General features: G+C 36.5%; 4 protein-coding genes across 5 annotated transcripts; all 4 read left to right on the plus strand.

Annotated features, from left to right (window-relative positions):
- Window positions 1-1,065: 1,065 nt before the first annotated feature.
- On the plus strand, window positions 1,066-3,229 carry LOC102806367 (galactosylceramide sulfotransferase-like). The gene is made up of 2 exons (XM_006820027.1): window positions 1,066-1,184; window positions 2,173-3,229. The coding sequence occupies exons 1-2, from the start codon at window positions 1,066-1,068 to the stop codon at window positions 3,227-3,229; spliced, it is 1,176 nt and encodes a 391-aa protein (XP_006820090.1).
- A 20,241-nt stretch (window positions 3,230-23,470) lies between these two features.
- On the plus strand, window positions 23,471-24,565 carry LOC144357573 (uncharacterized). The gene is made up of 3 exons (XM_078011717.2): window positions 23,471-23,667; window positions 23,839-23,967; window positions 24,370-24,565. The coding sequence occupies exons 1-3, from the start codon at window positions 23,564-23,566 to the stop codon at window positions 24,479-24,481; spliced, it is 345 nt and encodes a 114-aa protein (XP_077867843.1). The 5' UTR covers window positions 23,471-23,563; the 3' UTR covers window positions 24,482-24,565.
- Window positions 24,566-35,169: 10,604 nt separating this feature from the next.
- LOC102801709 (uncharacterized) lies at window positions 35,170-79,855 on the plus strand. Of its 2 annotated transcripts, none has more exons than XM_085495633.1 (53): window positions 35,170-35,661; window positions 52,852-52,998; window positions 53,334-53,444; window positions 53,644-53,901; window positions 53,999-54,125; window positions 54,429-54,648; window positions 55,303-55,486; window positions 55,744-55,937; window positions 56,292-56,552; window positions 57,188-57,396; window positions 57,894-58,014; window positions 58,228-58,419; window positions 58,833-59,045; window positions 59,138-59,412; window positions 59,523-59,655; window positions 59,807-60,025; window positions 60,136-60,304; window positions 60,959-61,248; window positions 61,462-61,662; window positions 61,762-61,897; window positions 62,107-62,305; window positions 62,447-62,659; window positions 63,071-63,254; window positions 63,356-63,558; window positions 63,680-63,914; window positions 64,103-64,309; window positions 64,477-64,582; window positions 64,736-64,852; window positions 64,974-65,141; window positions 65,266-65,414; window positions 65,580-65,708; window positions 65,801-65,939; window positions 66,043-66,229; window positions 66,394-66,605; window positions 69,643-69,755; window positions 69,851-69,970; window positions 70,248-70,376; window positions 70,721-70,942; window positions 71,284-71,421; window positions 71,512-71,686; window positions 71,778-71,912; window positions 72,090-72,236; window positions 72,338-72,468; window positions 72,720-72,864; window positions 73,050-73,210; window positions 73,373-73,610; window positions 74,034-74,555; window positions 74,799-75,008; window positions 75,155-75,345; window positions 75,442-75,547; window positions 75,713-76,035; window positions 76,619-76,820; window positions 77,275-79,855. In XM_085495633.1, exons 1-53 carry the CDS (start codon window positions 35,322-35,324, stop codon window positions 77,538-77,540), a joined length of 10,122 nt encoding a protein of 3,373 aa, XP_085351759.1. In that variant the 5' UTR covers window positions 35,170-35,321; the 3' UTR covers window positions 77,541-79,855. The 2 variants fall into 2 exon arrangements, with proteins under 2 accessions (XP_085351759.1, XP_085351760.1); XM_085495634.1 differs by lacking the exon at window positions 35,170-35,661 and adding an exon at window positions 47,746-48,207.
- Window positions 79,856-98,648: 18,793 nt separating this feature from the next.
- On the plus strand, window positions 98,649-120,546 carry LOC102804779 (uncharacterized). The gene is made up of 47 exons (XM_085496041.1): window positions 98,649-98,754; window positions 99,469-99,666; window positions 100,034-100,290; window positions 100,923-101,131; window positions 101,599-101,719; window positions 101,914-102,105; window positions 102,487-102,699; window positions 102,792-103,066; window positions 103,177-103,309; window positions 103,446-103,664; window positions 103,777-103,945; window positions 104,612-104,901; window positions 105,115-105,315; window positions 105,414-105,549; window positions 105,759-105,957; window positions 106,099-106,311; window positions 106,723-106,906; window positions 107,008-107,210; window positions 107,335-107,569; window positions 107,758-107,964; window positions 108,132-108,237; window positions 108,391-108,507; window positions 108,629-108,796; window positions 108,921-109,069; window positions 109,234-109,362; window positions 109,455-109,593; window positions 109,697-109,883; window positions 110,051-110,262; window positions 110,399-110,511; window positions 110,607-110,726; window positions 111,004-111,132; window positions 111,476-111,697; window positions 112,039-112,176; window positions 112,267-112,441; window positions 112,533-112,667; window positions 112,845-112,991; window positions 113,093-113,223; window positions 113,424-113,568; window positions 113,754-113,914; window positions 114,077-114,314; window positions 114,738-115,259; window positions 115,503-115,712; window positions 115,859-116,049; window positions 116,146-116,251; window positions 116,417-116,739; window positions 117,323-117,524; window positions 117,979-120,546. Exons 1-47 carry the CDS (start codon window positions 98,649-98,651, stop codon window positions 118,242-118,244), a joined length of 8,841 nt encoding a protein of 2,946 aa, XP_085352167.1. The 3' UTR covers window positions 118,245-120,546.
- Window positions 120,547-127,109: the final 6,563 nt, after the last annotated feature.

The raw sequence follows: 127,109 nt of genomic DNA on the forward strand, positions 1-127,109 counted from the left end.
TTTATAGAGCTAAACTGTAAGATTTTAATAGCTTTCGTGTCAACTATTTACGTCAAGGAAACGCATCGTCACTAGATAGTACAATTCATAACTGATGTGTTATTATTAACAATGAATCGATCAGACATGTAAATTACAAAATATGATTTAGATGAAAGATCAGTTTGGGTTTGGGTTTCACAGTCATCGATTACATACATACCAGCAACCTAATAATATAACAGCCTTGCTGTACCGGCAGTTAAACAGTTGTTTAAAACGGTAATTCTTAAAACGGTAAGTCAGTGACCATGCCATATTTGTGTAACTAAAATAGAATAAGGGTACACATTGGGTCAAAATAATAAAATGTGCTAATTAAAACCAGTAGTGAATTATACTTCAGAAAAATTCGGAAATGTGTACACTCCTGTATTCCATTGAACTGCCATGATCAATCTATATAGATGGTCACACAAGTGAAAGATATATCTTTTGTTTACATGTTTGCCAACTACCGTACAATGTACATGTCGACGCATGACGTCATTTATTTACATTTGTTTCAACCAGTTTGCGAATTTCGAACAAAAAATTGCGCAAATGTATCAGTACTAGCTCATTACCCGCAGTTACAGGGCAGACAAAATAAAACGAAGTAATTACGCGATCGTATCTAAGAGGGCGGACATTTGTCAACTTCATCTTCGACATAGTAAAGGCAATATAATCGAAAACAAGTTGTCAAAAGACAGTTTCTTAATGTTATTTTATTCATAAATAGTTGACGTCGTACCATAATAGTGTTACGTGTATTTATTTGTATATTTGGGATGAAATATCGTTACGAAAATACATACACATTATTTGAGGCACGTATTGCTTTTTTTGATTATTTACGGTTGAATTAAAAATAATTCTAGTTACACATGCTTAAATAACAAATGTATTGAATGGGCTTTATGGTGACGGTTATCGTGTCATTAGTAAAAACAGGTGCTGCCACATATGACCCCGTGGTACAGTAGTAACACAACATATGTAGCATTTCATATGAACACACCGCTATAGTGATTACTGGTAAACATGGTGGTTTTGGAAAAACTGCAAAGATATGGTCCTCGGCATAAGACCCTGGTTAGAGCAATGGTATTATGCTTTGTGATATACAGCCTATACTTTCTTGGTTTTAACGAAACGTATCAGTAAGTACTTGCCATGTGATTGTCTAACACAACAAACGTTATAAGTGTGTACCAATCTGATTAGGACTGAGGCGGGGGTTTACATATATCCCAGTGTCTCTCATACATATACATATGTAAATGGGAAAATATGTGTTCATCCATCCTGAAAATCATTATGCATAATCGCTCGCAGTTTTACGACGCACGAAACAGTTACTGGTTTATAATAACGGCAGCCATATTCTAGTCTACTTTTAAATGGTTTCGATACGATATTGGGTATGGTTGTTACGAGTATTTATAACATAATAATGTGGACGATGATATTAAAGATGATCGATGTCAGTGATTTGCCTGGAAAATGTGTCTATGCCAATCGAGCTTATTATCACAAAAACATACGTTTGTGAATTCTGGCTGGGAAGAAAGAGACGTATACGTGGCTATGCTATAGTTACTCGTTGTAACGTGTGGTTCAACTACACATTACCAGTGTACGTGTTAGGTGAAACGTTAATAACACCGGATCTCTCAGTTTTTATTATTTACTACACAGCTGGTGTATTCATATGCGTCCATGATCGTGTGGAGTGAATACAAATTCACCATTCAAGCACCAACAGACAATATTAGTCTTTATGATCACACAACAGGTTATAATAACGTTTTTATTTATTGGCATTATTATAGTGCATGAAAGCCGTGCAGCATTTAATAGGTTTTGGGTATAAAGCGCGTGGTAAAAATAATATCTGTTTTCGGGTACCGAAGTTAAGAATATTAGAACAAAATAACAAATCCCAAGCATGGTCGTGGATTTTGAGACAAATTTCAAATGGGTAAATCCATAGAAACAACTTTGGGTAATCCCGATTTGTATTTGCTGTTGATAATTTACTTGAAAACACCTTTCACTCAACCTATCAAGAATGTGTTTTCCTCAAAAATTCATATTCTTTAGTAGTGTATATTCTTAATTAATCAATAATTACCGTTTATTCGGCAGATCTATTGACGAACATAGTCATGAAGTTGCACAGAACGATGCCATCGTGCAACGTTCGAAGTTAATGTCCGCTGGCAACAGAGTATTCAACTGGAAACCTAAGGTGACCTCTGATGATACAAGCTCAAAGTGTCAGCCACAGAGAAAGTTGGTTTACCTCAGACTCGTAGAGACCAAGTGCTACACATTTGGAAATATACTTAACCGATTTGGGTATCACAATGGACTCACGTTTGTATTACCAGATACTTCAAGATCAGCTGTATTCGACTTTACCGAACCCCTGAGTGAAACTATGATTGCACCGTTCAACACACATGACTACGATTTACTGGTACACTTTGCCCGGTACAATCATTTGTTAATGCACCAGCTGGTTCCCAACGCACGATTTATTACAATGATACAAGAACCTTCACGGCAATTGAGAGCATCGTTTTTCTTTTTCAAGATGCAGTATCGCTGGAAGTTGAGAGAGAACTTTGAATCGCAAACCTTTCCCACGTTTGTGCGTGATGCATCAAAGTACTACTACACAAATGAACCATACAATTGGTTAATGAAGAACGGCCAGCTCTTCATGTTAGGTTTAGACCACAAAGACGAACTAGACGCCGACAAAGTCAAACAACGAATCGGTGAAATCGAATACCACTTCGATCTTGTTATGATCAACGAATATTTCGACGAGTCCTTGATTCTTCTGAAAAAAATAATGTGTTGGAGTTTCGAGGACATTCTCTACATGCCACACGATGCGTTTGAGCACTCCTATACCGGGATCAGCTCAGAAACAACGAGAACAGTCGATCAATGGAGTGCAGCAGACAGACGACTCTATTATCATTTCAACACAACATTTTGGCGCAAAGTCGAAGAATATGGAGACACATTTCAACAGGACCTTCAGACGTTTAGGTTATTAAATGCTAATGCTATCCGAGCATGTGCAACAAAGAATCCACCACATCTATGTACGTTGATGGCAACTGAAGAAGAAGATTTTGTTGAGGAAATACGGAATCATCAACAACAGCTCTATGGTTTTCTGCCCTAGAAAAGCGCATAAAACGATAGCAAATACAAGCGTACCTCGACTGAATAATCGAATAGTCGAATTATTTGAACAATATTACCCTTTTCCTACTGTCGTCACTCACAAACTTAATACCTTTATAAATCATAGTTATTAACTTTTTTTGAGTCAGCTGTTATATATCTATTATCTAGCCTAATACTCTAAGAAGCATTAAATGTTTGTATATGTGGTATATAAACATATCATAATTAACCGTTGTAAATGACAAGAAATACCACTACACGAATCATTTTCTTATTTACATTTTATTGTCTTTTGAACAAATTGCCATTCTCAATGAGGTTAGTTATGCATATTGATTATTAAGAATATTACAGATTTCCGGGAAACATGCGAGGTAAAACGTTCTGAAGATTATAATAGAACCTTGAAGGTGTTTACTCTTTCGTCTCGCTGTATATGAAATTGCATTGTTCATGAGATTAATAAACAGGTACCGAGCAGTGCTAATCAGTGGTAATCATAGGTGGTCTGGCGCTTTTGTTTCATGAAAACATTCAATACCCTCATTCATACTAAATGTAACTGACAACTATTTTTTTTATAGTTGCGTTGCGAGGCTAATATAAAGTTATCGTATTGTATTTTCTAGATTATTGATCCGATTTACTAGTGTGGTTTCAGATGATTATATACAACTGTTTATGTGGTATAATACGTGCATGGAGGAGCGCTTTCATAAATACAAATTCTCTGAAAATATATCATTGTTAACTTTAATTTCTGAATTATGTTGGATTTTAAAGTATCACGAATTTCAGTATCAACATATCATGTTTAAACACATTTGGTAAAATAAAATGGTGTACAGTACTTTGTTGTGTTTGCTTTTTTTAACCCCGAGCTGTGCTGACTGTGACGTCAAACAATTCAATTAAATCTAGCTAGCTAGCAATGGTGCACTCGTACTTTTATGCAGATTTAATCGCTTACTTGCAATCTGTGGATGATAATGAAGACATGCAAACATGGTTCAATGACAGAAATGGTAGTCCTAGCTCAACAAACGGTAAACCTGGTTAAATGTGTTGTGTCATTTTAAACAACATTTCCTGAATTGAAAATACCAATGAGATGAAACTATTTACAGTGATTCAACATGGCCGCACATTTGTCTGCACACTCACAAACAAACTGTGGCGTCATGGTTAGTCAGTTGTTTTTATAACTACGTGTTATGGCATTACAGTTTAGAAAGCATTTGTAGGGTACGGCACAGAAATAAAATAAAGAGTAAATATTTAGTCCAAACGCCTCCCTAAATGTAATTGCCAAATTAAATTACATGTTGTTGTTGCTTCAGGTATTGAAAACAATTTTAATGTTCAATAAATTAAAATTCACCAGTTTAGCTGTACGGAGCTTTACAGCATCCAGTGTAAAGGTGATCGATCACCGTAATTACAAGGCACTAAGCCAAAACTATATTGTGGTTATTTGAACATATATAAGGGCAGTAATTAATAATCAAAAGTCTTCGGTGAAAAGTCTTTTGTAAGGAATTGTGTTACATTTTCATTTCATAAATGACTTTCATTTCGCAGTAAGAAAAAACTTTAGTACAGACTTCTGAACCATTGGTTACCCTACAGTTAGTTAAAACTTTGCACTTGTTTTTTATGTTATCAAAGACCTAAATTAATTATTATTCAATTTCAATCGTGAATAAATGCGGTTTGGGTATAGGCATTCTGGTGTTAGCAGTTCACTGTAAGCACACCGCGCTGTCAGCCTGGTATACTAATACTTATGTGTACGGATATGAAAACACAGTTCTTCAACTTATAAACATTCGTATTGTATTTCGGAAATGGTAAAAATATCTATTCGAGCGTGTGTGTGTGTCAAGCTGACGTCACAATCGACTATGCCTCTCACGTGTTTTTTATAATTAAAAATCCTACATCATTCTGTTACGTGTTACATGTGCTTTATAAATAGTGTCCACGATGATCGGGCTACATCACATACTCACAGTCACTACAATTGTGTATTTGTTTCTCGGCTTAGAACAGACATCTGGCGTTGCCGAAGGGTAAGTTAATCATAGAGTATGCACGCATTCACCCCAGGATTCATAGAAATACTCTTCATTCATGTTGACATATTAATAACATTTCAATATGTGAAACGCATTCTCATTGTAGACGGAATTCACGGTTAACTGTCACAGACACCATTCTTTAATGTTAAGATGAGAGTTTTAAATGATTGAATACGATGTAAAATGGCAGGGGAAAATAACTCCAAAATATGAACCTAACAAATATACGCGAATAAATGCCAAATAGTATTTTACACTACAAGAACTGCAAAACTTAAAAATTGACAGATGTGTAAACACATTTTCCGACAAATAAAAATGTTGAGATGATTCGAGACAATCATGGAAATTATGAACGCAGAACACAATGAGGATGAGTAACGTTTTTATTCTTACAATTTTAGCTCAAATGTCGACGTAAACTCATGTAATCATCGCCAGTCAGTAAGTAAAGTTGAATCCTATTTAGTTAAGACTCAATATACCGAAAACTACAAAACCAAGTGCAAGTTGTTCAAATGGGGTCGCTGTACAAGATACAGGTATGTTGAATCGTTGCTGTGTAGGTTTTGAATACATTACTGTACACATTATCCAGTATCGTGGGAAGCTTACTCAGACTAATCCCTGATCCATCTATAAAACACTAGGACGCGTTACAGAAATGAACAGAAATATCGAACTGTTTACGAGTACACGTACACCAAACGCGACTGTAGAGGATACTGTGCAAACTATGGCTGTCATGGTAAGTTTTAATGTAATAATTAGTTGAAATTTAGTTGAAAAGATCATTCCACCATTGCAATTATGTGTAAAATATTTGGAAAAATGTGTGAACGCACTCTTATTCAAAGAAAAATACATTCCGAATTCCCGGTTCTGGTTTTAATCCGTTGTCAGAAAGCAAACTTGCTTCCGGAATAATAAAATCAAATAATAACGGGTCTTAACGCCTTAAGGTAGAGATGCAGGTTCGTGGGCACTTGGAAGTGAATTTTTTTTTGCTATTTATTATCCAAACAGTCTTGGCTATAGACTGTTATAATTTTGTAGAATTGTGAATAGTGGAACATACTCAAAAAAAGTTTTTAAAATATAGATAACAGGTGCAAACATTCTCTCTTTTGAATGCTTAGCAAGATTTAGCAAGGCTGTACATAAATAATAAAAAAGAAACATGGTGAAAAAAAGAAATGACGGGATCTCCATATTATGCACTATATTTAACCTTTAACAAAACGATAATACATTTAAATTTAGAACTGTTACAGCCATTTTAATTATGAGCATTAGCAAACTTCTTACTGAGTGAATTGTTATGCAAATTAGCAATTATCTCAGCTTCTTTTTAGTGCACATCCCAGAACTTAAAAAAAAATAGCTCCTAGACGCTTTGACCTTTTGTTTAGAAATTTTCACAAATGATTGACAATGTATTTATCTTCAGAACGCCGTCGGGGCATTGTTTTTGGTTGAACAGTGTTACAACAATCGTACAGACAACTAGCCTGGGTGTTAATTTATGCATAAAATTGAAATAGTGAAATTAGAGCTGCTGCCCTGCAAAATTGACAACTGGTAGACAGTTTTCAAGACGGTACATTCTTCATAGTAAACAGATGTACCTATAAACCAATTTTGACAGGAAACAGAAGCATGGTTTAGAAGCTAATTTTTTTAAAATCACTTTTGAGCAAAAAAGCACATTTTTGTGCACATTTCAAACTACAGTGTCCATAAAAAAAATACTAAAAAAATTTTAAAATTCATACAATAAGCTTTCCGAAAATATATAATTTTGTGGACAAGGGAGGTCATCTTGGTTTCTTAATTAACTAATTAAAATACCTGTGAGGTAAACTGCATCTCTACCTTAAGCAACAGAAAACCCCCAAAACGGAGTTATTCTAAAGCCAGAAAATTCGAGGGCTGGTTCTGTATTATAAACAATGGTATTATACAGCAGAGATAGATATACAATTTTAGCAACCCGATGGGATCATTTGCAAGGCGAAGTCTGTGTTGACAACTAGTTCTGAAGGTCACTAAAACTGTATATCATCCGCTTCAGTGGTGAGTATTTGGATTCACAATTCATGATTCCTGACTTTGATCATGAAAGCAAATAAAAGATCGCGGTAATTCAGGTTTAATTTTAAATAATAAAAATTCATTCTTCATAGTAAACAGATGTACCTATAAACCAATTTTGACAGGAAACAGAAGCATGGTTTAGAAGCTAATTTTTTTTAAATCACTTTTGAGCAAAAAAGCACATTTTTGTGCACATTTCAAACTACAGTGTCCATAAAAAAATACTAAAACAATTTTAAAATTCATACAATAAGCTTTCCGAAAATATAATTTTGTGGACAAGGGAGGTCATCTTGGTTTCCTAATTAACTAATTAAAATACCTGTGAAGTAAACTGCATCTCTACCTTAAGCAACAGAAAACCCCCAAAACGGAGTTATTCTTAAAGCCAGAAAATTCGAGGGCTGGTTCTGTATTATAAACAATGGTATTATACAGCAGAGATAGATATACAATTTTAGCAACCCGATGGGATCATTTGCAAGGCGAAGTCTGTGTTGACAACTAGTTCTGAAGGTCACTAAAACTGTATATCATCCGCTTCAGTGGTGAGTATTTGGATTCACGATTCATGATTCCTGACTTTGATCATGAAAGCAAATAAAAGATCGCGGTAATTCAGGTTTAATTTTAAATAATAAAAATATGGCTTTAATCGGTATTTAGATTCGATTGGCTAAGAACCCATGATAATGTCGAGTTGAGCTTGTAATATACCCATAGAAATTCAGTATTTCTAGATTTTAGTCATTTGAATCAGTAAGGAGTAAGCTATTATATACCAATTTACTATGGGTTACCATGACCACAGCATTTGTCCCAAGCATGGTACAGAATAATCTAAAAGCTAATCATCTATTCAGCTGTTACACAAATCTGTGTCCGTACGCTTATAGTCGATACAGTACGAACAGTACAGTAGTAGATGCCTCAATCAGGGGCAAGTACGATACTCGTGCTAACAGTTTACATGCATGCCACACAAAATCAAGTCAACTTCTCTTTTAAATGATCAATTGAAACTGAGTAGGTTTTACTTTGCATAGAATTCGTGTATTGGCGTTACAAAAAGTGGGCGTGCTTTTATTTAATCGAAAGGGGGACTAATTGCGAGTAAACTATTTGTTCAGCCTATTATCATCAACAGAACCAATTTCACACGAGGATGTACTAGCCAAAAATATTATTTTCGAGTATACATTGTCAAATTTAGAATAGGTTTGGAAGTTAGCACCCGAATGGATAGTTTATTGCAGTAATTGGGTAAATTTGTTTGGCCCATATATTAGCATTAGCTCATCATTTTCATCTGTCTTTTTTAAACATTAAAATTCTTATCTAAACATAACAGAATGTCAAAACTAAAGAAAGGAAATGAAACTAAGACTATATCCCTACACCATATCCGACGTGTTGTCATTGTAATAAATCATCCTGTGGTACACTTTGTTATTAGTAATTATTATATTATATTGTATCATGAGTCGTCAAACAGCACTTATGTATTGTACTATGCGAAATAGTGTTAAGAAGGCACATGTACCAACAATTGATTTTATAAAAATTGTGAATAGTGGAACATACTCAAAAAAAGTTTTTAAAATATAGATAACAGGTGCAAACATTCTCTCTTTTGAATGCTTAGCAAGATTTAGCAAGGCTGTACATAAATAATAAAAAAGAAACATGGTGAAAAAAAGAAATGACGGGATCTCCATATTATGCACTATATTTAACCTTTAACAAAACGATAATACATTTAAATTTAGAACTGTTACAGCCATTTTAATTATGAGCATTAGCAAACTTCTTACTGAGTGAATTGTTATGCAAATTAGCAATTATCTCAGCTTCTTTTTAGTGCACATCCCAGAACTTAAAAAAAAATAGCTCCTAGACGCTTTGACCTTTTGTTTTGAAATTTTCACAAATGATTGACAATGTATTTATCTTCAGAACGCCGTCGGGGCATTGTTTTTGGTTGAACAGTGTTACAACAATCGTACAGACAACTAGCCTGGGTGTTAATTTATGCATAAAATTGAAATAGTGAAATTAGAGCTGCTGCCCTGCAAAATTGACAACTGGTAGACAGTTTTCAAGACGGTACATTCTTCATAGTAAACAGATGTACCTATAAACCAATTTTGACAGGAAACAGAAGCATGGTTTAGAAGCTAATTTTTTTAAAATCACTTTTGAGCAAAAAAGCACATTTTTGTGCACATTTCAAACTACAGTGTCCATAAAAAAAATACTAAAAAAATTTTAAAATTCATACAATAAGCTTTCCGAAAATATATAATTTTGTGGACAAGGGAGGTCATCTTGGTTTCTTAATTAACTAATTAAAATACCTGTGAGGTAAACTGCATCTCTACCTTAAGCAACAGAAAATCCCCAAAACGGAGTTATTCTAAAGCCAGAAAATTCGAGGGCTGGTTCTGTATTATAAACAATGGTATTATACAGCAGAGATAGATATACAATTTTAGCAACCCGATGGGATCATTTGCAAGGCGAAGTCTGTGTTGACAACTAGTTCTGAAGGTCACTAAAACTGTATATCATCCGCTTCAGTGGTGAGTATTTGGATTCACAATTCATGATTCCTGACTTTGATCATGAAAGCAAATAAAAGATCGCGGTAATTCAGGTTTAATTTTAAATAATAAAAATATGGCTTTAATCGGTATTTAGATTCGATTGGCTAAGAACCCATGATAATGTCGAGTTGAGCTTGTAATATACCCATAGAAATTCAGTATTTCTAGATTTTAGTCATTTGAATCAGTAAGGAGTAAGCTATTATATACCAATTTACTATGGGTTACCATGACCACAGCATTTGTCCCAAGCATGGAACAGAATAATCTAAAAGCTAATCATCTATTCAGCTGTTACACAAATCTGTGTCCGTACGCTTATAGTCGATACAGTACGAACAGTACAGTAGTAGATGCCTCAATCAGGGGCAAGTACGATACTCGTGCTAACAGTTTACATGCATGCCACACAAAATCAAGTCAACTTCTCTTTTAAATGATCAATTGAAACTGAGTAGGTTTTACTTTGCATAGAATTCGTGTATTGGCGTTACAAAAAGTGGGCGTGCTTTTATTTAATCGAAAGGGGGACTAATTGCGAGTAAACTATTTGTTCAGCCTATTATCATCAACAGAACCAATTTCACACGAGGATGTACTAGCCAAAAATATTATTTTCGAGTATACATTGTCAAATTTAGAATAGGTTTGGAAGTTAGCACCCGAATGGATAGTTTATTGCAGTAATTGGGTAAATTTGTTTGGCCCATATATTAGCATTAGCTCATCATTTTCATCTGTCTTTTTTAAACATTAAAATTCTTATCTAAACATAACAGAATGTCAAAACTAAAGAAAGGAAATGAAACTAAGACTATATCCCTACACCATATCCGACGTGTTGTCATTGTAATAAATCATCCTGTGGTACACTTTGTTATTAGTAATTATTATATTATATTGTATCATGAGTCGTCAAACAGCACTTATGTATTGTACTATGCGAAATAGTGTTAAGAAGGCACATGTACCAACAATTGATTTTATAAAAATTGTGAATAGTGGAACATACTCAAAAAAAGTTTTTAAAATATAGATAACAGGTGCAAACATTCTCTCTTTTGAATGCTTAGCAAGATTTAGCAAGGCTGTACATAAATAATAAAAAAGAAACATGGTGAAAAAAAGAAATGACGGGATCTCCATATTATGCACTATATTTAACCTTTAACAAAACGATAATACATTTAAATTTAGAACTGTTACAGCCATTTTAATTATGAGCATTAGCAAACTTCTTACTGAGTGAATTGTTATGCAAATTAGCAATTATCTCAGCTTCTTTTTAGTGCACATCCCAGAACTTAAAAAAAAAGCTCCTAGACGCTTTGACCTTTTGTTTTGAAATTTTCACAAATGATTGACAATGTATTTATCTTCAGAACGCCGTCGGGGCATTGTTTTTGGTTGAACAGTGTTACAACAATCGTACAGACAACTAGCCTGGGTGTTAATTTATGCATAAAATTGAAATAGTGAAATTAGAGCTGCTGCCCTGCAAAATTGACAACTGGTAGACAGTTTTCAAGACGGTACATTCTTCATAGTAAACAGATGTACCTATAAACCAATTTTGACAGGAAACAGAAGCATGGTTTAGAAGCTAATTTTTTTAAAATCACTTTTGAGCAAAAAAGCACATTTTTGTGCACATTTCAAACTACAGTGTCCATAAAAAAATACTAAAACAATTTTAAAATTCATACAATAAGCTTTCCGAAAATATATAATTTTGTGGACAAGGGAGTTCATCTTGGTTTCCTAATTAACTAATTAAAATACCTGTGAGGTAAACTGCATCTGTACCTTAAGCAACAGAAAACCCCCAAAACGGAGTTATTCTAAAGCCAGAAAATTCGAGGGCTGGTTCTGTATTATAAACAATGGTATTATACAGCAGAGATAGATATACAATTTTAGCAACCCGATGGGATCATTTGCAAGGCGAGGTCTGTGTTGACAACTAGTTCTGAAGGTCACTAAAACTGTATATCATCCGCTTCAGTGGTGAGTATTTGGATTCACGATTCATGATTCCTGACTTTGATCATGAAAGCAAATAAAAGATCGCGGTAATTCAGGTTTAATTTTAAATAATAAAAATATGGCTTTAATCGGTATTTAGATTCGATTGGCTAAGAACCCATGATAATGTCGAGTTGAGCTTGTAATATACCCATAGAAATTCAGTATTTCTAGATTTTAGTCATTTGAATCAGTAAGGAGTAAGCTATTATATACCAATTTACTATGGGTTACCATGACCACAGCATTTGTCCCAAGCATGGTACAGAATAATCTAAAAGCTAATCATCTATTCAGCTGTTACACAAATCTGTGTCCGTACGCTTATAGTCGATACAGTACGAACAGTACAGTAGTAGATGCCTCAATCAGGGGCAAGTACGATACTCGTGCTAACAGTTTACATGCATGCCACACAAAATCAAGTCAACTTCTCTTTTAAATGATCAATTGAAACTGAGTAGGTTTTACTTTGCATAGAATTCGTGTATTGGCGTTACAAAAAGTGGGCGTGCTTTTATTTAATCGAAAGGGGGACTAATTGCGAGTAAACTATTTGTTCAGCCTATTATCATCAACAGAACCAATTTCACACGAGGATGTACTAGCCAAAAATATTATTTTCGAGTATACATTGTCAAATTTAGAATAGGTTTGGAAGTTAGCACCCGAATGGATAGTTTATTGCAGTAATTGGGTAAATTTGTTTGGCCCATATATTAGCATTAGCTCATCATTTTCATCTGTCTTTTTTAAACATTAAAATTCTTATCTAAACATAACAGAATGTCAAAACTAAAGAAAGGAAATGAAACTAAGACTATATCCCTACACCATATCCGACGTGTTGTCATTGTAATAAATCATCCTGTGGTGCACTTTGTTATTAGTAATTATTATATTATATTGTATCATGAGTCGTCAAACAGCACTTATGTATTGTACTATGCGAAATAGTGTTAAGAAGGCACATGTACCAACAATTGATTTTATAAAGGCAGACATATGGTTTCATACATTATATCGGCGATTTCCACCTTGATTTTATTGAAGATATAAAGATAGCTGTGCTTGGTCCCATCAAACAATGATACAACCCTCTGCCGTCGAACAGGTCCTAACAATGTCTTTGATTGCTAATTTAATACTTGTCCACATCTTTATCGACATTTGCATATTTTGTTTTAGGTTCGTATTCATGATAAACTAATGTGTGTTCTGAAAGAATAATGCTAGTGAATTTTAGCGTATGTAAATATGTGAACTGGTAGCAACTTATAGTATTAACAGGAACACTCTTTTTTTCGGCCTGGGTGCAATTAGAGCCATTGGAGCTTATCACTCACCGTGATACCTCTACGCCAGTTCTTCACGAATGTTAATTTATATTTTCTCTGCGTTTTTTATTCCATAATCAGTATTCACTGACACACAGTACTCGGGTAACGTATACATTGCAGTGATGTTTTAAACAATTATATGAATGTTTTCCCATCCCCATGTACTTGTATAACGCTTAACTTGATACGACTTCTGGATTGTTTTTTTTATAAGCTGGTACAATTTTCATAATTAAACATTTTAGGATTTTCTAATGTTCATTTGCATATCGTGTTTGGATGTGTATTGTAAGAAATTGTAAGAGTCTAAAATAACAACTGCAGTTCAGGACATTAGCACTCGATCGTCTTGACGTTAAGTGTTTGTTTAAACAATAGAACTGATGTCAAACCTGAAGCAGACATATATAAGGCGTAACGAGGTTATCCTTGTGTGTATAATTATCAGCTCATTACCTTTGCTTGCGCGTAAAACAACATTTTAACAACAATTCGACATTAGCGTAATGCACTGTTTGCAGTATTTGACTGCTCTATTCAGCCACTGTCACTTACACATTTTTCCAATTATTCCGTTTGAATACACGTGTCAATCGTTTATGTATGCTGGTCTGTATGAGCATAGTGTATGATTTTCACCAAACACTTGTTATGTACAGCCTTATATATTACAATACAACAGAACATGTTTGCGCTATTAATTACCTCTGTTTGAACCGACAGTCAAGTGACCTTGACGTGCTCCCGGTTTACGGATACATTTGCTTGATTGTAATAGCATAGAGTAACATTTTCAAATGACACTGAAATAATAGAACTAAATCTGTGAGAGTCATTTTGGCGTTGCAGTACCTTATGACGTAACGAAATAAAATACGAAAAATTCAAAAGTCGGCATCAACAATCAGTATGTGCTGAAACGCATAAGCCAAGGTCGGAAATAGTAATAATTATCATATTATTGTAAAATATATTTATCTTGTTGCCATGCTTACATGGATTGATATGCCTGTAGATTTCACTGATATCGATATCGATATTGATTTATTTGTACGTGTATTTGCGTATTGTCTCTTTTTATATGTGCAGCATAATTTTTTCCTTATCCCAAAACATGATGACTAATCGTGTGTGATATGTTCATTTCGTTCTCTGTGTTCCACTGAGTTATTGCTCCCCACATTCATTTCATTATCTTGCTTTGGACTACACACAGACCCGCACACAAATGTGCTATTTCCTGTTTACACGTATGTTCGACAATTTTATTATTATTTCTGAAATCACCTATATGTCATCAAATTCAATAATACTTCATTCAATCTAAAATGTTTTGCGCCACCAACTATAAGCCAAGCATTATTCATTAGTGCGCCCTCCGATAGCGGATAATGTCTTGGGCAATCTTAGGCTGGGCCCCTGCCTCAATTTCAACGCTGGGGGCGGTAAAGACAATAACCGCTGACAGTGGGGCAGGGAACCGAACTAGGTCAATCTGATAAAGGTATGACACAGTGGAGTGTGAGCGCCAAACAAACCAGTCATGTTTACGATTTCGTGAATAGTGACTAAATAATCAGTATATTATCACATCTCAAACTACCATTACTGAAGAGAAACACAGACCTAGTTATATATATATATATAACTATTCTATGTTTATAGAAGAATCTTCCTAAATAAAAGAAATTCTAATATTTAAAAAAATAAGAGGTAATCACTAAGCCATGTACTTTCACACTCAAGCAGGAGAATAGGCATGTTGGTGAACTAGCCTTGCACTGTGCACTTGCATTGTTTGTAGTCTGTAAAATACCAGTTTTTTCACAAATAAAAAAACTGCAGACCTCACATCTATTTTTGAGTGGGCCAGCCAAGTTTCCACATACAAAAATACACATAATATTTCTATTTAATTTATTTTATTTCATAATATTTTCACTGAATTCTTTAAAATAAATTTATCATATACAAATTATTTTTTGGACACCATTTCATCTTAATATTTTACAATCCATATCCTTATATTTGAATCTGTTTCAAGACATTTGAAACAATAAACTTTAGAAGCATAACAATACAACGACTAGATTTGGTGTCACAGTTTGCTTCCAATTCTTATTGGAATATTGCCAGGAATAATTAATAAATCTTGTTCAGAATACCATTTATTCCCGACATCATATTCAGTGGCTAGTTCTCAGGATCAACAACAGTAAATAAATAAACAGAAATCATTTTGATGCCATACTTTTAGATGACACCGCCATATCGAATTTTGATGTGGACCATACCATTTCTAGCTGCAGGGTGTCTAAACAATGGCTCAACAAACAATAAACATATCTTCCACCCACCACACAAATTCTAGCAATAATTGAACAACCAAGAAAGCAACAAATATCAGACTGCATCTTGAAAACAACGAGATACCGCATTACAACCAGTCATTACAAACATGAAATCCTCCACCCCTCCCAGTACACCCTACAGCATTAATGGTTCCTATACTCATTTGCTCTATGTACAACAAGCTTAGCCAATAGATGCACATGACTCATCACACTTTTGACCAACCACTCATTCTAACTATTGTTGAACGAGGGCGCTATTTACTAATGAGAGGAATTTTTTAAAAGAATTGAACAGATCTACTATTACAAGCAGTGAACAACAAGTGATGCTTTTATCAATGAAGGTATACAGTTCACTTACCTGAACACATATTGGGACAGGACTTATAACTTGTACCCATAGTGCTTGTAGTCTAGGCGCAGTTGAATGTCTGCGATATATGATTTCTCATGCAGTAAATCACATTTAGTGTTGAAATTAAAATAAAATATTAAAATAAATTCATTACAACATTACAAGCAGTGAACATCGAGTGATGGCTGAGATTAATAGCGCAAAACAGTGCACTTACCTGAAAACATATTGGGACAGGACTTATAACTTGTACTCATAGTGCTTGTAGTCTAGGTGCAGTTGAATTTCTATGATATATGATTTCTCAGGCAGTGAATCACATCCAGTGTTGAAATTAAAATAAAATATTAAAATTAATTCATCCTGATTCAAGACATTTGAAAAAAATATTTTAGAAACATAACAATACAGCGACTAGATTTGGTGTCGCAGTTTGCTCCCAATTCATATTGGAATATTGCTAGCAATGCTTAATAAAGCTTGTTCAGAATACCATTTATTCCCGGCATCATATTCAATGGCTAGTTCGCAGGATCTACAACAGTAAATAAATAAACAGAACAGATTTTGATGTCATGTTTTTAGACGACACCGCCATATCGAATTTTGATTTGAACCATACCATTTCAAGCTGCAGGGTGTCTAAACAATGGCTCAACAAACACATCTTACATCCACCACACAAATTTTAGCCATAATTGAACAAACAAGAAAGCAAAACATATCAGGCCGCATCCTGAAAACAAGGAGATAGCACATTACAACCAGTCATTACAAACATGGAATCCTCCACCCCTCCCAATACACCCTACAGCATAATTGGTTCCTATATTCATTTGCATCTATGTACAATAAGCTTAGCCAATAGATGCACCTGACTCATCAAACTTTTGATTAACCACTCATTCTAATTATTGTTGAGTTAGGGCGCTATTTACTAATGAGAGGAATCTTTTAAACGAATTAAACAGATATATATATATATATATATATATATATATATATATATATATATATATATATATATATATATATATATATATATCTGTTTAATTTGTTTAAAAGATATATATATCGTTAGTTTTGTATTAAATTACCAGCAAACGTGGAATGAATTCGTGGAAATACTGTGTAATTGCTAATTGTGTACATAAAATGATTTGTTAGATGTAAGGGTATAAAAGTAATCTTTTAGCAGGTATAGGGGTCACAATTAATTAAAGCTATTTACGCCGACAGTTTGTTTGAAAAGAATCGTCCAAGCACTGAACTAGTTACTGCGATTCAAAATTATCGTACCACATTAAGGGTACAAACGTTATTCACAAACATTTGGTGGGGTTACAAGGTTGGCAGAGGTTATAAGTGTAAGTCATGCCTCCGTAAACTGATCTCTTCCTAGAAATAAGTCAGTGACTCCACCACGCTGTTATTCTTAGAATAATGGGGCTCAATATCTGCCTAAGGTTGCGGACAAATGACACTACCAGATAAGATACTGTTAACGACCTGAATTCCATCACGAACAAGTAGCATATATTAGATTACAAGACACTGTTGGCCTCTATACAATATATTATGGGAAAAAGTAGTTGAAAGTCTTTTAAATTTAAACATAAGTACGTTATTCTTGTTTTCACTTCAATGTGTCGCTATGCATTGCTGTTCAAATTGCGCTACAAACAACTAACCGTAAATGTTGACATAAATTTATTCGACTGGTGTGAGGGTATAGTGTGACGTGGCATCATATTTTGACGAATATTACCGCATGGGCGCTGTGATCACGTAGCAACTCTACTGACCAAAATTCATTATCTAATTGGGTGGCGACTGGCATGCGTCCGTTTCAAACCAACAAACTTGTATGCTTTTATGATTAACAGGGCCGTTACATCATTTAGCATGAATTCGACATACGTTTTTGTTTTTGTCCTTTTTCTGTATTGCGGCACGGACAAGACATATGCATGGTAAGTTTGGCTCATATTTGATAACGGTTAACGTTCAAGTTGTGTACAAAGTGTTACAATAATGACATCACGTACCGGTATATCTACGTGTAAGCGTCATCAGCCAAGCGAGTCGACGTTCTCTACATTCGACGTTGCTTTTGTAACAAAAGTAACAGAAAATAATAGTAACTTGTCAACGGATTGATATACTTTACTGCACTGTATCAATGCACGTCAATGTCTGTATTCCGCTTTTCTTATAGGCCAAACAATTGTACTTTTCAAAATACCTTCAGTAGGCAGATGTCTAGATCGATAAGTGTTTCTTACGTAACTAGGTATTGGACAGACTGTGGATTTTGGGGTTTCGATAGCTGCACTATATACAGGTAATGATTTTGGAAGATTAATATAAATCTAGTATTATCACACACTTTTGCTTCTTTGGTAATAACCGTCACTGAAGCTCTTTGGACCCATACTCAAAACATACACATCCGGCACTAACCAGAAACTAGATTCGCGACCCCATCTAGAGTATGACATTACACGGATCTAAATTAATGGGCCAGTGTCGATGCATGTGACTCAGTTAGCAATTATATGTATATGTGTTATTCTTTCCGGCTACGCAAGTGAGCATGTATACCAAAAAACTCAATTTACTGACAATATCAGAAATTCTCAATATTCATTAATACGATTATTTTTCAGATATATTTATGCGTTACAAAAACTCATTAAATTGAAGTGGTAATAATAATCATCAAATAATCCATACCCTTTCATGTATTTTCAAGATAGGGGGGGGGTCCATGTTAAAATCCAAATTTGACCGGAATTCCCTAGTTACCAGTGAAACATGATCAAACTGAAGGCATTCATTTTACTTAGAGAGGATTATGAAACACATGATATTGATGATATACTTTGTGACATAAATACGAAAAGGGAGTTTCAGCAACCGCACTGCTACCCAGTGCTACAAAATGTTGAGCCATTTTAACATAAATAGAATATTGGCAGAATAACTGTGCAACACGTACAATGTAAATACACGTATTGCATTCGAAGTTGTATATTTCTAATAATCAAAGAAAAGGGTGTGTTTGGGGCAATTGGGAAAAGATCGTTTTGAGAAAATAATCCAGGAAATAATTTTCCAGTGTAATTCGTCTGTTTAAAAAAAATCTTTGTAGAACATTTTCGACTAATGCTACCACGAAAGTGTATAATAGTCCACACACACAAAAAAATTAATCAATCTCACATTTGAAAACCAGTGGTACTGAATGCACATTCAAAGACTTATTCAAAACTTTGGTAAGAAGCTTAGGTGCCATCATTTTTTGTTAGCGAATCGGATATTGGTAATTTTCGTTCAATGCAATAAATAAATTTGCCATTTCCGTGGAAATTAAAGTTTCATATAGGAAATATATATTTCCTCAATAATTACTGAATCTGGGTATAATAAAGCATATGCATTTCCGGAATGTATGACTACCCATGTTTATACATTATCATCCACATTGTACAGTAGCTTAGCAACTAGATCGTCTGGGACTTTTTTATTCCAACATTTATTCATCATCCACTCTTATAATTTGTTTTTTGTTTGCAAATGTTTGTTAATTTATCGCTGATGGCGGGGTGAAATTTTAGGTATTTATTACTAACGAAAATATCTAAGCGTAGGCTTGTCGATTATTTCAAACATTTTACCCGTATTGTATTGTGTGATACACGTGTATGCATGTTATTGCACCCCACAGAACGTCGTATAGATATGAACATCAGTACTATACAGAATACTACTATAGTTACTATCAGGAAGATTGTGAAGGATATTGTTACTCATACCAATGTAACGGTAGGATATACTGATTTACTTGTTGTATACAATGAGACTGGTAGGGTTGCATTTCTTATGTTCTGTCTTTTTTGTTCATTTTTTTGTTTTGTTCCTTGGTCTTCATATTTATTGAGCTTGTATTTATTTAAATCTTGGAAACTAAATCGAGAATCCAATGCTTATACTGAATGAGAGTACGGAGACAACGATATATTGACTAACCTATGATCACACACAGTTACTCAATTTGCAATTTAAATCGAACAAATATATGATGATTTGACCTCTACTGATCACAACGCAAAAACCCAAATTAGATAATTTTAATTGTCGATCACTTGTTTTACTTGCATATGAAAATTATACTTCCTGTACCATATGTTCATTACTGTGATTAGCTTTTTCAGATACTAGATAGTTGTACAATTTACTTGATTTTACTAGATTTATCAACTTCTGTACATTAAATGTCAGTGAGCTTGATAGGACATTGTTTGAATATATTCGTATATTAATGAATTTTGAAATGACTTAAGAGATTCTACCGTTTTCAAATTAGATTCCGCCGTTTTCAAATTAGGTCACTTTTTAACCAGTGTACAATCATGAGCTAAGTTAAATCTAAGTTCAAAACTGGTATGTTTGAAATGAATAAAAAGATTTTGAAAACAAAATAGTTAAGGTAAAATGTTTACATCATTATGTACGCCAGTTTGAAACCTGTATCTCACAGTTGCATTTGCAATTCCATGTACCTGTGAAGTGCGCCATACATGGTAGAGTGGAGGAACTGCTCGTCTTCTGTCTCGGTGGATGTTTGTCGATCCAAATTACCCTGCATGTATTCAAGAGCATTATAATGGTATACATTCAAAATATATATTGTTCTTACAATCTAAATAAAGCAACGCCATAAAAAGCAATTAAAATCGCTTGTCCGCGTAATTTCTCCATTTTCTCTCGGACATGTAGCAAAAGCTCTTTATATTGGTCAAACTCTCCCGAAGCTATGTTGCAAGAAGTTGAAAGGGCGAAGCAACTAACTGTATGTTAAATGAACGTTTTTTTACGTGCGTTCATGTTATACAGACTGTGGCGTAGCAAATACTTGTGACACTAACTGCAGCTTATTTCCATAAATATGTCACAAAATCGACTTCATGTAGTTCAGGTACTATGTGTTTATTAGGCGTCAACTAAATATCTAAAAGAATGTCTGATGTGCACTGATGACCGTCTCTTTTTTTGGTTACTATTCCTATGCCTTGTGAATGTCTGCCGAATCACGTGATATAGCGAACATAACTATAGTTTTAATCTAGTTTACCAGACCATATTAGTCTGATTAAACTGTCCGATTCGCTATAACATGAATGAAATTTGAATTAAATTTATTTCACCAAAAAAACAAAAAACAAAAAAAACAACGGTAAAGGTAGAAGTTGCACAGGTAGTAAATACATATAAATAAATAAATAATTTAATAAATAACGAATTCTGCTTAGATAACTTTTCTTTTTTTTGGGTGGGGATTACAGATATAGTTCATCAGAACTAGTCGAGTCCGTAACCCCTGTATATATAATTTCATAGTTTAATCACACAAATTGGACATAGGGTAAGGGTGTGCTTGATCTGACAAATATGACGCCATGGTTTACGTACGTCTGTTTCATGTCATTCTATTGCTTTTCAAATAACTAGTCAGCCATTATAGTGCACATTCAGATTTATCGTATCAGGAATGTTTGATATAATGAATATGTTAAACGGCCTTCGGTCCACAATATGAACAAACACCACTATACTCAGCGAATTGACAATTTCTATTATAACCCACATTCGGGCGTATTATTTGTGCCAGGTGACATTGAATACCACTGTTGTCTCTCCTGACTTTTTTTGTAATTGCAAATTGCAAGTGTTAGTGCTGACACATAGTGCATGTCGACCCTTTTGATGTTCAGCCTAAGGTAGGATTTGAACTTGGGTCTACTGTCTATGAGTCTGATGCGACAACCACTAGACTACCAGTGACCGGGCGTATTTGTATTTGGGCGTATTTGTAAAAATCATTTCATAGTTCAATCTTGTTGAAAACTGTAGAAAACATGATTCAATGTCGCCTTACAATGATTTTTTTTTTGTAGCAACAGTCTATTGAAAATGCCCCCATCATACGGAAATCCGTAGGTAGTATGGAAAACTGTATAGGACCCCGAATCCATAACCAAAATGCACTGATAAAAAATAATGAAAACACTGGATCATTCTAAATAAACAGAAACAAAGCATTCTATTACGAACTAGACGTATTTAGACGCAATTTCGTAAGTCCGACTAAAACAGTAACGAGTATTAAGTGTAGTACATGCAGTTTGTAATACGCCCTATAAAAGAGGCAAGTCAAATACGTGCGAGGCTCGTACACCCATCTTCGACTAAGTCTTGCTAAAAATGTCAACTCGATAAACTCCCGCTAGCACACTTTCAAACTATTAACAGTCGAAAGAAATAGTTACCCTCAATTCGACGCCGATCCCTGCTAGAAAATGTTATCGCCTATTTTGCGACACCGATGCTCAACATCTCAAATACAGAGCGTTCTATGAGTGAATCTTGCTAAACACGAGTGATCCCATTTGCTTCAGAGGGTAGCATGATATTTGATGTTGACTGGGGAATCCCCTTTGAAGTTCTGCGCATGACCGTTTCTTCTCCTGTATAAACCTTAACGATCGTCTAACGAGGGTATAGAATGAATATATGCCGCAAATCTATTCCATTTCAGTGGTTATACTGACACGTTGTAAATCTATAAAGTTTGTGTTTAACTATACTAGTGTATACTAGAGCAGCACGTTTCGTTGTTGTCTTAAATTCGCGTTTCTCCGCAGCAAGAACCCATTTAATAGCTAGTTCAGTGACCTGTTATGCTTAATATAGTGTTATTTCTCATTACACCCGGGTTATGCACACATAAAGAGACCTATTGTGGTTGGTGTGTTAACATAGCATTATTAACCTCAGTCCACATATTCTACAGCATTATTTATTTATTTGATAGTTTGTTTATGATACTATTCGGGTGGGATTACGTGTGATATATGACGTTCATCGAGGAAGGACAGGGGAAAGCAAATAGAACAGACGATCTGTGTGGTACTATCCGATATGACGTCATTATCCCAAACCTAATATCACGTGTTTTTGATGATCAACAAAAAGCTTACCATCAAACATGGTGCATATGTGATGTATATCAACAACCAATGGCAGTACACCCACGTTTACAGTGTTTATGTATCTATGGTTACACTAAGTACTTGCCAGTAGGCACATTATGGGAAATGTATTCATGAATGCACCTACTATTCAGACACTCAAATTCGATGAACAGAGCTGCACTAGAGGGATATATACAATGCGTCGTCGATTTATACGATGCTGACCTTATTAAAAAAATCGATAACGCCTGATACCATTTAAACAATGATATTCTAAGTTGTGGTAATATTCAAAGTGTGGGCGGATCTTGCAGCTTGTTGATGTAGCCTGGTTATAGGGAAAGTATGTGTCATGCTTTACTCTGAATTAATTGTGACTTCATTGTTCGGAGGAGGACTGTGCTGGGGGAAGTGAAAGTAACAGGTGTACCGTTATGACTAACAGGGCAGTATCGCAATTGAAAATCAAAATGACTTGTGCGGAAGTTTTTGTTTTCATTCTTTTCCTGTATTGCAGTACGGAGAAGACATGTGCATGGTGAGTTCCCTGTACACTTGTTATATAAATACAAACGTATACATGACAGTCGTACACATTAACCAATATAATCTAGCACACCGATTGATAAATTTACTGCATTCAGTATCAGTGCAATGAAGATATATTGATACATTTCATGCATAACTCTATCTAACTTCTATTTTATAGGCCAAACAGTTGTACTTTCCGCAGTACCTTGAGTCGGCAGTTGTCTAGATCGATATATGTTTCTTACGCAAGTCGGTATTCGACGGGCTGTGGATTTTGGAATTTCTGGGATAGCTGCACGCGATACAGGTACGTTTTATCCACAAATGTCCGCTTTTCAATTTGTCCTTTTAACAGTTTAAAGTTTAAAGAAATATGAAATGGGCAACGTCTGCTAATATCGACAATTGAGTAGGTTAAAATGAAATCATTTCATAATGTACTCTGGCCAGGCTTTAAGTCATCCACATCAAAATGGCAGACACAATTTCGGAAACGAAAGATAAATATATATAATCATAAGAACATACGAATTGGAGTGACAACAACAACTGTCAGTATTGTTGTATTTGTGAATGCGTGCCTAGTGAATAGCAACACAAAACGCCATAATTAAAACCGGTGAGTTTGGATTAATGTAAATAATAGGCGATTTTGGTTACGTGGTTTTGGATGATGTAACTTGTTTATGGATTTTATTGCACCATACAGAACGGCTTATAAATACCAGCAGCAGTACTATACAGAATACTACTATAGTTACTATCAGGAAGATTGTGAAGGATATTGCGACTCATACCAATGTAACGGTAGGATGTACTGATTGATTTATAATTGTATTCAAGTGTATTTTGTACTTCAATCTGGACTAACTACAATAAAGGTGAATATATTTACCTTGCCTTAATGATAGGATTGTTCTGTGTTTTTTCTAATGTCTTTATGAATGTTGTAAGTATATTTCTAAAGATATGGGTGAACATGTGACTTTTTATTTGATGATTGATTCATGGTATTCATATTCCCTTCAATGGATGTAACTAAAGACAGGTTCTTACTGTGGAAATTACAGTATTTTTCGCATAATAAATTAAATTAAATTATTCTTCATCACAGTTAATGACAGAATATCATCTGAAAGTGTGCATGGTGTGTACTGATGGCATGTCCGTTGATTCTTTCAGTTTTAATTCTCATAGGAACACGATGTTTGAAACAGATTTTTTTTCTGGACTCTCCTATCAAAGACCAGCCAGCTAATGTATAACTGTTTTCATGCGTGATAAAGTGTTAAACCAATTTACACAATGATGAAATAGAACACGTCCTATAATTAAAACATTGGATCTGATATCGGATGAGAAATTAAGTATGTTTTTTTTTAAATGTCTGCTCAAAAATCAAAGTGGCGATTACAAAGTCGGACTTGTCGTATCAGACGTATCTGATCTACTATATATTATCGTGTAAACCGGCCTTCAGTCACGATTTTGGTCCACAAGAAGGATAGTCACTCACAACTAAAAGTACTATACTCAGCAAATTGCTGACATTCGGACAGATCGACAGGTTAGCAAAGGTCATTTCCTGGTTCAACCTTGTGTTGTGTTAAACATTGTAGGTGAAATATAACGACCAGGTGGTGCCTTACAGTGATTTCTTTTACAAAAGCAGTCTATTGAAAATCTCTGCAATATACGGTTCAGCACCGCACCCAGGTTACCGTACACAAACCATTGTGTTCGTATCCCCAACTACAAATAGTCTATGATCTAAAGCAGCTTGAATAACCACAATTAGAATAGGTTTTAGGATAGGCCCCTATGCAACACTAATGTTATGTACAAAGTGAAATAGCATTAGAAATGAACCTACAGGTCATACAACTGATTTCATATAGGCATGTTTATATTAAATCTGGAATTTCCAGACTGTTTACGATTCTATAACATAGTGTACAGGCTTGGCTTCATTTATACAATTATATGGTTCTTGTCCGTCACGCCGGGTATGACGATATTCATTGATTGCAACTTAGTGTTTGTTCATGTCTCCATTAACATAAATATATTTGGTTTTACGTTGGTCCTCATTGTACTCTATTGTGTGTGTTTTTGAAGGGGTGGTAGTATTTTGACGCTTCACGTACTGGCGCATGCGTGGGACCAGCTGTACTGATGAGGTGCAGGCTCAGGGCGTTCATTGATTGGTGCAAGAGTACCGAATCAAGCTTGTTTCAACGCGCATGCACAGACCTGTAAAATTGTCTTTGCTGGGGCGTGACTTGAAGATATTAATTTAGATGTTATTTTGTGTTCTCGGTGTACTTGGCCTTGTGCGCTTATTAACGACATATGTATATTCTGTACAGCGAGACTGCAATACAAGTTAAATTGTAATTTGCGTGTCGGGAAAATCTCTGTGCACATTAAGTATGAAGCTGAGTTTAATACTGTTAACACTTGTCCTGATCATATCCGTAAACTTGGACAACACTGCCGCTTGGTGGGGACGGAGAAGACGCCGCCGTTCTTGTAGCCCCTCAAACTGTCAAGTTAGTGGATGGAGTGTCTGGGGTGCATGTTCTGCACCTTGCGGCACGTCCGGTACACAGGAAAGAACGCGTCACAAAACTGTTGGTCAAAGTTGTGGTGGGTCGTGCTCGTATCATATGAGTGAATTCCAAGACTGTAATAACCCAGGTTGTAATGACCATGGTTCTCCACTCACGTCATCGTGTAGCTGTGTAGATGAATGGTGGGATACATGTTGCGATAAACGTAAGTCTTACTGATGTTAATTTGTATTATTCAGCAAATATTCAATAGAAGTAACTCACTGGGGATGTGGCTGAACATCAATATCAAATTCAGTCGAGAATTGTATTCAGTTTCGAGTTATATTCTCCTGTCTGTTACCAACACCGGTGTGACATATAGGCAGCGTGCCGAATTGATTCTACAGCTTTCAAAGCCTGTGATTGTTTTGTTAGCTTCGAGTCCATTAGAAACATATTGAAAAAATACGGATTCAGTCAAGTGTACCAACATGTATCAACCGACAGAACAGTGGTATGATGACGGATGTCAATTGTTTTTTTTCAAATTTCAAGGCGGGCGTGACCGACACTTTTTAACAGAGTAATTAGGTAGTTGTGGATAGCTACATGTATTTGAAAGTTAAAAGATAGTTCGGGTATCTGTACTAATTATTTAATATTTCCATTCACAGTGGCGTTGGTGGTCGCGCAGCGCGTGTTCGAATTTCATGTAAATAAACAATGTATTTTCACGCGTTGTATACGTTTTAAGCTTTGAGTCCCATATCGAACAGGACGTTGCGTGACGACCACCGACCATTAATGGCAGGAAAAATCACAGCGTCACTTTTTCGGTGGAAATACCGTTCGCGTACCGGGCCCTTTATTTATTTACTATTTGCCAATTATTTGATGGAACCTTCCGCTAAGCAACATTAGCTATTTCTAAGCGCTTTTCAATATTTACTAGTATTCCCCCACGTCCCGAACGCCTAGCACTGTTATGATTATTCTCGAAATACTAATACTAGTGACGAATAACATAGTGCGAGGTAGGATGTGACATGGGAATCGCATTCTGAAAATACATCCACATCGACAGTATCCGCGGCATTTGAGAGAAGCTGCTCGTATGTGACTATGCCATTTGCAAATCGCGTATGCCATTCTATCAACGAATTGTGAACAGTCGCATTAATCAGAGTAGCCGAAATTGGTGAAATTGTTGGCCTTTATAATACACAAATACGCGCTTATCTCAGATCGGCTTAGCTCATTACTATCTCGAATATTTGCAGACTATTTCCGGGTTCAACCTGTCAACAAATGGGTGGCCATATTCATATAGGATAATAATCAAAAAATGTGCTATTAATAGTTAGTGGAAAAGTACTTCCTTATACTCTCTGATTGGATCGTGCGAGAACAATATCGTTTACTTTCCTAGTAACACAATATTGTTTATCTCAATGCCGTGCCTCGATCCATCCAATGAGGGCGTCACAGGTACCATGAGTATCAACTGCATCACATTGCACGTTTGATTCACCATGCAGTTCAAACGTTTTATAACTGTGCTGCTAATAATTGTATTACTAATCGACAGTATTAGCACGTTCTGGGACAGCCGGCGCCGTCGTCGTCGTCGTTCGCCATCTTGCAGCCCAACGAATTGTGTTCTCAGTGATTGGTCTTCATGGGAAGCCTGCTCTGTTCAGTGTGGGACGACTGGAACTCAAACAAGTACCCGAACTGTGACAACTTCTGCTAGCTGTGGTGGTTCGTGTACGGATCCACTTACTAGATCCCAATCATGTAACAACCCCGGATGCCACGGCCACGGTATCCCTCTAACATCGAGTTGTAGTTGTGAGGATGAGTGGCACGGTACATGCTGTGAATATCGTAAGTTATTATATATCGTTGCGATGTTAATATACAAGTAGTCAACAGGGACTTGTATAATTACATAGTTTAACCGAATTTTCAAATTACAGGCTTTCCGCTTACTCGAGACAGATAACTTCTCACTTCCCGCTTAATTACCGGCAGCGTAGAAAGGTAACGGTTTTGCAATGTAGAAACACAGCTGAGGCTGATATTAAGAATGTCTCAATGATAAACAAAATGAGAAATACAATAAGTTTGTGGAGGAGGAAATGCCCCCAGTCCATGTAAGACGTTACTAATACAATGTACTAAAATAACGTTTAGTTCCTCCTTCGAACTGACGCCTTCTCAGTGTAGCGCAATGAGGCATACAATACTGCGACATAACACGGATCGTTAATCATTCTTCATTACTGTTATTTTCAAGTGAGAATAATGTATTAACCACCTTCTTGCATGCATACACTCATTTATTAATGTACCCAAGAGTTGCATCAGACGTCACACCGCGCGAGTTTGAAATTATAAAACAAATAAATATATATCACGCGCGTTATTGTTAATGATCGATGAAATAATAGTTATAATAATCAAATTATCGTGTCTTCATTGGCAATTGCAAGCTGTTTGTAGATTATAACTTAACTGGTAGCTTCTGACGTTTGATGGCGTAATAGACGGAGAGCCTTCCACAATAACCCAGTCTGGTATGAGTGAAGTTGATAGCATAGTACTTGTTTAGTGGTGATCTATTTACTCGATAAGGAACGTTTATTCCCGCGTAAATTATGTTTGTTCTTGTTTCCGGGTTCACTCGTTCTAGAAATTAGGTCACGTAGGCACTGGATATGGTAGTCTCGATTTCCAGGCTGTAGCTGTTCTTGTTTGTTATGCTGCCCCAACGGCATTAATTATTATGCACTACGATCGCCAAGGTGCTGCCAACGAGTGATGAACCTTAAAAATACTCTTCTCAAGGCGAAATGCGTTTCACAGTTCTAGAAGGCTAACCACCCTCTCCCCTATAATCTCAACATTTTCTTCTACCTTCAGGAAATCACTGCACGATTCTGATAAATTGCGCCCTCTAGTATTGGGTTGCTTCTGTGGCATCTGAAAGACGTGTGTGCGTGATTGCAATGCCCCCCCCCGACTGTGTATCACAAAAATGTAATATTTATTGATAAATGACTATTAATAAAATATTATCGACGTTCTGAGGAACCCTTAAACCCATTTCCTTCGTCACTAGATTAATGGGAAAGCTTTATTCCTGTGATGTATACTAGTTTGGGGGCAACGTTGCTATAAGTAAATGTCCAAATTATAATTTGTCATCCGCTCACACGGTTTCGTATTCGTTCATCCCTCTACCCACAAACCGGTAAGTCTACTATTAAGCTTGCATCTTGGAGGTCGTATTTGATTTCACGCGATAACAAACCAAATGCATGAACGGCTTCTAACAAGCTAGTCTGCGTCAGTGAATTCTTGTTGTTGTAACGCGGAAATAAATGTTTTGATTCAATGAAACCATTGTACGCGAACTAGGAGAACATGTGAGTATCACCGGTAACTGGATTCCTCTGTACAATTCTGCTGATTGATTGAGGGCGACAGAAATCGATAAATGACGAGATGATAGACAATAATGTCCATTAACATGTAGATTAATATTTAATACGCGGATATAATATTAAATTATTTGTTTGTTAATACGGTGGTTCTCGAGTTCTAGTGAGTCATTCTACCCCTGACTGGTTTTCCTTGTGCTCCATCCATTTAATAGGCATATCACCACCCTGATCGACTTGTGTGTGACATTTTAACGAAACAAATGACAGTACGAATCATCGATCACTGACAAATATAGAATCAAATATGCTATTCGATAGAATTGGTCCAACCACTTTGGAAAAGGACTTCGGATTTACTTATATTACAATGAATCAGCGGTTTTAATAACATTACGTCATGTCAATAAATAGTCTATATTACTCATAAATCAAATTTATCTGTCAACTTAACGCCTAGACAGAGGTCACACACACAGAACTTTCAATATTGCAGAGAACATTTTGCACCATATTATCATGGTGTTCTCAGTGATTGGTCTTCATGGGTAGCCTGTTCTGTTCAGTGTGGGGCGACTGGAACTCAAACAAGTACCCGAGCTGTGACAACTTCTGCTAGCTGTGGCGGTTCGTGTACGGATCCACTTACCAGATCTCAATCATGTAACAACCCCGGATGTCAAGGCCACGGTATCCCTCTAACATCGAGTTGTAGTTGTGAGGATGAGTGGCACGGTACATGCTGTGAATATCGTAAGTTATTATTTATCGTTGCGATGTGAATATGACAAATAGTCAACAGGGGCTTATATAATTACATAGTTTAACTCAATTTTCAAATTACTAGCTTCCCGCTTACTCGAGACAGGTAACTTCTCACTTCCCGCTTAAGTTCCTGCACCGTAAAGGGTAACATAATGCATTTTAGCATTTTTCGACAGCTGGGTCTGATATGAAGAATGTCTCAATGATAAACAAAAGGGGTAATACAATAAGTTTGTGAAGGAGGACATGCCCCCAGTCCATGTAAGACGTTACTAATACTTAAATGACGTCTCGTTCCTCCTTCGAACAGACGCCTTCTCAGTCTAGCGCAATGAGGCATACCACACTGCGACGTAACATGGATCGGAATTGCAAAGTTTAAATCTTTTAATAACGTATTATGCACGGTGAATTAGACCATTCACTTTTTTCAATGCTATTTCATCTATACAGTTCGGGTTTAGATGGGTTTTATGTTCCTCCATTAAACACACTCATTTCAATACTTAACCATTTCTTCATTATTGTTATTTTCAATTGAGAATTATTTATTACCCACCCGCTTGCATGCATACACTCATTAATTAATGTACCCAAGAATTGCCACAGACGTCACGCAGCGCGAGTTTGAGATAATAAAACAAATAAATATATATCTCGAGCGTTTATTGTTAATGACCGATGAAACAAAAAATGCAATCCAATTATCGTGTCTTCATTGGCAATTGCAAGCTGTTTGTAGATTATAACTTAACTGGTAGCTTATGACGTTTGATGGCGTAATAGATGGAGAGCCGTGCACAATAACCCAGTCTGGTATGAGTGAAGTTGATAGCATAGTACTTGTTTAATAGTTACTATTGAGCTGATAACGAGCGTTTTTTCCTCGTAAATTATGTTTGTTTTTGTTTCCGGATTCAATCGTTCTTGAATTGGGTCACGTAGACACTAGACCTGAGCAAATTATGTACTGGCGTTGTGTAAGACATTGACTAAAATAGTATATATATTATCTTATCACTGCATGGTGAAATCAACTCGCGTTAACTTGACAACCCAGCTGACTTCTAACATTTCAACCTAAATAATGAAGACTTATCTATTACCAAGCTTTGTACCCTTGCTGATAGATTTAATTAGTTCTTTGGTTATTCCGTTTAGATATGGTTTAATTGACTTATTTGTTGCTACATGTGGGACTGTTTTTGTAGTTATTCCGTTTAAATTTGGTTTGTTTGGCAATTGGTCTACAGCGCATGGTTCATTGTAGAGTAAATTCCCACCCCATTTACGCGTATATATGGTGGCTGCCGTTCCCGTTTGTTATAATGATCTCAGCAGTATCTGTGATACTCTGGGGACACTGCAAGAGGCTCACCTGGCGTCCATCGAGTAGCCGAGGCTAAGTCACAGTAGTGCAGTAACAAGATACTAGAACCGAGTTTAGGCCCTTTGCGAAAAACTAAATGGTTAGTTGCGCATGAGCAGTCATATGCATAATAATGTTTATATTACCTGATTGTTAGAGTATCGTAAAACAGCGTGTACTCACTGAATAGAAGTCACGTGATTAGTTTGGCAATAAATACCATAGGCAAGGTCAATGTATTTATTTATGGTCTCTATAACTACTATAAATCGGCGTAGCTGAACTGTGGGTGACGGTCGTTCACCCCGTATACACAGCAGCATTTAATCGGATCCAACTGGTCCGAGCCGCTCCGAGTTAGTACAAGTTACCGTACACTAAACGCGTTCAGTTCGAGCCGCTGCGACCCCGACCAATGGTAAACAATGGGCAGGAAGACGATCAGAAGTGATAAGTTGTTGTCTCAACAATCGCAACGCTTCGTGAATGGTTAAATTATGACGGATGTCAAAATCAACAGTTTCTGAAATCTGATTGGTGCCGACAAAAAGTTGTCGGAGATAAGAGAAAACTACACTATTCTGTCAGGCGTTGGTGGGGATCGCAGCAGTCCAGGGCGCCACCTACGCCAACTTGTCAGGCTAATTGTGGAGGTGATGATTTTCATATACTTGATTTCTGTTTAGCTTTATTTAGAAACTTTGCTAGAGGTATAAAGCATGTCAATTTTTAATAATAGAGTGACTGTGCCCCATCATAGTAATGAATCTAATATGATGAATTGATCCGTGGTACATCGTACAATTGAATAAATACAACATTAGTATATTAGGCCCATTTTATATGATATTTCAATCGTGTGCATGCGACGCAAAACTTAATATACTGTCAAATATGTTGATTTCATTTATTTCCATGAGATAGCAAATTTAGTATTTTTTGGCAAATTTTAATTCTTCATCAGTATCAGTAGGTTTAAATTTCCGCGACTTAACATTATGGTATTTTACGTTTGTCAAATAACGGCCAAATAAATACGTGATAGTTACCTATGATCTGACGCAGAATTGGAAATTGTGTACAAAGGAAGCCGCTCATCCCACCATTGTGTATGTTGTGTTTTCAAAGGCGTGGGGATGATCTGTGGTACATCGTGACCAATAATAAAATGATTGGTTGTCCAACTGTGGGCGTGTCTTTTATTTCTGTCCTAAATGTGCAACACCAAAGTCCCGCCATTTATTTATCATGGTTGTTTCACACATACACCAGTTAATTCGGTTATCCAATGGCTGAAGCAATTTCACATCGACCAGACACACCCGAAAACAGATGACGAGATTTGACAGGGTCGGCCCATGCGCATGCGTATAAAACAGTACTAATAACCTAATTATCTAATAACTTATTTTTGCACTCGAACAATGCAAAATACATATTTGATTAGGTTGGTTGGCCATCAAGTACCATTCTATGGCACCCGATTCATATATCACCAATACCATAGTACAGAGTTATGATAACAGTGAGTCAAGAATAAGACTAATATACTATTTTTTTATTTAATTTTTAATCTGAATTGCTCGCTGTATTTTTTGTCTTATACACCTATTGTCGTCAAACAATCTGATATCGGTTATTAATGAAGGTCGCAAAGCCAAACCCTGTGTAGCGTGTGTTTTTAAAGTTATCTATTATATACGTTTATCATATGAGCATACAGTAATAATGTGTCAAACTGGCGTATCAGGGCCAGGTGTATGACCTCTCATACAGTTGACGGTTCAAGGGTTTATTTTACGTTTATTGTGAGACACTATGTCAATATTTACATCCTCAAACGAATCCAAAGTTGATAAAAGGCACTGACCGCCGATAGCACAGCATTCACAGTGAGTCGCATTGCGAAATGGCGTACAAGTGTTATCGTAGAGTAACGCACATTTAATAAAATGCCTGTGAATCCAATCATGGAGGTATATGCCTCCATGACCCAATGGACAAGGATAAGGTCGACCGTGTCGATAACTTACCAAACCGTGACGTGATCTAAAACTCGATACTTTTGCCTGAAGGTTTTATTTGAATAATTCGAACTAAAACACACGATCAGTTTTTCTGAGCAATATAGTGTGTAATTTCAGCGTATGACGTATAATACGACGAACAGATACCAGTTAACCATCATTACAATATACACGCATACTTATTTGGTAGTAGGGAAAAACCCGTAGTCGTCTACCCCAAATAAATCTATTTGTTGCACTGTACTTTATTCCACGAAGACGCAAATCCCCAATTCCACGAACTCAGTACTGTTTTCGAATTCTGAAATGGGGGTGTGGGAATGAACGCAGCGCAGTGAACGCCTCGAGCCTTTGTTACTTAGGGACGACGTCAAAAGATCGATGTCGGATAAAAAACTTAATTCCATTATTTTTTTTTCCAAACCCCCCTACCCCCACTGAATCTTAATTGATAAATATTGACCATGGCGTCAGACTACATTCACCATTAAATACAAATTGATAATCGGACAGTAGTATTGCATAGCAGTTGGTTGTCGGATGGGTGTAAAAAGAGTTTACAGATGCACCTCACTTGACGCACAGATTTACACTCGAACCAAACCAATTTTCTGTTGTTTTTTTCCCCTTTTCGGTTATTTCTGTCCATGATTGGATAGAACTACAAATACTCCAAGATTTGTTTGACTTCATTAAAAAATAAAATCGTTTTTGTAGGATGGAAACTTTTTGAGGTCAAAACCCCCCACCCCCAAACTAAAGGAAATAAGTTTTTTTTTATCCGACATCGATCTTTTGACGTCGTCCCTTACCTTACAATACTGTTGATGATGTTGTTTTTGGCAGAGTGCCAATTTCATTCCCATCCGATTTGGAGCTCGATTGGCATAATACATGTACTCGTTTCTCGAACACCGTTATTATTGCATTTCTCGCTGCTAATGAAAGCGATTTCTGTTTGCGTGTTTAAAGCTGTTTTGAAGCGCCAGATAGATTGCTCACTGCGCCGTGTTTGACGTGCAAATGAGGGACTGTGCATGGTCAGGGATTTGTTATTCCTGTAGTGTGGAACTGTCATACAATTTTGGTCACCAATTCCGCCCTAATCATTAACGACCAGGCCCTAAGCATGGTCAAGAAGAGGGCCAGTTTGATTTCCGTGTGTCAGTTGTCAACTCGTCTGTTGACTGTATTTTAGGCAATGACGTCTATTCAGCTGTTGTGGTAAAAGTGTCCACATGCTTTCTGTTTGAATAAATAAATAAATGTGTGTTATCGGAGCGACACCATTGGCTGTATTTGTGTCAGTGCACGCATGCGCCCTTTACCTCGTACACGAAGCTATATAATGAGATCTCATGTTTCGTTTGAGCATGGAGGTTTGAGTAAGTGCGACCTGGAATGATCACAGGATGTCGTTAGAGACGTACCCTCAATTTAACATCCGTGAAAGGGAGTGAACCTACAATCGACCTACGTGACGCCAAAATATATTAAGTATGAAGCTGGACTTAATACTGCTGACTTGTTTCGTGATACTCGCATCTTTTGACAACACTGAGAGTTGGCGACGACGTAGAAGGCGACGTGCCTGTGGTCCCTCAAACTGTCAAGTTAGTGGATGGAGTTCCTGGGGTGCATGTTCGGCACCGTGTGGCACGTCCGGTACACAGACAAGAACACGTTACGTAACTGTTGGTCAGAGTTGTGGCGGATCGTGTCCCTACCATATGAGTGAATCCCAAGGCTGTAATAACCCAGGTTGTAACGGACATGGTTCTCCACTGACGTCATCGTGTAGCTGTGTAGATGAATGGTGGGATACGTGTTGCGATAAACGTAAGTTAGTATGGACTGTGGTACGGACAAGTTATAATAACAATATTTCATTTTTATGAGTTTGTTTTGTAATGTAACTGCAGGCGATGATCCAATGACATGGGTGTAGACAGCTCAGACTCAATAATAATAAGTGCTTGTAGCTGAAACATACTAGTAGTTGCCAGGTGCGTCCGACACAACACAACTAATTGTACTAGTAATTGACGATTTCCGATTCACACCTATTTTGTTGAAGTAAGAAAACTGATTGCGTCATATGGCCGAATATTTCAGCTGTCCTAAGTGGGATTGTTGTTTAGCGCCGGGTTTTAGCGTCATAACCTTGATATTGTCCGAACTTCTGAACTGTCGCACTTTAAGAGATTTGCCCTTCAAGTCAGAACAAAACACATGAACGCTATTTATATATGTAACTGAAGACCAATGTCCAAGTTAACTCAAGTGACACGGTGACGTATAGTATTATTAACGTTCAGTAGAGCAGACTCGCATACAATATCAGAGCTCAAGCAATGTACAATTTAGTTGCTAGGCGACGATTCCACGTAGACTGATCTGGGTTATGACGACCGGATTTAGTCGCACTACTGTGGACCTCGGTGTTCATAAATTGACTATCGAAGTGTATGCAAGACTGGTTTACATAAAATAAAATTTTATATCAGCATTCACAGCTTCATATTTGCAGCAATATACCGAAATGTGAATGACATACATCTGTTTGCCTGTACACGTTGTCTACTATTCACGACTAATTATGCACAGACTGATGTATATATATTCATAAAAACACTCCTAACCATACTGGACTTGGAGTGAATTAACAAATGTTCACTGACATACTTACGCTCACATCTGAAACATTGCGTTACAGAGAGGTCAGACGAGAGTGTCAGGGACATCTACGTTGCCTGCTTTTTGTGTTTTTATAGACTTGAATGAACGCTAGTTCTCTGTCATTTATTTATGATTGAATGCAATTTGCTTTGAGTGATTCGGGAGAATTTGTGTTTCTCTCTGTCCGAAGGTGATTCTGAAAACCAGCCTTATTGAAATATGACATATACTTGGTACAACTTGACAAGACGTTGACTTTTGACTCACGCAATTATTCGAGATACAATGTTCAGTTCAAGATGGCCGAATGGCGGGCAGATATTAATATCTAGGATTATTAAGGTTAAAAAGTCGTCATCATCCAACATTTCTGCAATTCCGGAACTGAGTATGGCCGAGCATTTTTTTTTTAGATCAAGTCCAAAATGGTCGACTAGAGGCCATTTCGTTTCAATGGAAGGTGTACGGAGCCATTACTCTTACATATTCCATGACTGTTCATGTTCAAACTATATATATTTCTCAAACATTATAAATCTTAGGGGCTATGTAATACAATTACTGGTCCCATTGTGGGTTTGTTGCGGGATAACCACTGGCTTTATGAAACATAAATAGGTCATCCTTTCTGTAAGAAGCGTCCTTTGGCAGTGCCAAGTTTCGATACGCCAACGTGGCCTAGATAGGTGTAAATGATGCGTAGTATGTTGCCCAAGGTACTATTACTGCCATCTCACAATGCTGTTGATAGCTATCAGTGTGTTTGATCTCTACAGGTTAGAGACACGGTAGTGAACAGGCGAGCCGGTTGATTGGAACCGAATCTCTTGAACACGTTATGCCAGTTGTCGGTCGGATATTTAACAAGAGCCGAAACGTCTTTTATTTACCAGAGCCGAAACTTACAGCTACCGGGCATGCAGTTCGGTACATTAACTTTGAGTAGAACATCTCTGCATTACTCGTATTGTTTTTATTTTTTCGCTAGATTTACATGTAAAATTGTTTTAGGGTGTGGTTGTGCGGTTACCGTGTTCGTTTCACACCAGTGGTGTTGTCAATTTAAAGTTCAACCCCTAAAATCAATTACTCACTAGGCATTATAAATTATACTACTTTCTGTCTGAAAAACGCCAAAGGTAATCCATTATGATATTTAACGAGATTCTTTTGTCCCACGCAAGCAACAGGAAAGTGTGAGATAAAAAAATTCCCAACTAGTATGAGAAATCTCATTCCAGGCCTTTGATATGCGGGATTCTTTTCTTCACATGCGTTATCCAAACCTCCTACGTAAATAGAGTAGATTCGAGTCAACTCAATTTAGTTGATATATTATTTCACATCACAAAACGTACTATCATCCGCCAAATGTTCGAGTGTCAAACAGATAGCAGGTATTGATAACAAAATATATATTTTTAAATTCGCTAGTTAAAAAATAGTATGACTAACGAGGAAATGCATATTTCCCCTAGCGGCTAACAAAGATGTCGTCGTTCTACACGCGCATGTAGTACATGACTGTCTATTTTGTCGACACTAACTCCATGACAAGTTCACTGGCGAACGATTCACGTCTTCTGCAGGCAGGACATCCATTTTTTATGAGGAGATGACTGCGTTCGGTTATTTTATTATTAGTGTTCGTTCGTCTAGTCTGTCATTGTCAGCGCTCCCAGTCATGCGGTATTCGCTATTACATGTGCTATCGTTGCCTTGACTGTGCCTGCTCACTCTGTAGTACCAAATCACATGTTACGCATCACGCCATTGAATATTATTCTGGGTATTACTGTCGATAATATTATCAGATCGGAGAACGTTTTACAAAACTGTTTCATGTATACCTATGTATATGTAGCGTGAAATTAATGAACTAGCCTCAAACTTCAAACGCAGTAAGAAACCGACTTCGTGCATGTACGTGGTAATGTGCTACCGTAGAACACTTGTTTATTTTTGGATAACGCTACCCACAGTTCTGTGCGCTACCCTATAATATTATAATATCGTTGCCTTTAAATGCACAGAACACACCTTTTTGGTTAGACGCGCCCGTTAACGATAATGACGACACTTCTGTGACGTCAAATGACGTAAGTCGGCGTAAGTCGCCATTCAGAATAAAACAAATCTCTAAAATTAGTATTTTTGTAAAAGAATGGCGGTTATGCGAACGCCTCCGTTTGTGTATATTAACGCACAGTCCCTCAATTTTTGACGTCATAAAACGGCTTAGTTTCTACTGGGCGTGGTTTGTAGAAGTGCTTTACGGCCAGCTTTGGTTTGATCCCAGTCGTAGGAATCGACAAAAAAGAAAGTATCTGATTAAATCCTTGTTTAAAGCTCAGACTAGTAATACATTGTATTACTAGTCTGAGTTTGAAGACAACAAACAAGTCATTCACTGTCAGGTCTAAATACATAAATGAATCTCCATTGCTGAACCCAACACTGTTCTGTGCTCATGTAGTGGTGAGGGGGTATGTTTACAAATATTCTACATTAAACAAAATGTTTGCATTATAAATTCATAATAGAGCAAATAGCAAATGCAAAATGTTTCAGTTTGGGTGTATTTGAAGACTGGATTTTAGTTTGCTGTCATTGTTAGAATGAAAACGTTGTTTATGTGTTTACAGCACAGTCACAGTGAAGTGCGAGATTTTACACGCTGTTTTACACGTGTTGTACATCGTATGAAATCCATAACGATCACGACGCGTTCCATGACTGTGATACTTTAACTATTTACTGATGTAGGTTTTGCGACTTTTGTCTGTATATACTAGTAGTTGTGTATGATTGGTGCAACCAAGCATACAATTTCTCCTAAAATCGCAGAGCCGTATTAAGGTCTAATTTGTCTCTTGTGTATCACCGAAAATAAATCACCACGTACACAATTACACGGTCCTTTGCAATATTTGGGCGTGGACCCGTCAAGGGGTGTTTTTCTCGAGAAATGATAACGAGAAACATCAGACTATATGCGTATTTGCACGCGTCCCACCATGAAGTATGACACAACTGTAATTTATACTACGCGGTTTGAAATACACATTGATTGATAGTAGTGAAACTAATTACAAAATGAGTTAGCCGGAGTACAGAGCACGTTTTAGTTTGTCTTAGTTTGAGAATGTCGTCTGAAAATAGAATTTTGTCCAAGGTCAGACAGCCAAGTGCCAGTCGGTATTGGGGAATTGCGTGTCTAATAATGATATTAATATCGGAAAAATACGTAACTAGAGTGAGTGTGGCAGTTGACTCTCGTGTCTAACTTAGACGATGGTGTCGGCGAAAAACCTATCTTGATTAATGTAATTTTGACAATGATTATTTTGTAATGAAATCTAATGTACTGTAGCGCCTCCGTGATTTATTTATATAATGCTGTTACAATACTGTATTGTGAGACGCTGCGGTAATAGTTAAAATGACTCGATTGATTCGTGTTCTGCCAACTGGGCTACTAGTCACATTCATATTTGTTCTGCCCCATTGCCTCATACTGTAAAATATTTTATTTTCGCTTATGGGATGATTCTGAATCAGTGGAAATAAAACCCAGCGAATATACTGTTTTCCCAATATCTTTTATTCAGCTCGTCAAAGATCTGTGAAAATAAATTCCATACAAAATGTCTTTTCAGTGAAAACTAATTCCAGCTAAAATAAAATATCTTACAGTAGTTTCTCGTTACACCGAAGCTGACTAACGAAATGCGAAAGTAGGTAACTTAATCTGTCTTCTCTCGTAATGTTAGACGAGCATACATGGAAACACCCACGAGGAACAGGAAGTTCCGTATTTCCACGAAACTAGTGTTTCATTCGTTCTAATCGCAAATCTGTATCAAAGATCATACGGCCAAATAGGTTTTATTATAATTTGTTTATTTTCCTATATTTGCATTATATTTTCCATACACTTGAACGTTGCACGTCACAAGTCTACACCGAATAATGTAGCGCGTGACAGATAAATGGATGAATCAATCAATTATTTGTATAACATACGCATCGAATGATTTCTAAATATATATATGAATGATAAACGTGAAGCATATAGACTTAATTAGCGTGTTCCTTGACACACAAAGGTGACACATAAAGCGGAATATATTTCTAATATAACAGAGTGGCTACGTTGTCGGTCTTATAATATGCTTAAAGCGGGAGGGTCTTCACTTGCGCACGCGCGGGAATTGTGTCCCAAGCGACGATAACACGCTAAAACGCAAAGGATCATGGGTAGACGATTGTTTGTAAACGACGACACGCCATGGCCATATGACGCGTGCGCAGGTGACGACTTCCCCGCTTTATTATTTGTTCAATATTTGTAAAGTGCCTATTCCGAAAAAAAATATTGTATTATTTAACAACCAGCCTGTCGGCTCCACTGTTAGCAATGCATATTTCAATTAAAGAACTGAAGATATCCTTAGAAAATAAACAATATGTATAGTAGTGAAGCAATCCGACTTGCTGTTTTCAACAAAAAGTCGAAAATATCACTTTTAACCAAAAATGACAAAATATTCATCAAAATTAGAGAATTGAAAATACCATCATGAAATGAACAAATCTAAGAGAGGTTTACCCAAGGTACATACACACCAAGTATCAAAGCAGTTTTCAACAAGTGGTCGAAAATACCACTTTTTACCAAAAATTAGAAAAATATTCATCAAAAATTGAGAATTAAAGATATCATCACGTAATTAACAAATCTGAGAGAGGTCCAAATGTAATACCTATATATGTTATATCAAAGTAATCAGACTTGTGGTTTTTAACAAGAAGTCGAAAATATAACTTTTTACAAAAAATGACATTTTCCCCAGAAAAAATGCATAGCGCTGTAACTAATTTGCATAGCCATTTGCATAATAATGTGCATATCATTTACATACCTTTCAATCGTTAATTAACATAACTCATTTAAAATTATGAATATTAATGAGTTCGGTCACATTGCAAATATTTTTTAATGGAATCAACACATTATGTTTCACAATTTAGAAGAGTTTGAATTTAAAAAATGAAACATTCTCGAAATACAAATGCTGCAGACTAAAATAAGCGAACTAGAGGAAAAAAACGATAAAAATGCGATCGTTTTCCGGTCTGAAATTAAGGGATAATGCGGTCGATTACTACGTGGGAAGTTTGGCGAAATGCATGGGTACTTTAGTTCGAATGATTTTAGCGTATTTACTAGTAGTTTAAACTCGTAGAATATTTATTTACTCATTGTTTACTAATAGCTAGAACGTTGTATGTGTCTTGGATTTCAAGAAACTTAACATGAATCGTTATGGCATTTATACACACAACTCCTCAACTTTAAAATTATCAGCAAACAAGGTCTTTAATATTAGCACTTATATGAAATTGACGTACTAGAATGAATGGGTTCAATTATCAGTGTTCACGATGACGTCAAAATGTAAAATGTGTAAAATCAATATTATAGTCGAATTAACGAAAAGGGTTGCCTTGGCAAAACTTTTATGGTTTAGGTTGATATACAGTAAACCTACCTAGCCATGATTTAACACGATCCAAATGCATATTAAATTAATAATATTTCCAAGAGATTATGTTGGGGCTAAACTAGCCCCATTGGTCCATGTTATAGACACTGCTGCATGCATTTTCTGATGCAAGTGAATTGTAATTCTTCATAACTCTAAGGCATCACTTGATGTTCACTGCGTAGATACTAGATTTGTTTAATCACAGTTACTAATCATGGTTTAATTTCTTCGGAAGATCCCTTCTTTAGTAAATGATACCCTCACTCAACAATAAATAGAATGAGTGGTTGGCCAAAAAATGTACGAGTCGCTTGAAAACATTGGCTAAGCTTGTTGTAGACATTCAAATGGTATAGGAACCATGCGTGGGTGATCGTAGAGAAGTCAGACAATACGATGTTTACGTTTTTGTGGTAAGTGAACAACAAGTGAAACCATGATGTATATGTTATTATTAAAGAGGAGCATAAATATGACATTTGTCACTTCGCAAATGTAATTTGAGATCTATGAATGAATTCCGGCAACAAAAACAACTTGTATCTGCTGCAAAATGCCCTAAATATTGAATATCATAAAACGGGCTGTGGAGCGTCTAGAGGGCCATTCAATGACGTCATCAGTGCACACTGATAATTGAACCCATTCATTCTAGTACGTCAATTTCATATAAGTGCTAATATTAAAGACCTTGTTTGCTGATAATTTTAAAGTTGAAACATTCTAGTACGTCAATTCACATTTATGCCACTTTGTACTATCGTTCGCGAACGCATTTTGAACTGTGACTTCTTGTTACGTGAGTGCTTATTTAGGTACCTGTTCTGATTTTATGAAATATTTAATGAAATATAATATTTTATTTTATGGAATTGGGATGGAAGTGTTACTGTGGACAAAGTAGGAGAAACAAACAGTTGAAAAGAAAATTAGTTTAATCTAGTATGTGAATTTAGCATACATGTGTAATATGAGTTGACTGTGTTCCGTTTATATCTAGGACCGCTCACTCCTTTCAGAAATGATTATCGTGACAGTTACGAAAAAATGTTGATGTGGTTTTTATTCAAAATATAACGATGCCAAAGTGATGTCGTTCCGGCAAAATTTGACATCAAAATTGAGTCACGATCAGTGGCTGAGTTTTCTTACAAACAAGCTCCTCTGTGACAGTAAAAACGGGCCACATGCTCTGAACAAATCGAAATTTAGTTGTTGTCGTAAATATTTGGCGACCGGTGGATGAACAGTTGGAAATTCATGATTCCGAGAAGACCTTCGGTACTGAAAATCAGTACCCTAGTCCTGTTTACCCTATTTTCTCAATTGCACAGAAAGCTTATTCGCAGTGTTCCCTAATGTATCTCAGCCTAGTTTTTTCTTTTTGAACTATTACTGTATGCCCATATATCTTCGTCAAAATATACCGATGTTGCTCGAGTGAATAATTATGAATCCTGTCGAAGCATAAGAACAAAAGTACGTGAATTGACACCGGTGATTGGATGGTGTGATAACCTTTCAATTTGCTTCAAATAATAGTACTCTTTGTTACAACATGATTAATTGGCTGAAAATCACGTGATCGAAGCACGACCTGGGTCACATAACCATATACTAGTATGTCCATATCGTACAGTATTTTGCGAGAGAACCACACCCACATTTTTAACCATTTTTAGCACCGAAGTTGCTAACAAATGTCGGAACGGGTTTGAATAAAATAAAGCTAGTTGTGCTCTTCGATTTTTTTTTTATTTCATGATGTGCATTAGTGACGTTATCACTCAGCGCCCCTAGAGGCGAAATGACGCCAGGCAAAAAGGACGTATGTCATCTACTTCACAGCCCTTTTGATACTCCTTTTCAATTTGATATTCCCATAACGCTCAAAATAAGGCGGTTTGTTGAGCTTGACCTTTGGCCTTTGCTACATGTTGGTCTGTGTTTGTAGTAATTCCGTTTAACTGTGGTTTGTTTGACAATTGGTCTACAGCGTATTGTCCATTTAAGAGTAAATTCCCACCCCATTTCCGCGCATATATGATGGCTGCCGTTCCCGTTTGTTATAATGATCTCAGCGGTATATGTGATATCCCGGGGACACTGCAAGAGGTTCACCTGGCGTCCATCGGGTAGCCGAGGCTAAGTCACAGTAGTGCAGCGACTAAACGGTTAGTATCACATGAGCAGTCATAGGCTTCATAGTGTTTATATTACCTGATTGTTAGAGTATCGTAAAACAGTGTATAGTCACCGAATAGAAATCACAGTCAATGTATTTTTATGGCCTCTATAACCACTATAAATCGGCGTACCTGAACTGTGGGTGACAGTCGTTAACCTTGTGAACACGGAAGAATTTTATCGGAGCCCAACTGGTCCGAGCCGGTCCGAGTTAGTACAAGTTACCGTACACTAAACGCGTTCAGTTCGAGCCGTGTTCGCCTTCAATACGCCATCATGACTGAATTCTGTCTATCACGTGATAATAATAATAATAATAATAATAATAAATTTATTACACTACTATACCATCAGCCTGAGAGGGCGCAGTATGGTAAATAAAACAAAATAATAAAAATACAAATCACAAAAAATACAGCAGTTAAATAAACTTATTTTCTAATAATAATTACAATGTTCACATAACAGTGAAAACGTCACAGACACGACATACAAAACATTACAAAAATAGTTTAGTACAGGGGATGATCATTCCAACAACGGTGCCAACGCACCCATTTTGAAACGTACTTTGTTTCGTTCAAGACATTTTTTTCAATACATTTCTTTTCTTTGACAATCCTTATGAAATAATCAAGAGAAGCAGTTAAATAAACTAAACTGTGATATATAATTAAGAGATGTTAAAAGCTGAATTGGAAAAAAAATAATGTCAATTACATGATTCTCCCACTGTGGAGGTGATAGTTTTCATATACTTGATTTCTATTTAGCTTTATTTAGAAACTTTGCTAGTGGTATAAATCATGTCCATTTTAGTGATAGAGTGACTGTGCGTCATCATAGTAATGAATCTAATATGATGAATTTCTCGCTGTCATATACACATATTGTCGCCAAACGATCTGGTATCGGTTATAAATGAAGGTCGCCAAGCCAAACTCTCTGTAGCGTGTTTTTTTTTTAAAGTTACCTACTATATACGTTTATCATATGGGCATACAGTAATAATGTGTCAAACTGGCGTATCAGGGCCAGGTGTATGGCCTCTCATACAGTCGACGGTTCAAGGGTTTATTTTACATTTATTGTGAGACTATGTCAATAGTTACATCCTCAAACGAATTCAAAGTTGATAAAGGGCACTGACCGCCGGGCGCAGAGCATTCGCAGTGAGTCGCATTGCGAAATGGCGTACAAGTGTTATCGTAGAGCATGGTGGTATACCTCCATGCGTAGATTAACACACGTTTAATAAAATGCATGTGAATCCAATCATGGAGGTATAAACAGGTATGCTTGTCCAATGGACAAGGATAAGGTCGACCGTGTCGATAACTTACCAAACCGTGACGTGATATAAAACTCGAGGACCGATACTTTTGCCTGAGGGTTTTATTTGAATATTTCGAACTAAAAACATGATCAGTCTTTCTGAGCAATGTAATGTGTAATTTCAGCGTATGACGTACAATACGATGAACAGTTACCAGGTAACCAACAGTACATTGACTTTAAGTTGAACAATATACACGTAAACTTATTTGGTAGCAGGGAAAACCCCGTAGTCGACTACCCAAAAATAAATGTATTTGTTGTACTGTACTTTATTCCACGAAGACGCAAATCCCCAATTCCATGAACTCAGTACTGTTTTCGAACTCTGAAATGGGAATGTGTGAATGAACGCAGCTCAGTGAACGCCTCGACGCTTTGTTACTTGCAGTACCGACAAGTTGACGATGTTGGTTTTTGGCGGAGTGCCAATTTCATTCCCAGCCGATTTGGAGCTCGATTAGCATAATACTCATTTCTCGAACACCGTTATTATTGTATTTCTCACTGCTAATGAAAGCGATTTCTGTTTTGCGTGTTTCAAGCTGTTTTGAAGCGCCAGATAGTCTGCTCACTGCGCCGTGTTTGACTTGCAAATGAAATAATTTCCCCCCGAAATTCGAAGGCTTAAACAGAAACAAGTACAGTACTAAGTTGACGCTGTCATGATGTCATTAACGACCACTCCCTAAGCATGATCAGGAAGAGGGCGAGTTCGATTTCCGTGTGTCAGTTGGCAACTGGTCTGTCGACTGTATTTTAGGGAATGACGTATATTCAGCTGTTGTGGTAAAAGTACCCACATGCTTTCTTTTTGAATGAATGAATAAATAAATAAATGTGTATTTTTTTATATTATATTTTTTATTAGACGCATAAAATCCTTAGGAAAGGATAAAAAGGGTCTTACAGAAAGAAATTAAAAAAAACAAACTACAATCTAAAAAATAAAACAAAAAATAAAAACTTTTCTAAAAAAATAAATAAAACAAGTCAAAAACAAAAAAAGACAATTTGCAGCCAATGGTGAATACAGAATATAGAATGAACACAAAATGTAGCCTAATACACTGATAGTTGTTGCTGTTTTGTTCCATAGCTGTTTTTTAAGAAGACAGCTAAGGCTGGTGCTAGAGTATGGTTTGCCATAATCAAAATGAATTTATTCTGACAATTTTCTTTATCAAAATTAGGAATTTTATCTTGTGCAGTCAGGAATAATTTGTCCCTATGGTGACTGTAAGCTGGACATTTCATTACAAAATGTTGCTCATCCTCAACTATATTTTGGCTGCACATATCACATGTTCTTTTATCCAGCGGCACATTATTATGTCTGCCTTTCTCAATTTTAAGGTCATGGTTGCTTGTCCTGAATTTTGCAATTAACCTTCTAAGACCATGGTTCTGCATATTAATTAGGTAATTTTCAATTTTTAAATCTTGTTTGAAAAGTCTGTATGTTCTTAGTTTGTTTTTAGCCAAGGTGTGTTTTCTATTATCATTATGCATGTCTAAGATCCATTGGTTCTCAAATGATTTGTTTATTTTTTTATGAATAAAGTCTAAATTTTTCTTAATTATTTTTTCACTTGAGTTTACAATGGTGACAACATCTAAATCTTGCATGAGGGTTTCTACACTTGTAAACCATTTACTTTTTACATTCTTGTTTACTAAGTAGGCTTCTCTTAGTAATGTGTTATCAGAGTTTGTTACCCGGTTGAAATATTAAGTTGTTGTTTCTTGATAAAACAGTCAATGGGGTACCTTCCTAGCTCACCATGAACAGCCATTTTTGGTGTGAATTTTGAGAGACCAAGAATGAATCGACAAAATGAAAGATGGACATCCTCAATTGCAGACTTAGTTGTGCTTTCATCACCCCAAAGATCACTACCATATACAATAATTGGTCTTATCAGTTTGTCAAATAAAGATAGTTGGAGGGGTATGTTTAGTGAGTTATCATAACCGAGTTTGCATTTCAAAGCAAAGAGAGCTTTCATCCCTTTATTTTTTAAATTATTGATACCCTCTTTATGTTTGCCATTAGCACTTATAGTTATACCCAGGTAATTAATTTAATTTGTGTTATCGGAGCGACACCATTGGTTGTATTTGTGTCAGTGTACGCATGCGCCCTTTACCTCGTACACGGAGCTATATAATGAGATCTCATGTTTCGTTTGTGTAAGTGTGACTTGGAATGATCACAGGATGTCGTTAGAGCTGTGCGCTCAAAGGGAGTGAACTTACAATCGACCTACGTGACACCAAGATATATTAAGTATGAAGCTGGACTTAATACTGCTGACTTGTTTCGTGATACTCGCATCTTTTGACAACACTGAGAGTTGGCGACGACGTAGAAGGCGACGTGCCTGTGGTCCCTCTAACTGTCAAGTTAGTGGATGGAATGCCTGGGGTGCTTGTTCGGCACCGTGTGGCACGTCCGGTACTCAGACAAGAACACGTTATGTAACTGTTGGTCAGAGTTGTGGCGGATCGTGTCCCTACCATATGAGTGAATCCCAAGGCTGTAATAACCCAGGTTGTAACGGACATGGTTCTCCACTGACGTCATCGTGTAGCTGTGTAGATGAATGGTGGGATACGTGTTGTGATAAACGTAAGTTAGTATCGACACATCCCCTTTAGCTTTAGAGACACTGTGGTACGCACAAGTTATAATAACAATATTTCATTTTCATGCAGGCGGTGATCCAATGACATACGTGTAGGCGGCTCAGACTCAATAATAACAATAAGTGCTTGGAGCTGAAACATCACAAGTTGTTTTAAGCTCCATGACTAAGAACTACTAGTAGTTGCAAGGTGCGTCCGACACAACCCAACTAATAGTACTAGTAATTAAGGCTTTCCGATTCACACCTATTTTGGTGAAGTAAGAAAACTGATTGCGTCATGTGGCCGAATATTGCAGCTATCCTAAGGGGGATTGTTGTTTAGCGTCACAACCTTGATGCTGTCGTACTTTAAGAGATATGCCCTTCAAGTCAGAACAAACACATAGACACTATTTATATACGTAACTCTAGACCAATGTCCAAGTTAACTCAAGTGACAAGCTGACGTATTATTAACGGTCAGTAGAGCAGACTCGCATACAATATCAGAGCTTGAGCAGTGTAAAATTTGGTTGCTAGGCGACGATTCCACGTAGAGATCAACCAAGATTGTTCTGGGTTATGACGACCGGATTTAGTCGCACTACTGCGGACGTCGGTGTTCATAAATTGACTATCGAAGTGTATGCAAGACTGGTTTACATAAAATAAAATTTTATGTCGGCGTTCACAGCTTCATATTTGCAGCAATATACCGAAATGTGAATGACATACACCTGTTTGACTGTACACGTTGTCTAGTATTCACGATTAATTATGCACAGACTGATGTATACACATTCTTGTAAACACTCCCAACCATACTGGACTTGGAGTGAATTAACAATTGTTCACTGACATACTTACGCTCATATCTGGAGCATTGCGTTACAGAGAGGTCAGACGAGAGTGTCAGGGACATCTACGTTGCCTGCTTTTTATGTTTTTATAGACTTGAATGAGAGCGGGGCACCACTACGCCAGTTCTCTGTCGCTATTTGTGATTGAATGCAATTTGCTTTGAGTGGTTAGGGAGAATTTGTGTTTCTCTCTGTCCGAAGGTGATTCTGAAAACCAGCCTTATTGAAATATGACATATCCTTCATACGGATTGACAAGACGTTGACTTTTGGCTCACGCAATTATTCGAGATACAATGTTCAGTTCAAGATGGCCGAATGGTGGGCAGCTATTAATAGCTAGGATTAAGGTTAAAAAGTCGCCAGAATGAAGCATTTCTGCAATTCCGGAACTGAGTATGGCCGAGCATTGTTAGATTTCGATCCAATGTGCTACATACATTAAACATTATGGCATCACGATTCACATTTCGTTTTCAGCTCCACTGTCGACTTTGTCGAGCGGAGCTTATCATATGAGTGATTGTCTGTCGGCGTCCGTCGTCGTCGTCCGTTTTAAATATTAACTTTTTCGACTTCTTCTTGAAACTACACGCCTGAATGTTTTGATAGTTGGTGTGTATGTACCTTGGGTAGACCTCTCTTAGACTTGTTAATTTCATGGTGATCTCTTCAATTCTTTAATTTTGGTGAATATTTTTGTAATTTTTGGTAAAAAGTGATATTTTCGACTTTTTGTTAAAAACTGCAAGTCTGATTGCTTTGATATTATACATATAGGTACTGCTGTTTGTTAAATAATACAATAATTTTACAATAATACAATAAAATTAAATATTTTTTTTCGGAACAGGCACTTTACAAATATTGAACATATATTAAAGCGGGGGAGTCGTCACCTGAGCATGCGTCATATGGCCATAGCTTGTCATCGTTTACAAACAAGCGTCTACCCGTGAGCCTTTGCGTTTTTAGCTGTGTTGTTATGGGGACTCAATTGCCGAGCGTGAAATTGTTTTTCATGACGCCTATTTTAGAACCAAATTAAGACCTTTCACTTTTCTGCTAAATTAGAGTGACGTCAAAAACAAACAAACAAGAGTCTACGGTACTCAGCCTCGAATGCGTAGGGTTCTAACCCGAATTCCAGAAATCTCGTGGTTTTCGTGTCTAGAAACCCGCGGAGACTGTAACACGCTACACAAACACACCATCTTAATGAAACCTTAGATAATCAGACGATAACATGTCGCAGTGTATTTAAAAGTACCCGGATGATACGTTTATGTGTGCGTTGCTTATTAACTCAAATAATTACTTCCATGCCTATTAATAATACCTCTGCCATAGACGCATATATGAGGATGACAAATTTTAACACTCATAATTTAAATCATGTTTATTAGTAGGTAAAAAACACAAATATGTAGCGCCTTGACTTACACTTTAAAGTATATTACTCGCGTGAAGCAGCATATGCTTGACACCTGAACTTTATCGTGTGTTACAAATACACCGTGGAAACCCCCTCAATAATTCCCTATAATCTTATCTTCAGGTCATCAAATTCGCTTTTTAGGCACACCCGTGTTCTTTGTTGAGCGTCCTTTCTTTATGTGCATTACCAATATTGACGAGGACCCTTAGTATAGAGCATAAGAACGCTAAAGCTGTTTGATAAAACATTTCGATATCGTTCTTTTGTGCTGCAAATTAAACGGGACTGTAAACAACGGTCCCGGACCAGGATGCCCGTCATAAAACAACCCGGATGCCCAACACAATCCCGGATGCTGAGACACGGGTGTAGTTTTTGTGATGCGAATACAATGGAGAATATCAATACAAGTAGGGGTGTCATGACAAAAGAACATTGACAAAACATTATTCGGTAGTCTAGGACCCATGTTTGCCAGTCGTGACAGTACGGCGGCAACCTCTTTGCGTGTGATCACAGACTGTGGTGTGATTTTTGTTGTTCGCAGAGCTGACAGACTGTTGAGTCGGCTTTGTCGCAACACTATGATTTGTTTCTCGACTTTGGTACTAATTTGCCATTAGGCTGATTTAGCTCCGTGGAAATATCAATTACATTACAACACATATTCACTATTTGCCCTATTTACTCTCTTTTTAAGTATTTTGTTTTTTAACATTATTATTATATAAATACTGTTTAGATTTTTGGAAAATATATCCGTATTTGTTTCGTAGTTATTCACAGCGTCGATATTCCGTCACATGTTATACAATTTAGCTGTGAATATGGAATGGTAGCATCTTATTGAAATGCGAGTGTCTGTGTGCGTCAATTTTACTACAATGGTGCGGCTGTTGTCTGTCATACGAAGCAGTCGAGGTGTCTTTGTCGAAGTAGTCTCACCATTTATGTTATTTGAAAGCCGGGTGCACGTGAACACGTTTTCACACAGCCCCTCTATAATCTATGAGATGGGTCGTGGTTTGCAATCACTACATTTCTAAGGATGGTATACTAGTACATTTATAAACAAATCATACACTCATGGACTTTCACATATTACACTAGTAGATGGTATGTTGTAAATGAAGACCAAACATACACAATGAACTTCGACTAAAGGCGTCATAGTTCCTTGTGACCCACTTTTCAACGTGCGATATATAATATAGACGATATTGAAACTCAGCAACGCCATGTTTCTTATCGATGTTTACTTTACCACACATGTTTACAAGTGTTTGATTTATTTGTTATTCAATAAACACCCCAGTTATGATTGAATGCAAATATAGTAATACACGCTGTGTCTTTTTGAATGGCACCTAAACCCCATCTTCCGCCTGCACGGTGCTGTTCTGTGCTGTTCTGTTCTGCTGTTATAGTGGAATGCTTTGTCAGAACAATCACCTTGAAAATTCAAGTTGCTGCACCCCGACTAAGTAGAGTACGGTATACGGCATGGCAGCTCAGTGCAATAGTGCAGTGCAGTAATTTTCTGTATTTCCATATTTATAATACAAATCCTGATTGGTTCATGCATGGAACGTGGTTTATAGTTCCATGGTTCATGTAAGCAGATTGGACTTTGACAATCACAACATATTTCCATATCTCAAGTTGTCTTGAAGTATCGTTATGAATTACATGTATAACATTTATCGAATCTCATAAAAAATAGTAGTGGTTCAACTGCAGTGCAGTTTATTACACAGTATTCACATTATTTCACGACCATAATAAGTACAATTCATTTTAAGTAAAAACATCTCAGATGTTGCGGGACTGTGGGTAAAACAAGTAATTGTTTGTTTGATTACTGCAAACATTTGATAGTTGTTATAAAGACTATACGATGCATAATTAATTGTCGCGGAGTTCCAATTCGTGGTCAATACATTCTGTTTTAATAGTTATGTACATTTAATCAGTATCAGTGCTAAATACGAATTGTGTGATTCTTTCACTGTATTTGCATACTCCACGGTCACATGCCGTAATCATGGCTAAACACTCTGCACAGTAAATCTAATCATACTGTAAAGGGGGTAATTATTCACTGTGTTTTAATTTAGCTTATTTCGCTGAATGGAAAAATGCGCAAAATTAAAACACAGTGAATATGTAAAATTTAGCATAGAACACATTATCTAAATGACGAAACCGTGAATTTAAAACCCACTGAATATGCCTGAAATGGTAAATCAGTGAAATTTAAACCCAGTGAAAATTAGTCATTTTACAGTATTAACGAATTGCATTACAAAATATAATATTAATTTCGCTTTCGCTGTTGTTACTTACAGCTTGTACCGCTATTGCTAACTGTCAGCAGTTACATTGTACGTCATCAACGAATCAAGCATGTCATCGATGTAACTATGACAGAGGTGGAGATATTATTGCATATCAATTGCTAGATTACGGTGGATATCCAAACAGAATATGTGAACGTAAGTTTTCTTTTTATACTATGATAGTAATTTGAGGATATGTATATTGCCAACCAAAAGTCACTCGAAGATGGAAGATTTAATCTGTTCACTATACAATACGTCACAAACAGAATATATACTTGTATATAATATATAAGAGTTTACGACGTTGGTAGTCCATGTACTGGAACAATCATTATTTGTAAATGGCCGCCTCGGTCTCATTGAGAGTGAGAAAGCCACGTATTTTTGCCCCTAAAATAATGCTTCTAATGGTATTTCTGGCGCTCAAGTGTGATCCCGATTGTCATTTGTGAATGAGGTATACTGACCATATGCATGTACAATTACAGAGAGATGCTCCTGGCGTCCAGATAGCCAGTTTTGTTATCCAGGACAATGTACGACAACGCCCTCAACGTGTTCATGTGCACCAAACTTCAGTGGAAATAACTGCCTGCAAAGTAGGTGTATATATTTCATCACTAATTGTAAAATAATGAACAAAGTTTTGACAAAATATTTCACTATTTGCTTTTTTTGGAGTGTTTATTTTCTTTTCAAAATGTTCGGCTATTATCAGATACACTTTAAACTAGAATAGCAATATTGAATTTACATCTCTCTCCAAAATAGTAACATACATGTATCCTTGTTTTTCAGTGAATACATCTCCCGTCATGCAATACTGCTTAGGAACACTGATTCAGACGACAGGTGACTACAGAGCAGACGCCGAGTGTGACGATCACGTGACGGCACCTACAACTGTTTTTACAAATATCCAACCAGATCGTATCCAGGTTGAGTGGCATAACAGTTACACAGGTCCTAACGCCGCTGATTGGCCACAGCAGTTTTATGTGGAAGATTTCAAAGTTGGCGTAATTTCAGCATCCTATGATTGGTGGGTTATCAGAGGTAAGCGTTGCAGACAAGTTTTGTTTTATTACGTATATCGATTTTTTTGCACTCTTTGTACTCAACATTCAATATTTCCGGTGTTTTGTTCATCTAGGTGGAAATAATGTCAAAACTGGGACAGTCACATGCTCTATTGGATACAATCAAGACAATCCACACCAAGCCATGCACGACTGTGACGTCACGGGTGATATTGTGTTCACCTTTCAACATGGGGACAGGTACGACTACAAATAGAGATATAAACTTCGCTTCCATAAATCATGTTTTTAATATTGCATCTTGTGAACCATTGCATTTAATTTGAGGGTACATACAAATGATAACTCGCTTCACCAACCGCGTGACAGTACACTCGGTCGCGTTTAAAGGGCGGTGGTCGTCGTCACGCGTCCTGTTCGATATGGGACCCACAGCGACGTATACAAGGCGTGTAAAATAATTTGTTTACATGAAATTTAGACACGCGCCTTCATTTTGTCATTTTATTCATAATATAATCTTCTCGGAATGGGTTTTGACAGGTTTTACTTCACAGCAAAGGCTCGCAATGGTGGTTACATTACTATAAGAAATTATGATGCAACCTCTGGTTACACGATTAATCCCAAGAATTACTACACAGGAATTGATGTAGCACACACTGCAGACTTTACCCTGGATTATCAGCCTCCAGCACATTGTACAGTTACGGGAAGTTGCTCTGATAATATGCTTGATAGGGGACCAGCGATAACTAAAATTGTAAGTCGACTCTGAGAATGTATTTACATATAACATTTAACAGAACGTAATGATTATTATCACTTTGTTTATATGCAGATAACCTCCTCCTGATTATTGTGATCACCATGAAACGCAATAAAGATTGATCTCTTAAAAAGCTACAAATAATAGAAATGTGCTCTCGTGTGAAGTGATTTCAATATTCATCAATGAACAACTAAACTATTATAGATCGGACAACTTGATAAATATGCTAGTTAGTTAAAGTAAGCTGATTAACATATGCAGAATAATTCCAAAGAAGTATTAGGTATTCAACTAAACGGTGTTCTTGTACCAAGTTGTTAACAAACATGTTGAAAGTAATTGCTTAATATGTAAATTACCTAGTTATTATGCAAGGATTTGTACTAAAAAATGGCCAGGTCTTTAGTTCATCGTTAAAGTGTGTCAAGTATCATTCCAATTTATCGAATGCTTCTTAAAGTAATTGTGGAACAAAAGTGTACACATCCATTCAGAAATCTGACAAAGACATTTTCATGGCTTTCTAAGTTCCGTTTGTGCATAAGGGAGCTAAACACGAAATTAAACCAATGTAGATTTTGTTTTACTATCGAATACCCAGTCTCCCCCAAACCACGATCCAATTTTTACCTAATATTTCTGCAGGGTGATATAACTGTGCAATATAATGGTTGGCATGACGACCTTTCTGGTATACTACGATATGAATATGAAGTATACAAGATGCAAGCTTATGGTGATGTATTGGGATATAGGTCAATATCACCTGTACTGAGTGGACAAGTAGATCTACCAGCTACACAGTTTAGTATCATATTAAGTGACCCAGGTATAGTAGATCTACCATTTACATCGTTCACTATCTCGTTAAATGACTCGGATATATTAGATCTATCATTTACATCGTTCACTATCTAATTAAGTGACCCAGGTATAGTAGATCTGCCATCTGCACAGTTCACTATCTCATTAAGTAACCCAGGTATAGTCGATCTACCAGCTACACACGTGCAATACAATTACATCCCATAGAACTGATAAATTCAACATATTAAATAAATAAATTAACATATCCTTACATTCCAGGAGTATATTGTGTCATGCTGACTGTTGATGACGTAGCTGGTAATCATAATAGAGCCAGGCGATTCCTAATATTTGATGATGTCAACGGAGTTAATACAACAGACCAGTTCCCTATCTGGGTTGACTCTGCAGCGGAAAATACAACCCACCTTTGGCAAACTGATCTTCAAGACCCCAGTAATACTGGGCCACAGGTAAGTCAGTCGTGTGCATTATATAATGTTGATAGACATCAGCGAACATTTTATACTTTCACGGGAAGCCATTAGTTATATCAAAGTCGAATGGAATAATAACTGTGTGAATGTACTCTTCAAACAATGTTGAAGCGATGATGAGAGCGCCACGACCGTCGGGCGATAACGCAATTAAATTATATGCGTATTATATGTGGCACAGAAACACTCAACTCATCGGTTACACAACCTCACAGGACACTCCGATTGTAAAATTTTTATGTAGTTTGAATGTGAAATACGTCATCCTTTTTTCTTGTTGAGAAAAAAAACATTTCTTAACTAGTGGCACATACTTTGATCCCCTCACAGGTAGTAATGCAATGGCCAGGACACTTCTATAACTGGTTCCACAGGGAACATAAATTCCTGAATGCCATTGAAGATAATTCACCTCCATTGACGTCAGATTATGAAGAAGTCACAGGTCAACCTCCAACTACCAGATCACGTGAGGCAATACCAAATATCAATGCAATCGTGCGTTTCGAAGTAAATTACGGCATAGACCACCAGGGAGGGCGCACTATCACTTCTCCTACTGGTAACTGGCAAGACGTCGATGATATTTTGGTGAGTAAGAATGTTTATTAGGAACTTAGAATGAGGAATTCTTTAATTTTCATATTTATTTTTTCTTTGGAAACAAATTAACCCGATCTCGACCCGGGCTAGTTTAGCTCGGAGACAATGGGCTGGTTTCGACCCCGAGGTCCCGAGGTTGAACCACGCCCTCTAACGGCACGAGTGACATCGACTCATTATCACTACAAAAAGGCCTACAAGCATCTCGTGATTATGACTTATAATACATTATTAATTTCTCTTGGAAAAATAGAGTATTTTGAATTTGACAGACAGGACGTCAACAAGATGTGGGTCGTAATGTTGACAATGGCGCGTGATGAAGGGGCGTTTTTCGTTTGTATACTTCTATCATATGTTTCACATTCTAATTAGGTGACCAGTATCCAGCTTATGTGTATGACTAATGTGTATGCATAAGTTGACCCTTTGGTGTGATTTTTTTCAATTTTATGCTGTGATCGGCCCAATCTATGTAATGATACCCGCATTCTGCACTACAATCTGCCCACCATTACATATACAGGGCTAGCCATGTGTACTTCATTTAAGTTAATACCTATTATCGGATTTCATCAAGCTGTGAATAATCTCAAACACATTTGCCTTTTCTCTGTCTTCAGGTGGAGCAACAGGGATTCGACATACCACGCAACGATGGCGATTCCATTCATTTATGGGTGAGAGCTACAGACGTGATGGGCAATACAAACCAGGATGATGTACTGATTCACGTGGATTCATCGCCACCAGAAATCCATCATATATCGTTAATGAGACATGGACAGACACAACTAGCAGTGCACAATTCTGTTGACCTGTATGATATGAGGTTGGTAAAATGCATGATGTACTCATTTATAGAATTTCTCAAATGATTGTTGGTTAACTGTGAGCAAATAATTCACAAAGAATCCTGAAAACTTTTGTGGGGTCACTAGCAAAAATACTTTCACACACTATCTCAAAATTATACCAAGGTACTGTTACGGGCGTAGTCAAAGATGGCCACCAGCAATTACCACAACAGATTACGACTTTTATACAGTTTGATATTGTAAAATCCATAAACATCAACATAATTAAACAACATAAATATTTCTACAGATTTTACCAATCTAAAAAAAACTTGTTCATTTTTTGATCGGACATTTCTAGAGGATCGTGTGTCAAAGACATGTCGGGCATACTTCATCAATGACTGGTCACAATTTAGTTTTATTCTTTTACACTTGACATATCATTGTTCTAAAATATACAAATGTAATGCCTGTTATCGGGCTATGCTACGAATATGTATGATCTTGTTTCTTATTGCTTCCTGAACAGGGTTGTTTTCCAAACGTATGACGATCACAGCGGGTTACATAACATACACTGGAAACTAGCAGACATGGCAGACGGTAACGTGGTTCATGGTGAAGGTCAAGTTGCTGTCAGAAGACCAATAGTAAGTGTATTTGATGTTGAAATGTAACGAATGATTTTGATTAATTTTCGACGCATCTCCGTAATGTTTCGAATTACCTTAAAGTGTTTCAAACAAAAATATTATGTATTCACGCGTGATTTTGAAGCATTGTGGGAAATTGCGGAATAATAAAAAGATACTGTGCGTTATGCATGATGGTAACTATAGTATATGACGTCATTTGTTTTCAAGGTTGGCAATACTACATGTGACCCTCCGAACTGCGGATGTATACAAAAAAACAACGAATGTTACTACAGAGATTATGCAATTGAACTTGATGCCAATAAATTAAATCTATCAACTGGAAACCACGACCATGATTATATATTCACAATCACAGTAACAAACAACGCCATGCTTGTGGATGTAAAGACCTTCCAGGTAAAGTGTCGTAGCGGTCTGTAAGAATGTAGTTGTTATCATTGTTAAATTATACAATCATTGTTTCGTGTTGTGTTCGTCATGCACACACGAATCACATTAATATGATACTCAACTGGCGATAGTTATTTCCATATTATTATATCACGATTGTTTGGCGATTTTATCGAATTGTTGCAGAGTGCATCACTGGGATTATTTTAAACATTTCACTATTCACAGTCGCGCATTCGATAGCATGACATCAAACGTATTAGTTTGGCAGTCAATACCAATTGTGGAACTTGTAAATGATGTAATATCGGGGTATGTAATTATTACCTATTATAAAATATACTATAATGGAGTTTTACATCCTAATTCTTTCAATACCACACTGATAATATAGATTATATATGCATCACATACACTAGGTTACGGTTGACACAAGTCCGCCACATGAGGGCACTGTACATGATAGCCGGACAGGAGAAACGGACTTGGACTATCAACAGGACATTCAAATATTCGCATCCTGGGATGGATTTTTTGACAGAGAAAGTGGGATACTCTTTTATGTTTACATCTTTGGCGAAAGTTGTTCAGAAATGCAAGATGGTACATTTGATATTCCAATAACAGAGCCGGTACGTGAAACAAACTAGTTTATTTATAACTTGTCTTTGAATTTCACATGGTAAACCATCGAACTTATCTTATATTATTTTTTCTTTGTTAGGCTATAAACACAACTTCAACGTATGCAGAATGGACAGCCCCAGATATAGGAACGTATCATTGTACTGTAGTTGCATATAATCGAGCATTAGAACCATCAAATCCAGTTTGTTCTGATGGTATCACCATTGATACTTCACCACCAACACTCAGTGAAATTGTCATAGATGATGCTATTATAAAAGCTGGTGTGATCAAGGACGGTGATGGTAACGTGTGGATGGTGAATACTACTAGATATCGCCACCAAGTAGTTAATGTTTCAGACGAATGCAGGTATATGAACAATTCTCTTGTTGTCTTAAATCCTGATTTCATTCCTCTTATTTGAAAAAGGAAACACCTCAACGCTTGTTATTGCAAAAAATAGTTTGATCTGTTTACAGAAATGTAGCAAGGCTTGACAGTGATATAGAACTACTGCCTTTAAACCCATCTGAAGATATTACAAGTACTGATACGGAATGCATAGATGCTGGACCTTTATCAACTGTTATATATTACAATAAAGAAAACCATGTATGTGACCAACTACTCTAGTATACACTTTACAAATCATGTTACTCTCACATTAGTCGTTATGTTGTTGATAGGAAATGCATTATGATCGAATAGATATATGTCATCACCCATGGTGCATTAACTTATTAGGGTATTTTCAATATTTCAGTTCTCTTTGAGTTGGCAAGGAGATGATCCTGAAAGCGGGATATACGACTATGAAGTTGGTTTAAGTTCCACATCTTCTGGACTGAGTCCTGACATACTACCATTTACCTCCACCAATTCACACAGGAACTTTCTTACTTACCACCCTAATTTGGCTGAAGGTTTACAATTCTATGTGGTTTTGAAATCCATCAACCGAGCAGAGTTGACACAAACAAAGGTCAGTCAAATGAGGGGTTTTACTTTTGTATTGATTGTTCTTTGAAACAGTGAATTCGTTCTGTTAGTATAACCAGCATAATATGCTAAATATATGACTATTGTTGACAGGTTATTGGACCACTCTTTGTTGAGGTGACACCCCCAGTCTTCACTGGCGACATTGATGTTACCTTGGAGACATATAGTGATGTAGGTTACCTTGTGGCTCGTTGGAACCAAGACGATTTTTATGACGGGGAAGATGCCGAGCCTCTGATAAGCTTTGAGTATGGCGTTGGTAAGTCTGCAGATGAAATTCGCTTTTTGTTTTGTGCATATGTACAGCCATATTCATGTCTCTGCATTTGTTTCCCTGTATTGAAATAATAAAGGCCATTATCATATGTGTAACTGTGATCCCCATCATTTCCCATTGTTTGAGATAACATCACACAATATTTTCTGGTGACAGTATTTTTTTACTCAGATTCAAACCGTAACACTGGCACGCAGAGCCATACCTTAATCTGTCAACCCTTTTCTGAAGCTTAGCTAATAATGACAACCTTGTAAAACGTACATGATCCCTATCCATATTGAAAACCTTGTTGCGGAAAGAAAAAGTGCAGCCCCCAACATAGCATTCTTGTTTATACTATCAACTCTCTCTGACGATCCCATGCTTGAATCCTACTTGTGTACATATTGACAATTTCATGCAAATTTAACATAGTAAATGCCATCTGGCATGAAAACATGATTAAAAACAGTCATTACAATTTCAGTCATTATTCAGCAACAATCAACAACAAAAAACAATTGTGTTACATAGAATAGTAATCACCACATCAAATAGTAGTGTATTTTATAACAAACGCCCGGCCTGTGATGTAGCGCATAATACTTTTGAAGTATTAGTTTTATCAAGTGATATATTATTATGGTTTTACAGGTACAACTACCCATGATACAAACATATTAGATTTCACAATCTTAGACGACCATCATGACAATGATCTATGTGTATCTGAACGACCACCGTCATGTGTTTCTATATCAGTTGATAAACTTAATTGGCATCTACACGGGGATCATTCCTACTACGTATTCATCCGCGTAACAAACACTGCTGGGTTAATCAGTATTGCAAAGTCAGCAGCTTACAGGCATGTGGTTGATCCACCATCGAAAGGCATTGTATGTGATATCCTTCCACTAAGTGAATATACTGAGTTATATGGGGTAAGTGACGTCACTTTAAATTGCATGCAATGGATACATTATATTTGTACTGTAATTATTTTATGATAGATTATATGACGATAGTAAAGCGTAAAGGTACTTTGTTTAAACTTAGTTTTTGGATCATGTGGCTAGAGCCATTGATCACTTACGTGTTTTGGAACTGTATTTTCTGGAATCATTGTCGAAAAATCAGAACCTTATCTTTCCCAGGAACCTCATGACATAGATTTCCAGACTTCTACAACATCACTACATATCCGATGGTCTGGGTTTTCCCATCCATATCTGGATGTGCGTTATGAAGCTGCCTTAGGCACGACACCTGGGGAAGAAGATGTTGTTGGTTTTAAAGCTGCGGATGTGGGCCAAACATATCTTGATTTTAATGGACTGAACTTAGAAAAATTCAAGGTAATATAACAAGATATGCGCAACGTCTAAAAATACATTGAGTAATGTTTTCCGTGTTTTTACAATGTCTGTGTTTGTTTTATTTTTTTGATTATATAGAAATACTTCGCTACCGTAAGAGCGTCCAATGATGTTGGTAGTGTTACAGTGAGTTCTGATGGAGTTCGGATACTTTCAGATCAAGATGTGTTGATGTCAGCAAAGGTTTATGATGGATTGGGATGCACTGGAGCAGGTATGGAATATATCTCAATTGGACAATTGAAGTTACTTTGTTTGCAAGCTACCTTATAAAAGAATCATTTGACATTGTTTACTGGCAATAGCTGTAGTGAGAATTATGTACACATGACAAATACTATAATCACTATTGTGAATTTTATATCGTCACTGTGGTTGAACCTTATTGCAGACAATTTAATTTGTTACACACTTATTTTTCAGTTTCAGGCTTACCGACAGAACACACGAATACTGGAACCTTCAGTCACCATAGTAACGATGGACGTCATGTTTGCCAGGAAGATCTTGAATTTCAGGCATCAATGTCTTCACTTACCTCATACTGGAACATATCAGGTGATATAAGTGATTACATTACAGATGTTCATTGGGGAGTGCAGAGACTTGAACGTACAAATGGGTGAGTGTTCTCTCAGATAACTCCTGTTCTGTTCATCTTTGAATGTTCTGTTATTTATAACGTACTTTAACGTATTATATTTTGTAATGCGCTATTCCATGAATGTATATTTTAATTAACATTGTGGTTGTTGATCTGTAGATCTGATGTATGGGACTTTGTGAAAGACTTTGAAAACCTTGGTATGGCTTACACTGCTCACACGGCTATGCAACTTCATCCCGGTGACATTTATCGTTCTATCGTGAAATTCTGCTACACTGTCGGGTGTTTTCAACCAGTCACCAGTGATGGCGTCACCATTCTGCCATATCCACCATCATCTGAAGGCATCTCATATGTCAAGTATTACAAGTAAGTAAACACCTTGGAATGGAGAAATCTTATATCATGAACAATGTTTTCAGGTAGAATGTTGTAGATATACACAGGGACCTCCTTTTTAAGATGATGCTATACCCATATAAACCGTTATTTTTATGTAAACACCACCTCCTGACAGTGACCATATTATGGCAGTGCTTTGTTCAAATGAATGCAAACTGATGGAAGATGATGGTATATGTTGTGTTTACACTGATATCTACACTGACGTTTTCTATTAAGGTAGAGATGCAGTTTACCTGACAGGTATTTTAATTAGTTAGGAAACCAAGATGACCTTTCTTGTCCACAAAACTATATATTTTCGGAAAGCTTATTCTATGAATTATAAAATATGTAATACAGTTTTGCACGTTTGATTGTTTTTATCATTGATCACAGTGAGACAGATGAATTGGAGTTCTCATGGCGCAGTTTTGGACACAATCTACAGATGACCGGTCGTGACGTTATTGAATACATTGATTATTATGAGTGGACAATAACTATCAAAACCAACAGTCGTCATGGTGATGCCTTGTTTGTTTGGCAGTTATTAGAAGACCCTGTCCATGTAGGGGACGAGGTAAACGTGTACTTTTACCACATTATAAGGAAGACATATTTATATTATGTTTAGCTAGCTCCTAACAACACTCTAAACTTTATGACTTCTATGATTTATAGATGACTTATAGAGCATCACTTGATCACAGCTTACAATTCACTGAGTGTTTACAAATTGGTCTCCGTGGTTACACTAAAGCTGGTCTCTACACCACTGTATATAAAGACATATACGACTGTGATGCATACAATCCTGTACTGATTGTACCGAATATAGTGATAGATGCCTCTGGTAGTTGGGATGAAAAGAGTAATGATAATGGGTTAGTGCACCTGTTTTTGTACTGAAATACTAAAAATTTACTGTGTCCGACATACTTTATCGTTTTCTCAAAGCCACTTAAGTTCAATTCCCACCATATAACACCATTATTATTATTATAGGGATATATTTCTTGAAATAAACGCCCACTGGAACCAGCCTGATGCTGAATATACTCGGGCCACACATAAACTCGCGGCAGTATGGCCTACTCTACGATATAATCAGTATGACTGGAAGGTTATATCTGATGACAGCGTTCAACGCTGGGCGTATTTGACATCTAACGATGGACATATTACATATGAGGAGTATGACTGTAGCTCACCAGAAGTGATGGCCTGTGGAAGTACAAATGTAAGTTCACTGATATAAGTTTTATGAGAGGCTTTTTATACGTTAGGGCATATATAAACAAAATCCACATCAATCCATCATTCAAATGAAGAATAGTTCGCATCAACGTAAAGCCCAAGAGGCATGAATTTCAAGTTAATATTCTTCCATGACACTTATAGTTAATATTTTAATTTATCTTATAAAAGGAAAACTTTATCAACATTCACGATCTACCATTAGTTCATGGCCAAAGATATTATGTATGCATATATTCAAATGCCACAAAGAAGGTATATGAATATGTAGAAGTGTTACTACCAGAGATATCAGTGTGTTCTGATGGCATCACCGTTGACCAAAGCCCACCTTTACAAGGCAATGTATGGATTGGATGGAGAGAACAACATTACCAAGTGAGTGGTTATATTCTTGTTTGCCATTCGATGTCATATATCAGCTCAACACGATTGATGCTATACATTATCATCAACTACAATAAAAACAATCACATAACTACGTTTAAACATTAATCATTATATACATATATTTTTGTTTTCTACTTCAATACTTGTCTGTGTAGTCAGCTATATCTGAACTTGTTGTTAACTGGCAGTCATTTGTTGACGTAGAAGAGGAAGGCCGTACCACTCATCATTCAGGAATTCGAAAATACGAATACGCTATTGGTGAGTATTTAGCTTCCGAGGTAAAGACATTTTCTGCCTAAATGTCATTCATATTCGTAAAAGTATATTATGTGCTACCAACTCCAGTTTCAAATATTTCCTTAAAAATAAAACAGAAACGACAGTTATTACACACTCCTTTTCCTGTTTCAGGGTCTTCACCAGATGGAGTGGATGTACAGGACTTCATAGATGTTGGAATTACAAACAGAGCTGTGGCTCATGGTTTAGATTTACAGGATGGATATACATATTACGCTACCATAAAAGGTGACAATTAATTTGGTCTTACATGAACTTTAGCATAGCAATGTTTTACTGTGATTATTACACTACGTTTCTATCATTAAACAATCGGCAACTAAAATATATGTGTTTACGTTCTTTTAAGCAACCGATTTTGTGGGCCTCACCACTATATCTGTATCACCCGGAGTCACCATAGATACAACGCCACCACAGAAGACAGATGTGAAAATCAACATTGGCGGGTCTTTCCATGTTTCAACTTCATCTGTCAGTGCTAGTTGGCGAGGACTGTTTGTTGATTTAGAAAGTGGTAAGTGGACATGCAATGAATGTGATTATAAGCTTAAGAATATATTAGTCTTCATAGTTCGATGTTTATTACTCTTGTATATTACATCATATAAATTGATTTCTTCGTTTTTATATATATACAGGTATTTCTACATATGAATGGGCAGTTGGGTCACTCCCAGGTTTTGCAGATATTATGCCGTTTACTGTTATTAACTCCGAAGAAGGAACATCGGATGAAAACATTGACCTTGAATTAAAAGAAGGCCATGCGTATTATGTTTCAGTTAAGGTAAGAGCTATTTTAGACAAGCGTTGGGTATAGTTTATTACACACATGGGATATGCCGGATACATGTCCCCCTTACCGACCATGTTATACACATGTTTTTGTAATATTCCTGTATAAGTTGATAGTACTTGCGAATTGAATAATTGTACTGATTCTACTTTTTAGGCATACAATGGAGCTGGAATGTCAACCATGGCAACATCATGGGCCACTATTGTTGATGCGTCACCCCCAATTGCTGGTTATGTTTATGATGGAACTGTTTCTGCTGATCAAATTGACCTTGATGTTCAGGTAAATTATTTGTGATTGGCTGCGACAAATATCAATTGCTTTAAAATAAATACAATGTATATTGAGTTAATATCTATTTTGTAAAATAACAGACGGATCTGAGCAGCTTAACGGCAAGGTGGACTGGTTTTAGTGATCCACATACTGGTATTGCTACATATACATGGGCAATTGGTACATGCAAAGTTTGTGATGATACAAGGGGAGAACAGTATGTTGGTGTAGTAACTGGTAAGTGACAATACAATACAATTCGACACGATTCAACACAGTACAATATGTATGCATATCAATTTTGCTCTAAACGCCACATATTTGTTTTGCTTAATTTCAGAGATGACAGCAGATAACCTAAATTTGAAACCTGGTTTCACGTATTATACGACCGTTATAGCTTGCAATGCTGCCAAGTTATGTACAACAGTGACGTCAGACGGTGTCCTGATAGATAACTCTCCCCCAGTCCGAGGCGCAGTGCATGACGGGATTAGTGGTCCTGACATTGCATATCAAACATCAAGGTATGATACTGATATGAGCGACATATCTATATATAATATTTCCAATTACTATAGAAACTCCATCCTGCATTGGTGGCACAAGTAGTCACCAAATTTAGATATTGTGCAAATTTCTTTAAACGTATACATCTCTAACAACAACAACAACAATTGGTTTCAAACAGATCAACAATGGCTGCACACTGGTACGGATTCCATGACCCACAGTCACAGATATCCCATTACGAATGGAGAGCAGGAACCACTGTTGGAGGAGAGGAAATTGTACCACCAACGACGCTGCATTTAACAGAGAAAGTGTTTATTTCCCAAATGTCACAAGATTTGCCCCTAAACACTGTGATATATGTAACGGTGAGGGCGTACAACAAAGCAGGTGTGTTTTACGTGTATGGCGTTCTGCGAAAGTAGTATTACACATTTACTGTAATCAAATAGTACGTAATAGCAATACATATACAATACTCTCAGATATAAGTGACCACTTTCCCATTTGTTCTATATACGAAAATTTACATCATCATTTCAATCAAGGCAAGATATTTTACAAATGTGACTTCTCAAATTATAACCGTGACAAATTTGTTTCCGATTTGAACAATACATGTTGGCAGCCAATTTATAATTGTGATGAACCAAATCGGGCACTCAAGATTTTCTGTGATGCTTTCAGTGCTATTGCATCAAGGCACGCCCCAATTAAAAAATGTAATGTTAATAGCAAATCGTTTTGTAAGCCCTGGCTCTCGAAAGGTCTTCTTATTTCAACTAAAACAAAACACAAATTATTTTCTAAAATGAAAAGGTCTCCCAACAATATTCAAGTTGGTAACAAGTACAAGATATACCGAAACCTTCTGACAAAACTGCTCAAAAAAGCTAAAAAAAAACTATTATTCAGCCAAATTCCAGTCTTCGACTGGAAATACTAATAAACCCTGGAAAATTATAAATAGCATTTTAAACAATAATATTTCTATGTCTCCAAGACAGGTTATTAAATCCAATACGGGGGAAGTTTTGTCAAAGGATATCGATATTGCACAGAATTTCAATGATTTTTTCACTGATGTTGGACCAGCCCTAGCTGCTCAAATCAATTCTCCTGAACATTTTACAAACTACCTTTCTGATAATCATTACACAGCTTCTTTCTTTCTGCGTCCAGTTAGACAAAATGACGTCATTAATGAGATCGGGCGTTTAGATCCCAGCAAAGCTATGGGCCCAGATCATATTCATCCAAAAACAATAATCCATGCTGCCCAACACATTGCTAGTCCCCTAGCCCCTATCATCAACCTATCCATTACTACAGGTATTTTCCCAGATCTACTAAAAATCGCTAAAATTACCCCCATATATAAAAAAGGTTCACCTTTAGAAATAAGCAACTACAGACCCATTTCCTTATTGCATATTCTAAGCAAAATTATTGAATCTGTTGTTAAATCCCAACTTTTAGCGTTCCTTGATAAATTTAATATTCTTTTGCCGACTCAATATGGTTTTCGCAAACATTACAATACCAAACTTGCACTTGTAGATCTAATTACTGACATCACAGACAAAATGGACGCAGATTACATCACATTTGGTATATTTATAGATTTAAAGAAAGCATTCGATACAATTGACCACCACATTTTATTACAAAAATTAGAGCATTATGGGATTCGAAGCCTGCCACTTAAATGGTTTCACAGTTATCTAGAAAATCGTCTCCAGACAGTGGATGTCAATGGTACCGTATCACCCCCAAACCAAGTTAAATGTGGAACTCCCCAGGGTTCAATACTCGGCCCTCTATTATTTCTTCTCTATATTAATGATATTAACTCCAGTACCAATGCCTTTGATTTTCGTTTATTTGCAGATGACACTAACCTATTCAACTCACATAAATCTAACCAAATTAATCTTAATACTATTAATACAGAATTTAAAAAAAGTCGTTGACTGGTGTAAAGCTAACAAACTAACAATTAATGCCAACAAAACAAATTATATGGTAATTAAAACTCCACAAAAACAAGTTCATATTAATGGATCCCGGGAAATTGAGAATGTACCGTTAGAGGGCGTAACATCAGTATCTTACTTGAGTGTCAATCTAAATTCGTCTTTGAACTGGAAATCTCATATTAACAAAGTCACTAAATTACTTAGTTCTAAAATTGGTATAATCTCACAAATTCGTCATTATGTCCCAAAGTATATTCTTATTCTATTATATAATACCCTGATTCTTCCACATTTAACGTACTGTGTTGAAATATGGGGAAACGCTTATCCTACCTTTCTTGAACCGATTCTACGACTCCAGAAAAGACTTGTGCGGCTTATCACTTTTTCAAAATGGAACTCGCATTCTGCAACACTGTTCCGTTCTCTTCAAATTCTGGACATTCACAAACTATGTAAATTCCACTCTTGTCTATATATTTTCGATTTAAATAAAAATCGTTTCGCACGCTGTCCTGATACCTACATCAACACCCCTTCTCATAATTATCCCACTAAAATAAATAGAAATGGCAGCCTCTCTATACCAAAAACAAAACTTTCTATAACCCAGCATAACATAAAGTTTGCAACAATTAAGCATTGGAATTCACTAAGACCAGAACTACAAAATGCCAATATTAGTAGATATTTTTTATAAAAATTGTCTGAAAGCTAAACTTATATCTGAATATTCAGATTAATTATACGACTATTGGTTGACAACTCACTACAGACTGACTGATTAACTGATTGACAAGCCGACTAATTGACTGGTAGTTTGTACAATGTGATTGATTGTTTAGCGATTAGAAAAATATTAATTTATTTATTTTGCAATTAAGTGACTTATTTATTCAATTGAATTATGATTATTCACCATATCAGGATAGAGCATAAAAATCACATATACATATATATGATTACCTTTTGATATTTGTTTCATTGACAGACTGATTGTTTGCTTGATTTTGCAGTTTAGTGATTAGTTTATTTTGTAGAAAATGATTTATTAAATTTAGTGATTTGTTTATTGTGCGACAAAATAATGTTCATATTCACTCAGCAATTCCAATGACTTATTTATTTAATTTTGATATTTAGTAATTGAACTATAATGCTGCGCCACTTCACGATAAAAATATATGTATATGATAAATGTATGATAATCCGCACGTCAGTACAGTATTATTTCTTATTCCGGGTCTAGGACTCGACTAGCTCAAATGAGCTATTTCCATGACCCACACCAGAATCCTTTGCAGTGGTAAAAAGGAAAAATTAATTGTGTTATGTATATTTTCTTTTTCTGGTGTAAATAAATAAATACAAAATACAAATACAAATACAAATATATTTTGCTTCATTATATTTGCTAAATTCGTTCGTTGCTTTTACCATCCGATTAGGACTCTTTGTGGAAGCATCTTCAAACGGTTTTGCAGTTGATGAAACTCCTCCAAATATAACAACGCCTGCAGCCTTCGACGCAAGTCAGGGATCGTTCATGGACAACACTCAGGTATTGGCGTCGTTCTATTTTGTGAAATGCTCAATCTGTACTACTAACTCACGGTAACATTAACCGAAAATATGATTCTTCTCCTTCTCAATCAGACATGGCGATCCTTGATAAAAGTTACATGGGATGTCAGTGACCAAGAAAGCCATATTGATACACAGAGTGTCTCCATTTTCACACATCAACAGTCCGAGTTAGATATTGATCCAGTAAAGGTCAGTTAATGCTTATCACATGAATGTTATATCTACGAGATATGTGTAACGCTTTTGTTTTTATAATCGTATATACAAATAACATGTTTACCAATATAATTAATTGTAAACGGTTATCTGTTTCGATTATCTGTACATTGATTAGCATGAAAATATAGTTTAAGAGCGCTGGATTTCAATACCGACCTCATAGCGACATGTATAACATGTACAAAATACACTGTTTGTACACAGGACATTTGCCATTGAATTATACATTAATGAGTTTTTTTTTCAGGTCAATGGTGGTGATCGAGAATACACATTCACAGATTTGTCTCTAAAGGATGGCTATACATATTATGCTAAAGTTATTTCATGTAACAGAGCTAAGCTGTGCACATCTAGTATCAGCCAAGGTTTACTGGTAAGTTTAGGATTATACATTGAAATCAAACTTGCCCACAACATTCTTCTAAAAATATCAGATACCTGGTGAACCAAGGCTTTCTTTAAGATATCGCCACAAACCGCTAGTCCAGTTACAATATAAATCGCATGATCTATTACAATATTATCGAAGTTATACCATCTGTACATGGAATGAGCACATGATTTCATATATGAGGCCTTAAAGGGAACGATATTAAATTGAAACTTAATGCAGATAAATTACTTCATAGAAACAAATATCTGGCATCATATGTGTCACAAACTTGTACACTAGATTGGCTACACTTGTTTTGTTTTTTTACTTTCATTGTCACATAGGTCGATTCAACGCCACCCACAGTTGGTATGTTTGCTGTAGATACGGAACATGCGGCAGACTTAGCAAGACACAGAGATGGATGGATGACTTACAATTTAGCTCAAGCCAGTAACCCAGCACAAATCAACATAGCATGGCTGGGTTTTGCCGATATCCACTCTGGCATTAGTAACTATTTTATCACTGTCGGGACGTACTTCAGTGGAAATGACTTAACCTTGGTGAGTTTTTTGGTAATTCGTCTTAAATGATCCCCGTGTTGTGCCACTTGGCATTATTCCATTCTACATCTCATTGGGTTCTAGGTTACTTTAGAACTTACTTTCCGTCGGTGCATGACTTGTGGAACAATTGACTTAGAACGAAGTTTTGTGTAACTAAGACAATAAATGTAGACTGCGAAACAATATTACACATTAACTCAGAAACAGACACTATTTCACAATATGTCCCTTAGACATGATACAAACGAAATGTATTTTGATACCATGTATTTATCACTATCAATAATATTGTGATGTTGAACATGACTTGTTTTACTTGGCACATGTATCTTGCACAGAATGGCCCTATTAGAGTTGATTACGCTGGAGGAACAACACATTACGACGAGGGCGTTATACAAACAGCCATGATAGATGTTAACAGAGACATAACACCAGGAGAACATATCTACGTGTCAATATGGGCAGTGAATGGGGTATGAACGTCTTTGAAAATATCAATTATGATTCGAATAATTCTTGGTATTCTATGGCTAGACACTAACATTGTGCGCTCTATATGATAGGTTGGACTACGTAGTTACGAAGCTCATGACACCTTTGAGGTTGTATCATCCAATACTAACAGTGGAATATTGTCATTGTTGCGGCGTTGTTCAGCCCAGTCGTGTCAAGGGGACTGTACATGTGCACCACAGAACCAGCTCTGTCACGAAACAACAGGATGTATTGACGTCACAGGTACGGTTTCACTTTCATAATTTAGTTTCTGCCACTTAGTCTGTTTACAATCATGATCGATTAACTAATTACTGTGTAATTTGTTGCCTAGGTGATGAATCGTACCAGCAAGTTGAGATAGTTGACGTCACGGAATACCGAAAATTAGATGGATCAATTTTTGAAGACAAAGATTATACTCCATCGAAATGCTCATTGGCAGCAAAATGGAGGACATTATCTGGAGGTAGAAATGAAAAAAAAAATACTCGCTAATTCACCCAAGTAACATAATGGCATAGCAAACCAAATAACCAATATTCAGTGTCAAAGATCAAAATTACATTGAAGTATCACCTACATAATTAATGCTTATTAATATTGTATTGAATTGCGTCCATTATAACTGATTTTCTCATGATAGGGTCACAGTCAGTGATAAGATATGAGTGGTCTGCTGGAAGTAAAGATGATCAACCAGGCTCCAGTGTATTAGATGTTGTATTTGATCGTGTTTGGCACGACGTCGGTCTTGAAACGAATGCAGTTCTAATGTTGGAAAAAAACAAGTGTAAGTCTCATATTGTTAATATCAATAACATGATATCACGATAAATTATTTATCTTCGCAAGACTAACGTTAATCGCGCACTTCTTCTCTTCCTGACTTAGTTGCTCTTGAACCAAACGTTATTTATGTATTCTACGTGAAGGCGTGGTACAATAGTGATACTTATGCAATTTTCCAGTCTGACGGGATGGAATCGGACTCGACGCCACCTGCAGTATCAACTTCAAGAAAGGTATGCTATAAATTCGTTCCCGGATTTAATATATTGTATTCTTGTACAAATAATATTTACCAGGGGTATTTTTGCACAAGCAATTCAACATGGCAAGGAAATCATGTCATACTTATCCTAATAGTAGATTTAGCTACTATCCATGCACATTTTTGTTATTATTCGCATTCAAACGAGTACTAATAAAGAAACCTTGCATATTCGATTTAAGCAGCATAATTTGACACGGATTTAATGATTTATCCGCGTAGGTGAAAGATGTAGTGGATCTGAATAATATATTGGATATAGATTTTACAACGTCCACAAACTCCGTAGGGGTGTCATGGAGGAATGTCTTTATAGACGTAGGGGGTATTGCACATTTCAGTGTGTCCCTAAGTACATACATTGGAGGTTAGTGTTATTTATACAACGAATAACAACATTATTTTCTGTTATACGGTGTATTGTATATGAGAGATATTTGAATGTTTTGTGTATTTATACATGTCCCAAACGAAATCTAATATCTGATATATCTATTTACGTTTATATGTTTGTTCCTCAACACATATAAACATTATATGTTCTCATCACAGGGGAAGATGTTTCATCCTTCAATTCAAACACTGTTACAAATTCCGTATTTGAAGTGCAGCTCACTAGTTTATCCTTATTGGAAGGAGTGAAGTATTACTCTAATGTGCGAGCAATTAACAATGCAGGGCTCTATATAACGGCATCATCGGATGGGTTTATTGTAAGTAGCCTGCTCTAGTTTTTCACAATACAAATATTATTTGTAGTAATGTGTGTGATGGGCACTTTATTCAGATAAAAGGTAATATCAACGGATGTGTAGTATTTGTACAAATGACAATATCCTACATTCTCTCATACGTTTGCCTTGTTTCACATACAGGTTGACAACACTGTCCCAACAACAGGCGTTGTTTATGACGGCCTTGGTTTACACGATGCTGAATACCAAAACATCACTGATACGATCTCTGCCTCATGGCATGGCTTCTCAGATTTACAATCCTATATCAGCCATTACCTTTGGTGTGTTGGTAGCTCTCCCGGTGCTGAGGATATTGTAGCGTGCGAGAATGTTGGATTACAATTATCAGCCTCAAAATCAGCTGTCTTATCCAATGGTTAGTATTCAGTTAAATGTTATTTTTATACATATGTGTTGAAAATGTTATGAACTACCAATTTTCTGACCTACATCAATTATTTCTGTGAAATACTTGCATAAATAAACAATTGTTTAATTAAAGCTATACGGTAAAAGATATGGAGTATATACACACAGTTACTCTTAGTAATGCTATTAATTAAATATAGGAAACATATGTCTCATATAAGCTCACATTGTAATTGAAGGGGCTGGTCGTCGCACTACGCATGCGCGAGATATGGGTCTTCTGTGATCCAAGATGGCGACTTCGACTGTTACAACTGTAAACTGAGAATGAGCTGTAATCCAAGAAGTTACTGGCGGCAATTAATTCTCAACTCAACTCGTATATCGATATACACATATATAAAACATTTTCAATTAATTTCGATTTCAGGACAAAAATGCTTTTCCCAGGTGACAGCAATTGATGTTGCAGGTCTACATTCTGTGGCGGCAGTCTCCAACGGGGTTGTCATAGACGACACAGCGCCCAATGTGGAAGAACGATTCTCGTTTGGTGCAAATGTTCTCCGCAACCCTTCATTTGAGGACATTCATGGATGGATAATCGATGGAAACAGTGAAATAAAGTCGCAAAGCCAGTATGCACAAAACGGTGACTCATTCTTACTACTATACGGCGAGGTGCACCAGAGTTTTCAATCGGTTATCGGAAGCAAGTATCAAGTAATCTTCTACACAAGTCATATATATTCGTCATCAACGCCTTTATTATCACAAGAAGGCTTCATTCAACTTCCTGAAAGTCATCACGTGTTTCCTCTCTATCAACGACCGGGCAGACAAGATAGTCACCAAGACATTGATAACATGATATGGCAACGTCATGTATTCTATTTTATTGCTATGGAAACAAGTTCTACAATTACAATTGGATCAGTGGGATTAAACAATGGTGAGAATATGCGTTATTTGGAAATACTAAATATAGACTTTGTGTTAGAGATTTTGTCAATCATCAATTATTAACCATGTCTAACAGGCTACATACTTCGTTACATTTTAACAGTTTACATTTTTCATACATTATTAAAAATGACTAAAGTAAACAGAAAGAAAATGTATCTGACATATGGACATGCACTATGTGTATAATATGCCTTGTAACTATGTTTTCATACATGTCACTCTTTTCTAGGTATCGCCATTGATAATGTTCAAGTACGATACATTGGGCTGGGACCGCGGGATCCTCCGGCAATTCCAAATCTAATGAATCAGTTGTCAAGTCCAGTACATGTGGAGACACTTGTACAGCATGAGTGGAACTCTGTCCATGCAAGGTGGCATGCTGTCGATGTGGAAAGCCCAATAGTTGATTTTATGTGGGCTATTGGCACTGTTCAAGGTAACAATTACGGGTCCGATTGTATGACCTCATACAAACATGTCTTTTATTGACAATGAAAACCAATCAATTTAGTAAAGAAATGTAATGTTTCAGTTTGGCGATTTTGACGAGTATATTTCATTGAACCATTATCTCCCTTTCAGGTGGAACACAGTTACAAGGATTTACATCAGTAGGGCGTAATACACACGGTGATAAGCAAGATCTTATTTTGAATTCGGGATCCTCCATCCATGTAACGGTGGTCATCTTGAATGCTGCTGGTCTTCGGTCAGTCATTTATTCCGACGCGATTCTTGTTGACCTGACTCCTCCACAGTTGTGTTGCATCAAGGTATTATATTTGATATCTACTTTCAATACACCAATTTCGCCCAGGTTTATTCAGAAGCAGGAATTTATATCTTACTTTTTATTCATCACGAAATAGGACGGTGATGGTGATGATTTAATATACCAGAGTGCAAACACTATTAAACTAAATTGGCTAGTCACAGATGATGAAAGTGGCGTCGATTACTGTGAGTGGGCGATAGGTAAGCGACGTTCTTGATTAACTCTGGAATTTTGTGTGAATATATACAATTTTTTCAATAAATCACTGTTAGAAGCAACCGATTAACCAATGCTGTATTCATATAATATGTGTTACATCCGCATATCATCTTACAATTCGTGACATTTGTGTTTCATTATTTCAGGGCTGACTCCGGGATCCGCTGAAATACAGGCATTCGAAAGAACAGACACGCTTATTTCATCCGAATCTGAATTGTCTGTTACACATGGACAAACGTTGTTTAGCACAGTGCGATGTCAGAATTATGATGGGCTTCAAAGCCAGATTACTTCAAATGGGGTTACCATAGTGACAGAACCACCAAATACAGATCACGCTATCATGTCCTTGACAACGAGTTCCGTCACTCAGTATCCCACACGAGGTTACCATCAAGCACAGACTGATGCTATTAATATTGCATGGCAAGGATTCAATGATATCACCGGCATAGAATACTATGAGGTAAGGAGATGTTGTCAGTTATCGATAGTAATATTCTTCACACTTTGGTCAATCTTATATTAGACAGCAAAAAGAAGATTAGAAACGGCGTTTGTATACGGGTGCGTTGACGATGACAATCAAATCGTGACCATTACATACGACGAAATTTCCGGAAGAGAAAACGCACTTCCTACCAAAGGGTGGATGAATATTAATATACATGTATTGTATATTAACTACGGGCCCAATACACTATATGTGAACGAAATATTCGAATGCTATTGAACTGTCAAATACAACTGGAGTTGTTCAGAATTGTGGATATAACAACCTATTGAGCGTGTGCCTACTGGTCCAGTATGTGGTATGGCTTCATTACTACATAGCATAAAATATAAATCGTTACATAATTATAGCTTCGTTAGTTTGTTATAATTTCATGATACGTGTTATGTTATTTATCAAATATCGATTAATGCTTATCTATATCGGTTGCTGATTGAAAATTGTACAATAAAATTTATATTTGTTAATTTACATATTGTCTCTTATATTGTGTATATCAATAATAAAACTAATCACATTTCACTCTAATTAACAGTGCAAGATTTTGGGCGATGACGTTGACACAAGTTGGTACAAAGTTGGTGATAATGGCCATCTATTCACAGTAATGAAAGGTTTAATGTTAAGTTCCTATAAAACGTACCAAGTTTATCTGAAAGCTGTCAATTATGCTGGTTTTGAAAGTGACGTGTTAGTATCCAACATAACCGTTGAAACAGAGGCACCAATTACAAGAAGTATGTCTAAGTTTGTTATTTCTAATGCGCATTAATTTTCATTAGAGTACATTGTCAGTGTCATACTGGAATCTAACGAATAGTTTTCAAGATGCCTAAAATATTCATTCACTGCACAAAGTTCGGCAAATTGACAGGGCAAACTGTCTAGTAAAAAGGTTTACACAAACAGGGCATATTGTACTGCATTGTAAAATACAGGTGAGTAAACTATTGTATCGTACTATATATTACAGTCCTGTCACATAATGTATTATACAAGACAGGTCAGAGATATATTGTTTTGCATTGCACAGTAAAGGTTCATGGGATATTGTATTGTAATATACAATATATTTCAGTGATTCATTGTATTATACACTACAGGTCAGTGACACATTTTAAAATTATTTGTTCAGCATTTGTATGACGTCTATAATTACAGAAGGTAATCTATGTTTGTTATTTTCTTCAGATGCTGACCTTCAAAGTGTCTGGCCTCATGAATGGGAAATGACATTTGACTGGACGGATGTATTCAGTAGCAATTCGTCTATGATTTACGAGGTCACAATCGGCACAGCATGGGGTGGGATGGACGTACTGAAATGGACAGAAACAACAGATACACATCTGCGCATGACTGGTGTTAATCACGCACTGGAACACTATGTAGCAATAACTGCGATAAATGAAGCAGGATTGTACAGTACTAAAACGTTTGTGGTGTCCTATTCCTAGGAAACAGTTCATTTTAGATGACATTTACTCTAGATGTACATATATTATACGGTAATGGATTGATTAACTATGCAATGATTAATTCATATAATCAGATACAACTTATCAACGACATTCCTGTCATAGCGATGTCTTTAAATATTGAGTTATGATATGGATAGTGGTCTAACACATATTTACAGTGTCTATATATATAAATATATAATCAGAAAGTAAAGTGCATTATCGCATGTAATGATTCACAGTATTTTGCGACTTCGAGTTTGTTGGAGTGAACAGCAAATTATTCGTCTTCCTTTCATATACATTGCTTTTTTTAAAAAAAAGGCTCATTATTATTTTGTAATAAAAAATGCTATCTGCCTATTTACACGACAATAAAATACAATAGCGTGCCACGTGACGTGTTACAACATTCCCTGTTAAGAGACACTAATCCTGCTAACAGGGGTACGGTATGACCGCATATGTAGTCGCACTCAATATTGTGACTCTATCAGCATGTTATTGTTCGTTTGCATTATACGGAGTCATTGGTACGATCTACACGGCATACAGCCGTCGCGTGTAAGTATATACCGTACTGGGTGTGCGTACGTGCAATGTGTTGGAAAGTAGCTATTGGTAAAACATAATTTATTGTGTGCAAATCCTTGTGCCTAGATATCAAAGTAACGTGCACGGACGTCGATAACCTGATGGTGATAGACCTTAACCCGTGCCATGAATGTGATGCATTTGCTGAATTAATCATGGAAAAGCCACACTACCGGTACTGGTTAAAAGGGCAATTGAAGTTGGTTTGAAAAAAGTACAGACGGCGCTATAGTCGCATCAATGTATTGAAGCTAATGAGCCTCTTTATTGTCGATGTTACATGTACTAGATTTTGCAATATCAACGCGATCAATGTACATTTATTTTGTCCATGCCAAAATTAATATTGTAAGTTATATTTGTTGGGAGATATTGTTCTTCGTTCCTTAGAAGATTGTCATTTCTTGTTGGAGAGCTCGGGCATAACCTATTGCTTTATGGTAATACAACGCTAAATTTTGTCGGGTTTACAAGATAAATTTGAAGCACATAAACTTAAACGAAGACTAAAAATTTACTACAGCTTTGATATTTGTTTGTATGCTGCAAAATTTACAAACAGTGACAGTTCATTATTATGAATAGTGTAATCAGTTAGTTAGTGCAATTTAACATTGTATTGCACCAAAATTACGTACAAAAATAGTTTAATTTGAGCTCGGTAAATATAAAAAGAGTTGAAATTATCGATATCGCTACACATACTGGAAATAATGTTAAAACGTTGATAAAGGTTGATCAGGTCAAGCACCTATATCCGAGCTTCAAGTCGCGGTTAATTGAAATAATTACGAATGGATGCATATTAAGAAGAATTATAAGGTACTTTGCATTCGAAGCGTATACATTTAAGAAATTTGCATTGTATTTGTATCTTTGCTATTATGTCATACAATTTATGTGACATAAGTAATGCAGTTGGTAAAGTCAGGCGGCTTAAGCTTTTGACATCATAGACAGAATATGCCAATATCTTACAATGTTTGGGAGTTAAATTAAATTACTCGAATGAGTTGCTACATTAAGTCGAATATTCACGATAGTTTCATAAATGTGATATAAAGTGCCCTGTACGTGAGACACAACATGTCTACTCACGCGAGTCTAGTGCTAATTTTGCGTAGATTGTAAAAGTAGTAATAATGTTACCAAGTTTTCGCTATAGTGGTTGAATCATAAACATATACCATAATTATAATTTAGGGTAACTAAATGAGACATTTTTTGTACGGGATTTTGCCGAACCGAGTCCCCACACAAAGTTTCCATAAGTAAACAGTGAATCGATCAGATTTGTATTTGCCAGCAAGTCACACATTAACATTGCTGTACATGACTTAGTGTATTGAGTTGACCTATTGGAAAGGGCTTACTTTATTTCTTTGTATGGTATATACCGCCAACACAACACAAATCCAACAGCGGAAATTTGCCACTCGACCTGCGATGTTCGACCAGCCAAGGTAACCTCTCGCGAAGTACTTTGAATCAAAACATCAAAGCACTCGTGTAACTGATCCTGAGTGGAGAACCGCAATTCAATAATAGAATATTGTTCAACCATGACGCTAAGAGAAGGTCTAAGCATAGCCCGCTATTTTTTGTGATCCATTGTTCAATTTATGCTCGTACATTCAACTATTTCGTCAGTATAGGTTCAGTGTGTTGCGTAGCGTACCATTCATTTTAATAAAATCTACTATTATGTTGCATCATTACTACTGTCTATGGCTAGTTTATTCAATTATTAATCAGCAATGCGAAAACAATTCAGCTAGTCAGTGATAATCGGCTATTTATTACGACTTGTTTTATATTATAAACGAGAACAGAAGACCGAGTCACCATCCCGTCTTACAGATTGTCATTATTTGTTACTAGTACTTGAATGCTGCGAGCCTGAAAAGATGACAATAGAGTTGAATTATAAATCCTTTACACCGTTTATTGTCGTTATTACACCTCATGTCAGACCATTAATTAAATGAGAACACACTAGAAACAGCGTTTGTATTAAGATGGCATGGCCGAGTATGAGCTCACTCAAATCGGACGTGCTTGCCAAAGGAGAAGACGCACTTTCAACCAAAAGTCCTGACGAATATTAAATTATTATATATTCATTTATTACGGATCCAAACACAATATTTAGATGAAATACAATTATGCTATTGAACGCGACTTCTTCAGATTTGTGATATTCCGAATGATATTTATTCGAAAAACAACTCACAGGAACGATAATCTGTTTCAAAGTGATGTGGTATATGATGTGACTTTGGTCTACACAGAAAATAATACGGATCTTCTTGTATAACGTTCAATGATTCATTGTCTTATTTAGCTACTTTCTACGAGACTTGTTAGGAATTTGTTTTTTACAAATCTCTTGTTTTATACCTCTGGATCTATGCATCATTCTTTCACTAATTTTACCATTAACTGTATTGTCTGTGTTTTTTGGATGCAATTTTTGTGTCCGTGAACTTGTATTTTTCGTATGTGACTATTATTTAATGATCCAAGGTTGGATATGTTATCTTTCATTTTACTAAATACCGATTATATAACGGTTTCTGGGTAGGTGAGTGTTGTATTTGATATTGTAACTTATAATTGTCAATGTAATGGTTTTGTCTTGTATTGCGCGTTATAGTAAGACACAATCGTCTAATTTTGTAATGCTGTCATAATTCATCATAATAGAACTACTGATGGCATATATCGAGTACAATTAATACCAGTGTAACTATTCATGGTATTATTTTACAGTATAGCTAATTTAATGTGTCTTATTTCCTTAATATCACAGCTGCGATAAAAAAAATCTATCATCTCAAAAATATAAAAATGACCAGTCACTAATGTCTGTTCCGACGAGCATTCACTGCCACGCTTTCTTCTCAAATTGCCGTTATTATTAGAAGTACAGATCATATCACAATAATGACATTCCAGGTGAGTTCAGCTATCGGCGAAGTACATGTAATACGGTGAGTCCACACTAGCAAATAATCGACTCTATGTTATCTGCACCTTTTCATGTGACCGAGCACACAAACGAAATGAACCATATATACATCATGCATAACCTCACAGCGAGGTACATGCGTTATTAAGGCAGCGATTGGTTTGAAAGCTGTCGTGTTCGATCGGGTGTGGGCGTGGCACAGAAACATGCGTTATTTGTATTCTGAATAAAAACACATGAAATACGAATTCATGCAACTCTCATTTTGTCAATTTCGATATTTTTGCGCAGCTTTTTGTTTAGATTCCGTGATTTATTCGTATTCTACGAATAACCGGTTGTTTCGATCAACCGTGAACAAACACATTTTGTGATAACTCTTTAGCATTTAGAAAATAATTTATTGGTATAGACTTAAAGCATATCATGGCTGCTATAAATGTCTCTTTGTAGCGCCAAACCGTATTTAGGTATTTAGGCGCCATCTAACGCCATTTTCGTATACTCGTTTGTTTTTATCTGCACATGAAGTGCAAATACTGCTGTATTTAAGCTTATCAAATTATTATATTGCTTTCAAATCGATTACAATACAAAAATAAATTATTTCCAATACGTTCCGACATTTGTTTTGATTTAGCAATACTTTTGTTGATATTCTGAATACTCCTACTGTGCCTACATGCATCTCAAATCATGCAATTTTATGAACCCATTGCATGATGGGAATTATATGCCCATAGGCTGATTCTGTGAACATTCAATATCTTTTTTCTCAAGTATATGCGCAATTTTGCTGTACGCTGCCCTCCATGTTTTATCGATGTTCACACTGCGTACTTTAGTTTTTCGTCCTGCGGGTCACTGCAATGAATTATAATGAAACAAAGTAAAAATGTATCCGACTATTAGTGTATCTGAGGGCATTGGTGTATCTGAGGGCATTGGTGTATCTGAGGGCATGCTGTATAATGAATGGATATAATATAACAGTTGGCTGCATTGCAATATAAAGAGCTGGCGGCTGACTATGCAGAGATGTATTGTTGTTTCCAATAACTAATTTTCGCTGGGAGAGTGCTAGCTTGCACAAGATTCCCAAGCCAGGCTTGTATGCATACGTGCGGACAAGTACTTGTAATTATAATTTTTACTAGGTCTCATTTTTTAATGTTTAGGCAATATCGTTCAAATCAGTCCTGTATTTTGTGCCCGTTTTCAATGAGATAAATACGTTTCTCAGTGATTGTACACAGTGACTTCTTATTTTTGCTCAGTTTTCTCAATGTCAATTATGAGATAATTGTGCTGATGTATTGCAAACCATGTTATAAAATTCATATTATATACAGAGAAAACAAATCGATAACTTCTTTTACTGCTGTGCAGATTACTCCAAACAGATAATAATAACGATGTCTGAGAAATATGCCTTTGTTGTAATGCTCGAGCTTATAGCATATACAGGGATGTGATAAAACAGGGGTTCTGTATGAAAACGATATCACCGAGTGGACTCTATACCACATTGTGTTCCATCAAACACACTCACACAATTAACAAAATATTTGGTGAGTAGGTCATAAGAGAGCGAACAGTATTGATTTCGTGGTTTTAATACTGCGTCTTCATTGGAAACAGACTATGAATCAAACGCATATAGCTTTGATGACAAAAGCTGTGTTATGTCAATGCATCTTATAATGCTCATAACATGTTAGATGAATTGTACATGCCGATGTATGTGATTGCAATAAAATACGTTGTATTTAGAAATAGGAAAATAGTTCAATAAAATACGGAGTATACCAGCCAAGGAGTGGTCACCTAAATCATTGTACGTATTCTGTAACTTTTTCTGTGGGCCAGTTGTGCTCGAACTTGACAGGAAGGTTATACCTGCTCTCTAGCCAGGTGTAGAATACTGGCAAATGCATCTCCTCCTATAAATGTAGGAGTAAATATCTAGGACATATTTTGTTTTACACTGCTAGTATTTTTTTCTTGATATCATTCTTTGTTACAAAGAAATTTGATCCGGAATTTGGGATAATTTTTTTCGTTACAAACGGCGTTTAAACTTTTCTGTTATTTATTTGGCTGGGCCATTTAAAAACCAAACACACATCTGTCCTTCCAAATGTCTGCCCTGGCATTGCCATGGCACTACCTTAAAACTTGGCCTTAGCTTTACGAAAAATAATTCATTTAGTAAACATTTCGGGCATGTATATCTTTTATTTGTGTGTACCCGAATTTAACATTTCGGGCATGTATATCTTTTATTTGTGTGTACCCGAATTTACGATTCTGCTTTTACGTCGAGGCCAGTGCTTCCTCATAGGTCGACTATATACATGCATTTCCAATTGACGAAATAAAATCGAATCATTGTTTGCATCATCAGCTTATCGTCGAACAGCCCGACTGCTTGTAATGTTTTACCTATTCGATAAATACCAAATCTAGTTGAATGTTCACCAGCAAATTTCACAGAAATAAATGTCGCATTGGCTTCCTAATTGAACAACACGGTGGCATCAATGACATCATTTTTCACACAGAAATAGAAGCACTGTCGATCTTTAGTAAAACTGATAGAACATACCTGGTTTCTTGTAGAAAATATTAGAATAACGATCTTGGCAAGTATTATTGACAGTCACGATCTTAGTTGGGGTGAACCTTTTAATGCAATAGCAAGGGCTTTTGAGATGGTGTATTTTGTTGTCATTTGTTTATTTTAGATTTTCAGAAACAGATAATTTCATTTCCTGGTTCAACCTTGTAACATACTTTAGACAACATGATACCGAGTGCGTGTTTATTGAACTATACTAGTGTATACTGGAGTAGCATGTTTCGCTGTCGTCTTAAACCTGTGTTCATTCGCAGCAACAAATCGTTTAAGGTTAGCGACCTGTTCTACTTAAAATAGTGTTATTTCTCATTACACAGACAGAAGAATTTATTGTAGTTGGTGTGTTAACATAGAATTAATAACCTCAGTTGGGTTGAATAACTCCATCTATTCTACAGTATTATTTATTAATTTTATTTTTTTATTTATATGGTGGTTTGTTTATGATGCTTTCGGTGGTGGGATTGCATGAGATATTTGTTGTTCATTGAGCTCAGGGGAAAGCACATGGAACAAACGGTTTGTGCGGCACCATCCGATATGACGTCATTATCACAAATCTGATTTGACGTGCTGTGATGATCGCCATAAAAGCTTACCATCAAACATGGTGGATATGTGATGTATATCTACAACCAATGGCAATACGCCCAGCGTTTATGTATCAGTGGTTACACTAGGTAATTAGGCACTTGACAGTGGGCAAATTACAAGTAAATGAATTTTATTTAAGAAAGCACCTACAATTCAGATTTTACAGACTCTGTTGAACAGAGCTACAATGTAGGGATGTATACAAGTCATAATCGTTTCATATGATGCTTATTTTTAGGTATTTCAAAATTCAGTAAATGTTTAAAGGGTGGTGGTCGTCGTGCAGAGTCCTGTTCGATATATGATTTATAGCGCTGTACACAACGCGTGTAAAATACATTGTTTCGGCTGATCTGCACTGGCTCGGAAGATGAATTCTGATTGGCTAAAAAAACAAAAAAAAACTTGTGGCGTTGAATGCACGTTCATTGTCAGTATTGTTATGCAAATTCAAACTAGCTAATCATTTACAACCTTCCGAGCCAGTGCAGATTAGCCCCATTGTTTACATGAAATTCGAACCCACGCTGCGTGACGACAACCGCCCTTTAAACACTGTCACGTGTGGGCGAATCTTACAGACTGTTGGTGTACACATAAACTTATTAGCCTGGTCATAGGCAGCTGCAGTGTCTTGCCGCGTAAACTCGTGGAGACTTCATTGTTCGGACGCCGACGAAGTGAAAGTAAGTCAACTTGTAGGTGTGAAGCTATGACCAACAAGTACCGTTGCGCCTTTAAAAACAAAACGAATTGGGCAAACGTTTGTGTTTTCATTCTTTTCCTGTATCTCAGAACGAAGACGACATGCGCATGGTGAGTTCCTTGTACCCTTGTTATATAAATACAAACGTACACAAGGCAAGCTGACAGTCGTGCACATTAACCAATATAATCTAGCACACCAATTGATAGCTTCACTATATACAATATCAGTGTAATAAAGATATATTGATACATTTCATGCATAACTCTATCTAACTTCTACTTTTATAGGCCAAACAGTTGTACTTTCCAAAATACGTTGAGTCGGCAGTTGTCTACATTGACAACTGTTTCTTACCAAAGTCGATATTCGACAAGCTGTGGAATTTTTGGTTGGGATAGTTGCACTCGTTACAGGTAAGTTTTATCCACAAGCGTACACTTTTGCATTTGATTTTCAACAGACTTTTCACGTGTGTAAATTAGTAATAAAGGAGTTAAAGTTTGTCGAAATTGTCAATTGGGTAGATTATAGTAAAACTATTTCGTAATTTACCCTGTTCCTGTCAGCCCAAATCCTGACATTTGATAGCCCAAACGAAAATATACACTTTTATCAACATAGGGGTTGACAGGCTTGACATTGGTTTATTTGTAACCCACTATTACTAATTACAACTGGTGAGTTTGGTTTAATGAAAATAATAAATTTTCGTAACGTGGTTTTAGATGGTATATAATTCAAATTTTCTTTAATTGTATGCACCATACAGAACGTCATATACATACCAAAGAGAGTACTATACAGGATACTACTACAGTTACTATCAGGATGATTGTGAAGGATATTGCGACTCATACCGATGTAACGGTAGGATATTGATTAATTTATAGTTGTATTCAAGTGTATGTTGTACAGTAACGACAAAAATGAATGAATTTACCTCGCCCGTAATGACAATATATGTTATTCCGCTGTCCTTTTTTAAATAATTTATTCAGTTGAGTGATGAAGTATATTTCTAAAGAAGCGAGTGAATATGTGACTTCAAAATGTCTTTAACCTATTTATATTTGTTAAATAGTTCATGGTAATGTATGGTATTCAAATAGATATGATTAGTCCTTCTGTAGTAATTATAGTAGTTATCTCAACTAACATGAAGCATTAACTACTGTAGCAACCTATTTTCATACAATATGTTATAATATCGACTTACTGGTTCATGTGCTACGAGGAGGCTGTAACAATTCCAGTGATGGATCTGCAAATGTCATCTGAAAGTATACATGATGTCTAGTGGCCGTCGCTTTGTTCGTTTTTTTTTTCAGACGGGTTAACAAAGGTCATTTCCTGGTCTAATCTTGTGTTACAGTTAAACATAGGCGACATGTAACGACCAGATACAGACTATGATCTAAAGCAGGTTAAACACCCATAATTAGGATCGATTCTTCAATACCATCTGTTCTTGCGGGTTGTCTCGACCATCGTATTTTCAAAACATACAGTCATCTTAAGCATTATTTAAACTTGTATGTATTCGTTGACGTTCAAAATGCAAATATGACATGGCTGTCCTGGCTCTTATGACAGTCTTGATAAGAGACAGTTAACACATTCAGTTTCATAGCCTATTATTTTATTTACTGGGTTCTTAGCCGTCACACAGGATCTGACGATGTTCATTAATTCATGGAGAGCAGTTGTTTTGACGCATGCGCACTATTGTTCTTTGAATATACAGGGGTTACGGAATCGACAAGTCATGATGAACTATATCTGTAATGCCCACCAAAAATAGAAGTCCTCTAAGTAGAATTCGTTATTTATTTATTCTTTCATTGATATATTTATTTATTAATTTATTTGTTTACTTACTTATTTAATTGTATTTACTATCTGTGCAATTTCTACATTTACTGTTGTTTTGTTTTTTGGTGAAATAAAAGTGTACTCAAACTAGGCTAATGATGTTCAGGTTCGTTTCTGTATTAATGCAAAGTATTTGCTGTTGATCAAAATGAACACTCGTATATAACATAGAAACGCACAATAGACATGTTGAATTATTGTGTACCCATTAAAACGCCAGTATTCGACAGACTGGATTTGACAGTAGAATATGACTGAATGTATTTCATAAAAGTTAATAATTACTTAATAATTAATAAAAGAAAATTATCATTTCACTTTAAAATTATAAATGTATGGGATATGTATGAAAATGATTTTCTTATCCAATATGGCCACCAGAAGACGGAATTAACATAAAGCATAAATTTGATTAGGGGTTATAACAATATAGAGAATATGTGACAAATTTGCAAACGTTTCCCAAACCTAAATGCAATTAATATATCGAATGGTTTTAGAAAAAAAATATTTTAAACCATTTTGCATTTGTACACACTATTTTTCATTCCTGAAATAGATAGCGCACATGTCAATGCTGATGCAATACTTAAACTTCTTATAGATAACAATATGCAAATTAATTTACACATACAATCAATGAGTCGAGTATCCAAACTTGTACACGAATTTGAAGACTCATTAACTACTTCCAATACAATACTAAACAACATCGTCAGAAAAATATTGAAAGTCAAAAACCGAGGGCTTGCTTATTAGAGTATAATGTTAAATGAGTTTGAAATACAATCATGTAATTCCTTGTAAAGAATATTTTCAAAATGGCGCGAATTACCTTCTTGTTTACGTGACGCAAAGTATCCCACTGAAGATATGGTTAAACATCAATACCAAATGTAGTTGAGAATACATTGATTGTAAAGAATTGTATTCAGTTTTGAGTTATATTCTCGGTGCTACCAACTCCGGTATGACGTATATGTAATAGGCAGTTTTCAAACTTTATTTCGTTAGCTTCGAGAAACATACAGAAAAAAGAAGGATTCAGCCAAGTGTACCAACATATATCAACCGACAGAACAGTGGTAGGACGGATGTAAATTGTTACTACTCAAATTTCAGGGTCGACGCGTATGACACTTGTTAACAGAGTAATTAGGTCGTTGTGAATAGCTAGCTACGTGTACTGTAAAAGGGTTAATTATTCACTGGGTTTTAATTTTGTTTACATCGCGGACTAGAAAATGCGCTAAATTAAAACATAGTAAATATGTAAAATTGAGCATAGAATACATTATCTAAATGATAAAACCATGAATTTAAAACCAACTGACTATGCCAGAAATGCTAAATTAGTCATATTAGAGTATTTGAAAGTTAAAAGAAATTTCCGGTATCTGAACTAATTTTTGTTAACTATGGACCTCGGTTTTTAGATTCGAAGTGGCGAAAGGGCGGTGGTCGTCGACGTGCAAGGCGTGTTCGAATTTCATGTAAGTAAACAATGTATATTAAACGCGTTGTATACGTCGCTATGAGTCCCATGTCGAACATGGGGCGGCGTGACGACCACCGGCATTTAATCGGAGGAAGAATCACAACGTCCCTTTTCTGTGGAAAACCGTTCGCGTATTTAATCTTTGCCATTTTTTTGATAGAACCTTCCGCTCAGCAATATTAGCTATTTCTATGCACATTTACTAGTTATCCGCGTCATTCCTTCGCGTTCCAGACGGCTAACACTGATTATTCTCGTAATTATTTTCGTATTTATACTAGTGGTGAGTAACATAATGCGATGCAGGAGGAGACATCGGAATCGTATTCTGAAAATACATCCACCGTGACAGTAGCCGAGGCAATTTATATAAAGTGCTATATTACGTATAATCATTTGACTATATCATTTGAAAATCGTGTACGCCATTCTATCGAAGTGTGGACCAGTTTGATGAGAAGTCGCACTCGCAAGAGGAGCTGAAATTAGTGAAATTGTTGGCATTTATAATACACAAATTACGCTTGTCTCAGATCGGCTTAGTCCATTTTTAACCAGAACAGTTATATACACTGTACAATAGTCTATTTCCGGGTTCAATCAGTCAACAAATGAGATGCCATGTTATCATACATGCCCCAGGGAAATGTTACCACTCAAAGGTCCTATATACACGGGTCTAAAAAACTCAAACAACTACCTCAATTGTCACTTGTTATCACTCGGGGTTATCAAGTGACCCGATTAGCGTCTGCAGGTTGTATTGGTGCTTTAGCTTTTATGTAATGATATGGTCTCATGATGATATACCATTCCAATCGCCAAGCGTAAATGATATATGAAACGTGACCCGACAAACACATGGGGGGTTGCATGGGTGCCGTATTTCTTTTCCCGCCAATATGGTACACTGAAAATGCTAATGAAAAATCACATGCTAAGAATCACTTAATGCGCAAATCAAATTGTTGACTGGTGGTTATTATATTTACTAATGGCGTTATACGGAATGTACACACGGGTGTCGCGACTCAATGAAGCGTTAACGACTTATTGAATTACTCAAGTTGAGCCACTTAAGTGATTCTTATCTGCTTCAAGAAACCGACACTATTGCCTCAGCTGAGCCGCAATGGTTAGATGGGTGATGGGGACCCACGCTCTGTTTTCATTAGACTACACATTCCGCTGGTATTGCTATGTTAGTATATTATTGCCGTTAAAATGTCGTCTAAATGTAGATCTAAAGGTATTGATTAATTACAGGCGAGGTTTACCTCTAACAAATAATCACTGCTTGCCCTGAGGACGGTCAGCTTCCTTAGTGATGTCGGCGTGTAGCGATTATGCTTCTGCCTAAAAAATGCTGCAATTGTTTATTGAAAAACAAGAGAGCGGTGAGTATTCTAAGTGCGGAATACAAGATTCTAACGAAAGTGTCTCAATCAAGATCCGCAATTGGTAACATCATTCAGGATGATCAAACCTACTCCATACTTGGAAGGCAAATTTTGACAACATACACCTAGTGCGCGACGTAAATACGTTCCCTAACCCAAATGATATTCAGCTCGTTATTGTTACAAGGGAAAGCCTTTGACCGGATAAATCATTTCTATTTAAAACACTCGAAGCCTGTGGTTTTGGCAATCAGTTTCTAAAATACACGAAACTGATATATACTGGCACATAGAGTCTTGTGCGCATAAAACATGCCCTTACAAGCCCTATACCGTTTTCACGAGACAAGCGCCAAGGTTGTTCAGTCTCCAGAGAACTCTCTTCTATTGCAATAGAACCAAATCTGCTAAAATAAGAAGCAAGAGAGATATAAATGGTGTTGAAGTAATTAACTCAGGTGGACAACACGTGAATCTCATCGTTATGATGATATCAGCTTCTTTCGTACCCAGCGATTTTTTATATACACCAGAAATGTCATATAAAGGACTCGCCCTATCAGCTCTTCGCTTCAAAGTTATTACACCGGTTTATGTGTCTGTGCCCGCCGAAACATATGGTTGACTGCTTACATATTCTTTTTCTTGAGTTCTTTTGGCAGGGACACCACTGGATCCAAACCGAATTACTTTATATGTCAAACCATGAAGGTAGACAGGGTTTAATTACCCCTCTTCACGAGCAGCTACTTACCGCCTACAGTATGTAAACGATATCTCTATTCTGGTTTAAAGCATCCCAGTTTTATTTTCACGGACTATTTTTTAAGACAAGTGATTTGCTTGAACTACAATAAACAGCTATTTGTTATTACTCCACCCAAATTGTGTCTCTGATTTCTATAGCGATATACTAGTATTGAAAATCTGGTACTTATGTACACAATAAAAGAAAAGTGAACCACATATCAAGAAGTATGTGGAGAAACGTTATTTTCAACAATCTAATTGCGCAACCATTACAACACAACCCACTAAATATTTTGCGCTTTCGTGAATCAAGACTGACGAAAATTGAAGATTTGTTGGGAAATTGTAATTAAACGGATCCGTGTCGATTTATTCAAAAAGACTGCTATATATCGCCCTCAACATTGTACATAGAGACATACCACCACAATGGATTTGTTTAAATAGACATGACATTGACAGTGACATCACATTACATCACTTTACCTAAAATACCCACTTGAGCTAACGTATATCGATGATGACAGCGATATTCTTTTAAACTGTTCTCTATACAAATTCGAAAAGGGGGAAATACACAAAAGCAAAACATCAAGAAGTACAAGAGCTTCTATGATACTGTATGTGGAATATTGTTATCGTTCAACCATGAAGAAATGACCAACTTCAAAGACTGCTTGCTCGCTCCGATCACAAACAAAGACGGTGATCTGATTTTGCTTAAGTCTAAATTACGTAACACAGATGCATGTCTCTTTTGTCATAAAACCCATGATATGGGTCACATTTTCAACCATTTTACAATGACAATCCATAGACTACTTTACATTGGCAAAGTTCAACAATCCTCCAAGTCACCATATCTTATGCTATTTATTCACAACTATGAGAACAGCCACCCACGTGAACAGGCATGAAAACATGAAAAAACAATTTTCAGACTGATGTACGCAAGGGTTAAGAAATGAATACAACTACCACATGGTGAATTGTTCTCTAAATAATTGTATATCGCTGTGGTGCATCAACGATGCCTTATCCACCATGGACTACACCGTGTGCCAAAAGTTGGTTCGCATGTATTAGCAATCAATAAAATAAAAACATACTGACAAAATCCCATAATCACACTGTATCCCCCTTCATCTTAATAACAGAATTAAGCCGCTCAGGCACAGAGTGCACCAATTCCTTAAGTATCGAGGGCTAAATGTTCTCCCATTCCTTCACTACCCTTGCATTTAGCTGCTTCATGGACATAGGGGATCGACAGCCGAAGATTCTGTCATTCAGTATCCCCAGCAGTTCTCAATTGGATTTAATCTGGTGAGTTGAGAGCCATTATTCTTTACGGAGAAAGCCAGGAAGTTTTCTGAAAACACCACTCCTAGCTCACTCTGGCGGTATGAGCAGGTGCATCATCTTGCACGAACACCATGTCTGAGCGTCGTTCTTCCGGCCGGTGAAAATATTACTTTTCTTCTTCACCAGTGTCGGTTCCAGTATCTCCTGTAGATAGTATTAAGCGTTTACTGTGGTCCCTGTGGCACTATATGAAGCACAGATATCCCATCGTACGGGCACTCAACTTCACCTGAGCAGAAGGAGACACGTTATCAGCACTATCGGTGTAGAACCGATCATTTTTAAACAAATACAGTTCTTCCAGTCCTCTGGGATCAACTTGGCCCACGTTCTGACGAAAGACAGCTTCTTCACGTTGTGGATCTCCGTCAGTCCTTGTATCTTTGGTCTTTTGTATGCCCTCAAACACTGGCAGTGAGTATACAAGGACGTCCAGATCGGGGTTTATATTCAAGGCCTGCGCCTTTCTTGTGACGCTTGGTCCACCCATCGTACAGTCCTCCCCAAGGATGTGGCAACCTGCTCACAAGTTTTGCCCACACTACGAAAGGCAACCAGCTGGTTGACCAGGTGGTGTCGATGTGAGAATAATGGTGGGTAAACGCCTGTAGTTGAATAGTACAACCTTTGTATATTGTTTCGTAAATGAAGTGTTTACACCGTGAATAGCTAACAAAGACTTGTAATTTTTCATTTTTCGCTCGTTTCATAGATTGTTTTAAATTATTTTGTGTACATACCTTTATTAGTGCACTGCAATATTAATTTTCTTTTAAACTTGGGAATACAAAACTCAAATGCGTCACAGTGACTACATGTGACATTGAACCACAATTCATCTACGTAGCTCATAAGCAGAGACTAGGCATTCACACAACACCTCGATCTTGAAATCGTTGGTGTTGCTGTTCAAAAGTATTTGTTATTAATTATGAGGGGGAAAGATATAATCCCCAATGGGATCGTGTGAGCATGGTATATTATGTGAATACAGTGAGTTGTTATTTAATGTTATTCATCTATTCACCTATGTAGTTTAGGTGGGTTTCGAGTTCCTCCGTCCAACACACTAGTTTCAATATTAATTCATTCCTCATTATTAATATTTTCAGTGGAGAATAATGTATTACCCCCTCCCCTTAATTCGTACACCTATTTAATTAATGTGCCTAAGAATTGCCTCGGACGACATGCGGCGCGAGTTTGAATTCATAAAAAAGATAAATATATATCTCGCGCGTTATTGTTAATGATCGATGAAACAATAAATGTAATCCAATTATCGTGTCTTCATTGGCAAGCTGTTTGTGAATTATAACATAACTGGTAGCTTCTGACGTTTGATGGCGTTATATATGGGGAACCTTTTACCCGCGTATGAGCGAAATTGATCGCATAGTACTTATTTCCTAGTAAATTATCACGGCCTGTTTCCGGGTTCAATCGTTCGTTCTCGAATCAGGTTACGTAGGTACTGGAGATTATAGTCTAGATTTCCACGCTCTATTTCTAGGCTGTAGCCAACGACTGGTGAACCTTAACAATACTCTTCTCACGTCGAAATGCATTTTACAGTTCTAGAAGCTCTCGCTAACTGAGACTGGAAGGAAGGAATTAAAATTTGTTCATAACGTGCTCTTCGTCTAAAATTCCAGAAAATGTTTAAACGAATGCATAATTGTCTTCTGCCCTCAAAAATATCTTCTTTGAACAACATTCTCCTACATTGTGTACGTTACTTACAATTATTTTAAATCAGTTACTGTCTCCGAATGAGAGAGAAGCATGCATACTAAACTAATCAGATCCTGCCAACTCGATGAGAAGCCCAGGATTGTGCCACCGTCTTCTGCCAACTTGATACAAAGCCTGTTATTGAGTAGCTGGGGTTTGTTAACCCCGACACTAAGCCCGTTAAGATGAAGAGCTGGGTTTAATCGCCAGATCCTGACACGAAGCCATGGATTTAGTTGTCAGATCCCACCTGCGAATTCGACATGAAAACTAGGTGTGGGTCATCGGCTCCTGCAAACTCACACAAAGCCCTGGTGTGTGTCAACAGATTCTACTTATTTTATGACCAGGGTTGAGTCGTCGTATCATGCTAATAAAAAATAAGCTCCGGCTTCATTTACCAGATACAACTTAACACAAATCCCGGGTGTCTCATCAGATCCTGTCAATTTGACATGAATCCCGGAGTTGACTGTGTCAAAATCATGCAACTGCCACGGCTCACGATGGTTCAATTGTGATGTCTAGTTTTCAGCGCTAACGTGGAATATCTACGGCTGCCAGGACTCGTTTAAAAAGTATCAGTTGTTTGAATTTCTGAATATAAATCACCCCAGTAATTTCTACTTCGTAAAGGAAACCCACACTATTCCCTCCGTTTAACCAACTTGGCAAGTTATATGGAGGGCCCCTGTTTTAATATTATGGTCTTGACCAACAGCCCGAGGGCAGACAACAAATTATGTCACTCCCCGAATGACCATGTGTTATCAGGTTTATCACATCTAACAGACATCCACCATGCACAATTCCATCTAATATTACATCTCCTACAAATTACTTATATTTCAAGTACATTACTCAATACCATACAAACATCGTTTACTAAAACATACGGGAAATACGCACAGTAATTATACTTGTTTTGATAACTGTGTTTCAGCAATGTGAATCACTCAATTTATCGAGTATAGCATTTTTGAAATGAATTGAAAAATAATCAAATTTATTCCACCACTCGCCAGATAAAAATCTCAGAGTGACTGAAATTACTTACTCACGAACGTCCCACACCTTCTTTTCACAAGCCACACACATTTTGGTGAGCATGTTTGGGAATAAATATCCGTATTTTTTCGTAGTTTTTACAGCATTAACATTTCATACATGTTATACAATTTAGCTGTGAATATAGAATGACAGCATCTTTCTGCGATAATTTTACCACAATGGTGCACACGATGTGTTTTTGTCGAAGGAGTCTCACCAAGTACGTGAATATGTTTTAACACGAACCTCTATAATCTATAAGATGGGCTGAGGTTTTCAATTACTACATTTCCAAGGATGGTATACATTTGTAAACAAATCATTCACTCATGGACGTTCACAGATGACACTAGTAGAGGATGTGTTGTGAATGAAGACCAAATGCACACAGTGTACTTTGACTAAAACGTCATGATTTTATGTAAATCACTTTTCAACGAGCGAGGTATAATATAGACAATTTATTGCACGTGATATTGAAAGTCAGCAACGCCATGTTTCTATTCATGTTTACTTTATCACACGTGTTTACAAGTATTTGATTATTTGTGATTCATAATCTCTCCAGTTATGATATAATGAATACATTGAACCCCGATTAGGTTAATCCCATACGGCAAGGCAGTTCAGTGCAATAGTGCAATACAGTAATTATCTGTATTTCAATAATTATAATGCAAATTCCGGCCTGCTGACTGTTTATGCATGAGTCAGATTGAACTGTTGACATCATTCCTATGGTTCAACTGCAGTAGTGCATTATATCACGATATAATTGCGTACAATCAGTTTTAAGGAAAAAGCTCAGATGTTATTAATTGGAACAAGTAATTATTTTGTTTGATTACTGCAAATATTTGTTGATATAGAGACGACGTTTGACGCGGAGTTACATTTTTTGGCCAATACATTCTATTTTAAAAGTTATGTACATTTAATCAGTGTCAGTGCTAAATACGAAATTATGTGATTCTTTCACGGTATTTGCATATTTCACGGTCATATTACATGGTCATGGTCAAACACTCTGCACTGCATATCTAACAATACTAACGCATATATATATAGCATTACAAAATATAATAAAATGTTGCTTTCACTGTTTTTACTTACAGCTTGTATAGCTATTGCTAACTGCCAAGAATTACGTTGTACTTCATCAACGAATCATACATGTGAACGATGTATCTATGAGAGAGGTCCGAATATTACTGCATATCAATTGATAGATGACGGTGGATATTCTAACAGGATATGTGAACGTACGTTTATGTCACACTATGATAGTATTACGAGAATATGTGTATTTTCCATTGTGTTGTAATCTGTTCACCATGTAAAACATCACAAACAACAATAGATATAATTATATAATTGGTATAATTATTCATAAGAGTATACGACGGTGGTAGTCTATGTACTTGAATGAACAATATTTGCAGATTGTTAAAAGTGCGACGGCCACGAGAAGTATTTTTGCCCCTCAAATAATGCCTCAAATGGTATTTAATTATCAACCTTCCGTACCGCGTCTACTTCCCCTGGCCTATATGTGCAGCCATGGCAACGACGAACACGACAAATGAACATATCGCGTGGCGTTCTCGCTCCCAACGTGATCTCGACTGTCATTTGTGAATGCGATATACATGTACTTACCATATACACGTACAATTACAGAGAGATGCTCCTGGCGTCCAGATAGTCAGTTTTGTTACCCTGGACGATGCACGACAACGCCCTCAACGTGTTCATGTGCACCAAACTTCAGTGGAAATAACTGCCTGCAAAGTAGGTGTATATATTTCATAACTGTAAAATAATGAACAAGTTCTGATAAAAATATTTTACTATTTGCTTTTTCATGCCATCATATTTATCGTTTTGCCGTGTTTATTTTCGTTTCAAAATGTTCGGCTATTATCAGATAACATTTAAATTATAATACCAATATTGAATTTATATCTTTCTCCAAAGTAGTAACATGCATGTATCCTTATGTTTCAGTGAATACATCTCCCGTCATGCAATACTGCTTGGGAACACTGATTCAGACGACAGGTGACTACAGAGCAGACGCCGACTGTGACAATCACGTGACGGCACCTACAACTGTTTACACAAATATCCAACCAGATCGTATCCAGGTTGAGTGGCATAACAGTTACACAGGTCCTAACGCCGCTGATTGGCCACAACAGTATTATGTGGAAGATTTCAAAGTTGGCGTCATTTCAGCATCTTATGATTGGTGGGTTATCAGAGGTAAGCGTTGCAGACAAGTTGAGTTTATCATTTTATATCGAGTTATTTTTTAATGTTTGTAAATTTGTACTCAACATCTAATATTTCCGGTATTTTGTTTATCTAGATGGAAATTATGTCAAAAATGGGAATGTCACATGTTCTATTGGATACAGTCAGGACAATCCACATCAAGCTATGCACGACTGTACCGTCACAGGTGATATTGTTTTCAGCTTTCAACATGGGGACAGGTACGACTATAAATAAGGATATACAACTTTGCTTCCATAAATCGCGTTTTTTAATGTTGCATCTTGTAAACTAAACAATTGATTAATTTTAGTTTACATACGAATTCAAACTCGCCTCACCAAATCTAGTGACAGTACACTCAGCCACTCAAGTTCGAAGTTCATTTTGTCATATTATTCATAATAGAATTTTCTTTTTGACAGGTTTTACTTCACAGCAAAGGCTCGCAATGGTGGATACATTACTATAAGGAATTATGACCCACCTTCCAATTATACAATTAATCCAAAGATTTATTACACAGGAATAGATATAGCACATACCGCAGACTTTACCCTGGACTATCAGCCTCCAGAACATTGTACAGTTACCGGAAGTTGCTCTGATAATATGCTCGATAGGGGACCAGCGATAACTAAAATTGTACGTCGACTGTGAGAATATGTTTTCATATACCTTTTAACAGAACATAATGAATATTTTTATACATCTGTCACCGTAAAGCCATAAATTACAGCGTGCCGTAATTTTGTGGTTTTGCACTGGGTATTTTTATCCTACCATATTAGGAAATACGAGTTTCAAATATGAAACTCCACCCAACTCCGGACTCCAGACAACGAAGATTGCTGATTCTGTTCTAAACAGTAATGTATCCTTGCAAGGAAAAGATATATAATAATATGGTTATTTCGAGGATACCTCAAAGTATGTACTCAGACAGTACACCATTGCATCATACTCAGCTGCGGGTCGGCCAATACTCCCTCTGTACTGTCTTCAGGCACACTTTTTGGTATCCTCGTAATAACGTCATATTATAACTTTATTTATATGCAGACGACCTTTTCCTGGCCATTGTGATCAATATGATACATAATAACGATTTCCTAACAAACAACAAATAATAGAAATATGGTCCTGTGTGAAGTGGCTTTCAATATTCATCAATGTTTAGTGAACAAATAAACTATTATAGATCGATTTACATGATAAACATGTTCAGTTTGTTGAAGTTACCTGGGTAACATATGCAGAATAATTCCAAATTATCAATTACTATGTAAATTACTTAATTATTATGCAAGGACTTGTATCACAATCTGGTCTTTAATTCATTGTTTGGTTGTGTTAAATATTATGTATCGAAAGGGGTTTAGATAATGATGGAATCAAATTTTACACATCCATCTAGTAATCTGACACACAAACATTTTATGCCTTTCTAAGCTCCTTCTGTGCACGATGTATCCAATGTAGATCTTTTTACTATTGAATACCCAGTCTCCCCAAAACCACGGTCCAATATACTATTATTGTAGACAAATTGTTTGTTTAATATTTCTGCAGGGTGAAATAACTGTGCAGTATAATGGTTGGTTTGACGACCTTTCTGGTATATTACGATATGAATATGAAGTATATAAGATGCAAGCATATGGTGATGTATTGGGATATAGTTCAATACCACCTGTACTGAGTGGACAACTAGATCCACCAGATACACAGTTTAATATCACATTAAGTGACCCAGGTACAGTAAATCTACTACCTAAAAAGTTTACTCTCTCATTAATTGACCCAGATAGAGTAGATCTACCAGCTACACAGTTAACTATCCCATTAAAAAATCCAGGTATAGTAGACTTACCAGCTTCACAGTTAACTATCCCATTAACAAACCCAGGTATGGTAGACCTACCAGCTTCACAGTTTACTATCTCATTAAGTAACCCAGGTATAGTAGACTTACCAGCTTCACAGTTAAATATCCCATTAACAAACCCAGGTATGGTAGACCTACCAGCTTCACAGTTTACTATCTCATTAAGTAACCTAGGTATAGTAGACCTACCAGCTTCACAGTTAACTATCCCATTAACAAACCCAGGTATGGTAGACCTACCAGCTTCACAGTTTACTATCTCATTAAGTAACCTAGGTATGGTAGACCTACCAGCCACACAGTTTGGTATCTTATTAAGAAACCCAGGTATAGTACGTCTACCATCTGCACCTCGACTATATCATTGAGTTATCAGGTATAACATATCTTCCACATAACCAGTTCACTATATCATTAAGTGACCTAAGTAGAGTAAATATATCATCTACTTCATTCACTATCTCATTGAGTGACACGGGTATAGTGGATATACCAGCTACATACGTGCAATACAATTACAGCTCATATAACAGATAAATTCAACATATTAAATAAGTAAATTAACATATCCTTACATTCCAGGAGTATATTGTGTCATGCTTACTGTTGATGACGTAGCGGGTAACCATAATAGAGCCAGACGATTCCTAATATTTGATGATGTCAACGGAGTTAATACAACAGACCAGTTCCCTATCTGGGTTGACTCTGCAGCGGAAAATAGTACCCACCTTTGGCAAACTGATCTTCAAGACCCCAGTAATACTGGGCCACAGGTAAGTCAGTCATGTGGATTATTAATGTTGATAAACCTCAGCGAAAATTGTATATCTTCACGGGAAGCCGTTAGTAATATCAAAGTCGAATGGAATAATAACTGTGTGAATGTACTCTTCAAACAATGTAGAAGCGATGATGATAGCGCCACGAACGTCGGACAATGATGCGATAAGCAAAGCATTCATGTTATATGCGTATTATATGTGGCACAGAAACACTCAACTTATCGGTCGCACAACCTCATAGGCGACTCCGATTGTAAAATGCTTAGATGGTTTGAATGCGAAATACGTCATCCCTTTTTCTTGTTGAGAAAAAAAAAACATTTCTTAACTCGTGGCACATGCTTTGATCCCCTCACAGGTAGTAATGCAATGGCCAGGACACTTCTATAACTGGTTCCACAGGGAACATAAATTCCTGAATGCCATTGAAGATAATTCACCTCCATTGACGTCAGATTATGAAGAAGTCACAGGTCAACCTCCAACTACCAGATCACGTGAGGCAATACCAAATATCAATGCAGTCGTGCGTTTCGAAGTAAATTACGGCATAGACCACCGGGGAGGGCGCAATATCACTTCTCCTACTGGTAACTGGCAAGACGTTGATGATATTTTGGTGAGTAAGAATGTTTATTAGAAACATAGAATGAGGAATTCTTTAATTTTCATATTTATTTTTCTTTGGAAACAGATTAACCCGATCTCGACCCGGGCTAGTTTAGGTCGGAGAAAATGTGCTAGTTTCGACCACGACGTTCCGGGATTGCACAACGCCCTCTAACGGCACGAGTGGTATCCGAGTACTCCTTGTCACTACAAAACGACCTACAAGCATCTTGTGATTATGACTTATAATACGTGGTCAAGGAATTATTAACTTGTATTTTGAATTTGATAGACTGAACGTTAACAAGATGTGGGTCGTAATGTCGACAATGGCGCGTGATGAAGGGGCGTTTTTTGTTGGTCCATTTCTAACATATGTTTCACATTCTAATTAGATGACCAGTATCCAGCTTATGTATCTGACTAATGTGTATGCATAAGTGACCCCCCTAGTGTGATTTTTTCAATTTTATGCTGTGATCGGCCCAATCTATGTAATGATACCCGCATTCTGCACTACAATCTGCCCACCATTACATATACAGGGCTAGCCATGTGTACTTCATTTAAGTTAATACCTATTATCGGATTTGATCAAGCTGTGAATAATCTCAAACACATTTGCTTTTTCTCTGTCTTCAGGTGGAGCAACAGGGATTCGACATACCACGCAACGATGGCGATTCCATTCATTTATGGGTGAGAGCTACAGACGTGATGGGCAATATAAACCAGGATGATGTACTGATTCACGTGGATTCATCGCCACCAGAAATCCATGATATATCGTTAATGAGACATGGACAGACACAGCTAGCAGTGCACATTTCTGTTGACCTGTATGATATGAGGTTGGTGAAATGCATGATGTACTCCTTTCTAGAATTTCTCAAATCATTCACACACTAGCTCAAAATTAGACCAAGGTACAGTAACTGTTACGGGTGTAGTCAAAGATGACCACCAGCAATAACCACAACAAACTACGTTGCTGTAATCATATCATATCACAAACCGCAACGACTTTCATACAGTTTGATATTGTAAAATCCATAAACATCAACATAATTAAACAACATAAATATTTCTACAGATTTTACCCATCTAAAGAAACAATCTTCTTCATTTTTTGATCGGACATTTCTAGAGGATCGTGTGTCAAAGACATGTCGGGCATACTTCATCAATGACTGGTCACAATTTCGTGTTATTCTTTTACACTTGACACATCATTGTTCTAAAATATACAAATGCAATGCCTGTTATCGGGCTACGTTACAAATATCTATGATCTTGTTTCTCATTGATTCCTAAACAGGGTTGTTTTCCAAACATATGACGATCACAGCGGGTTACATAACATACACTGGAAACTAGCAGACATGGCAGACGGTAATGTGGTTCATGGTGAAGGTCAAGTTGCTGTCAGAAGACCAATAGTAAGTGTATTTGATGTTGAAATGTAACGAATGATTTTGATTAATTTTCGACGCATCTCCGTAATGTTTCGAATTACCTTAAAGTGTTTCAAACACAAATATTATGTATTCACGTGTGATTTTGAGGCATTGTGGGAAATTAAATACTGTGCGTTATGCATGATGGTAACTATATGACGTCATTTGTTTTCAAGGTTGGCAATACTACATGTGACCCTCCGAACTGCGGATGTATACAAAAAAACAACGAATGTTACTATAGAGATTATGCAATTGAACTTGATGCCAATAAATTAAATCTAGCAACTGGAAACCACGACCATGATTACTTATTCACCATCACAGTAACAAACAACGCCATGCTTGTGGATGTAAAGACCTTCCAGGTACAGTGTTGTAGCAGTCTGTAAGAATGTAGTTGTTATCATTGTTAACTTATATAATCATTGTCTCGTGTTGTGTTCGTCATGGACACACGAATTTCATTAATATGATACTCAACTGGCGATAGTTATTTCCATCGCTGGGATTATTTTGAACATTTCACCATTCACAGTCGCGCATTCGATAGCATGACGTCAAACGTATTAGTTTGGCAGTCAATACCAGTTGCCTATCATTGGAGCCTCAGTAGGAACTTGTAAATGATGTAAATTCGGGGTATGTAATTATTACCTAGTATAAAGTATACTATAATGGAGTTGTACATCCTAATTCTTTCAATACCACACTGATAATATAGATTATATATGCATCACATACACTAGGTTACGGTTGACACAAGTCCGCCACATGAGGGCACTGTACATGATAGCCGGACAGGAGAAACGGACTTGGACTATCAACAGGACATTCAAATATTCGCATCTTGGGATGGATTTTTTGACAGAGAAAGTGGGATACTCTTTTATGTTTACATCTTTAGCGAAAGTTGTTCAGAAATGCAAGATGGTACATTTGATATTCCAATAACAGAGCCGGTACGTGAAACAAACTTGTTTATTTATAACTTGTCTTTGAATTTCACATGGTAAACCATCGAACTTATCTTATATTATTTTTTCTTTGTTAGGCTATAAACACAACTTCAACATATGCAGAATGGACCGCCCCAGATATAGGAACGTATCATTGTACTGTAGTTGCATATAATCGAGCATTAGAACCATCAAATCCAGTTTGTTCTGATGGTATCACCATTGATACTTCACCACCAACACTCAGTGAAATTGTCATAGATGATGCTATTATAAAAGCTGGTGTGATCAAGGACGGTGATGGTTACGTGTGGATGGTGAATACTACTAGATATCGCCACCAAGTAGTTAATGTTTCAGACGAATGCAGGTATATGAACAATACTCTTGTTGTCTTAAATCCTGATTTCATTCCTCTTATTTGAAAAAGGAAACACCTCAACGCTTGTTATTGCAATAAATAGTTTGATCTGTTTACAGAAATGTAGCAAGGCTTGACAGTGATATAGAACTACTGCCTTTAAACCCATCTGAAGTTATTGCAAGTACTGATACGGAATGCATAGATGCTGGACCTTTATCAACTGTTATATATTACAATAAAATAAACCATGTATGTTCAACTACTCTAGTATACACTTACCTTCACATTAGTCGTTATGTAGTTGATAGGAAATGCATTATGATCGAATAGATACATGTCATCACCCATGGTGCATTAACTTATTAGGCTATTTTCAATATTTCAGTTCTCTTTGAGTTGGCAAGGAGATGATCCTGAAAGCGGGATATACGACTATGAAGTTGGTTTATGTTCCACATCTTCTGGACTGAGTCCTGACATACTACCATTTACCTCCACCAATTCACACAGGAACTTTCTTACTTACCACCCTAATTTGGCTGAAGGTTTACAATTCTATGTGGTTTTGAAATCCATCAACCGAGCAGAGTTGACACAAACAAAGGTCAGTCAAATGATGGGTTTTACTTTTGTATTCATTGTTCTTTGAAACAGTGAATTCGTTCTGTTAGTATAACCAGCATAATATGCTAAATATATGACTACATTGTTCACAGATTATTGGACCACTCTTTGTTGAGGTGACACCCCCAGTCTTCACTGGCGACATTGATGTTACCTTGGAGACATATAGTGATGTAGGTTACCTTGTGGCTCGTTGGAACCAAGACGATTTTTATGACGGGGAAGATGCCGAGCCTCCGATACGCTTTGAGTATGGCGTTGGTAAGTCTGCAGATGAAATTCGCTTTTTGTTTTGTGCATATGTACAGCCATATTCATGTCTCTGCATTTGTATACCTGTATTGAAATAATAAATGCAATTATCATATGTGTAACTGTGATCCCCACCATTTCCCATTGTTTGAGATAACATCACACAATATTTTCTGGTGACAGTATTTTTTTACTCAGATTCAAACAGTAACACTGGCACGCAGAGCCATATCTTAATCTGTCAACCCTTTTCTGAAGCTTAGCTAATAATGACAACCTTGTAAAACGTACATGATCCCTATCCATATTGAAAACCTTGTTGCGGAAAGAAAAAGTGCAGCCCCCAACATAGCATTCTTGTTTATACTATCAACTCTCTCGGACGATCCCATGCTTGAATCCTACTTGTGTACATATTGACAATTTCATGCAAATTTAACATAGTAAATCAAAATGTCTCCAAACATTGCCATCTGGCATGAAAACATGATTAAAAACATTATTTCAGTCATTATTCAGCAACAATCAACAACAAAAAACAATTGTGTTACATAGAATAGTAATCACCACATCAAATAGTAGTGTATTTTATAACAAACGCCCGGCCTGTGATGTAGCACATAATACTTTTGAAGTATTAGTTTTATCAAGTGATATATTATTATGGTTTTACAGGTACAACTACCCATGATACAAACATATTAGATTTCACAATCTTAGACGACCATCATGACAATGATCTATGTGTATCTGAACGACCACCGTCATGTGTTTCTATATCAGTTGATAAACTTAATTGGCATCTACATGGGGATCATTCCTACTACGTATTCATCCGCGTAACAAACACTGCTGGGTTAATCAGTATTGCAAAGTCAGCAGCTTACAGGCATGTGGTTGAACCACCATCGAAAGGCATTGTATGTGATATCCTTCCACTAAGTGAATATACTGAGTTATATGGGGTAAGTGACGTCACTTTAAATTGCATGCAATGGATACATTATATTTGTACTGTAATTATTTTATGATAGATTATATGACGATAGTAAAGCGTAAAGGTACTTTGTTTAAACTTAGTTTTTGGATCATGTGGCTAGAACCATTGATCACTTACGTGTTTTGGAACTGTATTTTCTGGAATCATTGTCGAAAAATCAGAACCTTATCTTTCCCAGGAACCTCATGACATAGATTTCCAGACTTCTAGAACTTCACTACATATCCGATGGTCTGGATTTTCCCATCCATATCTGGATGTGCGTTATGAAGCTGCCTTAGGCACGACACCTGGGGAAGAAGATGTTGTTGGTTTTAAAGCTGCGGATGTGGGCCACACATATCTTGATTTTAATGGACTGAACTTAGAAAATTTCAAGGTAATATAACAAGATATGCGCAACGTCTAAAAATACATTGAGTAATGTTTTCCGTGTTTTTACAATGTCTGTGTTTTTTTTATTTTTTTATTATATAGAAATACTTCGCTACCGTAAGAGCGTCCAATGATGTTGGTAGTGTTACAGTGAGTTCTGATGGAGTTCGGATACTTTCAGATCAAGATGTGTTGACGTCAGCAAAGGTTTATGATGGATTGGGATGCACTAGAGCAGGTATGGAATATATCTCAATTGGACAATTGAAGTTACTTTGTTTGCAAGCTGCCTTATAAAAGAATCATTTGACATTGTTTACTGGCAATAGCTGTAGTGAGAATTATGTACACATGACAAATACTATAATCACTATTGTGAATTTTATATCGTCACTGTGGTTGAACCTTATTGCAGACAATTTAATTTGTTACACACTTATTTTTCAGTTTCAGGCTTACCGACAGAACACACGAATACTGGAACTTTCAGTCACCATAGTAACGATGGACGTCATGTTTGCCAGGAAGATCTTGAATTTCAGGCATCAATGTCTTCACTTACCTCATACTGGAACATATCAGGTGATATAAGTGATTACATTACAGACGTTCATTGGGGAGTGCAGAGACTTGAACATACAAATGAGTGAGTGTTCTCTCAGATAACTCCTGTTCTGTTCATCTTTGAATGTTCTGTTATTTATAACGTACTTTAACGTATTATATTTTGTAATGCGCTATTCCATGAATGTATATTTTAATTAACATTGTGGTTGTTGATCTGTAGATCTGATGTATGGGACTTTGTGAAAGACTTTGAAAACCTTGGTATGGCTTACACTGCTCACACGGCTATGCAACTTCATCCCGGTGACATTTATCGTTCTATCGTGAAATTCTGCCACACTGTCGGGTGTTTTCAACCAGTCACCAGTGATGGCGTCACCATTCTGCCATATCCACCATCATCTGAAGGCATCTCATATGTCAAGTATTACAAGTAAGTAAACACCTTGGAATGGAGAAATTTTATATCATGAACAATGTTTTCAGGTAGAATGTTGTAGATATACACAGGGACCTCCTTTTTAAGATGATGCTATACCCATATAAACCGTTATTTTTATGTAAACACCACCTTCTGACAGTGACCATATTATGGCAGTGCTTTGTACAAATGAATGCAAAATGATGGAAGATGATGGTATATGTTGTGTTTACACTGATATCTACACTGACGTTTTCTATTAAGGTAGAGATGCAGTTTACCTGACAGGTATTTTAATTAGTTAGGAAACCAAGATGACCTTTCTTGTCCACAAAACTATATATTTTCGGAAAGCTTATTCTATGAATTATAAAATATATAATACAGTTTTGCACGTTTGATTGTTTTTATCATTGAACACAGTGAGACAGATGAATTGGAATTCTCATGGCGCAGTTTTGGACACAATCTACAGATGACCGGTCGTGACGTTATTGAATACATTGATTATTATGAGTGGACAATAACTATCAAAACCAACAGTCGTCATGGTGATGCCTTGTTTGTTTGGCAGTTATTAGAAGACCCTGTCCATGTAGGGGACGAGGTAAACGTGTACTTTTACCACATTATAAGGAAGACATATTTATATTATGTTTAGCTAGCTCCTAACAACACTCTAAACTTTATGACTTCTATGATTTATAGATGACTTATAGAGCATCACTTGATCACAGCTTACAATTCACTGAGTGTTTACAAATTGGTCTCCGTGGTTACACTAAAGCTGGTCTCTACACCACTGTATATAAAGACATATACGACTGTGATGCATACAATCCTGTACTGATTGTACCGAATATAGTGATAGATGCCTCTGGTAGTTGGGATGAAAAGAGTAATGATAATGGGTTAGTGCACCTGTTTTTGTACTGAAATACTAAAAATTCACTGTGTCCGACATACTTTATAGTTTTCTCAAAGCCACTTAAGTTCAATTCCCACCATATAACACCATTATTATTATTATTATAGGGATATATTTCTTGAAATAAACGCCCACTGGAACCAGCCTGATGCTGAATATACTCGAGCCATACATAAACTCGCGGCAGTATGGCCTACTCTACGATATAATCAGTATGACTGGAAGGTTATATCTGATGACAGCGTTCAACGGTGGGCGTATTTGACATCTAACGATGGGCATATTACATATGAGGAGTATGACTGTAGCTCACCAGAAGTGATGGCCTGTGGAAGTACAAATGTAAGTTCACTGATATAAGTTTTATGAGAGGCTTTTTATACGTTAGGGCATACATAAACAAAATCCACATCAATCCATCATTCAAATGAAGAATAGTTCGCATCAACGTAAAGCCCAAGAGGCATGAATTTCAAGTTAATATTCTTCCATGACACTTATAGTTAATATTTTAATTTATCTTATAAAAGGAAAACTTTATCAACATTCACGATCTACCATTAGTTCATGGCCAAAGATATTATGTATGCATATATTCAAATGCCACAAAGAAGGTATATGAATATGTAGAAGTGTTACTACCCGAGATATCAGTGTGTTCTGATGGCATCACCGTTGACCAAAGCCCACCTTTACAAGGCAATGTATGGATTGGATGGAGAGAACAACATTTCCAAGTGAGTGGTTATATTCTTGTTTGCCATTCGATGTCATATATCAGCTCAACACGATTGATGCTATACATTATCAGCAACTACAATAAAAACAATCACATAACTACGTTTAAACATTAATCATTATATACATATATTTTTGTTTTCTACTTCAATACTTGTCTGTGTAGTCAGCTGTATCTGAACTTATTGTTAACTGGCAGTCATTTGTTGACGTAGAAGAGGAAGGCCGTACCACTCATTATTCAGGAATTCGAAAATACGAATACGCTATTGGTGAGTATTTAGCTTCCGAGGTAAAGACATTTTCTGCCTAAATGTCATTCTTATTCGTAAAAGTATATTATGTGCTACCAACTCCAGTTTCAAATATTTCCTTAAAAATAAAACAGAAACGACAGTTATTACACACTCCTTTTCCTGTTTCAGGGTCTTCACCAGATGGAGTGGATGTACAGGACTTCATAGATGTTGGAATTACAAACAGAGCTGTGGCTCATGGTTTAGATTTACAGGATGGATATACATATTACGCTACCGTAAAAGGTGACAATTAACTTGGTCTTACATGAACTTTAGCATAGCAATGTTTTACTGTGATTATTACACCACGTTTCTATCATTAAACAATCGGCAACTAAAATATATGTGTTTACGTTCTTTTAAGCAACCGATTTTGTGGGCCTCACCACTATATCTGTATCACCCGGAGTCACCATAGATACAACGCCACCACAGAAGACAGATGTGAAAATCAACATTGGCGGGTCTTTCCATGTTTCAACTTCATCTGTCAGTGCTAGTTGGCGAGGACTGTTTGTTGATTTAGAAAGTGGTAAGTGGACATGCAATGAATGTGATTATAAGCTTAAGAATATATTAGTCTTCATAGTTCGATGTTTATTACTCTTGTGTATTACATCATATAAATTGATTTCTTCGTTTTTATATATATACAGGTATTTCTATATATGAATGGGCAGTTGGGTCACTCCCAGGTTTTGCAGATATTATGCCGTTTACTGTTATTAACTCCGAAGAAGGAACATCGGATGAAAACATTGACCTTGAATTAATAGAAGGCCATGCGTATTATGTTTCAGTTAAGGTAAGAGCTATTTTAGACAAGCGTTGGGTATAGTTTATTACACACATGGATATGCCGGATACATGTCCCCCTTACCGACCATGTTATACACATGTTTTTGTAATATTCCTGTATAAGTTGATAGTACTTGCGAATTGAATAATTGTACTGATTCTACTTTTTAGGCATACAATGGAGCTGGAATGTCAACCATGGCAACATCATGGGCCACTATTGTTGATGCGTCACCCCCAATTGCTGGTTATGTTTATGATGGAACTGTTTCTGCTGATCAAATTGACCTTGATGTTCAGGTAAATTATTTGTTATTGGCTGCGGCAAATATCAATTGCTTTAAAATAAATACAATGTATATTGAGTTAATATCTATTTTGTAAAATAACAGACGGATCTGAGCAGCTTAACGGCAAGGTGGACTGGTTTTAGTGATCCACATACTGGTATTGCTACATATACATGGGCAATTGGTACATGCAAAGTTTGTGATGATACAAGGGGAGAACAGTATGTGGGTGTAGTAACTGGTAAGTGACAATACAATACAATTCGACACGATTCAACACAGTACAATATGTATGCATATCAATTTTGCTCTAAACGCCACATATTTGTTTTGCTTAATTTCAGAGATGACAGCAGATAACCTAAATTTGAAACCTGGTTTCACGTATTATACGACCGTTATAGCTTGCAATGCTGCCAAGTTATGTACAACAGTGACGTCAGACGGTGTCCTGATAGATAACTCTCCCCCAGTCCGAGGCGCAGTGCATGACGGGATTAGTGGTCCTGACATTGCATATCAAACATCAAGGTATGATACTGATATGAGCGACATATCTATATATAATATTTCCAATTACTATAGAAACTCCATCCTGCATTGGTGGCACAAGTAGTCACCAAATTTAGATATTGTGCAAATTTCTTTAAACGTATACATCTCTAACAACAACAACAACAACAATTGGTTTCAAACAGATCAACAATGGCTGCACACTGGTACGGATTCCATGACCCACAGTCACAGATATCCCATTACGAATGGAGAGCAGGAACCACCGTTGGAGGAGAGGAAATTGTACCACCAACGACGCTGCATTTAACAGAGAAAGTGTTTATTTCCCACATGTCAAAAGATTTGCCCCTAAACACTATGATATATGTAACGGTGAGGGCGTACAACAAAGCAGGTGTGTTTTACGTGTGTGGCGTTCTGTGAAAGTAGTATTACACATTTACTGTAATCAAATAGTACGTAATAGCAATACATATATTTTGCTTCATTATATTTGCTAAATTCGTTCGTTGTTTTTACCATCCGATTAGGACTCTTTGTGGAAGCATCTTCAAACGGTTTTGCAGTTGATGAAACTCCTCCAAATATAACAACGCCTGCAGCCTTCGACGCAAGTCAGGGATCGTTCATGGACAACACTCAGGTATTGGCGTCGTTCTATTTTGTGGAATGCTCAATCTGTACTACTAACTCACGGTAACATTAACCGAAAATATGATTCTTCTCCTTCTCAATCAGACATGGCGATCCTTGATAAAAGTTACATGGGATGTCAGTGACCAAGAAAGCCATATTGATACACAGAGTGTCTCCATTTTCACACATCAACAGTCCGAGTTAGATATTGATCCAGTAAAGGTCAGTTAATGCTTATCACATGAATGTTATATCTACGAGATATGTGTAACGCTTTTGTTTTTATAATCGTATATACAAATAACATGTTTACCAATATAATTAATTGTAAACGGTTATCTGTTTCGATTATCTGTACATTGATTAGCATGAAAATATAGTTTAAGGGCACTGGATTTCAATGCCGACCTCATAGCGACATGTATAACGCGTACAAAATACACTGTTTGTACACAGGACATTTGCCATTGAATTATACATTAATGAGTTTTTTTTTCAGGTCAATGGTGGTGATCGAGAATACACATTCACAGATTTGTCTCTAAAGGATGGCTATACATATTATGCTAAAGTTATATCATGTAACAGAGCTAAGCTGTGCACATCTAGTATCAGCCAAGGTTTACTGGTAAGTTTAGGATTATACATTGAAATCAAACTTGCCCACAACGTGCTTCTAAAAATATCAGATACCTGGTGAACCAAGGCTTTCTTTAAGATATCGCCACAAACCGCTAGTCCAGTTACAATATAAATCGCATGATCTATTACAATATTATCGAAGTTATACCATCTGTACATGGAATGAGCACATGATTTCATCAATGAGGCCTTAAAGGGAACGATATTAAATTGAAATTTAATGCAGATAAATTACTTCATAGAAACAAATATCTGGCATCATATGTGTCACAAACTTGTACACTAGATTGGCTACACTTGTTTTTTTTTTTACTTTCATTGTCACATAGGTCGATTCAACGCCACCCACAGTTGGTATGTTTGCTGTAGATACGGAACATGCGGCAGACCTGGCAAGACACAGAGATGGATGGATGACTTGCAATTTAGCTCAAGCCAGTAACCCAGCACAAATCAACATAGCATGGCTGGGTTTTGCCGATATCCACTCTGGCATTAGTAACTATTTTATCACTGTCGGGACGTACTTCAGTGGAAATGACTTAACCTTGGTGAGTTTCTTGGTAATTCGTCTTAAATGATCCCCGTGTTGTGCCACTTGGCATTATTCCATTCTACATCTCATTGGGTTCTAGGTTACTTTAGAACTTACTTTCCGTCGGTGCATGACTTGTGGAACAATTGACTTAGAACGAAGTTTTGTGTAACTAAGACAATAAATGTAGACTGCGAAACAATATTACACATTAACTCAGAAACAGACAATATTTCACAATATGTCCCTTAGACATGATACAAACGAAATGTATTTTGATACCATGTATTTATCACTATCAATAATATTGTGATGTTGAACATGACTTGTTTTACTTGGCACATGTATCTTGCACAGAATGGCCCTATTAGAGTTGATTACGCTGGAGGAACAACACATTACGACGAGGGCGTTATACAAACAGCCATGATAGATGTTAACAGAGACATAACACCAGGAGAACATATCTACGTGTCAATATGGGCAGTGAATGGGGTATGAACGTCTTTGAAAATATCAATTATGATTCGAATAATTCTTGGTATTCTATGGCTAGACACTAACATTGTGCGCTCTATATGATAGGTTGGACTACGTAGTTACGAAGCTCATGACACCTTTGAGGTTGTATCATCCAATACTAACAGTGGAATATTGTCATTGTTGCGGCGTTGTTCGGCCCAGTCGTGTCAAGGGGACTGTACATGTGCACCACAGAACCAGCTCTGTCACGAAACAACAGGATGTATTGACGTCACAGGTACGGTTTCACTTTCATAATTTAGTTTCTGCCACTTAGTCTGTTTACAATCATGATCGATTAACTAATTACTGTGTAATTTGTTGCCTAGGTGATGAATCGTACCAGCAAGTTGAGATAGTTGACGTCACGGAATACCGAAAATTAGATGGATCAATTTTTGAAGACAAAGATTATACTCCATCGAAATGCTCATTGGCAGCAAAATGGAGGACATTATCTGGAGGTAGAAATGAAAAAAAAAATACTCGCTAATTCACCCAAGTAACATAATGGCATAGCAAACCAAATAACCAATATTCAGTGTCAAAGATCAAAATTACATTGAAGTATCACCTACATAATTAATGCTTATTAATATTGTATTGAATTGCGTCCATTATAACTGATTTTCTCATGATAGGGTCACAGTCAGTGATAAGATATGAGTGGTCTGCTGGAAGTAAAGATGATCAACCAGGCTCCAGTGTATTAGATGTTGTATTTGATCGTGTTTGGCACGACGTCGGTCTTGAAACGAATGCAGTTCTAATGTTGGAAAAAAACAAGTGTAAGTCTCATATTGTTAATATCAATAACATGATATCACGATAAATTATTTATCTTCGCAAGACTAACGTTAATCGCGCACTTCTTCTCTTCCTGACTTAGTTGCTCTTGAACCAAACGTTATTTATGTATTCTACGTGAAGGCGTGGTACAATAGTGATACTTATGCCATTTTCCAGTCTGACGGGATGGAATCGGACTCGACGCCACCTGCAGTATCAACTTCAAGAAAGGTATGCTATAAATTCGTTGCCGGATTTAATATATTGTATTCTTGTACAAATAATATTTACCAGTAGATAGAGTAGATTTAGCTACTACCCATGCACATTTTTTGTTATTATTCGCATTCAAACGAGTACTAATAAAGAAACCTTGCATATTCGATTTAAGCAGCATAATTTGACACGGATTTAATGATTTATCCGCGTAGGTGAAAGATGTAGTGGATCTGAATAATATATTGGATATAGATTTTACAACGTCCACAAACTCCGTAGGGGTGTCATGGAGGAATGTCTTTATAGACGTAGGGGGTATTGCACATTTCAGTGTGTCCCTAAGTACATACATTGGAGGTTAGTGTTATTTATACAACGAATAACAACATTATTTTCTGTTATACGGTGTATTGTATATGAGAGATATTTGAATGTTTTGTGTATTTATACATGTCCCAAACGAAATCTAATATCTGATATATCTATTTACGTTTATATGTTTGTTCCTCAACACATATAAACATTATATATTCTCATCACAGGCGAAGATGTATCATCCTTCAATTCAAACACTGTTACAAATTCCGTATTTGAAGTGCAGCTCACTAGTTTATCCTTATTGGAAGGAGTGAAGTATTACTCTAATGTGCGAGCAATTAACAATGCAGGGCTCTATATAACGGCATCATCGGATGGGTTTATTGTAAGTAGCCTGCTCTAGTTTTTCACAATACAAATATTATTTGTAGTAATGTGTGTGATGGGCACTTTATTCAGATAAAAGGTAATATCAACGGATGTGTAGTATTTGTACAAATGACAATATCCTACATTCTCTCATACGTTTGCCTTGTTTCACATACAGGTTGACAACACTGTCCCAACAACAGGCGTTGTTTATGACGGCCTTGGTTTACACGATGCTGAATACCAAAACATCACTGATACGATCTCTGCCTCATGGCATGGCTTCTCAGATTTACAATCCTATATCAGCCATTACCTTTGGTGTGTTGGTAGCTCTCCCGGTGCTGAGGATATTGTAGCGTGCGAGAATGTTGGATTACAATTATCAGCCTCAAAATCAGCTGTCTTATCCAATGGTTAGTATTCAGTTAAATGTTATTTTTATACATATGTGTTGAAAATGTTATGAACTACCAATTTTCTGACCTACATCAATTATTTCTGTGAAATACTTGCATAAATAAACAATTGTTTAATTAAAGCTATACGGTAAAAGATATGGAGTATATACACACAGTTACTCTTAGTAGTGCTATTAATTAAATATAGGAAACATATGTCTCATATAAGCTCACATTGTAATTGAAGGGGCTGGTCGTCGCACTACGCATGCGCGAGATATGGGTCTTCTGTGATCCAAGATGGCGACTTCGACTGTTACAACTGTAAACTGAGAATGAGCTGTAATCCAAGAAGTTACTGGCGGCAATTAATTCTCAACTCAACTCGTATATCGATATACACATATATAAAACATGTTCAATTAATTTCGATTTCAGGACAAAAATGCTTTTCCCAGGTGACAGCAATTGATGTTGCAGGTCTACATTCTGTGGCAGCAGTCTCCAACGGGGTTGTCATAGACGACACAGCGCCCAATGTGGAAGAACGATTCTCGTTTGGTGCAAATGTTCTCCGCAACCCTTCATTTGAGGACATTCATGGATGGATAATCGATGGAAACAGTGAAATAAAGTCGCAAAGCCAGTATGCACAAAACGGTGACTCATTCTTACTACTATACGGCGAGGTGCACCAGAGTTTTCAATCGGTTATCGGAAGCAAGTATCAAGTAATCTTCTACACAAGTCATATATATTCGTCATCAACGCCTTTATTATCACAAGAAGGCTTCATTCAACTTCCTGAAAGTCATCACGTGTTTCCTCTCTATCAACGACCGGGCAGACAAGATAGTCACCAAGACATTGATAACATGATATGGCAACGTCATGTATTCTATTTTATTGCTATGGAAACAAGTTCTACAATTACAATTGGATCAGTGGGATTAAACAATGGTGAGAATATGCGTTATTTGGAAATACTAAATATAGACTTTGTGTTAGAGATTTTGTCAATCATCAATTATTAACCATGTCTAACAGGCTACATACTTCGTTACATTTTAACAGTTTACATTTTTCATACATTATTAAAAATGACTAAAGTAAACAGAAAGAAAATGTATCTGACATATGGACATGCACTATGTGTATAATATGCCTTGTAACTATGTTTTCATACATGTCACTCTTTTCTAGGTATCGCCATTGATAATGTTCAAGTACGATACATTGGGCTGGGACCGCGGGATCCTCCGGCAATTCCAAATCTAATGAATCAGTTGTCAAGTCCAGTACATGTGGAGACACTTGTACAGCATGAGTGGAACTCTGTCCATGCAAGGTGGCATGCTGTCGATGTGGAAAGCCCAATAGTTGATTCTATGTGGGCTATTGGCACTGTTCAAGGTAACAATTACGGGTCCGATTGTATGACCTCATACAAACATGTCTTTTATTGACAATGAAAACCAATCAATTTAGTAAAGAAATGTAATGTTTCAGTTTGGCGATTTTGACGAGTATATTTCATTGAACCATTATCTCCCTTTCAGGTGGAACACAGTTACAAGGATTTACATCAGTAGGGCGTAATACACACGGTGATAAGCAAGATCTTATTTTGAATTCGGGATCCTCCATCCATGTAACGGTGGTCATCTTGAATGCTGCTGGTCTTCGGTCAGTCATTTATTCCGACGCGATTCTTGTTGACCTGACTCCTCCACAGTTGTGTTGCATCAAGGTATTTTATTTGATATCTACTTTCAATACACCAATTTCGCCCAGGTTTATTCAGAAGCAGGAATTTATATCTTACTTTTTATTCATCACGAAATAGGACGGTGATGGTGATGATTTAATATACCAGAGTGCAAACACTATTAAACTAAATTGGCTAGTCACAGATGATGAAAGTGGCGTCGATTACTGTGAGTGGGCGATAGGTAAGCGACGTTCTTGATTAACTCTGGAATTTTGTGTGAATATATACAATTTTTTCAATAAATCACTGTTAGAAGCAACCGATTAACCAATGCTGTATTCATATAATATGTGTTACATCCGCATATCATCTTACAATTCGTGACATTCGTGTTTCATTATTTCAGGGCTGACTCCGGGATCCGCTGAAATACAGGCATTCGAAAGAACAGACACGCTTATTTCATCCGAATCTGAATTGTCTGTTACACATGGACAAACGTTGTTTAGCACAGTGCGATGTCAGAATTATGATGGGCTTCAAAGCCAGATTACTTCAAATGGGGTTACCATAGTGACAGAACCACCAAATACAGATCACGCTATCATGTCCTTGACAACGAGTTCCGTCACTCAGTATCCCACACGAGGTTACCATCAAGCACAGACTGATGCTATTAATATTGCATGGCAAGGATTCAATGATATCACCGGCATAGAATACTATGAGGTAAGGAGATGTTGTCAGTTATCGATAGTAATATTCTTCACACTTTGGTCAATCTTATATTAGACAGCTAAAAGAAGATTAGAAACGGCGTTTGTATACGGGTGCGTTGACGATGACAATCAAATCGTGACCATTACATACGACGACATTTCCGGAAGAGAAAACGCACTTCCTACCAAAGGGTGGATGAATATTAATATACATGTATTGTATATTAACTACGGGCCCAATACACTATATGTGAACGAAATATTCGAATGCTATTGAACTGTCAAATACAACTGGAGTTGTTCAGAATTGTGGATATAACAACCTATTGAGCGTGTGCCTACTGGTCCAGTATGTGGTATGGCTTCATTACTACATAGCATAAAATATAAATCGTTACATAATTATAGCTTCGTTAGTTTGTTATAATTTCATGATACGTGTTATGTTATTTATCAAATATCGATTAATGCTTATCTATATCGGTTGCTGATTGAAAATTGTACAATAATATTTATATTTGTTAATTTACATATTGTCTCTTATATTGTGTATATCAATAATAAAACTAATCACATTTCACTCTAATTAACAGTGCAAGATTTTGGGCGATGACGTTGACACAAGTTGGTACAAAGTTGGTGATAATGGCCATCTATTCACAGTAATGAAAGGTTTAATGTTAAGTTCCTATAAAACGTACCAAGTTTATCTGAAAGCTGTCAATTATGCTGGTTTTGAAAGTGACGTGTTAGTATCCAACATAACCGTTGAAACAGAGGCACCAATTACAAGAAGTATGTCTAAGTTTGTTATTTCTAATGCGCATTAATTTTCATTAGAGTACATTGTCAGTGTCATACTGGAATCTAACGAATAGTTTTCAAGATGCCTAAAATATTCATTCACTGCACAAAGTTCGGCAAATTGACAGGGCAAACTGTCTAGTAAAAAGGTTTACACAAACAGGGCATATTGTACTGCATTGTAAAATACAGGTGAGTAAACTATTGTATCGTACTATATATTACAGTCCTGTCACATAATGTATTATACAAGACAGGTCAGAGATATATTGTTTTGCATTGCACAGTAAAGGTTCATGGGATATTGTATTGTAATATACAATATATTTCAGTGATTCATTGTATTATACACTACAGGTCAGTGACACATTTTAAAATTATTTGTTCAGCATTTGTATGACGTCTATAATTACAGAAGGTAATCTATGTTTGTTATTTTCTTCAGATGCTGACCTTCAAAGTGTCTGGCCTCATGAATGGGAAATGACATTTGACTGGACGGATGTATTCAGTAGCAATTCGTCTATGATTTACGAGGTCACAATCGGCACAGCATGGGGTGGGATGGACGTACTGAAATGGACAGAAACAACAGATACACATCTGCGCATGACTGGTGTTAATCACGCATTGGAACACTATGTAGCAATAACTGCGATAAATGAAGCAGGATTGTACAGTACTAAAACGTTTGTGGTGTCCTATTCCTAGGAAACAGTTCATTTTAGATGACATTTACTCTAGATGTACATATATTATATGGTAATGGATTAACTATGCAATGATTAATTCATATAATCAGATACAACTTATCAACGACATTCCTGTCATAGCGATGTCTTTAAATATTGAGTTATGATATGGATAGTGGTCTAACACATATTTACAGTGTCTATATATATAAATATATAATCAGAAAGTGCATTATCGCATGTAATGATTCACAGTATTTTGCGACTTCGAGTTTGTTGGAGTGAACAGCAAATTATTCGTCTTCCTTTCATATACATTGTTTTTTAAAAAAAGGCTCATTATTATTTTGTAATAAAAAATGCTATCTGGCTATTTACACGGCAATAAAATACAATAGCGTGCCACGTGACGTGTTACAACATTCCCTGTTAAGAGACACTAATCCTGCTAACAGGGGTACGGTATGACCGCATATGTAGTCGCACTCAATATTGTGACTCTATCAACATGTTATTGTTCGTTTGCGTTATACGGAGTCATTGATACGATCTACACGGCATACAGCCGTCGCGTGTAAGTATATACCGTACTGGGTGTGCGTACGTGCAATGTGTTGGAAAGTAGCTATTGGTAAAACATAATTTATTGTGTGCAAATCCTTGTGCCTAGATATCAAAGTAACGTGCACGGACGTCGATAACCTGATGGTGATAGACCTTAACCCGTGCCATGAATGTGATGCATTTGCTGAATTAATCATGAAAAAGCCACACTACGGGTACTGGTTAAAAGGGCAATTGAAGTTGGTTTGAAAAAAGTACAGACGGCGCTATAGTCGCATCAATGTATTGAAGCTAATGAGCCTCTTTATTGTCGATGTTACATGTACTAGATTTTGCAATATCAACGCGATAAATGTACATTTATTTTGTCCATGCCAAAATTAATATTGTAAGTTATATTTGTTGGTAGACATTGTTCTTCGTTCCTTAGAAGATTGTCATTTCTTGTTGGAGAGCTCGGGCATAACCTATTGCTTTATGGTAATACAACGCTAAATTTTGTCGGGTTTACAAGATAAATTTGAAGCACATAAACTTAAACGAAGACTAAAAATTTACTACAGCTTTGATATTTTTTTGTATGCTGCAAAATTTACAAACAGTGACAGTTCATAATTATGAATAGTGTAATCAGTTAGTTAGTGCAATTTAACATTGTATTGCACCAAAATTACGTACAAAAATAGTTTAATTTGAGCTCGGTAAATATAAAAAGAGTTGAAATTATCGATATCGCTACACATACTGGAAATAATGTTAAAAGGTTGATGAAGGTTGATCAGGTCAAGCACCTATATCCGAGCTTCAAGTCGCGGTTAATTGAAATAATTACGAATAGATGCATATTAAGAAGAATTATAAGGTACTTTGCATTCGCAGCGAATACATTTAAGAAATTTGCATTGTATTTGTATCTTTGCTATTATGTCATACAATTTATGTGACATAAGTAATGCAGTTGGTAAAGTCAGGCGGCTTAAGCTTTTGACATCATAGACAGAATATGCCAATATCTTACAATGTTTGGGAGTTAAATTAAATTACTCGAATGAGTTGCTACATTAAGTCGAATATTCACGATAGTTTCATAAATGTGATATAAAGTGCCCTGTACGTGAGACACAACATGTCTACTCACGCGAGTCTAGTGCTAATTTTGCGTAGATTGTAAAAGTAGTAATAATGTTACCAAGTTTTCGCTATAGTGGTTGAATCATAAACATATACCATAATTATAATTTAGGGTAACTAAATGAGACATTTTTTGTACGGGATTTTGCCGAACCGAGTTCCCACACAAAGTTTCCATAAGTAAACACTGAATCGATCAGATTTGTATTTGCCAGCAAGTCACACATTAACATTGCTGTACATGACTTAGTGTATTGAGTTGACCTATTGGAAAGGGCTTACTTTATTTCTTTGTATGGTATATACCGCCAACACAACACAAATCCAACAGCGGAAATTTGCCACTCGACCTGCGATGTTCGACCAGCCAAGGTAACCTCTCGCGAAGTACTTTGAATCAAAACATCAAAGCACTCGTGTAACTGATCCTGAGTGGAGAACCGCAATTCAATAATAGAATATTGTTCAACCATGACGCTAAGAGAAGGTCTAAGCATAGCCCGCTATTTTTGTGATCCATTGTTCAATTTATGCTCGTACATTCAACTATTTCGTCAGTATAGGTTCAGTGTGTTGCGTAGCGTACCATTCATTTTAATAAAATCTACTATTATGTTGCATCATTACTACTGTCTATGGCTAGTTTATTCAATTATTAATCAGCAATGCGAAAACAATTCAGCTAGTCAGTGATAATCGGCTATTTATTACGAATTGTTGTATATTATAAACTAGAACAGAAGACCGAGTCACCATCCCATCTTACAGATTGTCATTATTTGTTACTAGTACTTGAATGCTGCGAGCCTGAAAAGATGACAATAGAGTTGAATTATAACTCCTTTACACAGTTTATTGTCGTTATTACACCTCATGTCAGACCATTAATTAAATGAGAACACACTAGAAACAGCGTTTGTATTAAGATGGCATGGCCGAGTATGAGCTCACTCAAATCGGACGTGCTTGCCAAAGGAGAAGACGCACTTTCAACCAAAAGTCCTGACGAATATTAAATTATTATATATTCATTTATTACGGATCCAAACACAATATTTAGATGAAATACAATTATGCTATTGAACGCGACTTCTTCAGATTTGTGATATTCCGAATGATATTTATTCGAAAAACAACTCACAGGAACGATAATCTGTTTCAAAGTGATGTGGTATATGATGTGACTTTGGTCTACACAGAAAATAATACGGATCTTCTTGTATAACGTTCAATGATTCATTGTCTTATTTAGCTACTTTCTACGAGACTTGTTAGGAATTTGTTTTTTACAAATCTCTTGTTTTATACCTCTGGATCTATGCATCATTCTTTCACTAATTTTACCATTAACTGTATTGTCTGTGTTTTTTGGATGCAATTTTTGTGTCCGTGAACTTGTATTTTTCGTATGTGACTATTATTTAATGATCCAAGGTTGGATATGTTATCTTTCATTTTACTAAATACCGATTATATAACGGTTTCTGGGTAGGTGAGTGTTGTATTTGATATTGTAACTTATAATTGTCAATGTAATGGTTTTGTCTTGTATTGCGCGTTATAGTAAGACACAATCGTCTAATTTTGTAATGCTGTCATAATTCATCATAATAGAACTACTGATGGCATATATCGAGTACAATTAATACCAGTGTAACTATTCATGGTATTATTTTACAGTATAGCTAATTTAATGTGTCTTATTTCCTTAATATCACAGCTGCGATAAAAATAATCTATCATCTCAAAAATATAAAAATGACCAGTCACTAATGTCTGTTCCGACGAGCATTCACTGCCACGCTTTCTTCTCAAATTGCCGTTATTATTAGAAGTACAGATCATATCACAATAATGACATTCCAGGTGAGTTCAGCTATCGGCGAAGTACCTTACCCAACATGTAATACGGTGAGTCCACACTAGCAAATAATCGACTCTATGTTATCTGCACCTTTTCATGTGACCGAACACACAAACGAAATGAACCATATATACATCATGCATAACCTCACAGCGAGGTACATGCGTTATTAAGGCAGCGATTGGTTTGAAAGATGTCGTGTTCGATCGGGTGTGGGCGTGGCACAGAAACATGCGTTATTTGTATTCTGAATAAAAACACATGAAATACGAATTCATGCAACTCTCATTTTGTCAATTTCGATATTTTTGCGCAGTTTTTTGTTTAGATTCCGTGATTTATTCGTATTCTACGAATAACCGGTTGTTTCGATCAACCGTGAACAAACACATTTTGTGATAACTCTTTAGCATTTAGAAAATAATTTATTGGTATAGACTTAAAGCATATCATGGCTGCTATAAATGTCTCTTTGTAGCGCCAAACCGTATTTAGGTATTTAGGCGCCATCTAACGCCATTTTCGTATACTCGTTTGTTTTTATCTGCACATGAAGTGCAAATACTGCTGTATTTAAGCTTATCAAATTATTATATTGCTTTCAAATCGATTACAATACAAAAATAAATTATTTCCAATACGTTCCGACATTTGTTTTGATTTAGCAATACTTTTGTTGATATTCTGAATACTCCTACTGTGCCTACATGCATCTCAAATCATGCAATTTTATGAACCCATTGCATGATGGGAATTATATGCCCATAGGCTGATTCTGTGAACATTCAATATCGTTTTTCTCAAGTATATGCGCAATTTTGCTGTACGCTGCCCTCCATGTTTTATCGGTGTTCACACTGCGTACTTTAGTTTTTCGTCCTGCGGGTCACTGCAATGAATTATAATGAAACAAAGTAAAAATGTATCCGACTATTAGTGTATCTGAGGGCATTGGTGTATCTGAGGGCATTGGTGTATCTGAGGGCATGCTGTATAATGAATGGATATAATATGACAGTTGGCTGCATTGCAATATAAAGAGCTGGCGGCTGACTATGCAGAGATGTATTGTTGTTTCCAATAACTAATTTTCGCTGGGAGAGTGCTAGCTTGCACAAGATTCCCAAGCCAGGCTTGTATGCATACGTGCGGACAAGTACTTGTAATTATAATTTTTACTAGGTCTCATTTTTTAATGTTTAGGCAATATCGTTCAAATCAGTCCTGTATTTTGTGCCCGTTTTCAATGAGATAAATACGTTTCTCAGTGATTGTACACAGTGACTTCTTATTTTTGCTCAGTTTTCTCAATGTCAATTATGAGATAACTGTGCTGATGTATTGCAAACCATGTTATAAAATTCATATTATATACAGAGAAAACAAATCGATAACTTCTTTTACTGCTGTGCAGATTACTCCAAACAGATAATAATAACGATGTCTGAGAAATATGCCTTTGTTGTAATGCTTGAGCTTATAGCATATACAGGGATGTGATAAAACAGGGGTTCTGTATGAAAACGATATCACCGAGTGGACTCTATACCACATTGTGTTCCATCAAACACACTCACACAATTAACAAAATATTTGGTGAGTAGGTCATAAGAGAGCGAACAGTATTGATTTCGTGGTTTTAATACTGCGTCTTCATTGGAAACAGACTATGAATCAAACGCATATAGCTTTGATGACAAAAGCTGTGTTATGTCAATGCATCTTATAATGCTCATAACATGTTAGATGAATTGTACATGCCGATGTATGTGATTGCAATAAAATACGTTGTATTTAGAAATAGGAAAATAGTTCAATAAAATACGGAGTATACCAGCCAAGGAGTGGTCACCTAAATCATTGTACGTATTCTGTAACTTTTTCTGTGGGCCAGTTGTGCTCGAACTTGACAGGAAGGTTATACCTGCTCTCTAGCCAGGTGTAGAATACTGGCAAATGCATCTCCTCCTATAAATGTAGGAGTAAATATCTAGGACATATTTTGTTTTACACTGCTAGTATTTTTTTCTTGATATCATTCTTTGTTACAAAGAAATTTGATCCGGAATTTGGGATAATTTTTTTCGTTACAAACGGCGTTTAAACTTTTCTGTTATTTATTTGGCTGGGCCATTTAAAAACCAAACACACATCTGTCCTTCCAAATGTCTGCCCTGGCATTGCCATGGCACTACCTTAAAACCTGGCCTTAGCTTTACGAAAAATAATTCATTTAGTAAACATTTCGGGCATGTATATCTTTTATTTGTGTGTACCCGAATTTAACATTTCGGGCATGTATATCTTTTATTTGTGTGTACCCGAATTTACGATTCTGCTTTTACGTCGAGGCCAGTGCTTCCTCATAGGTCGACTATATACATGCATTTCCAATTGACGAAATAAAATCAAATCATTGTTTGCATCATCAGCTTATCGTCGAACAGCCCGACTGCTTGTAATGTTTTACCTATTCGATAAATACCAAATCTAGTTGAATGTTCACCAGCAAATTTCACAGAAATAAATGTCGCATTGGCTTCCTAATTGAACAACACGGTGGCATCAATGACATCATTTTTCACACAGAAATAGAAGCACTGTCGATCTTTAGTAAAACTGATAGAACATAACTGGTTTCTTGTAGAAAATATTAGAATAACGATCTTGGCAAGTATTATTGACAGTCACGATCTTAGTTGGGGTGAACCTTTTAATGCAATAGCAAGGGCTTTTGAGATGGTGTATTTTGTTGTCATTTGTTTATTTTAGATTTTCAGAAACAGATAATTTCATTTCCTGGTTCAACCTTGTAACATACTTTAGACAACATGATACCGAGTGCGTGTTTATTGAACTATACTAGTGTATACTGGAGTAGCATGTTTCGCTGTCGTCTTAAACCTGTGTTCATTCGCAGCAACAAATCGTTTAAGGTTAGCGACCTGTTCTACTTAAAATAGTGTTATTTCTCATTACACAGACAGAAGAATTTATTGTAGTTGGTGTGTTAACATAGAATTAATAACCTCAGTTGGGTTGAATAACTCCATCTATTCTACAGTATTATTTATTAATTTTATTTATTTATTTATATGGTGGTTTGTTTATGATGCTTTCGGTGGTGGGATTGCATGAGATATTTGACGTTCATTGAGCTCAGGGGAAAGCACATGGAACAAAGGGTTTGTGCGGCACCATCCGATATGACGTCATTATCACAAATCTGATTTGACGTGCTGTGATGATCGCCATAAAAGCTTACCATCAAACATGGTGGATATGTGATGTATATCTACAACCAATGGCAATACGCCCAGCGTTTATGTATCAGTGGTTACACTAGGTAATTAGGCACTTGACAGTGGGCAAATTACAAGTAAATGAATTTTATTTAAGAAAGCACCTACAATTCAGATTTTACAGACTCTGTTGAACAGAGCTACAATGTAGGGATGTATACAAGTCATAATCGTTTCATATGATGCTTATTTTTAGGTATTTCAAAATTCAGTAAATGTTTAAAGGGTGGTGGTCGTCGTGCAGAGTCCTGTTCGATATATGATTTATAGCGCTGTACACAACGCGTGTAAAATACATTGTTTCGGCTGATCTGCACTGGCTCGGAAGATGAATTCTGATTGGCTAAAAAAACAAAAAAAACTTGTGGCGTTGAATGCACGTTCATTGTCAGTATTGTTATGCAAATTCAAACTAGCTAATCATTTACAACCTTCCGAGCCAGTGCAGATTAGCCCCATTGTTTACATGAAATTCGAACCCACGCTGCGTGACGACAACCGCCCTTTAAACACTGTCACGTGTGGGCGAATCTTACAGACTGTTGGTGTACACATAAACTTATTAGCCTGGTCATAGGCAGCTGCAGTGTCTTGCCGCGTAAACTCGTGGAGACTTCATTGTTCGGACGCCGACGAAGTGAAAGTAAGTCAACTTGTAGGTGTGAAGCTATGACCAACAAGTACCGTTGCGCCTTTAAAAACAAAACGAATTGGGCAAACGTTTGTGTTTTCATTCTTTTCCTGTATCTCAGAACGAAGACGACATGCGCATGGTGAGTTCCTTGTACCCTTGTTATATAAATACAAACGTACACAAGGCAAGCTGACAGTCGTGCACATTAACCAATATAATCTAGCACACCAATTGATAGCTTCACTATATACAATATCAGTGTAATAAAGATATATTGATACATTTCATGCATAACTCTATCTAACTTCTACTTTTATAGGCCAAACAGTTGTACTTTCCGAAATACGTTGAGTCGGCAGTTGTCTACATTGACAACTGTTTCTTACCAAAGTCGATATTCGACAAGCTGTGGAATTTTTGGTTTGGATAGTTGCACTCGTTACAGGTAAGTTTTATCCACAAGCGTACACTTTTGCATTTGATTTTCAACAGACTTTTCACGTGTGTAAATTAGTAATAAAGGAGTTAAAGTTTGTCGAAATTGTCAATTGGGTAGATTATAGTAAAACTATTTCGTAATTTACCCTGTTCCTGTCAGCCCAAATCCTGACATTTGATAGCCCAAACGAAAATATACACTTTTATCAACATAGGGGTTGACAGGCTTGACATTGGTTTATTTGTAACCCACTATTACTAATTACAACTGGTGAGTTTGGTTTAATGAAAATAATAAATTTTCGTAACGTGGTTTTAGATGGTATATAATTCAAATTTTCTTTAATTGTATGCACCATACAGAACGTCATATACATACCAAAGAGAGTACTATACAGGATACTACTACAGTTACTATCAGGATGATTGTGAAGGATATTGCGACTCATACCGATGTAACGGTAGGATATTGATTAATTTATAGTTGTATTCAAGTGTATGTTGTACAGTAACGACAAAAATGAATGAATTTACCTCGCCCGTAATGACAATATATGTTATTCCGCTGTCCTTTTTTAAATAATTTATTCAGTTGAGTGATGAAGTATATTTCTAAAGAAGCGAGTGAATATGTGACTTCAAAATGTCTTTAACCTATTTATATTTGTTAAATAGTTCATGGTAATGTATGGTATTCAAATAGATATGATTAGTCCTTCTGTAGTAATTATAGTAGTTATCTCAACTAACATGAAGCATTAACTACTGTAGCAACCTATTTTCATACAATATGTTATAATATCGACTTACTGGTTCATGTGCTACGAGGAGGCTGTAACTATTCCAGTGATGGATCTGCAAATGTCATCTGAAAGTATACATGATGTCTAGTGGCCGTCGCTTTGTTCGTTTTTTTTTCAGACGGGTTAACAAAGGTCATTTCCTGGTCTA

The sequence above is a fragment of the Saccoglossus kowalevskii genome, chromosome 22, assembly GCF_978046115.1.
Source record: "Saccoglossus kowalevskii chromosome 22, keSacKowa6.1, whole genome shotgun sequence".
NCBI classification, from domain to species: domain Eukaryota; kingdom Metazoa; phylum Hemichordata; class Enteropneusta; family Harrimaniidae; genus Saccoglossus; species Saccoglossus kowalevskii.

Excerpts from the sequence above, each read along its gene's own strand:
- LOC102806367 (XM_006820027.1), top strand. The coding sequence starts at position 1,066 with ATGGTGGTTTTGGAAAAACTGCAAAGATATGGTCCTCGGCATAAGACC. Across the intron at positions 1,185-2,172 it reads GGTTTTAACGAAACGTATCA|ATCTATTGACGAACATAGTC; the intron begins GTAAGTACTTGC and ends TTTATTCGGCAG.
- LOC144357573 (XM_078011717.2), top strand. The coding sequence starts at position 23,564 with ATGACTAACAGGGCAGTATCGCAATTGAAAATCAAAATGACTTGTGCG. Across the intron at positions 23,668-23,838 it reads ACGGAGAAGACATGTGCATG|GCCAAACAGTTGTACTTTCC; the intron begins GTGAGTTCCCTG and ends TCTATTTTATAG. Across the intron at positions 23,968-24,369 it reads GATAGCTGCACGCGATACAG|AACGGCTTATAAATACCAGC; the intron begins GTACGTTTTATC and ends TGCACCATACAG.
- LOC102801709 (XM_085495633.1), top strand. The coding sequence starts at position 35,322 with ATGAAGCTGGACTTAATACTGCTGACTTGTTTCGTGATACTCGCATCT. Across the intron at positions 59,413-59,522 it reads AATGTTTCAGACGAATGCAG|AAATGTAGCAAGGCTTGACA; the intron begins GTATATGAACAA and ends ATCTGTTTACAG. Across the intron at positions 73,611-74,033 it reads ATCAGCTGTCTTATCCAATG|GACAAAAATGCTTTTCCCAG; the intron begins GTTAGTATTCAG and ends TTTCGATTTCAG.
- LOC102804779 (XM_085496041.1), top strand. The coding sequence starts at position 98,649 with ATGCAAGCATATGGTGATGTATTGGGATATAGTTCAATACCACCTGTA. Across the intron at positions 103,067-103,176 it reads AATGTTTCAGACGAATGCAG|AAATGTAGCAAGGCTTGACA; the intron begins GTATATGAACAA and ends ATCTGTTTACAG. Across the intron at positions 112,442-112,532 it reads AGGATGTATTGACGTCACAG|GTGATGAATCGTACCAGCAA; the intron begins GTACGGTTTCAC and ends TTTGTTGCCTAG.